At 42.9% G+C, this 144,179-nt stretch overlaps 2 protein-coding genes across 7 annotated transcripts; one reads left to right on the top strand and one right to left on the bottom strand.

Moving 5' to 3' along the window:
• Nucleotides 1-30,160: 30,160 nt before the first annotated feature.
• Nucleotides 30,161-48,840, top strand: ECRG4 (ECRG4 augurin precursor). Its single transcript, XM_054186987.1, has 5 exons — nt 30,161-30,291; nt 43,095-43,208; nt 43,923-43,970; nt 46,391-46,548; nt 48,455-48,840. Exons 2-5 carry the CDS (start codon nt 43,121-43,123, stop codon nt 48,614-48,616), a joined length of 456 nt encoding a protein of 151 aa, XP_054042962.1. The 5' UTR covers nt 30,161-30,291; nt 43,095-43,120; the 3' UTR covers nt 48,617-48,840.
• Nucleotides 48,841-56,807: 7,967 nt separating this feature from the next.
• Nucleotides 56,808-122,266, bottom strand: UXS1 (UDP-glucuronate decarboxylase 1). 6 transcript variants are annotated; one of them, XM_054204463.1, is made up of 16 exons: nt 122,038-122,159; nt 111,684-111,756; nt 108,576-108,603; nt 105,751-105,799; nt 103,761-103,804; nt 97,851-97,911; nt 92,769-92,949; nt 81,493-81,597; nt 80,079-80,138; nt 77,608-77,729; nt 67,319-67,438; nt 64,658-64,701; nt 63,381-63,441; nt 61,863-61,920; nt 59,276-59,379; nt 56,808-57,607 (listed from the first exon to the last, which is right to left on the bottom strand). In XM_054204463.1, exons 3-16 carry the CDS (start codon nt 108,578-108,580, stop codon nt 57,476-57,478), a joined length of 1,146 nt encoding a protein of 381 aa, XP_054060438.1. In that variant the 5' UTR covers nt 108,581-108,603; nt 111,684-111,756; nt 122,038-122,159; the 3' UTR covers nt 56,808-57,475. The 6 variants fall into 6 exon arrangements, with proteins under 6 accessions (XP_054060438.1, XP_054060419.1, XP_054060445.1 ...); XM_054204444.1 differs by lacking the exon at nt 111,684-111,756 and having other exon boundaries at nt 122,038-122,266; XM_054204470.1 differs by lacking the exons at nt 97,851-97,911; nt 111,684-111,756 and having other exon boundaries at nt 92,769-92,851; nt 122,038-122,266.
• Nucleotides 122,267-144,179: the final 21,913 nt, after the last annotated feature.

Raw genomic sequence — 144,179 nt, 5'->3', positions numbered from 1 at the left:
ACCTTAAAAACCATTTAGTTCCAACCCCCCTGCCCTGGGCAGGGACACCTCCCACTAGACCAGGCTGCTCAAAGCCCCATCCAGCCTGGCCTCGAACACTTCCAGGGATGGGGCAGCCACAACCTCCCTGGGCAACCTGTTCCAGTGTCTCACCACCCTCACAGTAAAGAATTTCTTCCTAATATCTAATCTAAATCTCCCCTCTCTCAGTTTGAAACTATTGCCCCTCGTTCTATCCCCATCTCACAGCAGCCTCGGGAGCTGGTGCAGGATGCCCCTCGCACAGGGACCACATGCAGCCCTAGGGCGAACAGCCCTCGCCTGCGCCTGTTGCTGTCAAAACCCGGGGGAGGTTTCTTTTCCAGAAGCCTAATGGGAGATGTTTCAGTCTCTTCTAATTGAGTATTACAAAATGCCATCTAAAAATCAATGTTCCTCTGCATGCGGCTCTTCTCTCTCACCTCTTTCACAATGACCGAGGCATGGAGCTGCATTGCAAGCCCTGCAACAGCTGGGTAACAACTGGCAACCAGGTACATTTGCAAGGGCCCAAAACTTGGTCTAGACCTGGAAGGTAGGAAAGAACATCTCGTTTAAGGAAACCTGGCAGCTCGAACAGACTGGCACAGTTTCTCTGCCCCCTGTCCTGACTGCGGTTAGCCACCGGGCTGGCCAGCACACCGGTGGGATGCTCTCCACAGCCATCCTCTCTCTGCCAGGCACAATCTGTCCCTCTGTGCCGGCTGCTGGAAGTGCATGTAGGGTTTATTGAACAAAGGTCTGCCTGTGCAGCTGGGGAAGTGAGAAGCGCTCACTCTCGAATGGAAATGACAACAGCTTTTTTTTTTTTTTTTTTTCAAACCAAATCATTTATTTAAGTAGGTTAGACGGTAACTGTGTGCTGTCTTCAGAGTCATTTAAAACCAAATTAATGGAGTGCAGTTGTAAGCCAAGGCATAGGGAGGCAAGTAAATCCTTCTTCCCAAGTCTCAGAGGAGTTGCTTTTTCCCTGCAGCATGTGAGAAGGACTCATGCGTGCTTAAAATGTCATGTATCAGTTACAGTGCCCACGCTGCTGTTCAGATGACACCACTGGTAAGCACACAGTTTTCTTCCCTCTTGACCCAAGTAATCTGTGTGCCCTCTCATCATCATCCCACATTTTACTTTAATAGGAACCAGCCTACACCAGCAGCATAACAATTTGTTTCACGGGGGTTTTCTCCTCATCTAAGGATGATCTTTAGGAAAAAAGCTGGGGTTGGATTGACACGTGGGAAATCACTAGACGAAGGCTGACGTGCATTGAGAGTCTGGCCTAGCCCATCTGCATTCAAAGCTAATGCCGCACTTGCTTTTCAGGATTAACATCTGGCAGAAATTCAGGCTGGGTGCGGCAATGCTGCTGTTTGTGGCTGGAGGTGCAAGGAGAGGTTTGCTGCTCCATTGTGCACCATCGGTGGCTGTTGGGTCGTGGCAGAAGCTGGCAAGTTGCTTCAGATATTCTTGAGTAACTGCTGCTGGGATTGCCCTCAACCCAAAAACCTGTTAAATTGAGTGGTGGTCTGCTGAACGGTGATTTCTGCTCATTGGCATAAAGTCTAAAATGACTGGACAGAAAAAACTATCAGTTTCCGGTTCTCCTCGAGCAGATGTTTCTGCCCGGGATAACTCCCCTCTGGGGGTGGGGACGGATGGAAATTGGTTATCGGGAGTTCCAAGGGAAAAGGCAAAAATAAAAGCAATTTCATTATAAAGTAAGTGTTTATGTTGCGGAAATAACTGATGGGTTTTGAGCAATAGGGGTTTTAGGATATAAAATAGGGAAATGAAATATTTTATGCATGGAAAAGATTTTTGGTAGATTCTGAATACTAGATTTTATGCTGGAGTAAATTTGTACTATTAGTTCTGTCCAGAAAAATGAGATATTTGTACTGGGAACAGTAGCAGGACATTGTCTTGTAGAGAGACATGATGAAAGAGGGGCTTTCTCTCACCCTGTATTTACAGCCAGAAATTTTTGGTTTTTCCTGTTAGTATCTTGACCGAAACCCCAAACATTTTTAATGCGTCCTGTGAATGCTGCTTTGCACTGTACTGCACAGAGTAGGGGCAGCTGACTGAAATAGACTGACGGGGAAAGCATAAAAATTATTGTACAAAGAGAGATTGTTTAGATATCTTTATTTAGCAAGTGAAGTACGTTGCCAATAGGAAGGAGAAAAATGGAGACTCAGCTGTGTTTACAAAGGCAACAGAAATTTTCCTGAAGTGAGGCCAACTTTGGTACGAGTTATTAAGTTTTCTTGATTTTTGCAGGGCTAATTCTGAATAGGATTTCAATGTTATGTTTTTGAGCGAGGGTATAAACAACTTACTTCCAGTTCATGTTAGCTTTGCATCCCTGCCTCTAAAAACTGATGGCTTGGTCTGGCGCTTGCAGACCTGTAACGTGGCTGAGATTGCAGCACGACCTGAAATGGGTTGCGCCCTGAGCACTCTACGCTTTTAGGAAGAGCTGGGATCCTTGTGGCACCAAAACAGGTTCTTGACACTAGTGCCAAGTGCATCGTTTTGATGTTGTATTTTTTGTCCTTCTTTTCTTCCATCCCAGCAAATGTTTTCCTTGTGGCCTTGATCCAACGAGCCGTTTAACTGCCTGCAGGTGCAAGCACATGATGGGACCTACTAGCACGTCTCGCTGTGTGCTAAGCTGTATTTTCAATGAAAAACAAACTACAGAACAACTTCTCCCCCCACCTGTCCCTGCCAGCCTCAGCCTTTGTTAGTGCTGAATACAAACATCTTTCCAGAGCACCAAGCTCAGGGTGACAAACAAGGAAATACCAAATTAAGGTTACAAGTCCTTACATTGCTCTCTCTCTGACCTCCAAAAGACAGGTATAGCTGCTGGGAATTACCTGCAACGCTGTGGCTTTATCCATGAGAGCAGTTTTGCTGGGTGTTTGATGTGGCAGCTGGGCAGCACAGCAGGCTGTTCCTGGGTCTCATTGCTCCATGAACGCAGTTGTCTGAGCACAGGTTGGCTGGTCGCGCAAGGCCACTCGCAACACTTGCACCATCAGTGATCCATGTTGTGCAAGTTGTCAGTGGCAGGCACAGGTGGTGGTGTCCTGGAGATTGCCATTCGTGAAACCCTAGAGGAGGATGAACATTTTTCCACAGGGTTTCCTAAGAATCACATTTTTTCCTGTTAGTTGGGCACGGCTATTAGCTGGTGGCTTCGATACCTGCAAACCTATGTGAGTTGTCAAATCTATGTCTGCCTCCATCCTGCCTCAGATAAGTGCCAGGCATGAGTGCCAGTACATGAGCGTCCTTGCTTATCCCACTAGGCCATTCACGCTCCTGACCCATTGACCATTAGCTCCTTGGTCCCTTTACTGCTGGAGATGTAGGTGAGAAGTACGTCTGAAGGATCTCCCGTATCTCACACCCTCTCTAATCACTACACTTTGCCCTTAACATGAGCCCTTGGCCTTCTCTTTCCCCACTGATTCCTTTCCTCATAATTTCACTTTTCCTATTATTTCCCCATTTCTCCTTATTTTGAGTTTTTCTGCCAGGAGGAATTTATTTAGCTTCAAGTGCTTTTTTGATTTCTTGCTGTACTCAAATTGCAGTATCTCAAAGTGAGCCCTGCCCTTCCCCATCACCTTCTTAGCAGAGCCAGGTTGTAAGAGTATACCACTACTTTACTTCCTTCCACTCCGTTGAAAAACGTATTTAGTGTTAGGTATTATTCAGGTTTTGGGGCTAGTGAACCTTCCCACTGATTCTGTTGAGCAAAAGAGAAAAATTGAAGGCTAGAAATTTCCTTGACCTGCCCAAGCATGTGTACTGTGACCCATTTGGCTGAACCTCTTTCATCTATGACTGCCCACTGAAGAGGTCAATTGTTGTGGCAATACAATGTTGAATCACCCATGTCCCAGGAGGGACTTACTTGGTGCTACTTCAGTGGAAATGTCAAGAGGCTTGCGAGTATGAGGTTATGACCAGAATCTGCTCATAACCAAGTTCTGGTAGACTTCTATCCACCTTAAGAAAATGTTGGATTTGTCTGAAGATCATATCCTCTGGCTTACACATCCAAGAAGCATCAGTCCCATGGAGTATTTATGGTATCTACCTCACATCAACACTATTTTCCTCCTTTGGAGCACTGTGAGCAATCACTGGGTACAGCCAAGTTTGTGAGATTTGGGTGGGAGTTTTATTTCAAAGGACTTCTACATAACATCTAAATAAGGTTCGATTTGAACCCTGAGGAGGAAAGTACAACAATTGGGCCTGATCCAAATCCTGCTGACTTAGAGAGAAAAACATCTACTGACAACCCTTGACAAACGAACTTGACTGAAGCTTAACCAAGGACATTAAACCATGGGCCCAGATGAAGAAGTTCCTAGAGAAGCCTTTTTGCAGCCTGTCGTTTCCTTTGACAGCCCCAAGCTGATGAAAGCTCTCGGCTTTGTCCCTCTCCCAACCCAAACCCTAACCTTAGGCATGGGCTAAGCCCTTTTCCAAGGACCACAAGCTATAGCAGAAATCAAGAAGCTATCATGGGAGAAATATTTTTTTGCGGCCTCCGTTTTGAGCCACAACACAAGTGGAGTTTGAGGATTTTTCCCTCTCCTAACCCTAAACACTGGCCTTGGCTGGACTATGCCCAGGTAGCACAAGCCACACCAATAATGAAGTTTTCAGAGACAAAATCCTAATGAGGCCAGTCCCTCCCTCTGAGGGAGCTCCCTGGCAGCTCCACATCACACAGGTCTCTAGGCTTTGACATTCTCCCGAACTTAACCCTAAACCCTGTGTGTATGAGCTGAGCGTTTGCCAAAGAGACCAAGCCATGGCCAAGATAAAGAGGGGAGAAAGCTCTTTGCAGCCTCTCCTTTCCTTTTGCAGTGCGTTAAAAACCCATGCCAGCTGGAGATACAGGACCTCTAAGTGTCCTCACTGTAACCCTAAGCTGAGGTGTGGACTGCTCTGTAGATAAGAACACTCAGCCGTGGCTGAGATGAAAAATTTAGCAGGGGGGTAATTTTTTCCCTGTTCATTCCAAGCCTTTTCCAAACCCTTTGCAGACTCATGCCAGCTGGAGCTCTAGGCTTTTTCCGTCTTCCATCCGTAGCCCTGAAGTCTGATCCTTAGCCAGGCACGCAGAGCAATGGTCCAGATAAAAAAAGCAATCAGAGGAGAAATCTTTCTGTGGCCTGCACTTGCCTTCAGAAGCCCCTTACCAGTGCCATTCTAACTGGAGCTTTAGGCTTTTTCCCTTTCCCAACGTTGAACCCAGCTCTAGCACTGTGCATGGGGTGAACATTTTGCCAAGGACCCAAAGCCCAAATCAACCAGTTGTCAAAGGAATGATCTTTTAGGAGGCTGCTACTTCTGTTGGCAGCCTGTGGTAAACACAACTGAAGCTTCAGGGCTTCTCTTCCTCCAAAAGCAAAAGCCTGACCTTGAAGTTAACTATAGCTAGGGACAACCAGCCATGGTCCTCATGAAGATTTCGGAGGAAAAATCTCTCAGGGAATCCATACCTTAACCCTAATACTAAGTGTGGAATGAGCCCTAGCCCAAGACCCCTGGCCATTATGTAAATGAAGAAATTAGTGGGGAAAACCATTTTTACTGCCTCCTCCTTACTTTGGAAGCCCCTTGGCAGCCCCATGCCAATTGGAGCTCCTCTCCCAACTCTCCCCCTGTTCCTGTCTCAACCCTAACCATAACCCTGACTCTTCCCTTAGCTCATCTGCAGCCAAAGGCCTGCTTCCGCAGCCCAGAGGAAAGAAGTTGCCAGGGGATACATTGCTTTGGTAGTCCAATGCCAACTGGAGTTTTAGGCTTTGTCCCATTCCCAACCATTAATGTCACTGTAGTCTTAATTTTAACTTTAACCCTATCCCTAAACTGGACTATTCCATGGATAGCTGGGTTATTCCAGTGCTGAGGTGTTGACAATCTCTAGCCTTCCTTCTAGGTACAGTGACTGATTTTTACTCTTAAAGGCCTGTGTTCCTTTTGACACTTTTTTTAGTGCCACAGCTAGGCACAGCTGTGCTGGTTTTCACTGAGATAGGGTTAATTTTCTTCATAGTAGCTAGTGTGAGACTATGTTTTGTATTTATGCTGAAAACAGTCTTGATAATGCAGTGATGTTTTCATTATTGATGATCAATGCTTACACAGTCAAGGCCTTTTCTGCTCCTCACCCCACCCCACCAGTGAGCAGGCTGGGGAGGGCACAGGAATTTGGGAGGGGACACAGCTGGGACAGCTGACCCCAACCGACCAAAGGGATATTCCATACCGTATGACATCATGCTCAGTATATAAAGCTGGAGGAAGAAGAGGAAAGGTGGGGGGGACATTCGGAGTGATGGCGTTTCTCTTCCCAAGTAGCTGCTACGTGTGACGGAGTCCTGCTTTCCAGGAGATGGCTGAACACCTGCCTGTCCATGGGAAGCAGGGAATGAATTCCTTTCATTTTGCTTGCGCATGTGACTTTTGCTGTATCTATTAGTGTCTTAATCTTAACACACAAGTTTTCTCTCTTTTAGCCTTCCCGTTATCTCCCCATCCCTTCAGGCCCATAGTGGGCAAGTGTCTGTGTGTTGCTTAGTTTCTGGCTGGGCTTAAACCACAACAACAGCAGCACAATTAAAGATTATTAGCAGAGCTGTGTGTTGCTAGTGTGTTTGTGAGCACTATTTAGCATTCTTCCTCTTTAATGAAATAAAAATTAAAATCCTCTGCCAGTTAGCACTGTTGTATCTGTCGTTAATTATGGGACGATGGAAGACCAGACGGCATCATCCTTGTGAAATGTGTGCGTTTGTCCATTAACTTATGTGGTCTGGTCCGGCTGTGTGATGAAGTGGTGATGATATGGACACCAGACACCAAGTATCTTCCTGCCTGTTCTGGTGCAGGCCAAGCACCATTTACCCCCCTCTCAAAACCTCTGCCCTGGCATCCAGCTTGGCAGAACAGGAGGAACAAACCAGTTCCCGGTTCTTTTGCATCCGGCTCTTGCTGTTCCTGCCAACGGAGCTGAGAGGAAGACAGTGTGTTTGTTTTCACGTAGTGTCTCCCACCCATCAGCTGGAGCAAGCCACGGATCCCCACCATCTGAATCCTGCAAGCAATTTCCCTTTCCCCCTCTTCAACTCTGTGTGCCCATGCTGGAAAGTAAATTAATAATAATAAAAATAATAAAAGGCTTCCCATATTAGGAGAGATTATTTTCTGTAGCTCCTGGTACAACACATTCCAATATGCTCAAGTCAACTCGGGACATCTAGATCTCCTCCATTGTGCTTTAATGCTGGAAAGGCTGGGGGTGTCCACCCCCAGGGCCTGTACAGAAACCTCAGCATCCATCTGCCCCAGAACTATAGCCACCATGTCCACGTGGGAGGGCTCATAGCATGTGACACTAGTGGGTTATTCTTAAACGCACACCAAAATTACCCCTGTACCTGTAGGTAACTGCGATATAGAGGAGTTTGGGCCTTTTTGAGGTGGAGGATGCTGGTAGGCAGGAGCTGTCAGGCCCAGCAGGTCGCCTTATGAGTTGTCATCCCTGCCAGCTCGTGAGATTGCTGCTTTTCTACCCATTGTCTCCCGCAACCAGAGAGCTCCTCTCCTGTGCAAGCAGATCACAAAATCTTAGGCACCTCTGCAAGCAACATCCTATATTCCCAGGCTGAAACTCTGGGGCCGTGAGGGGATACCTATCATCCTGAATTAAGAGACCCAGGGAGGTGGCGTTGAGTAGCCAGAAGTAGAAAGCAAGCAATAAGAGAAATATTTTCCATCAGGAAAAGGAATGAACCATGTGTCTGGAAAATGGAACAGTGAATGTTAACAGATCCTCTCCCTGTGGTGTGCCCTCTGGTGATTAGTATTTCAGATGGCCCCGAAGGAGGGTTGTCTCCTGTAGCTTCTCCAGATCCTTAGCAAAACAAGGAAACCTGCTTCTTGAGATCAGCTCACCTGCATCTACGACTGTAAGTCCCTAATCTGAACCACAACTCCAAGCTTTAGGATGGAATTTAGACTACTGCAATGGAAATCAAGGTAAACCTGCAGCACGTGCAATTGCTTTTTCAGAAAGCTTGAGGGCATGAGGCCAGGAAGGGAGCATGATTCTGAAAGCTGGAGGGAAAAATGGAAAGAGTCGCTGATATTAAAGAAGGTTTACTGGCTGTAAATCACAACTCTCTACCCAAAGGTAGAACAAATCGCTAAAAACACTAAAACCGATCCATGTGTCATAATTTAAAAAAGAAAAGACAAGCTTTGTTTCACTGCATGTTCATCTTTCCAGCTCCTTGAAGCCAAGAGCCAGAAGGATACCTGGATCTGCAGGTAGCAGAAGAGGGGAAAGGCAGGAGAGCTGCCCTTGGCACAGCACACCGAAACTGTGCCGTGTCCACCACGGGGCTCTTGTCACACAGTTAAACAGGCAGCACAAAAGTAGCAGGGTCTAAGGGAGGGTTTGGTGATGTTGGAGTTGCCGAAAGGCTCTCCAGCTGTAGGAGGTGGTGACGGGGAAGGCACTGAGGGGAGGAATGAGTGGTGGAGCGGGCTCACGGGTAAAAGCAGTTGGCAGAATATTGGAAAACTGTGAATCTTCAGCCCTGGTGCTTATGTGACCGTTTCATTCGCTTGCTAGGTCAGTGATGGAAGGCTTGTTCATCAAACTGTTGTATCCTGAAACGTGCTGTATTTTAGTTGAAGTAACACTTTGGAGCAAGAGATATTATTTATTCCCGATCCTTTCACCATGGCCAGAACACTTTTCCATGTGATTTAAGTGAATTAACAAGTGGGCTGTGGTCCGATGAAGCAGTGAATTCTGCAGTGGTGCTACAGGCCAGAGGTCACCTGTCACTGTGCCAACACATCAGGGCTTGAAAGAAGGAGCTGGGTGGGCGGGAGCAGAAATAAAAAAAGCTAAAAAGAGCATTTTTTTTTAATGGGTGTTGAGATGGTGTGAATGGACAGGCTGGGGTGAGGGCTTCAGCTGGTCTTGCCATGATGTTATCAAACCTGAGTCAGCAGTCATGCAGAGCAGAGGAAGTAGCAGAAATAACAGTTTGCCAATAGGTGTTGTGACGTGTTTTGGTTAACAGCATTCGCAAGAGCTTAGAGAAGATCACAACCTGCTCACAGGATCAAATTAAGCTAAGGAACGTTTTTTCTAGAATAGAAGAGGCTGAGTTTATTGGATTATGTATCTGCAACAAGCGACATGCCCATTCTCAGTACAGAAATCAGGTGCATGTCCAGAGGTTCTGTTGTCCTACAGCATTACATTTAATTGTTAGGAAGCTTCTGAAGTGCACTTTCAGCAGGAGACATGAAGGATTTGTATTACCACAACTCACGCAACAAACTGAAAACGTGCTTTTAAATGATGGTCCTTTCTGGTCACAGAATTTGGGGTGACATTCAGAAATCCCACAGAGAGCTTATAAGCACAGGAAATGGCTGGCTCCGTAGAAGTAGATTTTATTCACCTAGAAGTCACCATGGCTTCCCATGATTTCCCTGGGTGGGTTTTATGCTCGGTGCATGGGCAGCAGGTTGTTGTGCGCCCTGTTCCCCAGCAGGAGACCAGGCAATGGGTGCTCAGGGCTCCTTTGCGATGCCTGCGGGGGATGCACTAGATTAAATGCATTTACCAAGCCTTTCTCAAAAACGTACAGCTGGAGGAAGAAGGGGGTCCCCTCCCCTCAGAAAGTGCCGGCATTAATGCAGGATGTGGTAGATATGGGTTAGGTTCCTCCTCTCTCCCTTGGGCTCCCTGAGAATCTCTCTCACACCTTCATGTTGGAGCTACTCCACTTCACTTCAGTAGTCACTTGGCTAGAGAAAAAAAGGGCAAACATAAGGCAATTGCAATAACAACAATAATAATGATGATGATGGTGATGATCTACTGTTGACAGCTGCATGGATCACATTGGGATCTGACCACTTTTCTGATCAGTTCCTCCCCTTGCACCTCTGAGAGGGCAGGAGATTTGCTGGCCCTGCACTCCACAGGTGAGGCAGAAGGAGAGTGAGGAAGTAAATCTGGATCAGTGGAGTCGCAGCCCACTGTCCCTGCAATACTCTTCTTCTTCCTCTCCATCAGAAGCAGGAATGAAGGGTTTCAGCCTGTTCAGCTCTGCCTGGGGGAGAATGCAGCTGATGCTCAGAAATCAGAGTGAATAATTCCTTTTGCACAAAATAAATTTAAAATGTAGGGAAATGACCAGAAGCAAAGGTGCTGAGAATGATTAGTATTTGCAGATGCAGAATTTACCTGAGCAGGAAGGTAAATGGCTGGGGCAAGGCAGAGGCTGAGCTGGGAAAGAATATTTTTCCAGCTCTGCACAACGCCACTCTGTGTTTAAGGAGGCAGCAGCCAGGCAAGAAGTGGCAGTAGTGACTGTCATGTCCAAAAGCAAAACGCAAAGAAAGCTCTTACAAAAGCTAAATCTTGATCCCCATCTGCTCTTCGCCCCTGCTCTCAGATCACTAACCATTGGCCGCAGCTACTCAAGGCTCAAAGGAGAAAATGCTGAACTCGGGCAACTCTTTATTAAACTGACGCCTTTATTATTCAAAATATTTGAACAAGTGGCGGCGCGGTTACCTCCCTCTTTTGGAGGGCTGCTGATGCCGGCCGTAACACCGAAGAACAAAGCGGAGACTTTACTCAGCACACCATTTCTCCTCTGTCCTGTCGTCCGTCCCCACTGCCGCAAAGTGACCCCTGATGAAGGGCAGGCAGAGGCCTGACCTTTAGAACAGATTATTTTGTTCACCCTTGGAATTGAAAGCAAACGCTCCCGAGTCTCCTTTGATGCCAGCTGACCTGAATCAAAGCTTGCAGACCCCTAGCTGATAATCTTTACCAGATGCAGCAGTAAAGAAGGGTTTCCAATCTAGCCACTCGCCTGCTAGGCTTCCCTACCAAAAATGAAGTGCATGGGTCAGAGTTTGGCATCTGACTGCTGTGACAGAAAGCTTGCAGAGGAGAAGAAGCAAATAGAAAACGAAGCGATGATCTTTCTGCATAGCCCAATACAGAATCACAGAATCACAGACTGGTAGGGGTTGGAGGGGACCTCTGGAGATCATCTAGTCCAACCCCCTGCCAGAGCAGGGTCACCTACAGCAGGTTGCACAGGAGCACATCCAGGCGGGTTTTGAATGTCTCCAGAGACAGAGACTCCAGCACCTCTCTGGGCAGCCTGTGCCAGTGCTCTGCCACCCTCAAAGTAAAGTAGTTCCTCCTCATGTTTAGGTGGAACTCCCTATGTTCAAGTTTGTGCCCATTACCTCTTGTCCTGTTGCCGGGCGCCACTGAAAAGAGCCTGGCCCCATCCTCCTGACACCCGCCCTTTCAGTATTTATAAGCGTATTTATAATACATTCAGGTACTTGACCAATAGCATGTAATAATGCAGGTAAATGCCAAAGGCCTGGTTCCAGGTTCTGCAGCGCTGGGGTTGGCTTGCAGCTGGGTCCATACTAAGGTGTATTTTGCCATTTTGGGGAGTGGGGGGAGTCCTGCCCAGCAAATGCGCATCGGCAGAAAGGCAGAGCTGCGTGAAGGGAAGGAGCAGCAAAAGACACATTAATGTTTTTGCTGACAGAAGCAGAAGAAAATGGAAAGTATCACCTGAGGGGCTGTCGGTGGTGGATGCAGGCAGTGGCAGGGCCTGACAGTGCTGGGGACACAGATATACCTCTGTCACCTGCCACAGGGAGAGCAAGAGAGATGGCGACAGCTACCCCATCACCATGTGTTGAATAAAACAATCATAGAATCATAGGATCTTCATGGTTGGAAAGGACCTTTGAGATCATCGAGTCCAACCATACACACACAAAAAAAACCCCTACAATCTCTGCCACTAGAGCATGCCCTGAAGCGCCACATCTAGACGTTTCTTAAATACCTCTAGGGATGGTGACTCAACCACCTCCCTGGGCAGGCTGTTCCAGTGCCTGACCACTCTTTCAGTAAGGTAATTCTTCCTAATATCTAATCTAAACCTAGTGGCCAAGTTGAGAGATGGCCAATGACACGATGGAGAATCTTACTTCATAACCTGCAATCGTTGTCTCGGAGAGCCCCGTTCTACCTGCGGCTCTGTGCCGGCAAAGCAGAGGCCTCTCGGTACGAGGGGAAGAATGAAGTTGTCTGAGGAGAAAAGCAAAGAAAAACACACAAACACCCGATTTCCAGAGGCACAGTCTGTTATGTGGGCACTTCTTCTCAGCCTGGTAGGAAGGGGAGAAGGAGAAGGAGAAGGAAGGGGGGGGTGGAAATATATGCATTCATATTTCAGAGGCCCAGCTGCCCAGAGCAAACCCAGACAAAAGGCGCTGTTGTCCCCTTGCTGGCAATAGCGGCAAGATCAGGCTTTTGCAGGCAGCAGGAGAGAGCTAAGCATTGCATTCTCTATAAGATACGGAAAAATGCTAAACAAAAGAAAAAAAATAATCCAGGCCCCCTTTTCCTCTCCCACAACTCACCGTGTGTCGTGGGGCCATGGGGTTGTGCCCATACCCCCAGGACACAGCAGCTTGTCGGCCAAGGAGTCAAATCAGTTCTCCTGGGCTCCTGGGAATGTGCCGGCCATTCCTGGGGGGTGGACCCTCCTTTCAGAAACTGCCTCAAAAAGCAGCAGCAGGCTGGGGGCAGGGAAAGCAGCCAAAAGATGTAACGCTGTGCCGAAATCCTCTGGGCTCCTGCAGCGAGCAGGGGAGCAGGGGGGAGCTGCTCCAGTGAAACGAAGGCTGGAGAGTGTGTCCGGCATGGGGGAGCGCAGCCCCCGGCGTGTCCAGGGTTCAGGGCAGCGGCATGGCTGCAAGTCCTGCACCCAGGGAGGGGGAACATAAACCAGGGCTAGATTGGAGTCCGCAGGGATGTTCTCCCATCTCCCTCCTCCTCTCACCCTTTTCTATGTGTGTGCCAATTACTGATTAATTGCCATCCCTCAGAGACTGCATTATGATAGTTTGACCTGGTCTAAGACCTCTCATCTATCTCTGCTTTTTAAAGAAGTGGGGTGTAACCACGGCGTGTGGCCAGAGGGCTTCATGCTGCCTCCTTTGCCCCAGGCTTCTCTGCCTTTGAAAAACCATTAGCTTGCTCTCAGCTCCATGAGCCTCTCTCGGCGTGACAGCCAGAAGGCCAAAGAGCACTGCACGAGATGTATACAGCCCCTCCAGAGGTGGAAGCAGCTTCTGCACAGTAGCTGGTCTCTCCATCATCTGCCAGACCTGCATCAGCTGCATTACAGCTGCTGAGGTGCTCCCGCACAGGCCCCCCTGTGCCACTGACACAGAGGGGCCACAGCCTCTTCCCCAGCAGTGATCCCAGCCGAGTCCTACAGCCTTCTCCCAAGGATGTTTTTCCCTTTGTTATTTTGCAGTCCCTTTGCCTGAGCAGGACCCTGACACTTCAGGATTCAAGCAATAAATGACACATAATTAAAAAGCCTACGTGACCTTCTCTATCGCATGCTGTTAACCCATTCCTTGCAAGGAACAAGTGGCAGGACCCACATCTCCTTAGCAGGTCTCATCCCTTGTCTCCCAGGAGCCTGCCTTTTCCACTTCCTATCTCATCAAGGAGCTGATAAACCATCAGGGTGATGTCTGATCCAAAACTCCACACAGGTCCAAGTTTTTGTTCCTCCCAGCTCCCTTGGTGCATCCTGTTGCATCCACGTCCAAGGTGCAAGCCAAAGGATGGAATAAAAGTGACCCTCTGCCGTCAGTGTACTGCCTTATGGCCCAATGTGCAGGTGATGGAGGAGGTCGAGGCTCTCCCTGTCTGATCCTGAGTCCTGGGATGTAGCCTGTCTGTGTTTTACTCAGTATGGAGAAGTGCTTTCCTTGAACAGCCAGAGGCATCTGAAACTGAAGACAGACTCGCGTTACTCCTGCACAAATACATCTCATCTCTGCTAGTATCTCTTCACCAGCCTTCTCTGCCAGGGGTTTTCTCTGTGCTTCCTGGTGGAGGTTCCAGCATCGCAAACCTGAAATAAGAGAGTAACCTGCTCTAAGCACTACAGATGACATTTGGACTGAGCTCAAGGTGTCCAGAATCACAGGCAGCTGGAAATTAACCTCTGCAAACAGCTCTGAATTAAGAACTATGAGACACACAACAATCATGGCTCCAGACACCAGATCACACCTGCCTGCTGAACCTTCTCATAGCAGAACACAACACAAACCATTGAAACATAGAAAATCTGACCTAAACCCCATTCTGAGGAGGCATTTTGTCTTTTCATATACAATGCAACTTCTGATACATGGCAGGAATTAAATACAGCAATACACACATCAACACTACAACCCATCCAAACAGCTTGTCCCTGAAATGCCTGTTAGTTGCATCAAAATCTCCCACTTCCATTGCAAATCCAGGTGTCTGGTGGCCCCTTCCCAGTCTGCCCAGTGCCTTTGGTTAATCTCAAACTGGAGTGCGAAGTGCAGCATCTCTCGCAAACGGGAAACTCGGGCTGGGGACTGGCACAGGTTTTAGGTTTGGGCAGGGCAGGTGTGTGTGGCTGCAACCCCCTGCCCCCCCTTCTCTATCCCCAAATGGGGCTGGCAACCTGCAGCCTTTCTTCCGCTCTTTCCTCCCAAAGAACCTCGGGGAGGTCACCCCGGCACACAGCTGCCTTCCAACAACAGGGGTGCTAAAGCTGACACGCATTTAAACATTATTTAGCATGTGGTTTGCATGCTGTCTCGTCTTTATTTCAAAGAGCAGTGTATTAGGAAGAGAACCGACAAGTCACGTTTTTTTGAAGTCCTTGAAGAGCTATAAACCCGGCCGCTCAAACGTAAACCAAATCGCTGATGAAAGGAAGAGCCATGTGTCGTTGCCACAGGTAAGCAGCCAGGCATCTGCTTTAACAAGGAGTGTTTAGAGGCCCCCAGTGAGCACACCCTTGCTTAAGTTCCTATCAAAAGGAAATTCAGTCTCAGGAGGATTTTTTTTTTTTCCCTGAGAAGTTTTCCAGCCATATGGCACAAGTCTCAAAAATTCATCTCTGAATCATTTATTTTTAATAAGTAAATATCTTCCTTCTCTCTCTCCTTTATTCAGGCTTCCTTAGCAGGACCAGAACAAAATGATAATAACGTTTTTAATTTTTTTTTTTTTTTTTTTTAAACAGAGAATGGGTCTCCCTGTTTTGCTCCCTTGGATTTGTGGAAGTTTTTCCTTGAGAAGTCCCCCTTGAGAAGGGTGAAGGTGGCCGCGCTTGTCCCATCCCACGGGGCGGCTTGAGGAAGCACCGCTCTTCTCCGCCTCTTATGCAGCACAGGGCTGCTGGCAAACTTCCCTGCCGAAGCAGGGGTAAGTAAGTCCCGTAGAAATTGCATTCATGCAATTACCGTCCAGCTCCTCTTGCAAAGTTCAGTGGGGTTTTCTTTCTGCTGGCTGCATTGCAACCCCTTTGGAAAATACGCTTCATCACTTCAGCCGTCCTGTTGTTCTCCAAGTTGTCTGCAATCATCTCTTGCAAGCTGGAAATGAAACCGTACTTTCTATCTCTCCTTTTATCTCATGGAAGCAAATAAAATAGACATGTATGTGCCTGGATAGGTGTGGCTGTTTTACATGTGTCGCCTGTTTGGTTGCCGGATACTCAGCAGCTGAGCAAGAAAACCAGCACTGGGGCTGTCCTCCCCCTGCTCCTCTAACTGGGCTCTGCCATTTTAGTGCTAAAATGTCCTCCTGACTGGGGACTGAAAGTGATGGCGGGCAGGTGGTCTGCGTTCAACCAGATGTACTCAATCGGGGCTGCAAAAGTGTCTGAATTATGTACTGCAATCGGGTCGTTATCTGCAGCGATTAGATGTGCGCTAGCAGAGGTAAACAAGTGGTTGCATCCAACTTTGGGAAGGATTTTAAATAGGCAGCTTAGGCGGCCCTCTCGATTTCTCTCGACATGAGGATTTTCTGCTTTACTGGTTTATTTTTGGAAATGCAGACTGCAGAAAAAGGAATTTTGTTGACAGAGGCATGCAGTCTCATTTGTGGAAGTAACTTTCCTTTTCGGAAGTACGAGAGAACATTTTGCTGTTGTGCTTAAATCTATACATGTTTTGCTGACTTGGAAGTTGGTACCGCATTTCAAAGACTAACTTGCTAAGCCTGATTGGTGTCCTTTATCTTTTGATGTTTTAAGAAGCTTTTCTTTCCAAAGTCTCCTTTTCTTTCAAGGCACTTCAATGAAGTCTTCTCTTGCCCACCTTCAGAACTGCACGTACCATCCTTCTATTCTCCCTGATTTATCTTATGTATTCTCTTCACTAGAGGCAGATCATAAGTTTGCCCTAATTTCATAGCTGGTGTTTTTCCTCTTCCTTTTCTTTCAGTTCTGCCATTTTCTGAGACACTTATTTCACCCTAATAAAATAATGTATGCACTGGCTTATGCTCATCCCTCCAAAAGTAAACTGTGGCGGTCTACCACTGCAGTAAGGTCACTAAATGCATCCACTGGAAGCAGAATCAACCGATTCTTTGCTGACATTTCATCAAGCATCTGGACTTTTTTTTTTTTTTTTTTAATCTACTACTACTTCCATGTTTAAATGCAAAAAAGTGTGTTTAAAAATAAAGTGACAGGTCAAACTCTGACCTTGTCTTCTGTGGGAACTGCACTGATGTGGTTCTTAAGACCATGTTCTGGTCAGCATTCCACAGCAGAAAGAGGAGGTTTTTTGTTTTGTTTTGGCTTTTTTGGGGTCAGCAATAGCTACAGGGTAAAAGACCCACTTATGTCTCGTTTGGACGCTTTAAAACAAACCATAGTCTTCAGTGACAGTTCTGGGACTTGTATATCACTTCATTTTTGTATTTCTCTTCTAGCTTTTTGCCACCAAAGGTGTGTGCAGGAAAAGAGGATTATTATTATTAACAGTTTTAAAGAGGTCATCTGCTCCTGCTTCATCTCTCTCTCCTAGAATCGTTATTTTCTGTTTGTGACATCAAAATTGTTGCCGTGGAAGTGTTTTTCATCTCAAAAATAGAAGAACATGACATCATGCAGGAAAATAACAGCAGGAGCTAAGGAACTTTTAAAGGTGCCCTGATTTTTATTTTTTATTTTCTTAAACTCCAATTTGAAGTGTGTTGCCCTAAATAAATTAATTTGGCAGGCAATAGGCCTTCTACCTACCACGTCCCTTGCTAGCATGTATGACTTCCCAAAGCTTTCAAGTTTCAATATGAGATGATCAGAAATGGCTTAAGACTTAAACTTCCAAATCAGGGTTAATCAGGAAAATGCAACTAGACCCTCAGCCACAGATTCCCTAGCAAAATGCTCCATTGATTTTGACTCTGCCAAGTTGGGATAAAGATTAATTAATTCCATGCTTCTGATGGTCCTTTGTAGGACCCAGGGCACATCTTCCCTTGATGCTCTGTTTAGCTGTGGGGAATAGGGAAGGTTTGGGCAAGAACCGTGCTTGGTGTTTCTCCACCTTCTGGAGATCAGAGACTGGCTACAGCAGGAGGGGAGAAGGTGGACAGGAGGTAAAGCTTCTCTGTGTAGGGCTGGGCAACCTTGTGAGTGGCTGGGTCATCTCTCTGGTCCTCAGACTCAGAACTGAGATGATCACCAGGTTAGAAATAAGAATCAAACCAAGAACCAATGGGTTCCCGAGGTAACACAGGGTGCAGTCCATCCTGGGAGATCATCTGGGCATTTTTCCCTGATGGATGTCTTACTCTGGCATGGTCCTAGGAGATTAGGACCCTCTTTGCTACCTTTCCATGGTTCTTTGAGGTGGCTGTTATGTGCTTTATTTCTGCACCAAAGATATTAAGTTTGTCATGGCTTAATGAAGTGCTTTGTGGCAAAGCAAAGAAGGGGTGTGGATCCTTCCATTATATGGTTGCCTGTGACTGCCAAAGACTGGATTTAATGACTCAGCAGCCTTCTTCCACTTGCATTACCGCTACTAGCTGTTCAGGCTGAGCTTGTAGGAGAGTCTGGACTACTGCCCTGACAATGCTTTACTTGCATTCAGGCCTGGGTTGGGAGTAGGACTCTTGTAATGAGCTCTGAACGTTGCGAGTCGCCCAGAAGAAAGAGCTGAGGGGAGCAGCTTACTGCCTGGAGTCCACAGCCTTCAGTGATTTGAACCCTTTTGACTTCGAATCTCATATTCTTCTTCTGAATTTGCTTTTTACAGAAAGGCTTTCTCATTCTCCGTGCAGCAACAGCCTCCCTTTGCATATTGCAGTCCTAAACTTGCCTGAGGCCTTTGGATGCTTTAGTCATGAAACAATAGTTCAAGAACCAACAGGAAAGACTTTTGGCAGCCACAGCAATCCTGCAGGCCGAGTCCCCTCCTTATTCGGTGTACTGGTTTGCTGCAGAATTTGGCTGAACTTGATGTGGGACAACTCCTTCACCCACGTTTTTCTTCTAGGGCTTGGGAGCCCTCTGCACAGTTCTTCTTTCTTATCTCCACAGCCTCACATCTGCTTATTTGTTTGTCACGTCTGTTTCATCAGGTGGGATCGCACAGTCTCTCACACAGCGGACGTGTAGTTGCTATATGAGTAGCATCCTTACCCCACAGATGTTTAATGAATCTGCACAGCGGCATTACTGTCCTGGCCAGGAGGCATTACCTTGGCACAGGAACTGGAGAGCAGATTATCAGGATACATGCAGGAGCTGAGGCAGAGGTACCCAAGCCTCTCTTCAACGTTTCATCATGGCTTCGCGTGGCTAAAGGGTCGGAATGCAGCATTAACCATAACAGACCAGACATACCTCCCACACTGCACCCCCAGTGCCTCTGAGCATCCCAGTGGCTTTTCTGAAACGAAGAGCACAGGGGACCATGGTGCAGGCTTCTCAAGGTAGCTCCAAGGAGGGTCTAGAAGAGATGGAAAGTTCCATGCTGGTCCCATAGTGATCAGCTCTGCTTGGCTTCGGGAATGAGTTATAAGCAAGGAAACCACCCTTGCCTTCCAAAAAAGAGAAGAAAAGATGAAGCAAAATGTTGCCACAGCAATTTTAGAGTCTTGCCTTAGAGAAATCTTAATAGAAAAAGCAGCAACTAAATACACACAGGATAATGGGAAATAGAAGATTCAGAAAATAACAATTGTTAACGTGGAGATAAGGAGATGCCAGTAGACGGGATTTAACAATGGGAACTTTATCCTCATCTTTTTATTTAATAGAAAAGCTGATTACATTCTCTTTCATATGAAAACTAAAACAAACAACTGAAAAGGAGGGAATGGTAAATTTTTAGCTGCCTATTTGAAAACACAGAAGCTGCAAAGAGTTATTCCAAAGGCATTTTCCTTTGTCTTGCTCACTAACTCATAACTCAAGTGGAATAGGTAATGAATATGAGACATTCTGAAACGTGCAAGTGCGTTTCCCAGCACCTCCTGTAATTGATCACTCTACAGGGAGACGATTAATTTATCAAAATTAGGAATTCTTGATAGGGCTGTTTCTCTGCCATTAGAGAGGAAAACAAAACAATGAATTAAACAAAAAGGAGAATTTCTCAGAAAAAAGATGGCTCCCCAGCCAAATAAGATTAAACCTATTGTGATAATGGATTTATTTTGTCCTTGGTGAGGAAGTTGGTAAGCTTAGAAGGTAAGCACCATACAGAGACACCAGTGCCCAGAAACTCTATGAGCTCTCAATCAATTTAGCATTGCTAAATTATCAGTGCCAGGTCTCAGCACTTCCTCCTAAGTTGTTCAGGAACAATTTGAAGCACTGGCTTAATTTTAAACCCATTGGCTTACTGATTAACTGCTGAGGTGTAATTTCATCAAACACGTGGCTGCAGATACTGGACATCTGACCACCTGCTCCCTCTGCAGGTTGGTGTCACCTTCAGGAGGTGGTCATGGTCCCTGCAGCAGCCCCTGCCAGGAGACGTGACTTTTCTCCTCAATTCTAGCAGAGTGGAAGCCACCAGGCCCGAGGCCACCGAGGACGGATGCAGCGCTCTGCCATTTCACAAGCTCCAGCAGCTTGTGAACCATTGGGTGCACATTCACTTACAAATCCTGATGTCTTCATGGATGCTTACCTGGAGCTCAGCATGATGAGCCCCTGAGTTTGAGGTTTTTGAGTGCTCCTACAATGTAAATATTAGATAATAATTCATAAAAGTAAGAAAGAATAGAAAAATAAACTAAGCAAAAGCTTCTGAGAAAAATTATTCTTTCCCATGAAAGAAACACCAAAAATATGTTTGTCGTTCCTGTGCTCAAGTATGGGACGAGTGTGGGACTCTTCCATGTTTTCTCTGCATAATGAAGAATTATAGACTTATTCCCAATCAGTTAACACCAAGGAGTGAAGAACAGATCCTACATACTGGGCATTATCAGAGAGATAATGAAACCCAGATGACATTTCAAGAACTTTGAAATCCTTTTTCTTTAGATAAGCTATCATCTGCTCTATAAGCAAAATTGTTGTTACTATGGGGTTGGGTTTTTTTGCCCTTGGTTTTCATTAGCACAACTATTTGCATAAAAACTAAGATTCTTGTTTCTGAAAAGTTCATATTCTCCTGCTGCTTGTTCCCCCCCATGGAACTTTTCATTCTCTGTTAGCAACCTGATAAATCACTTCCACTAAACTCAATTATGGTATCACCAACATGGCTTTATCGCTTCGGGTGATAAGGAATAAGCAGCAAGCACAGCCACAAAACCGGTAGGAATACAGATTATGTTTCCATGTCATTTGCTCCATTAACAGCTTGTATGGCATGTTTGAAAAAAGGAACAAAAAGAAGACATGATAGAAAGAGATTATATTCTTTACGTACCTCAGATGCGTTACCTCAGCTGAGGTAACGCATAGTTTATGAGCCTCAGGTAGAGCCTTCTGAGACCAATGGAAGGAGCTTCAGTGAGTTTCAGATAGAACTACGCATTTGGAGTGAAGCAGAGTGCCACTATGTAATCAACACTGACAAAAATTGGAAAGAAAAAAAAAAAAAAAGCAAGTGAGAAGAGAAAAAAGGCTGCAGGCATTTTTGCTGACTTGGATATGAAGGTTCACAGCAGACTCCATTGAAGCCAAAGCAGATCCATATCTAAATGGAAATAAGGAAACCACTACACCTGAATGAGATTTTGCTGATCCTGTCTAATTAACCTGGTACCTGGTTCAGGTACTTTAGTAATTAAACTTTAACTTTAATAGCTAAATTGTTCCTAAATAAGCTGCTGGGATTTACCTTTGGCATAAAGATCAACAGTCTTCTTGTCTTCTACACTACAAGAGCCTGGAGCATCATTGTGACAGCCAGCATTATAGTCCAAGCCATCACCAGAAACAGATCTGAAGAGGAAGAGACCCATATTTAACTATAGCCAAGACAACCTGTGGGGAAAAAAAATAATTCAAGAATTTTAACCAGCAAAATTTCATCTAATATTTAAATCACTAAGTGTTACGATCAACCTGTGCTGTAAAATAAAATGCACTGTGGGAAAGTTAGTGGATGAAACTACAGTAGTAATGACAGGTTGCTGAGAAAGTATAATGTCTGCTGAATAATCACCATCCAAACCATGTTTAACTATTTCTAAAGATAGAGGGAAAGCTTGGAAAATGTAAGGAATACCCGTAAGACAGGAGAGTCTGTCTCAGGAAGCTGTGAGAGTGGTTATGAATAACCTCCTCGACACGACTTCCCAGGGCAATGCTGCGCAAGAAGAGGGGCGTCAGACAGAAGCAGGCACGTCGCCATGCCTCTATGCAGCATGGGAAAGACCAATTCTGGAGTGAGGTGCCCAGTTATGGGGTCCACACTGCACAGAGGATGAGGAAATACTGGGGAGGGCACACATGAGGACAGTCACAGTGACCCCCCAGCCTGGAGACCAAGCCTTCCCGGGTGCGACTTCAGATAGACAGGCTGGCTTTCATACCGAGGAGGAAGCTGAGCGGTGGCTTACGTTCTTACACACAGAAAATCTGTCTGATAAGGGAATGGTGGGGTGGTATAAAGTTGCGGACAAGAGGATAGCAAGATCCGGCAGGGAGAAATTGAAGTTAGAATGAATTCAACCTTGACACGAGATGTAATTTCCTACTGCTAAAGTTAATGGGATGTCGGAGTGCCTGAACAGGGGAGGAGGTGGGCTCCGTTCACGACTACACGAGGCGCCTCTGTCAGTTTATGATAACCCATGCTCTTTGTAAAATGCCGCTCTCTTAAAATCAACTGCACATAATCTGTACAAAGTCACGGAGGGACGAGTAGACGAGAGGGAGCAAGCTATAGGGGATCAGTTGCAGAATAGATTCTGGCATGGACACACGCATATTATTTGCACTGCTGGGGGTGGCTGTGCAAATGAAAATAGGATGATCCCCCTGTTGTCTCCTTGCTCCGTGGGGAGCCTGGGGAGCACTCTATGTCTCGGTAGTGCTGGCATGTGCTGCTTAAGCCATTAGTGCAACGAACCTCCCTGCATCCAGGCTTCGTACGGTTGCCCGAGGGGCTCTGGGGGGATATTTTGGTCCTGTCAATGTATGACTACTTAGATATGTATCTCACAGGAAAGCAGAAAGAAAAAATTTAACTCCAACTGGCCACGATAAATGCAAACAGGACAGATCACATCACACCAAGGCAAACATTTGGTGGCGGGAGATGGTATCAAGACCCTTTTTATGTTTTATTTAGCCCATTACCAGATAGGGAATTAGACCAGAAGAAACCTTTGGATAACATCTGCTGGTGTCCACCACGCTGAGCACAGACCAGCTGCCCGCATGGTGTCCCACAGGCCCCGGGATGAGCCATCTCTTGCTGCCCACCCCTGCCTGGCAGCAGCGGAGCCTCCTGGGCTGCTGGAGCCCAGGCTTTGCTCCTGTCCTCAAAGAGGAGATATCCAAGGCGATGTGATGCCCCAGAGGGGGTCAGCGTGGGCTTCCTGGCCTTCGGCTGGCTGAACACTGAGCAGAAATGCAAAGCTGTTAGTTGAGGACTCAGCTCCTCCGGCTTCCTGCTGAGATTGGCTGCAGCCCTTTAATTAGGGGAAGCTAATTGCATTTGACAGAGGAAAAGAGGTTGTCAAGTAGTATGGGAGGAATTCTTTTTGATTCAGCAGAAAACATTTTAACCTGAGGTGTCCTGTAGGCAGTCGGCGCAGAGAGGAAGCCGGCTTGTCTGAGAGTGGGATGCGTTGTCTTTTCAGCAACATTTCCCCTTCGCTGGGGACATGTCCTATTTGGACAGTGGCCGAAAGACAGGAGATGAAAGGCTGCTGAGGCTGAGGATTCATACCAGCCAGCAGCACTCCACCTTCCTGCTGCATTGGGGCTTAGGACGTGCAAAACCTCATGACTTATCTGCTTATCAAAGGATTTAGGCTGAGCTTTCTCGAAGAAGCTGGCAGGGGCTGAGCACAGCCCAGCCCCACTGACATCCAGGAGGAACGGGGCTCCTTTCGTTCCCAGATCTCTTTGAAAATCCCAAACTTCCTCTCCCCTCCTGCCCCTGAGGGGCTGGCACCGGCTCGGGGTGCTTGCTTGTGACTTCTTTCATAACATAGTTATGAATAATCACGATATCACAGAACTTAAACTCGCTAAACTCCAACGAGTAGCGTAATGTGGAGTTTGAAGAGCTGGTGATCGCAAATGGTTAACTAACAAGTGTTTACAGCGCCTCATGATAGTTGCTGGCACTAAGACAAGGGCAGTAAAAAGTGGATTAGATGAAGATAAATGTGAGACACAGGCAGAAACAAGTACTCCAGCAGATGTGTGTGGAAATTAATGGGGTGGTGATAATAACAAATTCTGATTCGCCACACAGTAAAAGTGTCTCTTGATAATTGGTTTCCAGTAGGATACCAACCGGGCATGCAGGAGACAGAAACCTAAATGGGGTGACATCTCCACATTGCCGATGTATTGGATAGACACTGAACAGCTCAAAAAAGATAGCTGGAAAAGTTGAGTTTGCTTTGTCCCCTGCAGTCTCCCCCACCTCGAGATTTTATTTTCTGGATCTGTGATCTGGTCTCTTGAGAAACAAATCCACAGGGCTACCAGGGAAAGATATCTCCCAACTTGAGCATAAGGCTGGTGGTCAGGAGATCTTGGTCACGTTCCAACCGCTGCCGCAGATATCCTGTCTGATGTGGGGTTGGGGGTCACTACCAACCCCATGTGTCTGCTCATCTACTGAGCTGGGATGTGAAAGCTCCCACACAGCACAATACTTGGCCAGATGTGTTGTTGAACTTCATGTGTTTATGTTTGTGAAGAAAACATAGGATGAAAGGCATTACAGAAATGCAAGATATGATTTGTTATGATTTAAAAGCCATTCTGCTTTAGCAGTGCTACTTTCAAATATTTGCACCCTGCAAGCATTTCCAGATAAGGACTCAAGCCCAGCTTTTCTTTTCCGGTCCCATTTTTTAAAGAAGCAGAGTGGTTTCCAAACCCTTTGGAAACGGGTCTTTGAGCTTGTCTGCTGCAGCCCGTGTGACTGCGGGGAGCAGGTACCTACAGACATGCTTCTTTCCCCGGCTTCCTCCATCCTTGTGGATGCATGTAGTGAAGGTGGCACAAACCCATCCAGGGCTTCAGCTGCATCCATTCCTTGGTGCCTGGGAGGAAGCAGGAGAGAGGGACTGAGTGGTGGGGGAAGTCGAGAGGAGGGAGCTGTTTGGAGGTTCCCATGATAGCAGTATAAGCTGCGTGCCTGGAGTGCGGTGTCGGGGTGTAGATCTGCAATGCAATTTTCTTGGCAGGGAAATAATTCAGAAGAGTCCCATTTCTCCATCCTCTGCATCGCACTTTGCTGCTGCCTGAATTGTGCGGGTAAAACTCTGCCCACCGAGGCCTTGGGAAGCTCCAGCTTAGCAATAGCAAAAGGAGATTTTTCTTTCTTGCTTTCCTTTGAGGAAGGGTTGTGGTGGTTTTTTTGAGCTGGGGTCATTTTGGCGAAGCTGTTCACAGAGCAGTGCTGTAAACACGTTTCCCAGCACAGGTGAGGTTGGGGAGATGACATTCAGCTTGCAAAGGACCATGCCGGGACTGCCCCTGTGCCGATGTTGCCGATGTTCCTGGAGATCAGGCTGTAGCAGGGGAGGGAGAGGAGGAGGACAGGAAGGCCCGAGGCTGGTGTCACCACAGGGTTAACTGTAAGAAGGACCCACCTCATCACTGGTACTTGGTATTTCTGCCCAGGTGCCTGGAGTGAGGTTGGGTGAGGCTGAGAATAAATCCTGTGGGACCTCTCTGAGCACCTGCTAAAATCCCATAAGTTGAAAAAGTGAGGGGTACTAAAGACAAAGAAAATGGAATTTATGGATTTCTGTGTTACATCTTAAAATAAATATGACATTTTTGACTCCTGGAGAAGGCAGCAAGTGCCCTTCTGCTCAAAGGATGGTTTTGCCTGCTAAGCCCCTGGGCCACATGTGATGGTGCTGCTCAGATACTCTGTCCCCTGGCCCCTCTCTCTCGGCCTCCTCATGTTCAGCCTCATCAGTCCTGGGCTCCCTTACCTCGGGCTTGGGCAGCGAGGGGTCAGCAGCTGAGCATAGTGGCAAAAGCCCCCTGAAAGCAGTGAGTGGGGACCTGCCAGCTCCAGGCTATCAACTGTTTAGCCCGACCAAACGCGTCTAATTTCTCAGTCACCGCTTCTTGCGCACATGACCTGTTAAAAGGATTAAATTAAAAGAATTCCCAGAGCTAATCTAGTGATGATATGATGAGAGACAGGAGCTCAAGCGTATCCCAGAGGTGACTGATCAGGTTTCCTAGGATGTATTATTTATGGGGCCATCTGCTTGAGACAAATATTGAAGTCTGAAGGGGAGGGGGATTTTGATGGAATTCACTCATTTAACTGGGATGGGGGGTACTGCGCGTTCCCTCCCCCCAAAAAATGCTGTAGTTATTTATGGAATAAAGCTGGCAGCAGAGTACCTGTGTGCTGTTGCCTTCAACAAAATGCTGCTCTGCTCTGAGAGCCCGCCCGTGTCCTCACAGAAGGGGCCATTCATAGTGTGGTCCATTACTGGACAGGAGAGAGGCATAAATGTGTTCCATGTGAGTTACTGGTACGGCGAAATACAGCCGTGAATAAACAGGGCCGTGGCTGGAATGTGAGGAGGCAGGGGCAGCAGCCAAAAGAGGCAGAGTCCGTAGGAGAACAGGAAGAATTTCCCCAAAATAGCTGGTTTAGTTACTGTATAGCTCAGTAACTGCAGGATTTGTTTACCGCTATTACAGGCAACATGAAACAAAATTGCAAATGTCAAAAAGGAAACTGTGTCTTTCTAATTTGGGCTGACGTGCTATTTAAATAATATGGGTCAAGAAATCTGAAATAAAATATCTTCATGAACAGGATTTGTGTTCTTTCCCTTCTTGTCAGCCATCTCTCCTGTTGCTAAAGGCAGCCACCTTCTGCTGACATTTCCCCATCACAGTTGCATCATCAGCTTTCTAAATATTGAAGCTTCCTCGGGCTAACGTCTGAGCCTTTCTTAGTGATCGGGAGTGAAATTCCTCTCAAAGCTTTAGCTGGGAAGGTTCTGCTAAACCTTTAAGTAAAAATTTGCTGGAAGCTACCTGTCAGTTTGCTGCCCATTTTCCAGTAATTCAGACTAATGACTCGTCAATCCCCCTTGTTGTTTTTTTTTTCCTTCCCTTTACATCTGTCTAGAAGTAGCTTTCTGCTCCGGTTACTGGTTTAATAGCACAAGGCTATCTACCAAGGCAAAATTCTCACCCAGTCTTACTTGATTTGTCTCATGACTCTTTTCATAATCCTTATTTTTTTAGTAATTACCAAAAAGGAGCATCTGGGCAATTGGTTGTAGTGCTCAAAGATTTGTGCCTCTGAATTGGAGTATTGCTTAAAAGCTGTTCTGGACTATGCAGAAAAGTTTTGATTATGAATAATACAGAACCTGGTCACAGACTATAAGAAAGGGGACTGTGTACAAAATCAGAAATCCTTTTATGCAAAGTTTTTGCTTGGCTGAAATTTCAGTTTCTGTGTTGTGGAAGGTTTCTCCCAGAGTTCCTGCCTGTCTGTGTTTTATCCGGACAGGCAGGGAATTAGGTTTCCATCTGATATGCAACTTTTGATAATTATCCATGTGTCAAATGTTCAGGTAGGGAAATGCAGCCCGCAGAATGAGCCCAGATCAGGCCATACGCTGGGATTGTTCTCACTTGCGACCTTTGCTGCGGTGTCTCCGATGTAGCTGCCCCCTGCAAGGTGTCCCACCTCCCCCCTGGCTGTGGTATGCCGAGGCACCACTGAGACCTTCTGGCTGGGGGACAATCCCGTGGGGCGCAGTGTCCAGGAGGAGGGAGCAGTGAAGCTCTCCCGCAAGTGGCCTTCAGGCACATCAGCATAACCAGTTATCCGTGAGGGCCTACAGCGAAGGTCTGGGTGCCCTCAGCATCCCCTGCTCTGTGGCAGAGGAGAGTCACCCATCACAGCAGTATCTCTGTCCACGCTGCTGTAAGGTACCATGAGGGTGACCCCTTGGCACATGCTTCAGTCTCTAAAGACCCAGGAAGGTGCGCGCAGTGCAGACCAGACACAAACCTGCATGAGGGTTAGCGCTTGGGGTCATGCACTATCTTCTTGTTGCAAAAGTCTGAGTTAGCAAGATGATGAAAGGCAACCAAGCCACTGGAGTCCCTTCCCGTTGCTGTAAGACTGATAGCAGGGGCAGATTTGTCTCTCCTTCTCCCAGCCCAAAAGCCTCAGGAGGACTGGATTTCTGTCCTGAAACTGCTCTGGTTGGCAGCTCTTCGCCTGCCGCAGTGAAATGACTCACTTATAAGGGAGAAGACCTTTGGGCAGGGCAGAGGGCTAGGGGTTTTAGAGCCCTTGCAGGACAAAATACTGGAGGGGCTGGCATCAAGTGGCTTTTGAGCAGGTGCCTCTGCAGAGGCTTCTTCATTTTCCAGCAAACCGGGCAGAAGAGTCATGAGAGCTTCTTAAGGAATACCTATGAGCAAGTAGCATCATGGCTGTGTTTGTACAGCTGTTATCACAAAGCATTTGGCTGCTGCCACCCCACAATTAAATGGGGGGTGAAATCCAGTCTTCCTGATTTCACCATCATTAGCTGCCGCCATGGCTACACTGCCATGTTGGGTGGCAATGCTTCCCAAATCGCCTCTTTTGCTTGAGAGAATGTTCTCCTGGTGGCTGGAACAATCTCACCCCTTTCTGCTGTTCAAAAGAGAGTCCCGTTGCTTGAGTTCAGCTGCCCATTTCTACATTCTCCCTGGTCCCATGTCATACACCAGTCAGGTGCATCACTGCACTAGGCTCACAAAGCCATCTAGGAGAGCAGCCCACCTCCATGGTTGCTGTTAGTCTTCTGCTGGATTATTCTTCTGCCAGTTTAGTGATCTAAAGCGGCTGGCTGAAGAGACATGGTGTTGGACCCAAGGTTGCATAAGCAGGGAGGGCAGATCCTGGGAGGGATGAAAGGAGAAGAGAGGGTGTTCATGGTGGTGAGCCATCAGGGTGGTTCAATCTCGTCTAACTTGGTCCTCATCCCTGGCTGGTGCCTTCCTGTCCGCTGTGCTGCGGCTCATTCAGTCAGTGACAGGAGGTCAGGTGAAGTGATGGGGAGGTTGTTTCTCTTTTTTCCCTTGGGGTACTTGCAGCCAAAGCCACTTTCCTGATCTGGATCACTGCATGGCTGTATGAAGAGCTGTGTGTGCAGACACAACAGTGCGGGAAGAGGCATGGCAGGGATTGCTTAACCCACCTCTGCTGTTAAAAAACTGTCCACTGCATCGGAGCCTCAGGGACCAGACTAAATTTTAGTCTTCTAGGAGGATAGAACCCTTCAAGTAAGCGCTGATGTTTCTTGTGGAGTCAACGAAGAACAAAAAAAGCTTTTGGAGGCTTCCAGGTCCTGTTCCTTTAGGCTTAGATGCCTACATTAGGTGGATTGGGTTCTGCACAGTAAACAGAAAGCCGCAGTAGTGGTATTTCTGAGGTGTGCATGATCATGTTACTTCCAAGTGGTGGCAGTAAATACAGCCTTGCTTTCTCAGGACTCCTACATGAATGTGAATGTATGGCTGGTTGGCTTTCGGTGAGCCTTGTGTGGATTGTCTGAGCCCTTATGGACTGCATGCAGCTGCTTCCCCACTGTATGTCCAGACACGTGCTACGTCCACAAATATTCACCCCCATGTGGCGAGACATCCTGAGGTATGATCCAATAGGTACATCCATTTCCACTGAATGCCTGGATATGAATTTTGTTTTAGGTCTTCTGGCACTAAAAATACATAAAATGCCTTCAAAATACAGCTGTAACTGCATCAAAAGTTTCTTTAAACTGATTGTGATTTCCTTGGGCCATTTGCAGTGTTACTGGGAGGTCCCACTGAAAACCAGACCTTTTCAGTATTCAGATGCCATGCACGTTGTCTGTCCCTGACTAGTTACAGATTCAGAGAAATTGTTTCGATATTACTGATGTCCATTCTGTTTATCCCTCCTGGATTATCCATAACAAGAGGTAAAAACCACTGTGCCTGGAGTAAAACATAGTTTTGTTGCTGCAGCCTTGTGAGGTTTTGAGCATGACTGGCATTTACTAGGAGCATGGGATGGAGCCTCGTTTCCTACAGTAAGGTGAGCCTGCCGGTCCTGCCTTCTCCCTCTGGTCCTCCTGCTCACCCTAGGTGTGCCGTCCATCCTTGCACCTCCTGGCTGCTGGGTCTCAGCTCTTCTGCGCCATCAGATACTGGCTCCCAACACCTGTGAGATATTAAAGAGCACTGAAGTACTCCTGGGTGCCGGTCGCTCATCGTACAGCCGCCACAAAAGCCCAAATTCCTTTCACATGAGAACACGGGTACATCTGCTTGCAATCATCTTTCTCCAGGCAGCCGGCCTGATTAAGCAGAAACGTGATTCTCCACACTCGATCCGGACGCGAGCAGTCCGAGGGGCTGGGATTCAGGAGAGGCAGAATAAACGCGCCTTTCACGCCCGGCATCCCCGACAGTCCCCGTGGCTCCTGCGCTCACAACCTTGGTCGCTTGTTGCCCTGCTTGCAGAAGGCAAGACATGCCGAAATAAAGAGAAACTTGTTCTGCTGGCAGGAAAGGTCATTTCTTCCGGCCAGGCATTTGGGAAGGAGACAGGAAGCATATTATTTTAAAGGTAAAACTGATAAAATATTTGTTTGCTGGAGGAAGGGGAGGAATGTCAAAAAACATGCTAGCGTTCTTTAGAAAAAATTATTGTGGTATCTTACTTCTGCCCTGATGGCAACTGCGGGGTGTTGTAGAGCAATGTTTTAGCCTTCAGCGGTCTGTAGCCTCATGCGGGGCATTTTCCTTGCTGGGAGGCGGCTCTTTGTCCGTCTGTGCACGCGTGTGTCTGTGCGCACGGGGGTGTGAATGCGCGCTCCGTAGCGGAGGAAATGGCTGAAAATATTAAGAATAAAGGACAGTGAGCGGATGTGAAGGATTATTAGCATAGTCTCTGGTAATGCTGTTGTTTGTTTCTTAATATCTTCTTTATTGCAGCTGACCAACGAGGAAACAACTAAAAATCACTGCTTTAATGAAAGCTGCAGTTTGTAGCACAGATGCATTATGGTGTATGTACTTTTGTAGATTTGACAGATTCCATTTCCAAACTTGCCTTTCATGCTGCTACACTACAGGACCAAAAAAGTAATTTATAGGTGCAATTAAGAATGCCGCGTTTGGGGAATAAACAGAAAGTATTTTTAACAAAAGCAAGCTTGATGATTCAGTAGCTCTGCTTCACTTTGAGCAAGCTGAAAGCAAGCTGCAAGCAGCAGCCACAGTATACTTTTAATCCTCAAATCTGTTCATCAGTTAATATGTTTATAAAGGCTAGTTTCCCCCCACCTCCCTGCCCAAGACTGTTTTTTACCAGCTCATAGTACAGATAGCCTGAGGACTTAAGCCAGGTCTGCAGAAGGTACATTGCCGGCACAGGGATGCAGTTGTAGCCACAGTTCCCCCAGGGTCAGTTGTAGCCACAGTTCCCCCAGGGTACACGTGTCCCAGCCCAGCCGCAGCATCCCTCCGGGTGGACTGATGAAAATGGTCAGAAGTGACAATTTGTCACATCCCTGACTAACGTACGCAACCGTGCAGGAACGTGCTGTGCTGGCAGGTTGGGCAGGGGGATCGGGGCAAGGCAGCCAGCTTTGTGTTTGCTGTTTGGAGGCAGGCGGTTAAATCAGGCACGGATTTCTACATAACTCTTTCAACTGAACCCTTACCGAGACCTGCCAAGGTTTTTTTTTTGGGCCAAGCTCTATTCCTGGCCTCAAACAAATGCCTAATAGAAAGAAGAGCTCTCCTGAATAAGTTTGACTCTGGGCATTTTTAGGAATCTAGCTGGCTTAGGGAAGTTCTTAGTATAAGGGTAGGGTGGAAGAACATTGTCCCTTAACAAACACAGGGAACAGCGATGGACAGACACTGTTTTAAAAAAAATGTGGCATAGAGGGGTCTATTCACTCATATGCAGGTTTGAACATTGCAGTTTATCATCTACATTCACGTAGACACACAGAATTTTAAGCTGACAGTAGAATGACCTATGCTAGCGCATGAAAATTCAAAGGGAAACATCTGCCATTAAAAAACAATAGGAGAAACCCATTTATTTAGCGCAGGCTGAAAAATAGAAACGTTGGCATGCTGTGTTTGGCTTGACTTACTACAGGCAAGACTTAATGATGTACGCAAGGGTTGTCTGAAAGAAACTGTGCAGGGGCTGATATTTTCTGGGGCTTCTCTCCTGGATGTTCATTTGGATGTTGCAACACACTGACACTCTGTAATAAATCCGTTTGGGTATTATTTAGAGGTCTCATACTCGATGTCTTTTTTTAATACGGCTTCATTCCCTGTGAAGGCTAATGCGGATATACGGAGATGAGAAGCTCTCCGGTGATCGACACAGATGGGATGCCTTTAAGGCTGTGTCAACGGCCTTTGAAAATATTGATCGCCGTGTGTGGTTACTGAAAAAAGATGCTGAAGCCCTTGGAACCGAACAGTTAACAGAGCGTGGATCTAACCTGGATTTTCAGTTATAGGACGGATAAGCCTTTATGTCAGTTGGTCCCTGTGGCAGTCAGATGGTTGGGTCTCAGTGTAGCGATGGGAAAACGCACATCTTTGTTACTTGGCTTTGTGAAGGCTGGGCTTGTAAAGAATATTCTTACCACGTGCCAGGCAGCTTTCATCCCCAGCAAGAGGCACAAGTCTTTGACTTCTGGGAGTAAATGTAATTCGTCAGGGCCTTACAGAATTGGGTCCCGCTCTTGCCCTTTGGTCTTTCTGATCTGTTACGCTACCACCCTTTGCCTGCTCTGCTGCTTCCCTGCAGCCCCTCTGCTCCTTGTACCTCTGTCAACAGACGTCCTCCTTTTTCAGGTATTGCTTTAAGCCACTGCCATGCAATTGATGGGAAAGCGGTAACGGTTAGGTTGAAGGAAAGTTGGCTTCAGCTGACATTTTTGTATAAATTTGGAGCAAACAATTTCATAGGGGATTTGTAAATGTACAAACTCGGAGCTACCACCTGTTTTTTCCTTTCTTTCACATCCGAGAGAGATGTATGGGTTTTAAGGCTAGAAGTCATCACTCTGGGATGACCACCTGCATAATTCAGAACCTCTGACACCCCTGTATACACTCATGTTTCAGGATCAAGAAGAGTACTTGTGACAAAGACTGTCATTTAGCAAGAAAAAAAAACAACTGCCCTTGATTAAGAAAGATCCACATAGTCCAAGACAATATTTCTTAAGTTATTCCAATGTTGTCCAAGAAAAATGTCTTATACCTTCCACATGCTTGCTGACATCCGATATTTTTCCTCTAGAGTTAGACTCTGAGCCCATTACGCATCCAATTAGGTTAGAAGCACTCCAGAAGCGAGGCGGCTTCCCTATCTGCACATGCATTGCCTGTGCACAGAATTCAAATAGTGGTAAACAAAACATACGTGTTTCATAACTATAATTGCTCTTGTCACAAACTCAGCCTCAGATCATTTTGGATAATTTATTCCTGAAGCTGCTCACATAGGCTGGGAAGGGAAAAGGCAGATACATTTTCCAATATACTGCTATGCAGAGAATGTGTTTACATCTTCGAATAATATTCCTGCTCTTTATTTTTCATTTACATGTAAGAGTTTAGTTCTCTGTGTGTGAGAGATTATTTTAAATGAAAATACATGATGTTTAAGTGGAAACCAGAGATGAATATGGGATAGAAACCTCTGATGAAATAAGAGGAGGTGGAATTTGTCCGTAATGAAACCAAAATGAAGGTATTCTGTCAGCCTTTGTTTTACTTTGTTGCTTTTTTAGCCTAGCCTGCCATTGTCTGTGCGCTTGCAGGGAAATCAATCTGTGCCTTGGGCAGCAGGATCTCTCCCTGGCTGAGGAAGACTGATTGATTGTTTCACATATTGAGACCGTAGGTTTGATGGGAACTGTACAGGAATGGTGACAGTAGTGGAGATTTGAGGGTTTTGGCTTCTTTACTGAAACATATACCTTACAACATACGCTCCTTTTTTCAGATAAAGAGAAAAAGCCCTCTCTCTGCTGTGTATTTCTCTCCTCTCTCTGCTGTGCAGTTCTCTCCTTCCTCTCCAAACATTTCAGTATGGCTTGCTTTAAGCACAAAATACATTAATAAGTCATGCAAGATTACTACTATGGAAAAACTTTTCCATAGGCGTATTTAGTGGCTTCATAATGATTCAGAGATTCGGTTATATTGGTATTGGGCTGGGGTTTTTTGTTTGTTTTTTTTCTTTAGTGTAGCACTGTTTCTCATGAAACGGCCAACGCAAGCCCCATGACAAAACTTTCATATGAAATGATCAAAAGTGAAGTGTTAACTTTGCTAAACTCAAGGACCAGTGTTGCATTAGAGTCAACAACACCAGGATTATTCTTGCCCGGGTGCCTAAAATTTGTCCAGTAGTGGGCCAGGTTAGGCCTCTGAAAAACGTGCTCCCTTGTCGGGCACTGCACACTTCAAAACATGACTGATCTCTGCTCCCCCATTTTCTCTTCACTGACCAAAGGCAGCAAAGCTCCTATCTTACTGTCTCTGATTAATGATCATCAACAGCAAAGCTCAATTGTATGTTGCATGCTGTCCCTGCATCTGTATTAACCAGCATGAAACATAAAAGTTTAAATGGCCGTCTTTAAGAAGATGTTCCTAACCCAGTTATTACTTGAGTGAAAATGAATAATCTTAAGCTACTGTGTGGCCTCTCCTGCTCTATCATATAGTCATTACTGTGCTTGTGCTGTTTCTGTAGGGTACAAGAAGTCCTCAAAGGTTTGCCTATGTGTTTACTCACTCCTCTATGGCTAAACACTAACCTGGACACACATAGGAGAGAAAGAGATCAGTGTCACCAGAGCACCACTGTGCAATTACCCTGCTCAGGTCCTCCCCAGCCCCAAATAATGTCCAGCTAACATCTATTAGACTTACAACCACTGCATCATTACTAGTAATTACCAAGTGAAAGCATTTTTCCATTGTGGCCATTAAGTGGTGACATTACCTAATAGAAAGCCAATCACCATCCTTTGCTTAGGAAGAGTACTGCAGCTCTACAGTGCAGAGTGTGAAGAGATGTTAAACCAGGAAGGTGTTTTTTAAAGCAAAACTAAAAGCAGTTTCATGGAAGAGGCCATTTTCATTAAAAAAAAAAAAAAAAAGGAGTTGGACGCAAAGGTTTATAGTAGCAGATCTTCAGAAAGTTGGAGGCAAAATAGTTTTGGTGTGGTTTTGGTAGCAGCAAGTCATTAAATTGCTCGCCCCACCTTGAAGAACTGCAGCCTCAGAGGCAGATTAGCTTTCTCGTTAAACTCCATATCTGGTCTGCCCCAAAACTGAGTGATCTAGCCCAAAGTGGGTGTGTCTTGCCCACCAAGACATTTTTGATGGTGAGGAAACAACATGCTGGAGATGGATGACAGCGTTATCAACTGCTCTGTGCTTCAGCCATCCCCAATGGCAGGAGCTCCAAGGCATAAAAGCAATTATGCCAACACCCAGAGCAGCTAGCAGGGACTTCAGAGGCCCGTCTACATCAACAAATGTGGGCAGGTTCTTCTGCTTGGGTGAAGGAGAGCTAACTTGAGTTGAGAAGTTGTGCAGCCCCATTAGCACAGACAGAGCTAATAATGGACCCTTCTGTGAGTTGGGTGAGGCTCCGTGCAGCACTTCGGGATCAGAGCCCTGTGGCATTCCTCCCTGACACCCCCTGAAGACAACCCCAGGAGAGCAAAGAGATGGGGATGAAGCGCCTGCCAATCCAGGGGAGCCACATTTCTGTACGCCGGCGTTTTGCAAGACTCAGGCATAGCAGCAGCAGACTGGGATTTACTCTTCCTGAAATAAATGGAATTCCTTAGGGCTCTTCTGATGAAAAATACATGTGTGCATGAATTCTTGCAGGACGGATGCCTAAATGATCACAACAGACAAAAAAAAAAAATAAGATCTCCCCTCACATATCCATACCCCGCAGCCATGGTACTGCCAGGCTGGCACAGGCACCCTCTGAAGTCGCTGCCATCCACGCACGGCCCGGGGCGGTGGGGCTTCGGGTGGGGAGATTAAAGATGCCACAATCTCGTCCTCAGGGGCGTCACGGAGAGACTGCAGAAAGCGCGTTCTCCTGGAAACAAACCGAGCTGTGACTCAGAGAGGTAATCCAGCATCAGAGGAGCAGAGGCACGGGCTTGTTCACAGGCAGGGCACCTGTGAAGCTGGAAAGCACAGATATAAAGCTGAGCCAGCGAGAGCGGCCACTAAGCAGATCAAGAGAGGCATAAGGTCACACGTGATAACGTCGGGAAGACAAGTGAGGTTTCTGCTCTGATAACCTGAGAATCCTGCTTCCAGCTGGGACGCGCCGCCTGCTATTCAGGCTCCCAAAGGCTGGTGTTCGACCCGAGGAGGGAGCAATCACCTGCCCTCCCCTGCCGATGACTTTGCCATATTTTGACCGTTCCAGCAGACGTTTTGTGTGCCGGGGGCCTGCCTCAGGCAGGCTGGCGGTGCTGCTGAAAATTTCAGCCCATGTGATTCCTAACCTGCCTGAGAAGGCAGGCAGGGGAAAGCAGGGTTGGTTTGTTTACGCTAAAAATGCCCAACAGGCTTCAGGTGATGTTCCAGCCCCGTGCTTTGAAATGGGGGCTTCAAACTGTGAGCAGCGCTCTGGGGTGGGCCCCTTTTGCTTCCCCATAAAAATGCACCCACTTTGCCCTATTTCAAATTTTAAAGGAATGGTTTTAAAGCACATGCTCAGTAGGTGTGTGCTGTGTCCCTACAGGTCTCTGAGGCTTACGTACATCCACGCCGGTGAGGTTGCAGTGGAGATGCTTCAGGCTGCTGGGGCTGAGGGGACCGAGGCGTGAGGAAGGAAACCTTGGGTAGAGCTAACCTGTCACTCTCTCAAGCCCTTTGCTCCTCAACAAGCAAACTTTTCCGGCTAGTAAATCTCCCTGCTCCACTCTGGAGCATGCCCAAATTTAACAAGGCACATGAGTGATCACCCAAGGGTCATGAAGACACCGATTTGGCCTGCGCGGACCAGCTTTAGGCATTGCTAAAGCCTCAAACACAATACCAGAGGAGGAAGGGATCAGATCAGGGTGCTCAGGCGGGATGGGATCAGTGTGGAGTCAGGTTACTCCTCTCTCTCTGCGGTGATCTGCTCCTGGGCCAGTGCTTACCAAGCATTGCCTGAGCCTGACCCCCGGCTAGTCCTTGGGAAGGGTCAGACACACTACCCACCTCAGTAAAACGGAGAAGTTCTGTTTCACCAGTTTCACCCCCTTCCCACTTCTGGCCATACTCTCCCACCACCTTCTTACTTGGCCCCAGCGCTTGCAAACCACCTGCCTGAGCCACCACAGCTCACTGGTCCTGGAGATACCTAACCCAGCAAAAGTAAACTGGGTCTGCTCTTTTAGCAAACTGATTTGTCTCCAGAAAGTACTAGAGGCAGTGCCGGTAAGAGAGGGGAGGATGAGGCAGTAGGGGGCAGAGAGACTTCCCCATCTGCCCCCTACCAACTTGCTAAATTTAAGATTTTCAGGACTTTACATTTACTGATCTTTGAGTAGTGGCAGTCTGTTTGTTGGGTGGAGGGTTTTTGTTGGTTTTTTTGGTTTTCTTTCAAAGAGTGTGCGTGCATTCTGGATGTGAATAATAGAATAAGGGAATGAAAGCAAGCCAAAAATAGCTCAGAAATAAGCGTTCAGGAAAAAAGTTTTGAAGCATAAAAAGTAGAGTCCCGAGAGAGACATCAGTAAAAGAAAGAATGATTCAAGTGAAATCAGGCTGTGGTAAAAAGACACATTGTAACATCCTACAGTCCTGTCCATCTCCCTCCCTGCTAGATCTGACTTGCAGACTTGCCATATACTTCCAGATTTATCCTAAAAATATACTGGAGGCAGTGGGAGAGAAAAAGGAGAAGGATTTCTTCGAGAGAGAATTTTTTGTATCCCTCTGCAGAAAGGAAGCAGCCATGATCAGATAACGTTGCTGAACTAATCCGCTTCTCACTGTGCTTATCACGAGAGCAATAAGGTTAATTCTGCAGCGAGGGCAGCAAAGTACTGTCAGTCAGTGAAGGGGGGAGGATGGACAGACCAACAGACACCATTTCTTATCTGACAGGGTCAGCCAGAAGCTGTAAAAAATATCAGCAGTAGCCAAGCACAGGGGAAAAAAACATGAAAGACTGTATTTTAAGCTGGTTTTTATGGAAAATATAAACACTAATATTTATTAATAACATGGACCAAAGTAATGGTGCAGGCAGTTGAGAGGCAATGGATGAGATGTGTCACAAACCATGCGTTGAGGCCAACGAACTCATAGCCAGCAACAAATAAAATTTCCCTAAGGCAAAGGTCTTTGTCCTGGGACTTGGGGCTGGTCCTGTCACTATCAGAAGGACTCTGGAGCAGTGGAAGAAATAGTATGAAACTCAAAATATTTTGGAAAGAGCTGACTGATGCCTTAAATGTTATTCCTTCTGTTTGGAAGGAAAACAGGACTCCTGCGGTTTTCTTGGAACAGGCTGCAGAAAACAATATCTGGAGCGCCAAGTGCCTCTGTCCTAAGGCTAGCGACCGGGGCAATATGGCTGGGAGATTTTGTAAAAACCTCATTAACAGGAAATAATCATTTTCTGGGTGTTGGGAAACACTGTTCAATGCTGCCGTGTTCTTGGTCAAATGGGTCGTTTCAGTGGATCATTGAAATCTTCATGGTGCTTCTTTGCAAAATATGAAGTGTCATCTCCTGCAATCCCTGGCCCATTTCCAATTTATCTATTTGCCTACTATGTTAGTAAGCTGATGCCAGGTATTTTATCATAAGTTTTGATATATTTGATGGGGTTTTTACTTGAAAATACAGCTTTGGGAGTCCTGTGACTACATAAGCATTTAATCTACACTATATTTAAAAACATTGTTGTGTTGAAATGCTTGAAAACATGAAGGTTAATAAAGGAAGAAGGAAAGAAACCAAGATTAATCTATTTGACATGACTTTTTGTGCTTTGAATTTCAGAATACCCTTGAATGGTCGTTACTGATGCTATCTCTTACATTTTAATGAATACAACACAGTTCTCTCAACAGCTACTGTGATGAGATGCAAAGGCAGAGGTGTCTCTTTGCTATTCAGGAATCTCGCTGTACTTAATTTTAGGCAAAATGTACAACAATAATCAAGGAATTCAGCCTCTTAAAAAATCAGTGATGCTTCAGGGCCAAGATTTTTTCCCCCAGTTTAGTTCGGATCAGTTAAGCTGCCACACATGCCCACACCGCTTTAGGTAGTTTTAGAAGCCACTGGGCTTAAAACCACTATGCGTAAACTTGGGGATCACATGGGGGAAACAGGGTCGCCTGAGCAGTCACGAAACATGCGGCGAGCTGCAGAACTGTTTTAAAAAAAAATCAACTAGAATAAAATCAACTAGAATCTTACCTGCTTCCCCCCAAAAATACACACAAAGTCCTGCAGGCTCCAAAAACAATGCTGGCTGGCAGTAGGCTCAGCAATGGGGATTTCTCCGTCTCCAGAGAGCTCCTTGCCTGGCTCCTGCCTGTTGTTTCTCAAGGTCAGGCTCAGAGTGGCTTTCTGTTGGATTGCTCCCAGATTTCTGCCTCAACACGCAGGCTTGCAAGACCATAGCCCAGCCCCATGCTGGGGAAGAGGCGAAACCCGCCAGCTCCTTCCTGCTGCGGGCATCCCTCCAATTAGCGGTCCTCATTACGCTAAGGGGCTTGATGGAATTTTACATGGTGTGTGAAAGGGGCCCTGCTCACCCCTGCTCATCCCAGAGCTGTCTGGGGAACAGTCCTGCTGAGGACGTTAATTAGCATCTTTCAACAAAGTTTCGACACCAAGAGCCTGCCATTGTCGCCAGTGGTGATGAAAGACATGTAAAACCGAATGACGTCATTAGCCCAGACTTGCTGACTGGGAGCCCTTGGGGATGCTGCGCAGCCGAGCCGGCAGAGAGCTCCCAGCACTGGTGTGCCAGCAGAGGCAAACCAAGCCCCAAGACAAGCCTAAAACTCCTACGTACTGAAGAAAGGGATGTTTTAAAGAGGGCAACATTACGGCTGATGGGGACAACCCAGGAAATCACTGCAGTATCAGTTGCACACACAGAGCGTCTGTGTTTTTGCATGGCAAATAACAGAAAAGGGTACCGCAGGTGTGTCAATAAACATGGATATTCATTTGAAGGTAAATTCTTCTAATAATGATGCAGTAGTCACAAGCTTAGCAGGAAAAAAATGTATCATAGTATAACAGCAGGGCAACACTGCCTTAGTCCTTAAAACAACCTGGAACAGAAATAAAAATTTCTACTGGGAAAATACCAGTCACCTCTGGCCACTGCCTTTGAAAAGAAGTGGTGTTATATTTTTACACAACTTTTTTACTTTATGTCAAAAACTTCTGTCCCCTGAACTGAGAAAGTGACCTCTTCTGGGAAGATACTGCACTCCGTTTAACCCTGAGCATTGTGTTCTTCTGTCAATCACTTCTTCCACCACTGGAGCAATTATTTTCTACAATAACCTTGCACTTGAGTCAATCCATTCTCTGGGTTTCACCAGATGATAGCATTTTATCTCAGCAGTTTATTGAGTCATCGTGATATATTTGGTACCCGGATGAGTTTTTGTGCTTTGTATTCCCTTGGCCCAGAGGCACCAAGCACCTGAAGTTCTTGCAGAGCCCTGGCTCCCACGCAAGACTTGTTACAAACCCACCAGCTGAACAAAACACATTTTGCTATTACCAATACATCAGTGGACTGTAAATATTCACGAGTTACTGCCCTGTTTTTCTAAATTATCTACATCGTGGCTGTCTGATGTAGCCTTACATATGTACTCTTCGCTTCTGTCCCTGCTGTCTGTGTTCTGCAACTAGCTGTCCAAAAACCTCAGGTGTTTTTAGCCAAGAGGCTGTCAGCGTTACATTTGTGAAAGGGCACATTGATTCTAAAGAACAGGTATTTTCTCCAACACACGGCATTTAAGACTGCTGACACTTGAAACATGGAGCTATGAAGACAAAAGCACTCAAAAGCAGTGACAGAAGGGACAAATTTTTGTTCCCAGTTTCATAGGAGTTAAGCTGGGACACCGGCCTCCTATGGGAGTGCTTTCACCAGAGGGGTCTGGAAGGTGCTGCTCCCTCCTGCTCTTCCCCACCGAAGCCACGGCTCCTGCAGAGGGCAAGGGGCTCTTTGGCTGGAGGGGTTGCTGCTGCCACTTCAACTGGGATGAGCAAATAGGGCTGAGCATTCACTTGAGAGTGCTGGGAGACAGGAAGGCGGGGGGAAGGCTTTGGGTGCATCTCCAAGTACTTTTTTTTCACAAGGCAGACATGCGTGGAGCAATCGGGGAGGGGGTCACCTGAAGTGACAATTCAGGCTGGCGCTGGGGAATCCCTGAGGGACCAGGGACCTGAGACCAGTTCTGGGCTTCCTGGTTCAAGGAGGATGGGGAACTGCTGGAAAGGGTACAGCAAAGGGCTGGGAAGATGATTAGGGGATTGGAACACCTCTCCTATGGAGAAAGGCTGAAGGATTTGGGTCTTTTCAGTCTGCAAAAAAGACGGCTGAGGGGGGACCTTATCAATGCTTACAAATACTGAAAGGGTGGGTGTCAGGTGGATGGGGCCAGGCTCTTTTCAGTGGTGCCCGGGGACAGGACAAGAGGTAACAGGAACAAACATGAACATAGGAAGTTCCATCTCAACATGAGGAGGAACTTCTTTACTGTGAGGGTGGTGGAGCACTGGCACAGGCTGCCCAGAGAGGTGGTGGAGTCTCTGTTGGTAGAGACATTCAAAACCCGCCTGGACGCATTCCTGTGCCACCTGGTCTAGGTGACCCTGCTCTGGCAGGGGGTTGGACTAGATGATCTCCAGAGGTCCCTTCCAGCCCCTGCCATTCTGTGATACTGTGACTCTGCGACCAGCCCATGCTGGGGCTGCTTCTGTGTTTTATGGCAAATGGTAACGCCAGCCATAGGGTCCCGTTCCACCCCCACAATTGGCCGTGCCTGAAATGGCACTGATGGGCTCCACATCTGATCACAGGGAGTTGTCACACCACTGCACAGCTCCCTCGCCATACACACGCGTGTACGTACATATACACATATGTATTCAATATACATACTTATATACAATTACAGTATATACAGTGCATGTGCACGTGTGTATATATTCGTGTTTGAGCTGCAACCAGTCTGGAAACAACTGTTGGATGAGGGAGCCGGGGCCCCAGCGCTTGCCAGGTTTCTCCCAAGTCGGTTACAGAGCGAGCCCGGCTCCCCCTCCCTCGCCCTAAATCCCTCCCGTGCTCCTGGCTGGACCCTGGCACAGCTTCGGCAGGAGGCGAGACGCCCACAGCAGCCTCCCGAGTGTCGTGGGTCTCTGCTGTGAGGGAAGAGAGACGTTTGTGTCCGAGAACGGGCAAGGATTTCACCGGGCTTCATCTGGGATATTTCTGGCGTTTGCAGGGGAAGGAGCTGAGAGAAGCTGAATTCACTGAGGGGAGCTTAAACCTGAGTTCGAAAAGTCAGTGTAAGTTTAGGCACCATTGCAGTTGTGATCCTGCTGAGCAAAGATTTTTAGTTTGTGAGTTTGGTTTTTCATCCCTGAGCCCCTGCTATAAGATAAACCTGTCTAAATGTAGAGAAAGAAATCTACGTTATTTTTTAATGCTGATCAGTGTAAATGCATTGCGGTTTTTTGTGGACTTGGGGGGTGGGAGGAAAGGAGAGAGAAAAAACCCCCGAACTAAGTCACCTTTGGTTGATTCTGATTCGTTTTTCCACTGAAACAATCTCTCAGTTTCCATCTGCTGTTACAAGCAACTGACAAACTGGCTTTATATGTACAGAAATGTTAAAGGACACACTACAGCTATTTATTTTTTTTTTTTAATTGCCCGGTAAGAAAAGCCTGCCTGAGTTGCTGAAAGGTCTTTGCCTGTTGCATCGGATTGTGTGCGACCACAAAAAAAAAAAAAAAAAGGCAAACAAAACCCCCAAAAAACGGGAAAGAAAAAAAAAAAAAGCGCTGCTGGGAACTGCCAAATCGTGCCACGCCAAACAGGAGGGTGGGCGCCTTGTCCTACCGAAGTGTGTCTCACTCCCCGTGTGAACGCAAAGGGCACAAGCCCACGGAAGCCCACAGCTGCTCCCAGCCCTGCCCTCGCCCGCCGCTCCCCGGGCGCCTCCCCGCCCCTCACCGCGGCACCGGGCCGGGCCGGGCCGGGGCGCGGCGTGGGGCGGGCGTTCGCCCCCCCTTCCCCCCGCTCCTGCTCCGGCTCCATCTCCATCCTCTCCGTCTCCTCTCGCCCAGGTGGGTCTCCCGCCGCCGCCGCCGCCATGCCGCCGCCGTGCCCCCGCGGGGCCCTGCCCGGAGCCGCCTTCCTCCTCCTCCTCCTCCTCCTCCCGCTGCTCTGCGCGGCCCCCGGTGAGTGAGCGCCCGCGACCGGGACGGGGTGCGGGGTACAGGGTGCGGGGAGGGAAAACCTGACCCCAGGAAACGGGAAAAAGCCTTCCCCTGGCATCACGCGTGGGTGAAACTTTTGGGTCACTTGCGCAAGTTGAGCATCTTTTTTTTTAAAGAGCTTGTTTTGGAGCGAATAAAGCTTTTCGGAGCAGCCGAGCACTTGCAGGTCTCCCATTGAGCTGCCCGGCCCTGGGCTGAAGCCTTGGATCCCTTCTGGGAATGGGGTGCAGCTGGACGACAGCCTCGACATGCCTCGGGACAGGCTGCGAGGGAAAAAACTGAAGCAGTCGGGTTGTTAACGTGCCCCTCGCTCAGGGTTTTCCAGGGTTATCATGTTGCCCTGGATGCTGTGTCACGGTACTGGCACTGGCTGAGGTCTTCAGCTGCAAAATATTCTAGTTTAATTAGCAAAGAAGTCCAGTTTCGGGGTTCTCTTGCCAAGGAGAGCTGGGGAGAGGATGCTGGAGTGTCAAAAAGCTTCCCTGCAGCGTATGTTGCACTCGAGTGTCGAAACGGGAGCAAAGGGAAGCACTGGCGAAAACTTGCTGCAGAGTTTTGCCTGGTGGTCTGGAGCTCTGACAAAAATACTTTCAGTATTTTTCAAAATATGATTTTTTTTTTTTGGTTGTTATTTCCTTCGTAGTAAACGTATGTGTTTTATTTTTACTTGTCTAGATATTTCAAGGGGAAATAAGCTGAAACTGATGCTTCAGAAGCGAGAAGGTAAGTGAAGAGATGGCAAAGTGCTTTCCCTTATTTATTCCTTCGAGTCAGTTGCTGTCAGTCAACGCCGCCAATGCGTCTCCAGCCCGAAGAGGGCAGGCAGAGGAGCGGTGTACCAGCTCCCGGCTCAAAGCTGGTACCACACAGCCGCTCTTGCTCCGTACCATACCCAAACCCCCTGCTCATACAGAGCCTGTGCCTGCTTCTCTGGTTGGGATTTGGTACTGGCAAAGCTGGAAGCTCTGCTTGTCACATCCTCCTCTGAAAACCAGGATTCCCAGCCTCGGGCAGTACCCTGCATTTTGCTCCGAGCGGTGCATGGCATCTGCCTTTCCCAGTTGTATGCATGGCAGACGTGGTGTTTAGCTGGCTTATTCTGGGAAGTCACAAGCTTTTCCAAGGAATTATAATGCATGGAAATACTGCTGGCTCAGGTGCAGAGGAGAAAATGTGCAAACCGGGCTTGCTCGTGATGCCTTGACTTGTTCCCTTTGTCCTCTTGGCCCCACATGTTCTTCCTTCTTGGAAGACTGCTCTCCTTCTACGGGAGAGATGATGGCTGAGGGCCCAGCGGGCAGATGCACAGAACGGCTCGCTGGTTGAGGGAAGGGGATGGAAACGGATCTGGCCGGGGACAAGCAGCACTGCAGCAGATGGGGGTCAGCCTGAAACACCCCAGAAGTTTTGGTTTCCTCCCCTCAGCCTGCTCTTTGGCTGAGGCAAAGAATTTTACACCCCTCCCCCCGAGAGGGGACTCCCTCTTTCTGCAAGCCTGACTGACTTCTCCCTGGGTTTTTCTTGCCGTCAGCCACCACCTCTTGCCTGCCCTGAAATGTGTGGCCCATCCCCGGCTGTTTGCCTTGCGTGTGGGTCCCTATCTCACCCTTCTGCAGTGCTTGCACGCAGATGGCACTGACAGCCGCCCTCCCTGCGCCCCAGCAGCGGTCGGATGGTTTGTTCAGGTCCCCTGGTGAGAGGGACCACCCGAGGGGAGGCTTCCTGGGGGTGCAGACAACATGGCCGAGCCCAGGAAGAACTGCAAAGCCTTGAACCGATGATGCAAGGAATAGACAGCCCCTTCATTCCAGCTGCGCTCCCCTTTTCCAGCTGTGCACTAAAGCGAGCAGGCTAAGGGCACAGCACTGGGTCCGTTGCTGGCAGTGTCCCTTGCTCATTCCCGTGACACTTGCCCACTGTCCTGCTTCCCAGTGGTAACACCCAGCTCCAGCGTACCGTGAGTGACCATTTTCCAGCTCATCACCGCAGGGCAGCCTGCTGTTTCCCACTCTTCCTGCGACAACTCAGCTTTCGTTTTTACCTCCGGAATCCCCTTCCCGCTGCAGTCCTTTGCCTCTCCCTGTGAGTCCACCCAGACCCTGCTTCAATGGTTTTCACATCTCCACATCTTCCCCTTCTGCCCCAGCCTCTTCCCTCTCATCCTCCAAAAATCCCCATCCACGCCCGTGTCCTGGTCTCTCCCTCATTGCCATGAACTCTCTGAAGCCAAGATGTTCCTCCTGCTCCTAGGTATGCTTCTAGTTTCCCGGGAAGACCAAACATCGTATCACGTTTTATCATTTCCGTGCGTGGCAGGGGCCTAGCCAGTCCTCACCTCCGTGCCTTTCGGAGGGACATCAATTCCTCCAGCAGCCGCAGCAAACTGCCTGCCTCCTAGGCATGGAGCAAGCCAGGTGGCACGTCTGGGTCTGGGGCGTCTCCATGCATCCACCAAGCAGTCCGCTATGGAAGCCTGATGGGCTTTTATTTTCAGGCATACAGGGCATTTAGTAGCACTCATCATTATTTAAAAGCTACATTTTTACACAACAGATTTAAAAAAAAATAATCTATCTTTTTATCCCTTCACCCTAATAAGTCAGCAGTGTTTCAAGGCCAGGCTGGATGGGGCTTTGAGCAGCCTGGTCTAGTGGGAGGTGTCCCTGCCCAGGGCAGGGGGTTGGAACTAGATGGTCTTTAAGGTCCCTTCTGACCCAAACCATTCCACGATTCTATGATTCTCCAGCTTCTTCAGGATTTTAACTTCACCTCCCATTTTCTCTCCCATTACTGTAACAGCAGCACGCAGAGGCCAGTCTCCTGTTCTCTCCTCAAAGCGCAACACAGTGTATGCTTTTTCAGTTTGGGTTTATTTATTTAAATTCCTTACTTAGCTTATGTCTTTGAGCTCAGAACAGCTTTTATCAAAACCAAGAGAATGAGGGCAGCTGAGAAATCCTGTTACATCGATGATGCCTGGGTTTACTACTGTTACTGCTGCGACACGCATCGCGCTGGCGACGCACGCAAAGGCGACGGCACGATGCGAGCAGCACTTTCTTACTTGCTGCGAGCCGCGCGCTTCCAGGCTGACTAAAAATTTCCTGGCATGCCTTTTGGGGGCGGGGGGGAATTAATTTCAGCCCCTGTTGCCACGGAGCCTGAGGTGTTGGTGAAAGAAGCGGTGGCCAAGGAGTTCCTAAGCAGCCTGAGACGCCAGAGGCGGCAGCTGTGGGACCGGAGCCAGCCCGACGTGCAGCAGTGGTACCAGCAGTTCCTGTACCTGGGGTTCGACGAGGCGGTGAGTGTCAGGCTTCCGCGGGGTCGGCCGGGCTTCAGAGCGGGGATGCACAGCCACGGGGAGGGCCCGGGGAGAAGCTGCCCTGTTTCTGTTCGCAGACACTGTGATTTATTTCTTTTAAAGTAATACAAGCTCCGTATTTGTCAGAGGTTTCCATGTTATTTTGTTAGTAGAGAAAAATGACGTTAAAACCTTGCCTGGAGTTCTTGCCTGCTACGGAGCTTAAGCCTAACAAATTGCAACCGGACAAAGTTATAGGCGGCCAGGCCCAAAGCAATCGATTGTGTTTCAGGAAATTAATTTGGCAGCCTCAACCTAATCAATTTGCGTTTTAACGTGCTGAGAAATCCACCCCGAGCTGGTCGTAGTTGGCATTCCTCAGCGAAATCGCACTGACGTTACGAACCTAACGCAGGCGTGTGCCTCCGTGGGGCGGGCGGCTCCTGATCATCGCCAGCGCCTCGACTCCCAATGTGAAAGGAAAAACATTTGATAACCTGCAGCCAACCTCCCTTCAAACGAGAAGGATACATTTCTTTAAAAAACAGTTAATTTGGAAAAACGCTGGAGTGGAATCAAAAGTTCCTGGCTCTGCACAAAGCTATAGGTGCTGAAATAAGGTGAAAAATAGGCATTTAGTTGCAGTCCCACGTGTAGAATAATTTCTACGTTAGTAAGAGGTAAAAATAGTTACAGATGTTGAATTCTTGGCGTCCATCAGCTGCATGAATACGTTTAATGAGACCGCATTGGCACAGGCAAGCTGGAGCACATTTTGGACCTTCATGCTATGTGGATGGCTTAGAAGACGAATGCACTCATTTTCAAAGCTCGAACAATTAGAAAAACAATCCTTTGCCTGGACTGAAATAATGAAGGATAGATTTTTTTTGTAGCCTCCTGGACATTATGCACATAAAAGTGACTTTTTAGCAGCGTGGCTATATCCCCCTACCCCAATAGGAACAGGAAAAATAGGAAAAATGGTTTTATGCATCAGAAAATGAAGACTTGGGGCAAATACCAAGAAGTAAGTAATAAGGACAAAGCATGCAGATAAGATGAATTCTCCTCGGAGTTCCTGTGTGCATTTCAAAAACTGAAATGGGGCCTGTTGTGGGATACAATGAATCCACTAAGTAGGTTTTCTTGAGTATTAAGACACAGTTTTAACAATGAAATAACTGTTTGTTCCAGCGAAGGACTTGGGCCATACTTACCCATTGTGTATTTTGCAAAACTTTTTTTTCCATATCTCAGCCAAAAATATTTCCAAAGAGTCATTCAGATGGAAAGGCTTTGGGCTTGGCAAGTATTTGATATCCTTGCACACTGTTTTTCCCCTGCTGCTGTGGGCAGAATTGAGCGGCTTATTGCATTTCCATAGCTAGAAGGCTGCAGTACGTTCGTTTTTTACCCAGGCAAAATGGGAGTGAAAGATCACGGGCGTAAAGCAAAAAGCCTGTTGCACCCACTTTGCAGTCGGGGCCATTGCAACTAAAGGCACGGGGCAACGGAGAACCAAACCTTTAGGTTTTTAAGTAGAAAGCACTGAAATGTTTTTATAGTCCACCACTGAAGAGGTAACATAAATACGAAAGGTGCTCAGTGCACGTTGCAGTTGAAGGCGCTCTCGGGTTAAGCACTTCACAGTGGGCAGAGCAGGTGGCGGTGGGTCCCGGTGGGGCTGGGCAGGAGAATTCCCGCTAATCCCACAGAGAAGGTAGGCGCAAGTCACAACCCTCCTTAGATCTCAAGATTTCATTTTGAAATACGCAAAGGATCTGAATTTCTGAAAGAGACAAAAGGAAGATCTTGCGCCACTTCTGTTTCACTCTCTTCGTTGTAAAGTTTCAGGCTGGGAAAGCAAGTATTTTCTTTTTTCTTTTTTTTTTTTTTTTGGCAGAAATTTGAAGATGACATCTCCTACTGGACAAGCTTAGGGCGGGCTCGTAATGAATACTACGGTGGACACTACCAACACCACTACGATGAAGATTCACCAATTGGCCCGCGAAATCCGCACACCTTCAGGCACGGGGCAAGCGTCAACTATGATGATTACTAATGCCATTTTCCTACTCGAGCTGGTGCCTCTAGGGCTGCGCTGGGGGCGGCTGAGTCCTCCCTCGGTCAGAATGACCCTGCTTCCCTCCTATTCCTGTAAAACGGCAAGAGTAAAGGAACTGCCAGACTTCAAAGAAAGCAACATGACTTTTTTTTCAATTATCGTTACTTAGTAGTACGTTATATATGAAGCGTTATAGAAATAAAGCTTTTTTGATAAAATAAGCAGGTTGCCATTATTTAGTGGAGTTTGCAACAGCAAGTTTCATTCCAATCGTATTACTGCAGATTCCTTTTTAAATGGGCTTTTTCATTTGCTTTCCTACAATCAATTGCAAAATTACATTATATCATCTAGTTTGGCATATAGAATACATAATATAAGCCAACACATTTCAGATATGCCTGCTCATTCACATTTGTGTCAACAAATGAATCTAGTTATTCTTGGGGGAAAAGAAAAAAAGCATTTCTCTCAACTGAAGTGCTGCTTTGTTGCCTCCTCTGCTGTTTCTGTACCTACTGTACTTCCGAACTTGCGTGACGTGGCACTTCAACAGTCCGGGGCAAGGACGCAGATGTTCACAAAAGCTAAATTCAGTGCAGAGGAGCTCGCCTACCTGTGAAAGGAAAGGATTCTCCAGGCAAAGGGCTCAAAGCAGGAACCTGTCTTCAGAAGTAATTGCCGAGACGCAGAGCATCTAACCTGAGTGGCCCCAACCCCTCCCAGGCACGATAACCCGAAGGTTATCTTCGATGAATACTCCCCTTTGTGTCCTCTCCACTTAGCTGCAAGCTTTCAGTCTAGCTCAAAACAGGGAAGAAAATAACAAAATAAGCTATTTAAAGGGAAGTTAGTATCAGATAGCATCCAACACAGTCCCCAGACATAATTTCCTACCATGAAGTTGCCTCGATCCCCAATTCAAACTGGCATCTATGCACATTAGGCTGAGCACCAAAATATACCAGAGCCCGGGCATTTGTTAATGAAGCATAATGGATTAAAGGGGGGTTGGTTGGTGGGGTTGTGGCGTTAAGAACCCAGAAATACGACCAACGTTTCTACCACAGCAACATCAGCTGCTTCTCTCTCGTTGCTGTAGAGAAAGTCCTGATGCAGACTGAAGCCTAGGAGGGAGGTTTCATCTGTCAGGGGCTTCAGGAGGAGCTTGGTCAGGGAAAGTGCCACTGGAGCTTGACAAGCGTAGAGGATTGGGAAGGGTCAGGAGAGGAAGGCTGGCTGTCTCCATGACTTCAGGAGCTGAAGAATCAGGATAAAGAGTGATGAAACCTGTACGGCAAACTCTAGCAGTCAGAGAAGACAGCACGGATGCTTTAGCTGTCTGTCATCTAAAGCTTACATGAAATTTCCAAAGTGTGGATCATGGCAACGCCATTCTTTACTTCTTTCTTGACCCCGCGTGTTTCCTAATCTCTCACTTAGAGCCCCCGTTGTGTGATGGACTGGTGTCCAGAAGAGGCAGACGAGCACTGTCCCACTCCCTGCCGGAACGCTTCCAGGGAGAAAGCTTTTTGCCAAGGGAGCCAAATTGAACAAATATGTTAGTCACTTCTCTGCACGCAGATACGTGCTGGCCTAACATGCTCCAAAGCCTCAGCTTTCCCCTAGGTTTTGGAGCGTTGCTCCTAGCAGAATCCTTGCCAGTTTAATTGGTTTAAACTGGTGCATTTCCTCGTTAGAAGACCCTTTATTCCCCATACGGAATAATCATATTCTGAGTCAAGCACACACTCTTTGCACAGTTGGAAAACACTTATTCCTAGAAGAATACTTCCATTTTGCATCCTATCAAAAACGTGCACAGAATTTGGCAACATGTGAACCGTGCTGATAATTTCCATCATTTCCCAGAATTTACAACAACTGGGAATTCAGACCTGCTGAATAAGGAAGAATAAAAAAAATGCTGTAAATAAATACCATCCCTCCCTAGGCCTTTGTAAGCCGCGTCCATTCCTGCAGGCTGACTCAGTCCAGCAGCTTCCTGTGCCTTGCAGGCTCACAACAAGGTCTATGATCTCTCTCTTGTGGATTCTCCAAGAGAAAAAAAATAAAAATCTTTTCCATTACATTGTGCTGCAATGCTGAAGTTTTCCACCATGTACTGGGGTCTGGCTGGGATAGAGTTAACTTTCTTCATACCAACAGGTATGGTGCCGTGTTTTAGATTTGTCACTAAAACAGTGTCAATAACATCCCCATGTTTTCACTGTTTCTGAACAGCACTTGCACATCATCAAGGTCTTCTCTGTTGCCCACGCTACCCCAATAGCAGGTAGGCTAGGGGCAGGCAAGAAGTTGGGAAGGGGACATGGGTGGGACAGCTGACCCCAACTGACCGATATTCCATACCATATAACACCTTGCTCAGCAATAAAAGCTGGGAGGAGGAACAAGGGGGTGGGAGTTTTATCTTCCAAGGCAGCTATCGCTCAGCGACTGGCTGGGCATCAGTCTTGCTTAGGGGAGATGGTGAGCGGCCTTTGCATCACTTGTGTTTTTTTCCTTCTTTCCTTCACTTATTAAACTGCCCAGCCCTCAAGTTTGCTCACTTCTGCTTTTCTTATTCTCCCTCCTGTGTGTTGGGGCAGGGGGAGTGAGTGGCTGTGAGGGTACTTAGCTGCTGGCTGCGGTCAACCCACCACAAGGCATTGGAAATCACCATCCCTGCAAGTAATTAAAAGACCGGTAGACGTGGTGCTTAGGGACATGGTTTAGTGGTGGTTTTGGCAGCGTTAGGTTAATGGTTGGACTCAATGATCTTAAAGGTCCAACCGAGACGATTCTATGATTCTAAGGCAATAGCTCTAAGGGAAGGGCATCCCCCTTGCAGATGGGTCCAACCGACTTGAAGCGCAGCAGTAGCAACGACGCAAAAATACATCCAAGAAGCTACAAAGCCAGTAGGTATGAGCCATCACGGGCTTGGGCAAAAGGAAGAAAACGATTAGAAAAAACAAATACGGTCAGGGTCAAATATGGTCAAATGTGCAGGGAGTTAGTTAAAGTTAACTTCAAAGTTAACCACATTAACAAAGTTAATTTCCTTTTGACTACTTCTGTCCCAAAAGAGAGATGAAACTGTGCAACAACCCCTCCCAGCCTCTCCATTCTGCTGTGCAGACAGCACAGAGCGCTTCACATCATCATCATCCCCCAGCTAACCCGGCATTGACATCATGTGACCTCTCCACCAAGAGAGAAGAGCAGCCATTGTTCATTGTGGCTCCCTGCAGAACAGGAACAGCTTGGCCACGCTCCAGCACTTCATGTTTCAAGACCCGATGCTGCCGCATCCCCCAGTTTGTGGGTGTCAGCCAGGCAAGGCCGTCAGTCGGACTGACGAGGCAGTCCTGCCTCCTTTGCTGATCATACCTCTAAAGTAACCCTTCCATGTCAAAGCATGGGAGTACTACTGACGTGCCTCCACACCCACTCTCATATACCCGCCCAAGTCTAGACAGAGATCTCCCTCTCCAGATCAAGTGTCTTCATCAGCAGTCTTAAATAGATATTTATTTCCGTCTTTATTTTTGGGCCTTCATTCCCTTTAAGTTCCTATTTGTAACACAAACACTTTGGGGATGAAGCACCCCAGGACTGTTTCCCAGACGGAAGATGTAGGCTTCCTTGCTCAAAACAGCTTTCTCTGCAGTGGGGTGGACGGAGCCCAGACTGCAGTACTTAAGGCCGCCTCACAGTTTCCTGTGGCATCGTGTTTTGGACCTTCCAGATGCTTCAGCCATGGCGTGCTCCAAGGCATTCAGAGGATCCCCCTCCTTGCTGAAAAGCATGTCAGAAACTAGGCAAAGCATTGCAAGAATGAACCAGCTGTTGCCTGCTCCAGGCTGTAAATGGCAACAAAACAAGGTGGATAAGAAGTTGTTGCCACATTTGCTACCATGGAGTAAGCAAGTGACTGAAGGAAAGGGACTGGGAAAAGGAATAGAGAACCAGAGTCTGTTTTTTTCAAGAAATACGAATTGTTATTTCAGAAAAACCTCTCCGTTGATGTGGAATTGCATTCAGGAACCTCCTGCCACACAAAAGGAGCCCCGCTTTTCTCCAGAGCCATTGCTGCTTTTCCTGGTAGCTCTAAGGCAGCTCTAAGCTGGTACCCACAGCTCCCATTTTTTCTCAATGGCTGCACTAAATGCTGAACTAGGGTTGCACCCTCGTGCACCACCTCTTCATACATGCTTCGGCATCCAACAGCACATTTTGAATGGGGAGTAAATAGAAGGAGAAAGAGCACCTTCCCCCAAGCCTTATTTGGGGCGTTCCCATCTCCTACTGCTTGAAGCACAGGGAAATGTTCACAACTATGGATTTGTGGTGGCTACATTCCCACCTGTTTCAGGGGGAGGACGTATGGAAGTTAGGGCTAGCAATGTTGAGTACACACTTCCCATGCTATTCACAAAGCATCTCCTTCCTGTGGACAGGTCTTCCCTCATCAGCCTCCAACAACCTTCAAGGACTTCTTGGCCTCAAGTAGCATTACACTCAATACTAATAAAAACCTGGGGACTAACTCAATCCATCGCACTCATCAAAGCCCTCTTTTGCTCTCTGCAGCCTGTTCTCCAAGGCTAATGAATTTATGCAATGGTGTTTGTGTCTTCCCCCTCCTCCCTTGTCTCTTTCTCTCAACTATGAAACTCAACTCCGACCCCGCTTGGCAGAAGTGAAAGGTTTTTTCAAAAAAATGGGTGACAGACATTCACAAATGCCCAGAGGGCGGCGAGCTCACTGAGTACTAAATCTGCCAGAGTCTATATAGGTTAAGAAAAGCTGCAAACTCTCTAGACAGAGGAAGACTGTCAGATCATCATTTCCACACATGGCAAAAAAAATCTAACCTAACGATAGATATGAGGCTTCTCTAGACTATACACTCATGGAACTACTTAAAATAAATTAGGACTGCAAGTCTCACTGTAGCTTGTCTGTAGATCAGCAACCTGGTTTAAAAGCTTCCGAACAGCCTACATACAGAAATAAAGCAAAAGTGCATCTTGTTTAAAAAAAAAATAATAAAACATCCAACTGTGGACCTCACAGCAGTGGATGCCCTGCACACCTCTCTTTCTAGAAGGCAGATCTCACTCACCAGCACCAAGCCGGCCAGTTCACCACAGGCCTCTGCTACACTGCACATTTCCTACTGAGAGAGAAGGACTTGCATCTAACGCTGGTTGAGCTGCCCGTTCGTGCAGATCACTATGACTAAATAGCCACCTCAAACTCGGTCACGTCAGTTTTGCCTTGACTGCCTAACCAGGCGATAGCAGAAAATCCCAATTCCCAAATTTCCTGGAGAAAAAAAAAAAAATAAAAATGCAGTATGCTGTGTTCAGGCATGGAAATCAGAAGGTCGTTTGGCTTCATTTACTCCTAAGTCCTACGTTTCTACACTTTCAGTGCTGTATTCCACCCCCCTCCATCAAAAGTGGCTCTTCTGGAGAGGCAGCAGCTGTTTCTCACCTGTGGTTCCCGGCAAAATTGACCCTTTCTTTCACCTTCTGAGATGGGTAACCCCGGATGGGAACAGAGACCACCAACATCCAAACCCTCATCTGCCTCAACTGCCTTGAAGACCCAGTTCAGACCAGACCAAACTTGAAATTACCCCTGACTTTCATTCTTAAGCACCAGCAGATTCTATTTTAACACCCACGATTCATGCTTTTCGAATCAGCTAGAAGGCCAGTCACCGGCTTCAAACACAAAGAGCACAATAGCTGCCTCAGCTGCTGTTTCTGGAAGATGCTATTTAGAAAGAATATGGGGACTGAACCAGGAACCTCTGAAACAAAAGCCAGAAAGAGCACAAGGAAAGCAGCAAATCGATACAGTCTGTCACCCAGGCACAGTGGGAGGCCTGCCACGTACTCACAGATGGGCTGTATTGGTACCAGCCATTCGCCCTCTCTCCGATTTGTTCCTTTTATGAAGGAGGTCAGGCTGTGAAGTAACCTAAAAAGCTTTTAAATTCACATCTGTAGTATCCAAATGTTCAGACTTCCTGAGGGATTTTTTTTTTTTGGAAAATGTACATTTTGTGCCTGTCTCCAGAAGCGTGCTTGTTCCAGTACAGTTTACGTATTTTGCACTGAAGTAATTGGATTAAATGAAAACCAGTCCTGGAAATAACAGCTGGTACCCACAGCTCCCATTTTTTCTCAATGGCTGCTCTAAATGCTGAACTAGGGTTGCACCCTCGTGCACCACCTCTTCATACATGCTTCGGCATCCAACAGCACATTTTGAATGGGGAGTAAATAGAAGGAGAAAGAGCACCTTCCCCCAAATATAATCTAGAGTTTAAGGGTTAAAAACACCGTGCTCAGAGCCGATTAGCAGTTCTTGCCACAACACTATTAAAGAAGCGGGCACTACTTTCACACACATCCAGCCGTGGTGTTGAGTATAGGGAGAGAGGCTGTGCTTTGTCAGCATATCAGTGATGACAGGTTACAGGCACACTTGGAGCACGCACGCCACGGTGTACTTTTCAGGCAAATTAACATGGAATAAATGTCCAGATCAAGTACCTAGAAAAAGGCTTCAAGCAAAAAGCAGACCTCAAGCTGCTCAGCTGCGAAAAGATGAAGGCAACATGTAATACCTAAATTCTGAGTCCAGACAGGAAAATGCTCCCTGGCTCCCCATCTTAGTTGCATGGCAGATTTCCACTGGAAGAAAACTTGCACACGTGAGCAGGGAAGAAAACCTGTGGCACTGGTGAGACCACACCTTGAGTACTGTGTCCAGTTTTGGGCCCCTCACCACAAAAAAAGACATTGATGTGCTGGAGTGGGTCCAGAGAAGGGCAACGAAGCTGGTGAGGGGTCTGGAGAACAAGCCTTATGAGGAGCAGCTGAGGGAGCTGGGGTTGTTCAGCCTGGAGAAAAGGAGGCTGAGGGGAGACCTTATCGCTCTCTGCCACTACCTGAAAGGAGGCTGTAGTGAGGTGGGGGTCGGTCTCTTCTCCCAAATAACAGGCGATAGGACAAGAGGAAGCAGCCTCAAGTTGTGCCAGGGGAGGCTTAGATTAGATATTAGGAAAATTTTTACACTGAAAGGGTTATCAAGCATTGGAACAGGCTGCCCAGGGAAGTGGTTGAAGCACCATCCCTGGAGGTATTTAAAAGACAGGTAGACACAGTGCTTAGAGATATGGTTTAGTGATGTTTTTTGTCAGAGTTAAGTTGATGGTTGGACTAGGTGATCGGAAAGGTCCCTTCCAACCTAGGCGATTCTATGATTCTATGAAACCATTTTGACTGAAAAGGATCACTGCAGAACTGGTCCAGACAGGGCACACAAATGACCACGTCAGCCCCACCACTGCTGGAGTCCCAGGGACCTTTACCAGGCAGACTGGATGGGACTCCAAGCCTTGCAGGCACTGGGAGGCTCTGGAGATGGGATGCTCGGACAAAGGTGACTAAATACCACACTGCTCCCAGAGTCCTCCCTGGGTCCGGGTGTCAAGTCATCGCTACGGGTAACTCCCACTTTGACCATCAACCTAAAGATACTCAAAAGCTAACGAAACATCAAGCTTTAATGAGATAAAGTCAAGTCATTTTGCTTGACGAGATTTATGATTTTCAATTTTGAGTGGCACTAAGCCAAAATACCTTTTAAAAACTCTCTCTCCCCAGGTATTCAGTCCTAGGTATTAAAAATAAAGGGAAGCTATTAAAAATAAGGGGAATTGGATTTTTTTTTTGTTTGCTTGGTTGTTTTTTATTTGTTAAGATGACAGGCATCGTTATCAAAGTTGAAAGCATTTACTGGCAATTCAGTAACTGCTTAAAATAGAAACATTTCTTCAGTTAGGGAGGCTAAAGTTAGACTCTACAGTTTAAAGAAAACTGTATACTCCTGCCTGACTATCAACTACCTGGAGTAAATCATGATGGTTTTGTCTGATCTATTTCAACAGACAACCTGCAGCCCTTCCTGTATATCTGCTAAGAGACAACCAATGAAAGACCAATGCTAACTTTGAGGCAATTATTTACAGACTGTTACTTTCTAATTAATATACAATAAATGCACAGATGTCTAATGCCAGAGAAGTGCCCGCAGTGAAACCCTGAAACTAGTCAATAGAACTTTCAGTATTTTATTAAAATAGCATATTCAACCACTGTAACCAATAATACATTAACTTTATTCCCAGAGTACGCACAACACAGTAGTGATTCAAAATATCCTTATCCATGGTAATCAATGAAAATATCTCAAATTCAAGTGTACAACTAAAACTAAACCTTTGAAAAAATCTCTCCTTTAAAGAATACATAAAGCTCTCGTACAGAATTCTTTTAAACTCCTTTAGACTTAGACGTCAGTGTCTCTCACCTGACAATACCACTAACTTTTTTCTTATGCATAGTAGAACATCTCATATTTTATAGTACCCATTTTATAAATAAATTGGCATTTTCCATCCCGTTTGTGTTTATCGTCAGCTTCACAAAGAAACCAGTAAATAAAACTGTCAAGGACAGTCACAACAAAATGATCTCACAGCAAGATATAAAACTTGAAGATACTAAAAGATGCTTCTACTCTATTTTACATAAAAAGACAGATTTAAAAAGTGCAAGGCAAGATTTGCAGGGGAAGGGGAATATTTGTTTGTTATTTTTTAGGCACATCCACTTCTTTAAAGCAAGCTTCAGAATGAAATTCCAGTTTGTTCTTCATGATACCTGTTTCAAAGTCTCTCTCAAAAAAAAAAAACAAACCCAAGAAGAAAAAAAAATTACATCCGTCAAATGTCAAGCAGGGAGTTTCCTGTCCAACTAACAGTCTTCAGTTATGTCTTGTTCTTCCTTTTTTCATCCTTGCGGGTTTTGGCTTGGGAATATACTGATTGTTCGCCTGATACTCAAGTTCTTTACGGAAGTAATGAATTGCTTTATTCAAACCTTCTTCCAATGGGACCTGTTCCCAAAAGTGAGGAGAGAATCATATCACACTGAGTTCACATCAGCTCTTTTCACAACGGTATCTTTTTTAGTACAGCTATCAAAAGACTGCTCGGAAGTCTCATTCTTAGCCAATATAAGTATTAACAGCACCACATACTGGTTACATCTCTGCACTGCTAATGCATGTTAGCTTTTAAACATCAGATATATTTTCTGAGGTATTAAGTCAAAAAAACCAACAAATTTAAATCTCATCAGATGGTTATGACTGGTCTGTTTAGTGTCAAAACAGACTTACATAATTCTACTTTCAATTCATAATACACTGAGAGAGATAAGCACACAGAAATTTAAGCCCCTTCTGTTTTTCGTCATTAAAGATCTTCTTTAGCAGATTCTCACAGCATGGTATATGCCACAGAAAGGTATAAAGGTGGTGGTTGTTTTTTAGTTTTTATTGCTCCAGTGCTCCATTGAGATATAGAAAAAGGGATACAAATTATCATCCAGTATCTAATTTGATAGTCTTAAATCCTATAGAAATAATTGTAATTCTTCATATTCTAGGCCTGTATTTAAACACTATGATTTGTAGACAAGAACAACAGAAATACTACCCACTTTTCTCAAGAGCCATATGCTCTTGACATGCGTGCTGATACCATCACCAACACAGGAGGATAAAATAGCAGCACAAAAACTACTCAGTGGTGAGGCAGTGGAACAGGTTGCCCAGGGAGGTTGTGGATGCCCCATCCCTGGAAGTGTTCGAGGCCAGGCTGGATGGGGCTTTGAGCAGCCTGGTCTAGTGGGAGGTGTCCCTGCCCATGGCAGGGGGTTGGAACTAGATGGTCTTTAAGGTCCCTTCCAACCCAAACCGTTCTAGGGTTCTACTTGCCTTGATGTACCAACACCGTACTGCTACTTCAGAGTAAGTTAAGTTTCGGTACTGACTGTGGCAAACAGTGAAGGTTAGAAGTATAAAAGTTAACTGTTTTAAACCTTTTGTGGTATCATACATCTCTATGTATGATATCCATAGTCTAAAATAAGGGCTTCTTATTCTGCCTTACTTCAGTCCACCAGCATAAATAAAAATAAAATAAATGTGTCACCTCTGTCTGGGTAGCTTCTGTTTTGCCCAAGTTTCACATATTTCCCTTTAAACAAACTAAAAACCAGGACATTTTTCTGGTGCTCATATATCTCTCTCTTAATCCAAAATAACTTTTTGGTTACAATGCTGTTACAGATAATCTTAAAAATACTCTTACTCCAAAGATTTTCTAAAAATATTTTAATTAATTAAAAGCAATTTTTTCCTTCCATAATGCATGTTACCACAGCAAAAAAGGAACGAGGACTGCAAACTCATTAGTTTTCATAACTATGTACCACATATTTCAAAGGATTCGTTTCGTTTACAGAAAGGTAGGTAGACACTTCATAATACGCGTGTGAAAAAAACGCGTTTTTTTCTACTTGTCTATTACAAATGCTAATTGTTCCTGGGTCATGAGCTAGGGCAACATACAAGACAGCCTTTTAAACAACTGTCCTGGAGATTGTGTTAAGCAGATATTCTGATAACTGAAATGCATCATTATCATGTGGTCCTCTCCCACCCACCTCTGCCTCCCTGTGTCTTTGCACACAACCCCTGTAATACAGCTGTACATACCACAGGTTCCCAGCCAAGCAATAACTTGGCTTTTCTGATGTCAGGTTTTCGTTTCTGAGGGTCATCCTGTGCTTCTGAGAGAAACTGGATTTCACTCCCACTGCCTATTAAACAAGAACTGTGCATTATCACCTGCAATTCACTATGCTTCACATTTACATCTTTCCTACCTATTGGAGCATCAGGTCTTTCTGCAGCTTTCTGTTTCATAATTCTGCCATTGAAATGCTTTCCACTGACACAGCTGCACTGCCCGCAACAGCTGGGTGAACCAGCTGTTCCACAGCAACATGGGTTCACGAAGCATTTCACAAAGCTTTCAGCATGGATTCACAAAAAGGAAGTTATGCTTGACCAGTCTAATAGCCTTCTACAATGAAATGACTGCTTCAGTAGCCAAGGGCAGAGCAGTGGATATCATCTACCTTGACTTCAGTGAGGCTTTTGACACTGTCTCCCATAACATCCTTACTGAGGGCTGAACGAGCAGACAGTGAGGTGGATTGAAAACTGTCTGCATGGCTGGGCCCAGAGGCTCGTAAGGAGTGGCACAAAGTCTACTTGGAGGCTGGTAACTAGTGGTGTACCCCAGGGGTCAATACCAGGTCAACACTGAGTTGTTGATACACCAGAGGGCTGTGCTACCATCTGGAGGCACCTGGAGAAAAGGGCTGACAGGAATCTCATGAAGTCCAACAAGGAAGAGTGCAAAGTTCTGCACCTGGGGAGGAACAACCCCAAAGCACCAGTACAGATTGGAAGTCAACCAGCTGGAAAGGTGCTTGGCAGGAAAGGACCTGGGGGTCCTGGTGGACAGCAAGTTAAATATGAGCCAACAATGTGCCCTTGCCACAAAGAAGGCAAATGGTATCCTGGGCTGCAGTAGGAGGAGTGCTGTCAAGCAGGTCAAAGGAGATGATTTTCCTCCTCTACTCAGCACTGGTGAAATACATTTGGAGGGCTGGGTCCAGTTCTTTGCTCCCTAATATGAGACACATGGACAGACTGGAGATAGCACAGCGAATGGCTACTAAGATGATGAAGGGACTGGAGCATCTCTCCTGTGAGAACAGGCTGAGAGAGCTGGGACTGTTCAGCCTGGAGAAGAGAAGGCTCAGAGGGATTTTATCCACGTGTATGAATACCTGATAGGGGAAGTAAAGAAGGCTCTTTTCAGTGGTGCCCACTGACAGGACCAGAGGCAGTGGGCACAATCTGAAACACAGGAGGTTCCCTCTGAACATCAGGAAACGCTATTTTACTGTGGTGGTGACCCAGCACTGGCACAGGTTGCCCAGTGAGGCTGTGGAGTCTCCATCCTTGGAGATACTCAAAAGCTGTCTGGGCATGGTCCTGGGCCACTGCCAGCTGTAGGTGGCCTTGCCTGAGTAGAAGGGTTGGACCTGATGACGTCTAGAGGTGTCTGCCAACCTCAACCATTCTGTGATTCTGTTAGCACTTTTGCATTGTAAAAGGACTTCACTTCCTCTTTTTGGCCGTACTCTCCAGTGTGATTTAAATAGCCAACACAGTACCTGTCTTTCGTCATGACAGGAGACAGAAACAGGACAATTTCTCTAACCAGATCTAGCAAATAGTTTACATGACATGTTGCTGTGTGATTTTATGGATGTAGGACTAAAGTAAGCGTCTCTGGGCAGCCTGAAACAGATCAAGTTGTTTGTGAAGAGACAGACAATTGGGGGTAACAATTATTCTACGTGCCTGATGGGTTTGGTGCTCCAATTTTCAATTTCCTTCCCTGATCTGTGGATGCACAGATGTTTTCCAGAGGGGATAACCCTCTATTAGAAACATCACATGCATCAGCTTCTGTACTGTATGTTTGAACTTGTCTTTTTCAGATGCCTCAGAAACACTGCTGGAATCTACAGACTAAAAACCCTGGGCTAATGGCATCAGTATGTTTCATCTCATTAGGAAGCCGCACTAGAAGACTGAGTGCAGCCCTTCACTTCCATTCTCGAGAGCTCTGATTTGCTACAGGTATCAGAGCAAGAATTAAGAGAATGACACAGTGTTTTCTTCCCAGCCACTTACAAGGGAGGTGCTGACAGCCCTTGCAAGAGCCACTGGTAGATCAGTGAAAAGTAGAGAAAGACTGTCACCACAGCATGAGGTTTTTGATGGCAGTTGAAGGAGAACAGCCTGCGTAATTGTGAAGAACCACCTTGCTGAAGTATCTGTATTTCAGCTAGGAGGTTACGTTAGACATTTTCATTCATGTGTTTTCCATTTCATTTATGAATTGTCCTTGTGCCAAAACAAAGCTAGAAAAATGCATAAACATTATACAAAATAATTGGTATAGGTCACACACATACACAGAAAGAATGTATTCATTCTACTGTTCATGCAATATTTTACATACAATTGAGAGGATTTGTATTATCTTATTAATATTTAATTATATGATCAGGATACAATTAAATGCCTTTGATAAAGTTATTACGAAATCCAAAGACCAATTAAGTTATCCATATATTACACAGACCAATCAAGTAATAATCATCTAATGACAATAAGTACTTCATTAGCTTTTCTAAGAATCACTTATCATACTCACCAACAAGTTTTTTAATTAACTGGGCAAATTCTAGGATAGTGTGCTCTTCTGGGTTTCCCTAGAAATAGAAGCGATATTCATTACAATAACAATTAAACAGCTTACAACACGCTAGCTTTCCGACATGAGATGAGTCTAACAGGGTCATGTTAAACTCTGAAAAAGCTAAAAATCATGCCTTATTCCTACTTTGATGAAAAAATTCTAACTTTGACAAGCTCCACACTCATTAGAAAAGTTGCTCTCCATTACAGTTGCCTTGGTAATACAATGTACGCAGGGGGCTGCCCAAAAAAATCAGTCTGTAAAGAATGGGCAAATGCACTTCAATCACAGTAAAGGCATGTGCCACTCAGCAGCCCACAAAACCACACCATCACTTTGAAATCTGGATTCAAGGACTTGGCCAAGTTGAGGACAGATGATATAATGAAGAAGTATGATAAACTCTCAGTTCATCCAAGGCTAGGAAACTGAACGAATTTAGCTGAAAACAATTGCTTCCGCTTTTACTACACCTTACATATCAACATGTATAAAGCCTACTTGCTTTCCTATACAATATTACTTTTCTTAAATATTTTTTTTAATCAACTTGCATGTGGACTCCTGATCAACATTTCAGAACAAAATGCTGAAAGCTTCCTGTTAGCATTAGCTCACCTTCATCAGCCTCAATTCCCTTCATCCCTAGCTTTCCTTGTTGCAAACCTCTTCTTCACTACATCTTGTTTGACCTAAAGCTGAACATTTAGGTACCTATAGATTTAAACAATGAGTTTTCTGGACACAAAACATGTGATGGGGTTTAAAAATGTCAGCATTTGGATAGAAACATAGACATGAATTCATGTCCACAGTAAAAAGGAAAATCTAGTGAACAACTGCCCTGCAGAGTTGAATATCTGATTTGGCAAAAGTTGGCACACACAGAAATGACCTGGTGTATGCATCCTTTTTCTATTTTTATATCTACTACTGAGAATAAGGTGACAATAAATGGGACAGAACAAAAATCTTATTAGAAAAGTTAAGTTCTAAGCAGCCTTAATCAATATCAGAAAATTATATAATCAAATACGATCCAATTTCCCTCTAATCAAGACTACTAAGAAGTGATTTCTAATTATTTAGAGATAAGTATTCCTTCAGTGCTTTTTTCATTAAAACCAGACTGCAATCATTTCCTTGGTGTATTTTGCGCCCCCACCCCCTGCTCATATTTTGTTGTGGGTTGTTTTTTTTTTTCATATTCTAATTACATAAATCCTTTTGCTAGAACAAATGAAAAACACTAGCAAATTTATCCTCTTCTTGGAACTACAAGATCTCAACATCTAGGGGCTTAATCTTCTTATTCGTAAAGAGAATACATGGATGAATACATTATTCATAATGAAAAGAGATTTTTTTACTCTGTTTATTTCTTCTAGAAATCAGCATCAATGACAAGGAGGAAACAGAGGTGATGCTGGCCACTGGACAGTAAACGCAGTAGAGTGGAGCTCTCATACTCACCAAGTTGACAGGACTGCTGACATTGCTGTTCATCAACGCCACCAACCCATTCACAAGATCACTATAAAAAGGGAAGAACAGATTGAGGCAATTTCCACTTCCCTATAAATAATATTATTGTCTAAAAAGAGACCTGCTTCCTCAGAGCTCCAGTAAGGCAGATCAGGCAGCTGAGTGAGGAATGCTGAAATCAGATTTACAGTGTATAATTCAATGGGTGTATGTTTTCTCGGCTGCTTGTTCTACAGTCATTCTTGTAAGGTATATTGAACTGGAGATTAGTTTGAAAGGGTGATTATCTTTGGAATGCACTGGATATAGTTTATCTGAACATATGAAAGAATACATAAAAATATCAAGATACTAAAAAACAATACTTCCTTTTCTCTCTGGTACTCAAGCATATTTAGAGGCCCATTTCCAACACATTTCAAACAGAATAGGGTAAGTTGTAAGACTTCGCAGTTTCTTGTTTGAACTATCTTCTCGCTTTCAGAAACTCTTAGACCACGTTTGTTAACAAACCAGTATTTTGGTGTTACCTTCCCCCAGCAAAATAACCCTAGGTTATTTTGGGTTATCAGCAACAAACTTATCCACTCATCCCTGGACATACACATCCAGGTCCTTTTCATTATGACTTATAATTAGGAAAGGAGTGGATACTTTAAACTGATGGGGTTTCTGTAGCGTCTATCATCACTGTTATTACTTTCAGCAGAGGGAAAGAACATTTCCAAGTGGAGAATGATTAAAACAACCCAGAAGGCTGGCACGGAAGTTCAGCTAGCACAACAGAACAAAAGATTCTGAGGAACCGATTCACTTTTTCAGTGAAAGTACGTCCTGGCCTTGCTTACACTGCAAATATTAGCTACAGCAATACCCCCTCAACTGGTTCCTACCCGCAGCAGGGGACACATGCATGTGAAGCACACACACTGACCACGGATCCCCCGAAGACACAAGGTGGCACTATTGCATTACAGTGCAAGGACTGACAAACTGCTCAGACTTAAAGCAGCATTCAAAATTTTCCTACTCGGTTATTTGCTGTCCCTTGAAGGGAAGAACACAATATTTTAATTCAAAGTTCTAAATCCACTAAAGTTTTGTTTCTTGGTATTTTTAGAAACGTCTCTGCCTCCTTTCTGAAAGTAAAGCTGGCCTAAGAATGAACATAATTTCTTTGACTAAAATGCACATGCATACAAACCTGGCCAAGCTCAAAGAAGCACCAAGGGAAGTAAATATCAGAGAGCACAAATAAGGCTTACCTGACATACTGGAAAGCTCTCGTCTGAGTTCCAGGTCCATAGACCTAAAACCAGACGAAAATTAGAAAAGTTACATAAATATGAAAGTCCTCTCAAGTCCAATTATCTTTTCCTCACTGCTCTAGACAAACATCGCAAGGAGACACACCTGAGACACAAGCTCAGTGTTGCAGGAATGGAAAAAGATGTGCTTGCAGAACCTTTGGCAATGAATCAGTTCTTTGGAGGTCTTTTTCCTCTTGGATGTATCTCCATTAAACATACACTTAAGCATTTCATCAACCAGAACTCTGGATGTAGGAAACATTCTCAGGGATGTAGGACAGAGCAATGCTTTGTCCTCTCCTGAAACACTGAAAGATGCTGCAGCACGCACTCAGCCAGAAAAGAGTGCCAAATATTTAAAGCAAACCTCAGAATACCAACATGTGGTTATAATGAGCAATTTTTATTTGCTCATTATCAACAGATAACTTCAAAGAGACCACCAAATGTGAGTGGTCTCTAAAAAAATTGTCAAGAAAAAATAGCACTGTAAGCCTTTAAAGGAATCAGAACAAAAAAAAAAATCATCACATGGCTCTCTAAATATTACTATTTGGGGAAATGGGAAGTAAAATAATTTCTAGTGGCTAGAACTTTTGAGTAAGCAAGTTGTTCAAAAGATTCAAAAATTCAAGTTCAAAACAGATATTAAAACATACCTAAAGTGTACATAATGGTATCAGATAACATTCATTTTTTTCACAGCTTAGTTGCGTGCAGTGCTTAAAATCCCTAGAACGTGAATACTTAAATTCTGAAAGTTATCAGTAGGCATATTTAAGTGGGAAAACACTTAAGTGGGGACATACACATCTTACCACTGATCTGCTACAACAGAAAAGCTTTTTGGAAGGACAGACTAGAAAGTACGTTTTTTTTCTAGCAGACAGGAAAAACAATACAATTGGTATACACAGAATCATAGACTTGTCTGGGTTGGAAGGGACCTTTAAAGGTCATCTAGTCCAACTCCCCTGCAGTGAGCAGGGACATCTTCAACTAGATCAGGGTGCTCAGAGCCCCGTCCAACCTGACCTTGAATGTTTCTAGGGATGGGGCATCTACCACCTCCCTGGGCAACCTGTGCCAGTGTCTCACCCTTCTCATTGTAAAAAATTTCTTCCTTAAATCTAGTCTGGATCTACCCTCTTTTAGTTTAAAACTGTTACCCCTTGTCCTATCACTACAGGCCCTACATGCCATCACCTGTCACTTAGTAAACCTGTTGCTCTCTGAGGCAGATTCAGAACCAAAAGAGCTTCACATTTCAGTAAGCATTGGGTAAGATGAGGGGTTTAAGAGTTTAAACTGATTCTGAGAGAAATGCGCCAGAAGAGCACAGTGACAGCCTGACAGCCTCTCAAAGCAAACAGGAAGACAATTTTATGTACGTATAGAGTTTCCTGCTTGTCTTCTTTTAGCTTGTGGGATAAGTTTTACATAACTAAGTCATTTGTGCATTCCTTGGTCTTGACTCTTCAATACTCTGTCCAGTTTCAGATTTTTCTCTACAAGAATCACAGCAGTGGAAGTTGCTACAAAACTCATCCTTTTCCTCCTTGGATTACATGCTCCTTCCTAGAGGAATTCCTGGATGAATTCTTTCTAGAGTCCCCAGCAGAAGGAATGCTATCTCAATCTCAAGATAGCTGCTCTGTGGAGGTACTTCGCAACAGACTTAGTTATTTAGCAGCAGACTTCCTGGCACTTCACTCTTCTAATCCAGGCAATATTATCAAATATTTGTATGAACCTTCTGTTGTATGTCACAAAAACTGTAAATGTTTCCATGACCTCACAACTGATCTCAGATTTCAAACTACTTCTCCCTCTTTCAGGATGTCTCCTCATTTATTTTACATATTCTAATTATTTTATAATAGTAAAGTAAACAGAATCAGGGCATAGGTCAGGCACTGTCTGTGTTGCTACATTACCAGCGTCTTTGGCAGAGTATTGGCTTGTGACAGCTCTTGCTCTCCCAGACAATGTTGTGATGTTGCTTAAGCTCTATCAAGAGCCAATGACCATTCACAGCAGACAGTTTGGATATGGCCATTTGTTTCAGCAGGAAAATTTAGCTGCATAGATGTGGGCCATGCCACATGGCGATGCCACTAACACACGATGTGTTAGTAAATAAAGGCCTGAAGGCCTTTATTAGTTAGTTAAAGGCCTTTAACATTACAGGAGCTTTTTAGGCTGATCTCCGAGCTTGCAAAAAGACATTTAGATGTCTAACTTCCAAAAAGGGTTCAGAGAAAGCTCCTCAATGGAAGAAGTACCAAAATATGATTCTGTAAACCTTGTCATGCCACGTTCCCATAGATGAGTTGCGACAGACAGAGATTCAAGTTCAGGATGACTAAAACACTTTCTCAGATCACAACTGGTAGCCTTGTTTCTCTCTGGTAGAGGAATACTGATACCATCAACTGAGCATATCTTTTCATATATAATTCTATATGCTTGAGCTTGATACACTGGTAGATTTGATTTTTCAGAGGGCAGGGGGGGGAAACTCAGTGTTTTCTAAAATCTACCCTCCTTCATATCACATGAGGATAGGATATAAAGACAAATAACTCTTCGTGTCCCTGAGAGGTCATTACTTACTGTTAGTGGTTCTCCCTGGAGAGCTTGTAGGATAAAATTACTGACAACTCTACCATCGTTCATATGCATTCGAGGACCAAAGGTATTGAATATTCTGGCAACCCTCACTTCAACTCCTTCCTGTAGGCAAAGACAAAAGAATTGTTACTGCCTTAGTAAGACTGTTTTTCTTCCTAAAAGTGCAAATTAACTCTCCTCTGTGCAAAAGCTTTCTTAAGAATCCCTCTCACAGCTTTAACAAGCATTGTTTTCTCACCATTAAACACTTCTAACTTCTCATGTATGCTACTGGAAACCATAGTGCATACAGCAAGGTAATTGATAGTAGTTCTCAGTATTTGTAATGCAAGCAGCTGATGTTTTCAGCACATGCATTGCCTTCAAACGAGAACTTTTATGATTTTTCAATAGTACCCTTCCAACAACAACTTATTTCACCTGGGACTTTTCTGCATTTTTTGTGCATAAGTGAAGTCTCACAAACACCAGATACAGTATCAAGGTAGCATGTCCAAAGATTAGAAAAGTTGAACACTTCAGATAAGTATCTTCACCAATGTTATAAAGTAAGTGGCTTTGCAACCACAGCCACAATGTTTCTTAGCTCCCTGCTACTTATTAAACTGTGTAAATGCATGTATTAACAACCCAGGTCTCTTCAACGGCTTAGCTTTTTTCCCAAGAAATGTTTCCACCATTCCCAGAAGTCCTTTCTGGAGGATATTTTGCAAATCTTCAAAGCAAAATGCAAAAAATATGTGAAATTGCAAACTGTCCGGACAAAACATTTTAACACTGAGAGGCTGCAGACTAAAGTTATCTCTCTCTAGGTATTTTCTGTTTATTGGCACTTACTCATTCGGGCAAGCCACAGTTCATGATAAAGCCTACAAGAAGGATGCTTGGTATTTGTGAGCTGAAGCATGCATTTGGCTCCTGATGAGTTCAGAGCAGTGTGGTATGCTATAAACAGGTAGATGCTACCATGTGAGAGTGATAGCCGCTAGGCAGGGAGCAAGATGCCAACTTCAGCCCAGGCCTATGCACCCTTTTTCTCGGAAGTAAACGTAACTTTAAGTACAAGAGAAACTTGCAAGAAAATCTGACCTTCTCTCTTGAGTCTCCAAGTGATTCATAAACAAATTAATCTTCAAAGAAGTTTTGGGAAAGCAACAGCATTAGCTTTTTACAGAGAGAGTGAGAGAGGCAAAAGGCACGTTTAACACTAGCTATTACTTGGTGTTGAGAAATGGGAAACTCTTAATAGCATAGATAAAGCCCAACACTTCCTAGTATGGAGAAGGCCAAACAACATCCAGTTCTGTTTAATTGTAGGTAAGGTTTCAGTCGCCACGATCAAACGTTTATACTGGCAACTAAATTGTAAGCTAACAGTAACCAGGGAGGTAACTATTGTGCCATAGGAAAAGCTACAGCCTTGGGCCTTTGTCACACAACAAGCTTGCATCCACACCAGAGCCAAAAAACAACCTCACAACATCCCACTTGTCCCTGCTGAGAGACCCTAGAAAGAGCAGAAGTCCCTTACCATGCAAAATGCATCAGTTGGGAATATACTCCCTACAAAAAAGCACGGTAGTGTAACATGTCAAACACATACTTCCAGCAGCATATTACAGAGCCATTCCCAATGCCTTCATTATATGTAGAAATATATACTATAATAGAGTTTCTCCTTCTTTCATTTTGCCCAGCACTCTGTCTTGAAAAGGACACTGACTCCTTCAGGGAGGGACTGTATTTCGTGTGGGCTTTACAGAGATTGCCACTAGTAACAAGTACAGAAAATGAGGCACTTGGAGGCTAGTACTCAAGGTAAAAATAACTCATTAAACAATGCCGACCAAAAAGCCTCTCTTGTACTGCACAAGCTACAGCAGCAGCCTTGTTTTCCGGTATTGGCTGGAAAATAGCATGAGATCTAGAAAAGAAAAACAACACTTTCTCTATAGGAACTTACTCATAGCCACAGTGAATCCAGTATTTCTTCTCCCTTTTATTTATTCCCTCCCCCCACTGTAATGTTGTCTTTTAAAATGAGTAACTTTTTATTTATAGTGTCATCTAGAAAAGCTTTTCTCTGCAGCCTACTGCTTTGAAAAATCTGGTTTTTGTGCAGCTGAATTTTCATTTGTGCCTGTATAACTAGGATCTATCTCCTCAAAAGAAACTTCCACAGACAAAGAGATTTTGGAGTCAGTAACTTAAAAATTGTCCTAAGTTTCCTTTCATCATTTCATTAACATCTCCTTTGAACTGATCCTTTTTGCCTGTTGAGTAACTCCTTTTTGTATTAACTGCCTACGAATACTTATGGTACACTCTTACCTATGTCCTCTTACTCTGAATATCAACAACAACACATTAATTGTGATGAGTGCCTCCACTGTATTCCCATTAGCAAAGCCAAATACTTCCCCAGATTTGTGCCAGTAAGTCATGTACAATATTTTATTATATTGTATTCTCTGCTAAAGAAAGAAGAAAAACTTCTTCGACCCACTTTTATCCTGCTAAACAAAAGAGAGCTTGAGACTAATCCCTGACACTAAGATCAAACGTGATCAACTGCCTTCTGTCCTCACAGTTTAAGACTATGTCTTCCTATAGCAGATTAATCAGAGAGAAAGTTCCTTAAGCAATCCAAAAAAGAGCCCAGAAGCAAGCTAATAAAATGCAGCATTGTGGGCTATCAAAACACTTCAGCTCACTCTATTCTTTACCAGTATTGACATGTTCACAGAGACCGTGCCTGTACAGAAAGAGAGGGAGAACAGAAAAAATGCAAGAAAGATTGTTATGGCTTACAGAGATACCTCCTCTGAATAAATACCCAGACTATTCTATAGCTGTCAGTCAATAAATAGTGTTTGTTTCAATAAATAGCAGTTTCCCCTGCAAAACAAACTTGTCCATGGTCTTCAGCATGAGCCTTTGCCACTTAGTTCTAGAGCTCCCTACTCCAGAAAGTTATCAAGGATGCTAAGATAACATCTTAATTTAAAAAGAAATATTTTAATTTTATAAGCCTTTTAAGAAAAGATGCCGCCTTGTGTTGACTGTCTCAGAAAATAGATCAATACAGAACACAACTCAAATGTCAAGAAGTTCTTTTAACTGAAACAGCTTGAACATATGCTGTGGCTGTAATTCATAAGGATATCTATCAGGCAAGCTTCTCTTACTCATTAACAGTGCTTCTTTCTTTTTAAAGTCTGTGTATCTATCTGAACAGCGAGCATGAATTAGACCTCCCTGCATACAAAATCAGGAAAGGCAAAGCTGCAATTGTCTGCTCTCCAGCAGACAACTGGATTCAAAAAATTTGCTAGGGAAAGCCCAGACAGTCCCACAACTATCACTGTGACCTGATACAAGTCTTTATCAATGTTTCAGCTAAAATTACTAACACTGTTGCCTGCATCCCTTGCTTTTTAGTCACTTTCTTACCAATACACATTTTTTCCCATGTGTTTCAGAGATCATTAACTAACTCTCAAAATTCTTCCCCAACACCTGGATTGTAACCACAGCACAATTACTAGCACAGTGTTCACCAGGATTCATCTGTGACGTGTTTAAGCTACAATACTCTACACTGAGACTTCGTCCAGAGAATTTTATAGATATGTACTGCCTATGGTATAAGCAAAATGAGATTAATTCACAGTTATTAATAGATTTCAAAATTGCTTTGCAAAAGTAATGATGCTGAGATCTGAATTTCCTAAATAGTAAAGCTGTTTATAAGCTAGGAAGGACAATCACAATCATCTGACTCTGCTTTTGGCATAATGCGGGTCCCTGAACATGACCAAGGCACACCTCCAGTACTCTTATCTTACAGTTGAAATATTACCACTCTTATAGTTCAATGCTTCCCAGACTAGAGAAGCTACAACTTCACTTTGAGGTCTCTTCATACCATTATTTATACCTCCCTGCTAAAAGTGCCCTATTTCTAGCACTTGCCTCAGCTTGCATACCTCTTGTACGTACTGTACATGGCCAATGGAAACAGCCACAGCCCTGTTCCACCAACACTTGAACAGGAGACATTGGCATTGGGAAGCTGATGTGTAACCACTTCAGTGCATCTATGTCTGAATTATAAGGATTTCCCCTTCAGACTGTGATTTTAACTTCAGTAATTTATTGTACAATGTGGCTTCTGAACATGAGGTGGCAGACAACATGAGTGCAATACTCAGTGAATGAGAGCTGTATCTCAGCTTACAGTAAGTTTCCAATAAGGGTCAGATATACATGCAAACAAACAACAATCTATACTCCAAATTTTAGTTATCTGCATAATGGAGAGTTCTGTAGACCCATACTCATGAATTAGTGTAACAATGACAGTTACAGGTGAAAGAAAATGCCTTACCAGTGCTTTTAGAGCAATGGTGGCTGTATGAGGAGGACGTATCTTATAGCCAAAAATAAGAGGTGTAACAAATTGAAAAGAACATCAGAAACAACACACACTTTGCAACAAAAGTTGAATGCTGCTATGGATATATTCTTACTCAAACACTGACTGAACTTATTGAAGTGAATCAATTTCCAAAGAAAGTTTAAAGTCTTCATGACTTCAAAACTCAATTTGCACCACAGTGCAGCAATATTAAAACCAAAGAACTAAGTTCTCCAGTTACCTGAGGGAAATCAGAAGAGATGATGTCTTAGAGAACAGCAAGGAAAGAAAAAGAACAAAACTAGAGCACAGAAACTATGGAAAGTATTCAGACTTTTCTTGGGAAACTGCCTCTATTTTTTTAGTCCATGGCTTTGATAATCATTGAAATACAGTCTTCTAACCTTTTGTATGGTACAAGGTTATTTTGCAATTGTTAACAGCACAGACCGTGTACAAACAGTAAAGATACTATAGCATTAGCAAAACCATTGTGTCTGAATATGGGCCAGAAGACCTGACATTTTTTTTCTGCTTTATTTTCATATAATTTGGAAAAAGTGTTGCTCCGCTGACAGAAGAAAGCCTCCTATTATATCCATGCTATGTTTATATCAGGAAGCACCGACAACTCAGATAAAAGAATGCAATTTAGAAACAGATACCTATATAATAAAACTTTCCACTTACAGAGAGGCTCCTATTACTAATGTCCCAGTGAAACAACAGGTTGCACTTTTAGAATACTGACTCAGTTACTGCAGTGCTCTCCTCCCCTTTTCATCCCACTTCCTCCAACCGAATGTTAGCAACAGATAGCTTTGGAAAACTATACGCCCCTTCTGCATTTGCACAGGACCAAACACAATGTTTTGGTTCGTGTGCAGAGCTCCTACATAGCAAAAAAAAAAAATTACTACAGACAGCTCTAACAAGTCATTAGAAAGTGTGCAGATCTATTAATCCAATAGCGCAGAGAATACGTACCAGCAGGTTTTAGAAAATGGCAGAAGCACCAGGACTGTACAAGGTTAACTGGAACAAGCCAGTTTCAAAAGCTTAGCATTATTTAATCTCTAAATTATTACAGTTTGCAGGACTTAACTTTATTGAACTGTGGGGAAGGATTTTTATCTGTGGTTTCTCTCTTCCAAAGTATAAAAGCCTGTTTGTGAACCACGCAGTTACAGCGGTTGAAAGCAGCAGAGTTTCCTCTTTCAAAGTGGAGCCAGTTAATCAAGAAGATAAATGTGACTAACAACAAACAGTACTTGAAATTTTCAATGGAATTGCCACATTTATTGAGAATATTAATATAATTGTGAGTGTGTGACCTCTCAGACTTTGCAGAGGAAAGGAACTGCAGACGATTTTTTTCTTTTCTTTCTGAATTTCATTGACTTGTATAATAACTCAGATGGGACACCAGTTGCAGTGTCGACACCTGCACTTCAGGGGTTTCAACGCCTCTCAGTCGGCAGTGAGAGGGGCTGTAGCATCTCAACTACCTTACAGGCAGCATCCAACGTGTCTGACTGCCTGTAGCATCTTACAGACTCCCCTCTCCCACCTTTGCCTCGCTAATATTCCTGGACGTAAAACTCCTCTGCATGGCTTCTAAAAAGCTAAATGGATCCATGACAGCTCTTATCACTACAATTTAGCTTTGGCCTGGTATCAATCCAACAGTAACGACCATCTGTGTCATTAAAGGACTGTTGTCTGGGCTTTTGACTATTGCCCTGAGGAGATGCAGTGCTTCCTTTTCTCCCCCTGTGCTGTTAGAACCATGAATTATTCAATTCCATTCTTCCACAAAAAGCATCAACTCTGCATCTTTTCTTCAGCAAACTGCTACCAAACTTCATGTGACAACACCAAAAAAGAATACTGCATGCTTAAACAGAATCTATATTGAATATCAAGGAAAGAAAACAATGAGCAATAATTAGAGAATACAGGATAAACTCCCAAAAGACATTAAAGCAAACTGCTTTAATTCAACATTGCTATTTGCTGTCTATCTAATTACTCAATAACTACCTGGTTATTCGCTATTCAATGCCTTTTCAGTTGCAATTCAATCAACAGTTTTCATCACCCCTACATTTTACATCAAGGCTTTTTATGATTACTGAAGCCAACTCAATTTGTGAATTAAAGATCAGGGGAAAGTACAACTCAATTTAAAACAAAAAGTCAGCCTCGTGTTGCAATTGCAATGCACTGCTATATTTCACTAATTTCGTCATCAGTTTGCACATGTTATTCTTTCACATTAATATAATAAAATTCAACTCTAACATGTCTTTCCTGTCTTGTGTTACCTATTAAGATTTTTGGCACCTTGAATCTTCAGTACTGGTTAGAGAATATTCTATAATGCAGAGCATAACAGTTGTCCGCTTAAAGAAGGTTATACTTAATATTTGATTATAATAACTCAATTCACTCCTACATGCTTAGAAAGGCATCCAGTGGAATTCTTAATTGGAAGCCATTCTAAGGCAACTTGAAAACCATCATATCCCATCATGTACCACTAAGCCCATTTGCTACCACTGAAGGTTGCAGAGTCACACAGTTGGTATGAAAAAAAGGATGAAGAAAGTGGAAGGAGACAAAAATTTTCCCTGCAACTTTCCATGGTGATCTGAAGTGTTGCTTCAGCTCTGGAGAATTTCCTTACAGATCAATGCTATAAGAGGAGAAATTAAATCTAGCTCAGAAAACACTCTGAATATGCTAAGCATTTAAAATGCTGTGTATTTATATTTACGACATGGCTATGCAAACACACCAGATTCCTGCCGTGAAGGTAGTGTCGGTAGTGTCAGATTCTGACTAGTATTTAAATTAAGCCAGAGTTGGAATGTACATGAATACTTGGATTTCCAGGCAGCTCCATAATTCCAATGGCAATTTTTTAAACAGTTAAATGCATACTGAAGGGCAACTCCTGAACAAAGCAAAAAATTCACACTGCAGTACTATGTGCTGAAACTCCCTTCCAACCTCTTTATACCCCCTGGCACCTGTATGTTTTCTCTGCCTATGTATGTCCAGAAAGACCTTACTTGCATTTGGAAAATGCTGTTCATTTTGGAAAATGGTGGTATTACCTTATCTAGTAAAATAGCAGTTGCGTGGAGGAGAAAAATTACTAGCTGTGCAATTGTATCACATCTATAGCAAGTCACACACCTGTATATGAAGTTTATGCAAAAAAGCACTTTGGAAGGACAGGAAGGGTAGGCAGAATAGTAATAAAGGTAAGAGTACAGAATGGAAAAGCAAACAGACTGACAAGCTGTTATTATAAGAAAGTCTCAAAACTGTGCCTTCTATCTTATTAAGGCGATTGAATGAACTGAAAAAGGCTTTCCAGAAGAGAGTGCTAGTAAGCACTAAAATAGAGCTGAAGAAAAGGGAATTACGAAGAAGCCTAAATCAGAGGATGCAACTTAGTTCCCAGATGAACAGGGCAAGGAACTAAAGCTTCATGTGGCTTGAGAAAAGTTCCAGAAGCAGATACTTCCACTCACACTGAGGAGCATGGCTGACCTACGCTCCCACATGAATTTATAGAGGGAGAGCTGCTCCCAGAAGCCTATAGCAAATACCCTCTCAAACCACACATTCAGGTGTCTCACATGGGATGAGATGAACTTGTGTACAGGCTTCAAATTTGTGAGCCCTGCATTTCTCCTTCAAATATTTCACTCCCCACCTCTCCTTTCAAGCAGATGCTTATATATTACTGAATGCTGCTACTGCCCTGGCACCAGGGAGTACTGCTGGGTTTGTTTAAAGACAGCAGTTGTAAAGAGGAGATAAAGTGAAAAAAATGCTTAATTCACAGAGTCAAAATAAGTGAACAGATCAACATTGCCAGCAGAAAAGACTACACCAAAAAGGTCTTGGTCAGGACAAGCTGCTGAGGAACTCTGACAGCTGTGAGTAAAGAGTCATCTTTGATTATATTGAAGAACTGTTCTGATTCAAACAGCCTATCTGGAAGTATAATGTAAATGTTAATTTTTATTTTATATTTTTTGGAAACACGATTAGGTATTTAAGGTACCTAACAATGTGCATGATCATGGAAACGACAGAAAAAACACAGAAATAAGTTTGCTTGTTTCTTTCATTTATTGAAGCTGAGAAGATTCTGGAAATACTTTAGCCTGAAATGCTGTAAATCCAATTGTTTTGGGCGAGGTCACTCCTGTCTGAAAACCCTCTTAAAAGCACAATACTTTTTTTCATAGCAGAAGTCAGACCTTTCCAGTAACAAAAGATAATGTTTCCTCCACTAATAACAGCGTACCATCTCAACTCTGAAAAAACCCAGTGTTTCTGAATATACGTCAATGTAGGACAAGCTTGGGCAGATTTCACTAGCCCATAATTAAGTACAATAAATATCTCACAGAGCTGCCCCTAGGACAGAGAACTCATTTGCATCATGAGTTTTCATTTAATGTATGTGTGCACCGCAGTTCCAACTTACAAACCTTTACTATCTTTTGTAAATCCTGCATAAAATTTACAGGATAGTATCAGGACTCATCCCGTATCTTTAAGATACAGCCCATGATTTTCAAAATTACCTACGTTCTTGCCCTTCTAAAAGAATACTGCAGTGTGTACCACAAACTTGCAAAAAATTCAATACCCTCCAGCACAAGAATTTCTCATCAAAACTACAATTTTCAACTGCGAATGGATTTCCAGACCCACAAGGAATATTTTGCTACAGTGAAGTACAGAAGACGTCATCCTGAACAAAAGCAGTACCACAGTATTGGACCTTAAATGATTTAAAAGAGAACAAAGGAGACACAAACCTCTGACTTCTCTGTCTGGCAGAAGAGATAAGAGAAAATTACTACAACCTCTGTACTAAAATACCATCCCTAAAATCTTACTGTTTAATTCTGTTTTCAAGGTTTTTAAAAGCACTTAGTATTTTGTCACTTAAAGGTTTAAAATTCTACAGAATATATATTTGATTTATACCTTTGTATAATAAGGCTGCAAACACGAAGAAATAGTGATATGATTTTCTTTAGTGTGCCACATTTTCTAATTGAATGTTCTCCCACAGACCAGCTGAACAGCAATTAAATAAGATAAGATTCACACACAGGTACAGAGTTGATGCTGGGTTAATTAATGATGAGTTTCTACTTGTTGATTATAAAACACATGGAAACTGGCATGTATCACTTCGCAACCATATTTTAAATGGCATTTTTATCCTCATGTTACTGTGTTTGTCTAAAAAAGTGCATTACATCAGTAAGTATTCATATCTTTCACTAAAGGCTGTATTTATACCTGCATAGTTTTAAGACATTTCTGAAGTGATTAAAAATACATTGCTCCTATATGGGTACTCATTAAAGAACTTCCTCATTTTTACCTGTATATTCTGATTACAACTATGCTCATTAAACATTACACATTTATCAGTTATGGCTCTATTCAGCAAAGCACCTCTCAGCACAAGACCAACTTAAAACTACTCTTATCTGGCTCCCAAATTAGTAAGGTCATCTCAGTTTAATTTGTCTAAAAAACTATTTACATGAAAGACATAATATGTCTATCAAGAAAAATAAACCACATTTTCTTGAAGAACACTGCTCATCTGAAAAAACACAACAGATGGGAGCAATAAAACTTTTGCATTAAGTAAAACAGATTTTGCAGCTACGATATGAATGCTCCTACTCAAGACATTCTCTTTTGCCCTCCTACCTCTAAATACACATATTCCAGTTCTGCGATACATTTGGCCTTCATAATTACAGAAAATCCACTGAATCTGATACAAGTTTAATACCTGCTTCATGTATGCATAGCACATGGTCTCTGCAACCCGCTTTCCTTCATCATAGCAGGCTCTTGGACCTATTGGATTCACGTGGCCCCAGTAATCCTCATTTTGAGGGTGAACTTCAGGATCTAGGGGGGAAAAAAAAAAACCGAACATCTTAAAAGATCTTCTATCAAAAAGGTGAGTATATATAACAAATCTTTCAGTAGATCACTGGTATATAGTTTATCAGCTTCTGTCTGAACTATGAATTTAAAAAAATATTAAGTTTCAACACCATTCCTTGTAAGTGTATTCAATAGAGCCATGAAAATGACAGTTATGGAAGATGTGAGAGTCTGGTAATGTAACTAAGTACAAGCAAAAATCAGCCATCATCTGCTTTCACCTAGAAGAGTGTGCAACTGAGGGTTAAATTCAACTCTTCTCTGCAAAGACAGACTACATCAAGGGCACAAATAAGACTCTTATCTAAAGTAATTCAGAGGAAATATTATAGGTTATGTAGGCAGCACTTTTTATTGTATTTGGAAAAAAAAAGAAAGTAAAGCATCTTCAAGCTTTATAAAATAAGAAACAATGAAAGAAAAATGGACCAAATGGAGAAGTACTGCATTTCTTAAAGAACAAGTGATGTACCGCAATATACTTGCTATGTTTCTTTTGTTTTATCCTAAGCATTTTTACTAGCTGTAGGCACAGACAATTAGGTTAGACAATCTTTTCATTCGATCCAGTACAAAAGTTCCTGATGCAGAAAAAAACACCAATGAAAAAGCTCCTAGGAAGCTCTGTGTGTGCCCACTTTATATGCTTGAAACTTACTTTGTTAAACACTCACTTTGTTACATTTCCCCACTTTGCTACCTGTGCCGACCTACTGAGTTTGAAGTTTGGGTAAGTTACTACTAAACTTTCAAGTGTTACAGATTAATTTTTGAAACTTTGATGTTCGGTTCTGATTAATCGTTCTAGTTTCTACGCTGCTCACGGACATGATTACAGATGAATTCGTGCCATGAGAGCCACAGAGCAATGGTAAACGCAGAGAGGTTTTACATTACAATATCATGTAGCATTCTTAAAAAGGCCCCAGAAGGTGCTGTGATCTTGAAGGTCACTTCAGTTTCTGACTCCTTTCTGGCAGAGGAAGCCCTACGAAACACTTGGAAATTCTCTATACAACACTGCTTTGAGAACTCCTTTTGAAACAGCTAACGGGTATTTTCTGACTTTATTTTCTGACGATTATTTTTTAGCCAAATGACTTTGTGACTTTTTCTGTTTAGTCAGAGTATGATGTGAATAGACTCTCTCCACTGGCTCTACTGACACAACAAAGCCTGATAATGGGAGTTTCAAGTTTTACACTTCAGCAGGAAGATTTGCAGCAGGGCAATGAGGATCCAAAACTTGGGGGTTTTTTGCCTGTTGGTCCCCTGCTCCAGGAGGGAATTTTTTTCAATTATAGAAGAGTCCTTGGGGCTACCATTTTTCTCTGTGGAGCATGTCCGTGGATAATCAAAGGCAAGGGACAAAAGCTGCTTATTTGGTTGCCTGGTCATCTTAGTGGATCTCTTGCTTGGGTATTTACTTTAAGCCTTCTTAACTGAAGTTGTTCCACCAAAAGTGTACTCCTTGAGGTATGTTCTTTGTCCTTCCTCACTTCTTCCTCCCAAAGCTTCATATCTTGTTACAGAGATGAGTATTTTTTGACTGTTTTTTAAAGCCTGGAGTCTCACAACTACTAATGTTGAGCAGGTGACCGTGCCTGCATAACTCCATTAACCTTGCAACACTGCTATTATCAATCAGGCAAGAGTTCACAACTGCAGGAAGCTTCTCTAGCAGGCACACGGTCCGTCATACACCCCAAGGAAGTACTAAAGAGTCTCGTTTCATCCAGCTAGCAGTTCTATCAAGTCAGTCTCTCACTACTTCACTTCTTAGTAACAGCAAAAGGAAGGAGGAGAGACACGTCACCATTGCTCAATATTATGTTTTAAGAGACACCGCAATGGCACGCATGCACAATCACTATTTTCTTAGCTTGGAGGTTATATCCTTGTCTCTTGCACTGTGCTGCACACACCAGGGCAATTGCTAAATCATAACAATACAATTCATATACACACTGTGAAGACAGAAGCAGATCTGCTACTGAAATTACCTTTTTTCACAGGTTTTCATGATGGCATCTGGATTTTAATCAGAGTTCAACACTCAAAACTCCCTCCACAAGCCGTTTTGAAAGAAAAGCCATAAACTAAGACACAGGAAAGTTACAAAGTCTGAGCCTCCTTCCACCACTCTGACTAGGGATTTAAAGCAACAACTAATGCCGAAGCTTTAAGCTATGAGAAGTACTCAAGCTAAGACAGTAATGAAAATCTATCAATCATCCAACAAAAGGTTTGTAAATACCCTTTTACACAGTCACATCTCAAGAGTTCTAAATACTGTTTTATCCTTCTTACCTCCATATACCTCTGATGTAGAGGCCAGCAGCAGCCGCGCTCCAACACGTTTGGCTAACCCTAATTTTTGGGCAAGGAAAGAACATAATTAGACCAAGTTCAAGAATCTTTCAGTCACATTAACTGCTTTAGAGTGATCCTATTTTACAAGTTTTCAAAGAGAATTTCACTTCTCTCACTAGATAAATCTAGCTGTAAATCACATCCATAGCTCCCACTCCCAAGCTTGAAGACTTGAGAAACGGCAGAGCAAGCACCCACATGTGCTTTATTCTGTGACTAAAAGTTACACTGAACCAAATACTCAATATATTACAACCTAAATCAAGGCCAAGTAAGCATAAACCATTCCAGTTATGAAACTGGGATCCTGAAACAACACAGCATATTACGATTATCAAAAGTTAAAGATAAGTTACGTAAAGAAACTGATACAAAATGACACATTATAAGACAAAATCAATGATTTTCCCTTTATTATGCCCCTTTAAACAGCCTAGATGATCTTACCCATCACTCAAGATTATTCTGCACTCCATTTCAATGACTTCCTGGCCTTCAAGTTGACATGGCCAATCAAAGAAATCTCTCATATATGCTGCACAACTGTCTGGTAGCTCAATAACTTCTAAATCACTTCATTCTCTCAATTGTACTCACTGGAGTATCACTCAAATGAGAAACTCAGCTGAACTAATGCCCAGCGGGTTTTTTTTTGACTCTTACTAATGCTTAGGATCACTGACACCCAGTTCAAGCTGCAGCATATGCCAAATGGATCAAAGACAGGAGGAAAAAGCAGTGAAGGCTCAAAGCCTTCTTTTCATAGGCCCATTCCCGGCATCAAAACCGATAGACAAAGCTAAAAACGTTGCCTTGTAATTATCTAGCATGAAGGTAGACATTTAACGTTCTTGCAGAATTTGCTAGCCGAGGCACGCACAAGAGGGTGCAGTCCTCTTGATGTCTGGGGTTTACAGAGCCAATGCAGTTCCACCCAGTCCAACGTTTGTTGTGGTGGAAAGGAACAGTCACTCATGGCAAACGTGGGAATGTCCCACAGTCACCAAGGTGAGAAGTGCATCACGGACACAACTTTGCTATAAAAATCCCATGCTCTTAATTAATTGTTCCTATGACTTCTATAATTACTGCTCTGTTATTACTCCATAGCCAAGTTACAGGCATGAAATTCTTGTGCTTTGATAGCTGAGCTTGCACGTTGTCATCTGCTAATATATTTAAAGGAAAAGTACAAAAATCTTCAAAGAGGGGAAAAAATCCCTTATTTTTCTTAAAGAATCAACTTTTAAAAATGTTCAACTCATCTGCTCCATTTTCCTCTCCCTCCACTAACACTGTCCAGGTTATATTATGTCTAACAAAGTCAAGTAAGAAAAAAATTTCCACTTACCCAGCATGTTTAATGTCCCAATAGTGTTGGTCTTTAATGTTTTTATAGGATTGTACATGTAATTTGGAGGAGAAGCAGGAGATGCTAGATGATAGATCTGGTCCACTGCAGAAAAACAGCGGGAACGGAAAGAAAGAATTATTATTTTCCTATGTAACACATTCAATGAGAAAACTTTAGGGTGAAGAAGCAAGTACTTCCTTCTGCATTTCCTAACATTGGAACTCAGCACTTCTAATATTGCTACCTACAGATAATATATATGTATGTATGCAAATCTGTTGTAACACAAAGCAAGACTTACTTTTTAATGAAAAAAACCCTAAAGCATAGTATATATCAACATTATTGACATACATACAGAAGTCTGTCTGCGTTTTGATTCTTCTCACTTGTAAAAATTTTAATTATGAGTACTTCAGAGATCTTTAGAAGCTGCAAAAGTATATGCAACATTCTATTATCCTCAAGTTTTTAAGTGACTAACAGCTTCAGAATATTTTTCTCAAATGGAATCCCAAGCAAAGATGGCAGAAACATTTTTTAATACCAGGAGGAACCTTGTTGAAAAAATATTTTATTTTTATTTGTAAGCCGTTTGTCAATGAAACACTAATGGAATTAGTATCATATTTATGTTTTTTATACATACGCAACTTTTGTCCTTTTTTCCCCTATCTATTGCGTTTGCTCTACTGGTGTTCCATGCTGCACTTTGGACAACGCAGCATTTTAGCTTTATAAAACAAACAAACCAACCCTTGCCAATACAGAGATTCCAGCCTCCCCAGTTAAGAAATATAATTAACCAACACACTAGACCATATCTTGCAATCAGTGAAGGTATACTGATGCCTAACCTAATATAAAATAAGGTAGCTTGGGTACTGGCAACAGATTGCCCAGGTAGTGCAAATCCCAATCTTAACTAATTAAATTTGCTGCATTTCTGTGATTGCAGTATAAACAAACCCAAAGATTCAAATCACCCATAGGAAACAAATATTCCACTCAATAGCAAAACAGAACCTAGTACAAAAAAACTAAACAGTTACACCACTGACATGAGTATAGACTAGGGTCCGTGTGAACCTCATGAAGTTCAACAAGGCCAAGTGCAAGATCCCACACCTGGGCTGGGGAAATCCCAAACATGGATACAGACCGGACGATGAGCGGATTGAGAGCAACCCTGCAGAGAAGGACTTGGGGTTACTGCTGGATGAAAAACGGAATACGAGCTGGCAATGTGTGCTTGCAGCCCAGAAAGCCAACCACATCCTGGGCTGCATCAAAAGAAATGTGGCCACAAGGTCACAGGAGGCGATTCTGCTCTTCTACTCTGCTCTCGTGAGACCCCATCTGTAGTACTGTGTCCAGCTTTGGGGTCCCCAGCATAAGAAAGAAAATAACACTGCTTGAGCTGGTCCAGAGGAGGGCCATGAAGATGATCAGAGGACTGGAGCACCTCTCCTGTGAAGACAGGCTGAGAGAGTTGGGGTTGTTCAGCCTGCAGAAGAGAAGGCTCCGCAGGACCTTACAGCAGCCTTCCACTACTTAAAGGGGGCCTACAGGAAAGATGGGGGGGAAGTCTTTATCAGGGAGCATAGCGATAGCATGAGAAGTAATGGTTTTACACTGAAAAAGGAGAGATTTAGGTTAGCTATTAGGAAGAAATTCTTCACTGTGAGGGTGGTGAGACACTGGAACAGGTTGCCCAGAGAGGTTGTAGATTCCCCCTCCCTGGAAGCATTCAAGGCCAGGCTGGATGGGGCTTTGAATAACCTGATCTAGTGGAAGGTGTCCCTGCCCGTAGCAGGAGGCTTTGGAACTAGATGGTCTTTAGGGCCTCTTAAAACCCAAACCATTCCATGATTCCTAATTTAACAATTATTCCTAGCACGAGATAACAGAAAGAGAAAAGAGAATAAAGGCTGTAACAGATTTTAAGTTCAAATGCCAAGTGTATCATCAATCAGGAATTCCTTCTCTCTCCACCTTCTTCTACTTCAGTGTATCTCTATCGTAAGCTAAATGAATCATGGCTTTGCTATCAATTCACCCAGTAATCAGGCTTATTTGTTTAATTATTAGCTATTTATGCATTTTCATAAAATGCTCTATTTCCAGAACAATTATGGCAGCCATTTCTATAAAGGTAGTTCAGAAGACACACATAGGTATCATAAATGGTATTTGATACAAGGAAAACAAGCACATGAGACTTCTTTGCTCAACTTTGGTTTTGTAACAGGCCATCAGGAAAGTTGCTCTCCCTGTACTTCAGAACTTCAAAGAACTCATCTCACCCCAGCAAATTTAAAGAACCAAAAAAAATTTCAATAAGCTGTGCAGAACACCAGGATCAGTCTTAAACATGAAACCTAAAAGAATCCTAAAATAATAGTTGATTAATGTCGGTAATCATGAAAGTCTTAGGTAAATCTTAATTTGAGACCAGCCTCAATATATTAGGGTTGCAAAATGCATTGCACAAGTTAAGAATGCAAAGGCTGGAGGTACTACAGGGAAAAACCAAAAATGTTAAAATATAATAAAAACAAACCAATAAAAACTGGACTCATTTTCACAAGCAGTATCAAATATTCAACAAAGCTCAACCTGCAAGCCTTTCACAACACAACTATTGTAAATATAAAAATGTCTGTCTTTTATGTAATATCAATCAGTTAGCCAGAACTACTTAAAAAAAAAAAAAGAACATAGATAAGCGAATGCCAAAAAAAAATTAAACACAAGATCAAATGAGAGACAGTGATGCTGAAGAAAGAAGAAAGAAAAAAACCCTACCAAGGTCATACAAGAAAAGTAGTCAAAAGATGATGTACGAATTGGAATGGCAGAATGGAAGAAGGGAGAGTAATTCCTTCTATGTGTTACAAAAGGAAAGTTTGGGTTTTTTAGGAAGACCCAGCACTGAAACCTGCAAGAACTTGGAAAAGTCAAGGCTAGCTGCTATTCTGACAGAAGGCAATATTACATGTTATAAGGCTGTCTTGCCCCAGAACAGAAGACTATTGGTCCAATGGTACACTCAAACATTTTTCTTTTAACTGCTTTATCAAGTGTTTTATAATTAACAAGGAGTAGCAAATGACAGCAATATAAAATAAAGCTGTATTTCGACAATGTATCGATTACTGCTAGCCCTGTTAGGTTTAATTTTCACAGTATCTGTGACATAATGACCTTTTTTCCTCCAGTTTTAAATTAATTCTTTTACCAAAACAAGGTAGAAGCATCCTTGACTTTCAACTTGAAGAAAAAATAAATCCAAACTTGCCCCAGTTTTTCTTTTTCTCCATTTGAATATAATTATACTTGCTTAAACAGCACAGGCTGTATATAAGGTACAACTAGTAGGAAAAAAATATGAAATATGAAGTTATCATTTACTCTCAACTAGCTGAGAGCACTGAGAAGGAATGTGTTTCCTGTTGAAGACTCCCCTTCTTCCCTAATTCCCAGTTTTCATTTGACAAAGAAAGCACACGATCCTTTGCTTCCTGACCTCTAATGTAAAAAAGCAGAGCAGTTGGGGTGACAGTGTAAGTTAAGTGTCTTGATTTATCCATGTGGAATGTACCTATTACTTTTCCAGAAACCTTTAAACAATAGAAAAATTAAAAGTAGTTAAAAGCCTTCAGAACACAAGCATCTCTTCAAATTAAAACGTTATATCCCTTTTAAGATAAACACATGTTTTGATAATAAAGCTTTAAAAATACCGGCAAAATTGTCAAGGTAAAATATTTAACCTACTTTATTTCTGAATCCTTAGTGAAGTGTGCTGCACATATAGTCACGTTTTTCTAGATCAGCTGTTGTTTTTAAGTCTACTGGGCAAGCTCATAGCTCCTGTAAGTGCACACTGGCTCACCTGTAGGAAGCATGTCAAAGTTTACCCCGTGCTGCATCTTTGCATTATCGCCCCAACACAAGAAATCCTGCAAAATAATTTATGATTAAGTTTTACTCACTGCTTAAGCTTGCAATGTCAATAGTGACCAAAGTAAGGATCATTATTTTGAGTCAAACCACAGAATAATTAACTATCAGCATAAACACAAGATCAGCTTCTAAGGCAACCTGCATGACTCCATCACTCTCAAGCTTCACTGTCTTGAGAGAGTAATGATATTTGACAGTTAGTATGCTCAAGCAGATGCCACAAAATATATCCTCTTCTTATATCTCGCCATGCTGTCTTTGGTCTACAGCTGTTAACCTCTAGAGCGGAGATGACCAGCTGCCTACCAGATGTCAAAACAGCTCAGAAAGGTAGAGAGAGACAATTTTGACAGATGCATCACGTCAGTGAGGACTTATTCTCACATCAAAAAATGCAGAGAAATACAATTTCATGTAGCAGACTGCTCTGCTATTTGCTCTCCTGTCAAGAGAAACTGATATTCCCATTCACTACCAACTCCAGTGCAGAACCAAAAGAGAGCTTTTCACAGAAGGCAACCTCCACAGGCAGCCTGACACAGTGAGTGCCGGAGGAAGCGAACTTCCAGCTCAGGCTCAATTCAAAGCCCTGCCCGCATTGCTAACGCAACTGAAACTTCTAGGATTCTGTCTGCAACATGAACATAGTTAATTGTTCTGTGTGATAAAGCGTGACGTGGAATAATTTCTCCTTATTTTGGTCGCTGTTGACATTGTAAACTTCAGCAGTGAATAAAATCTAACCAAATTATTTTGCAGGATTACTTGTGCTGGGGCAGTAATGCAAAGAAGTAGCATGGGGTAAAATTTAATTGGTCTGTTGAACTTTGACATGCCTCCTACAGATGAGCCATGAATATGAATGAAACATATGACTACCTAAAGTTATGCCTCTGAACATAAGCATCCCCTTCTCACAGTATGGTGCTGTCATGAAACCAAAGAAAAGGGGTAGAGTAGAGGCTGACAAAAGAAACGCTCAGAGAAGCCGCTGACTAGTGCTTGCAAGCAGCAGGTAATTCACACACAGTGGCTCAGAAAAATGCACAAAGCAATAGCTAAAGCCACCTGTGGCCAATGCAGAGTTGAACTCTGACCCGAGTTTTGCGTTGTTTCTCTCTACCTGTTCCATCAAAACCCTTTCTAAATCTAGTTTTCAACGAGCTGTGGTGGAATTTTTCCAGAGTGAAAATGTCACTTCAAAAGCACTGCGGTCAGTCAGTAACTTACTGCCCAATCCCAGTCTGTCAAAGCAGAAGCGAACACTTTCCTGCCTCCCTACCTCCATACATTTAATTTTTGTTGTTTTTTAAATACCTGCTGAATTTCTGACATGCAGCAGTTCCTATAGGAACGGCTCCTTTAATGGCACGTGGCAATTCAAATGAACAGGGACAAAAACTACCTTTCCTTTCACTGCATCAGGACACAGTTAGGCCTGTGATTATCAAACTGGTCATATAATTGTTAGGTATATACAAATACAAACACAATACAAACACCCAAAGGTTCCTTATCAACTTCAAATTTATTTATTTATTTTTAAACAAGAAGCTAAGTATAATGGACAATGCTCAAAAAAAAGAAAAGAGAAAGCAAGAAAGCACTTTTCTTCCCCTGGTCCTTCTTCACTTTCTTCCTCAGCTGGCACTTGCTTTAAATGTGACAAAGAGAAGGAGCTGGGAGACAAATAAGGTTTTCCTTGCCAGAGACATGGTCTTGCCTGTCTGAGTCTGGTTTACCTCAACATACTTCCTCCCATATGCACATAGGCAAAAACAGATTCCTGTGATGAAAAGGTTCAGCAAGAGCAGAACTAGCAGATGGATGGAAGATGGGGCATTTGGCAAGTGTCAGATGTCCATCTTCTGGATCAAACGGACAGACAGGCAGGCAGGCAGCTCCAGGACCTTCCTCCCTTGCCTAGAAAGGAATCTTTAAAGTATCAAGCTTTAGACCAAATCAAAGCATCACTTCTTTCCAAAACATTTAGAGAGTTCTGGACATTTAGAAAGGTGGAAAGGCAAGTTTCCTGCCCAAACTGGTCACATCTGAGACATCAAGTTGAGGGTGTTGAGACAAGTACAGTTATTGCTACTTCTATCTTCTCTCTTTTAACTGTCAGGTCTAAAACACCCATAATTTTTTGTCTCAGAATTCCAGCAGGCCAGCCAGACAAAGCCATCTACCTAGCTTGGCTGACAACCTCATGTGCTCTGGCACAAAGCTGGCAGTTATTTAACACAGCAGGCAACTTAAACTGTCCTCAAGCCAGAGCTGTGGAAAGCCGTCCTAAAAGGATTAACTGTCTGGATGACTGGGACAGCATCTACTGGAGGACAGGAACAAATGCATCTTGCAATTGACCTCCATGCCTCTTCCTTTGAGTTTTACAACATTTAACACTGCCTGCTATGAAGCCTTCAACTAACTTTGGAATTAAGCTATAGTGTAATTAATTGAAAGTGACTGTCTGAAAGGTTGAGCAAAACTTTATGTAGATAGGTAAAGACCATAAAAGAAGAACAAACGATAATAATAAAATTCTGCAAGTCTTGTATGCAACTGATATCAGGGGATAGAACTCTATAAGCCACTGTGAATACAGCAGCAAGAAGTAGTTTACCAAGCACAGGATGGCAGACTAGTAATAAAATAAATGTTAAACAAATTAGTCATGTTACAATTTTGCTGGAAAAAAGCAAAAAAATAAATCCATTGCAAAATAGCATAGACACAGAAGCTGGCATAAACATTCAAGCCATCAGGCACCCAGTCACAAATAGAGAAATCTACGATCAACATAAAGTTTTAGTAACACATTGCAAGGTCAACAGCAACTAAAATTTGTCAGTTGTGCCCTTTTCTATGTGAAAAGTTAAAAAAACCCCTATAATTTAGTGTACATGGACTCTGTAAAATCATAGAATGGTTTGGGTTGGAAGGGACCTTAAAGACCATCTAGTTCCAACCCCCTGCCATGGGCAGGGACACCTCCCACTAGACCAGGCTGCTCAAAGCCCCATCCAGCCTGGCCTTGAACACTTCCAGGGATGGGGCATCCACAGCTTCCCTGGGCAACCTGTTCCAGTGCCTCACCACCCTCACAGTAAATAATTTATTCTTAAAATCTAATCTAAATCTACCCTCTTTCAGTTTAAAACCGTTACCCCTTGTCCTTTCACTACACTCCCTGATAAAAAGTCCCTCCCCATCTTTCCTGTAGGCCCCCTTCAGCTACTGAAAGGCTGCTATAAGGTCTCCCTGGAGCTTTCTCTTCTCCAGGCTGTAATACCTAAATTCAGACACAAATGTTCATTCTTTTGTCTTCCTTAATGCTAACTATGATCAATATAACCACTCACTTTTACAAAATATTGCAATAAAACTCCTTCCTTCATACCACCCATCTTTATTTTCTAGCCGTATCGCTGCATTTGTTCTGCATGCTTCCTATGTGAACAGTAAGGGTGGAATGTACTACCTTTCTTTGACAGGAAATTGCATTCCTTCCTATGAAGGAATGACCTTTACTTCGATTTCTGCCATCCATATGCATCATGGTACTAGAAAGGACACAGTGGGTCATTAACTCCACTAAGCACCTGCATCCATCACTGTACTTGCTAGTCAGGAAGTACTAAGCAGAAAAGCCTTGATCAGAGGCATACAAACAATTTTCTACAGCTTAAACATATGGACTTTTCTTGTAAAGAACAGCTATGCCGATTCCATTATTGTAGGTCAGGCCAGAGAAGCTGACACAGTGAAGGGAGACATTTCTATTGCACTGAACTAAAAAGGACTACAAACATAAATTAGTTTTCCTGATGTTAAAAACACTGCCTGTAACTTAAGGCAAACCAGAATAATCTTTTAAAGGTTTACCATCATATTGCTTGCACTGGAGCAGTTTTGGAGAGCTTCACCAGAGACCCAGGCACACTGCACTTGGCTCTGGACCAACAAAATTACAGTAGCATATGTAATCTTCTGCCTTGTCATGACTTCCCATAATCAAACAATTTAAAACCAGCAAGTTGAATGCATTAAGTATCTGGCAGAGGGAATGAAGACTAGGGGGAGAAAAATCTGGAATGGAAGTACTGAAGTAAAAAAGAAAAAGCAACGTATTGAAGGCATTCACATAAAAAAATTAGAAGTTATATTTGTATGTGACAAGTTATCTGTGAAATGATTTAGAGATGGAACAATTCTGGGATACTGTAGAGTAGTGTTTAGTAAAATGTTATCATCTTGACTTCTGGAAGACTGTTATTCACAAGAAGGCTATAGCCTATTCTTTTGGCCATCTTATGACATCACCTTGAAACTGGTTTAGAGTTTCGTGTGTGTTTTTGGGGGGGTTTAATGGGGTGTATGGTTTGGGGTCTTTTTAGGGTCAACTCTAATGCAAAGGTGGGTATAAACAAGACAGCACGAATCCTATATGCAAACAAGTATGTTACTTCTGTCCTACATTTATTTAATCTAAAATTTCATTTGGTAGTTTTTAATGCAATTCTATTACCATGAAGTGGGGCAGATCACAGTAACACCAGATCAAGCATTCATTCTTATTTGTTCTCCAACTAATATCTGCGTGCCTTTACACTAAGGTTTGTGGGAACATAAGCCACAACGCTCTTCAAGTAACCATCTGAGACTGCTTGTATTCTTAAAGAATGTAGAGAATGAAAGGCAGAAAATAAGCAAAAGTAGATTTCTATACTTTTTTACTGATAATACAGAAGAGAGCAATAAGATACTTTTCTTTATACACCACCCTGCAGAACAGAAAACTGTTTTCCTGTACCTGAAAACCCCCCATTTAATAGTGGATTAAAACTCAATGTAAGTGTTAGGCTGAAATGGAAATATCTTTAAAAAATACCAAGTACATTAACACAGAACTCAACCACAATAAAAAAAGATATATGCAAAGTTCAGAAAATTTTGCTTTCAGGCTTTTTTTTTTTAAAAAAAAAAAAAGATTCTCTGTCTTTCAAGATTCCTAAACTAGTTCCATTCCAATAAAGAATTCGGGGCCTTTGCTTTTCTGCTTGAAAAAGCCTACATGAAAGCTATGTACTTGTGAGTTTTCTACTGGCATCATCTTCAAATGCTAAAGCAAAGGAAATCCTAGTGGAGAGAAGTCATTCATCACTGCAGTTAGCTATAGGTATCCCAGGGCTAAGAAATAAAATGTGTGTTGAGGTGACGTATTACTGTTTCTGCCCGATCAAGATGTAAGAATGCCGAGCACCACTTCATGTTACAGATCAAAGATAATGACTCAGACAAGGAAGATTTTATCTTCACATTGATGCACACGCTCAAAAAAAATGCACCAAAACAACCCCCACAAAACGCATCAAGAAATTTAGTGAAAGCCACACATCTTGAGACTAAACTTTTTCCATATCAAAAGTGCAAACATTGTTCTTTCTAGATCAGAAATGAGGTCGTTTTCAGAAATAAAGTACTGACTACTCTCTCTGAAATATAAGCATCAAACATCCTTATATGACCTTGTTCAAACAGGAGAGCAAATAAACAGGAATTCTTTAGATACGAACCGTCTTTTGTCATGACTTCACAGTCATTCCAATTTCTATTTACAAGTAAAAAGGAGAAACGGGGACTAAGAAGTATTGGTCAACATGCCAACTTGTTAATCTGTTACAATAACTATCCCTTATTGCCTCTTTTTTCCCCCCACATACCTTTCCTATGATGGAGTATAAACTCTGCACTGAAATGACATTTTATCATGTTCCTATACCAGTAGATTAAAGTTAATTTTATTTTAGCATTTAGCCATACCAGCTTTAATTTATGCTGTTGGAGGATGAGAAGACATTCAATAAACGGCCCACTGAATAACATGTTATAATTTGTTGTCAGTACAAAATGGGGAATTGGTGGCTTAATTACATAGAATACAGGCGAGGCAGCTGAAAGATCTCAGAATTCCCATTCATTAGTGCCTAGTAACTGGGCAACAGTATTAGCAATGATGATAATTCTCTTAAAATGTCTCAAGTGTAACAGTCAGGAATAAGGTAATGCAGGGGAAAGATTAGGAAAGCTGAAAAATTGAACTGGGTGAGGTATAAGCTACCAGCACCTGGAGTCAATTAATAAGATCCTAGTCCTATTACCTTGTCAGTAAGTTTGAAGTAAAATAACATGCAGTAGCTGAAGCAGTGCATTGTCAGAGCAGAGAAGCAGTATGTGTCTGCAGGACAGTTTCAGTAGCATTGTCAGGAATTCATCACAAGCAATAATACATAAGATGCAATTGCTAGAGATTTTCCCTGTGAAATTCTATCCATTAAACTTCATCAAGAATAAAATACAACCTCATATTCATTTTTTTTGTTTAAAAAAATGAAACAACTACATTGCTATGAAGTTTTAAAGGGATGGAGCCAACCCACCAGCAATGCAGTTTAATTTGAGTAACATTTTCAGTGATTCACTATATCTTTCACACTCCCAAAGCAGTCTATAAATGGATGTCTCTCTCAAATACGGCTACATTAATGCTGTCTTATAATCTGGCATGATAGTTTGAGGTGTATGATAGTTCAGATGTTGAGTTACTTCCACTGCTTCGAAGTAGAATGTTTTTTTGTTTTTTAGTTTGTTTAGGGGTGGTGGGTTTTTGTTTGGTTTTTGGTTTGGGTTTTTTTTTTGTGTTGAAAACTTGGGAAATTTGGTGCTGACAATTTCCTATTCTACAGGCTGTGGAATGTTTGTACCTAAAGTAGGAGTAATGTTTTCCACAGGAGACATGTAAGGCAATTAAGGAAAGTGAGCTGACTTGCCTTCTGAAAGAGCTTATTCTCCTCTCAGCTGACCATACACAGTTGTAGGATATATGCCGCCTTGTGTAACTGCAGCCCTGAATTAAACTTCTCAGTTCATGACATTGAGACCATAGACTCTTGTGTCCATAGTAAGCCTGTGGAGGCCCACAGGGATGCGAGACAACAGATGGGACAGACAGACCGAGCCATTGTCATCTTGCCTTCTCACATCATCAGTCACATTAGGAAGTTTTTAAGATTCCCTTCCTCCTGTCCACTCAGAAGAGAAGAACTGATTTCAAAGACAAAAGTGCTCTGAACCTCTCAGTCCACACTGGTCACAGAAATTAGGCTAATAATAAACAATGCACACAAGTATTAGATAGACTAATCCAGAATTCAGCACATAAATGTAATTTCTTTACAGACATACATACTTCAGAGGGTAAAGCACAACGAAGTGCAGATACCAAAGCAGAGACTACTCACCCTCAATATACAGGGGCTCAACGACATCGTGATTTATCAGTTCGAAGTTCTCATGACCAATCCAGTGCTCCACATTTCTTTTCCTGCCCGTAAAGAAGTTGTCCACAACTGTAACCTCATGGCCATCCATCATTAGTTTGTCAGTAAGATGAGAACCCACAAACCCTGCTCCTCCAGTTATCTGCGTTAGGACAGTTGGTATAAATTTCTTTTTCTTTTTACAGAAATACCAGACAAAGTCTACAAACATGAAGACAGAAGAACAGTAGCTTTCAGGTCTTTGCTTACCCCAGGGGAAACAACTCCATTTCCATGCTTAAATTTTTCTATCTGATATTTATTTACAGCATTTAGAATTTCAAGAGGGATGCTTGACATGTTTCATCACTGTTAGGCTAGAAGTTCAGCTAACCATTTTCATCAATACAATCTCATTTCAGATTAAATTTTTTTCCTTTTTTCCTTCAAATTGGATTGTGCCCTTTTATGCGACAGCAAAGCCTAAAAAGACCCAAAAAGGTAAGAGGAGAATTCTCTGCAATTCTCATTTCTCAGAAAAGAGACAACAGAATGCCAGGTTATTTTTGTGGAAGACAAAGTATCAGAAGTGTTAAATCCAGCTTTTTTCTGGTTTAAATGGAAGACATGTTAGGTGTTCTGAGTAAGTAGTACAAATTCTTTCACCCTTCATAGAAGGAAGGAAGTGTATTCTTAGACAAAAGCAAGTCTTTGAAGATCTCTCATTTGAAATATCTGCTAAAACCGAAGTTATTCCTTTTGTTTTTTAAGGCATCTATAGCCCACATCCTATCATTCTGTTTTCAGCCTCTCATACCATCAGCTCCGACATCTGGCATTTGCCTGTCTTGGAACTTTATGATGTTTTACTGCAAAGAAATAAGCAGAAATAGAATATTTAAACACTTGTACTCTTGTTCCATTGCAGAAGTAGAAGCAAGGAAGTTCTTTATTTTTTCCCTTTCTGTACCTCATTCTTTTAAGAGTAAATAAACAAAAAAGATCACTAACTCAGTACCGAAGCAGTCAACACAGTAATTAGTACAACTGCAAGTTGTGTGACACATCCAGACAGACATATCTACGGAAGCAATTATTTTCTCTGCACTTCATAAAATGTTTTCAAGAATACACAAATACATGACAGATCACCACTCTCAATGAATGAAGGGACTTGTAAAAGCCCCGTGTGGCATCAGCTATGTTATATGACTGCATGATCAAATTCACACTTTGAAAGTGGTTCAGCTGTTGATCTCCATTCTTCAGCTGCAGTGACAACTAACAAAACAACAAAAGGACATGGTGAAATTGTCAAGCAGGATTCCAATGAATGGATGTGCTACAATGACAAAGTGCTGTGTGGAGAAGGATGTAGATATCTGAAGATCTTTCCCTTTGGGCTAGTCAAAGCCTAAACTTTTACCCTGTCCACTTCCTCCCCATCCACTATTGAAACAAGCCAGATTAGCAAAAATCTTCCTTTAAAAAAAAAAAACCAAACAAAACCCAAAACCAACAAAAACAACAACAACAAAAAAACCAAACCACAAGCCCAGGAAAGACACAAAGGCAAATAGAAAGCTATCAAAAATTGAAAAAAGAAAAAAATCTGTTCTCTTCTGTAAAAAACTGAATGTCCACTTCTTGTATTCTCACACTTCTTTTTCTTCCTAAAAATTCAGGGCCATCAGTCTGTCAAAGACATTGTTAAGTACCAGTTAATAAAATAATCATTTAGTTGGTGTGTCTAGTATTCTTTTGGGTTTATCAGAGCTTCCTTGTAGCAGATTCAATATGTGATTTCGTTCCCTGACAAAACCTGAAGGAAAAAGAGGATTTAGGAGAAGCTCTCTTTGAAAAAAAGAAATTAACTCAGAGCTCCCACTATCCCAGAATAGACAAGAGGCAAGAACAGGTTTCTGGCAGAATGCTGTGAACTAGGAAAGAAGGGCAGTAACTGAGGGAGAACAGCCCTCTGACAGGTGCCACCACTTACCAAGGAAAAAATAATATGCATGGAAAACTTACTGCCATAAGCTTATCCTAACTTGGAAGTGAGCTCCAGCCTTGCTGAATGTTCCAAGGGTTTTGCTTTTTTGTGGTGACCAGGACAAAAGTTTTCTGTAGATGCCCTGAACCTATTCATTCAACTGAGGCCCAAGGAAATCCCCTGATGCTATTTCTATTTCCAGGATTCCAGAGAAGACAAACTTTATGATCACAATATGTCTTTGGTGCAGTAAAAGAAGGTGTCTTCTTCCCCATCTCCCTTTTGGAAAAAGCTGTAAACCAAACCAAGCACTGCTTACTGCACTCTTCTATGCTAGATGCAAGCAAAAAAAAAAAAAAAAAAAAAAAAAGAAAAAAGCACAAGCCAATTTTGTCTGGAAAGAAGTCTCCAATTACTTTAAATCTGTGAACAGTTTTTATGATAAATCTATGTTAGCTTTATTAACATATCATTTCCATAGGTATTAGATAAAGAACTACTTGGAAAAGGAGCTGAATTTCCCCTGGAAAAGTAAACAACTTTATAAATTAATTTTTTACCATTACTTGAGGCTACATTAAAAAAAGAAAAGATGATTTATCAACTGAAGCTCTCTGTATAACCTTCCTGTAATCACTCATAAAAGCAAGGTCAATATACTTTATTTCTAAAGATGACTTCCTGCAAATCACAATGACATATTAATCTACAAAATCATATACCGTATGTAAATCATTTCTGTATCAGAATTGAAGCACCAGCATCTGGGGCTTAAACAGGCATTCTTTAATAAGACATCATTAATAAAAATGTTTAATTACTTAGTAGTGCCAATATGCTCGGTAACTTCAGCATCTACTAAAAGGCACAAATATTACTGATAATTTCCTCCACTAGAGGCACTTAAGTTCTGTGTATTTGCTAGACAGGTTTGTTTCTGCTGTCTGCAGTGAGATTCAAAACATCTAACGTCCCACAAGGAAATTATTTTTATTTTATGCTTTAATTGGTCTACCGCATTCAATTCAGAAAAAACTCACACAACTGACTGAACCAATGTCAACACTACCATCCATAATATTAACAGAATTCCTTCTCTTGCATATAAAAGCCTGTGGCCTAGTCACTTCAGAGAACTGAGTAAGTAGTTAAATCATACACAGCAGTATGAAGACTTGAGCTCTTTTGAACAAAAGTGACAGAGTATCTAGTCTCAGCTGAAATACCACCCCTACTAGCAATCGTCTCCAAACAGATGTCATAGAATAAAAAAATAACTGCTAGAACTGTTGTCTGATGAGCACAACGCTGCAGAGACTCCATTCAGAGAAAAATCAGAGTTTAGAACGGATTCCAGGAAAAGATGCAATATCAACAAAATACAGAACAAATCATCTACTGAAGTTCATTTGGCTTGCCAATTCTTGTGTTTTCTCCTGAGAAACTTGCAAGTGTCATGCAAGGTCTACACGAGTCCTCAATAAGCTGACTTCAGCTACTCAAAAGAACATTTTTCCTGTAGGACTATGACAGCAACGTTCTAACAGAACGAAACTGCCTACATGGGCAGGAGGCTTGTGAAATCCCATCTGAGTTCCCACTGAACTAATCCCCAACCATTACAGTGAAGAAATGACTAACAACTCGCTGATCCTTTTTGCCAGCTTTCTCTTTATTAATTTAAACTCTACAGACTACGCGGACACCAAAAAGCTATTCACCTCCAGGTCACCAGACAACACTCCTATTCCAACTGCTTGCCATCACTGTTGAAGCAATAGACTTCATCGAAATATTCAGTATCTTTAAGAGGCAAAGTTTAGAAGTTAACATTAAGAACTCCATAGCCTATTAACAGCATGCACTGATACTTATCTTCAAAGTACCTTCTTGCTTACACAAAAAATATGACATTAAGGTAACTTTATTATGCTCAAACACATGAGCACACGATTTAGGAATTTTCATAATTAAACCTCTGTGATGTTTTCCTCAGTGTACCTTCCACATTCAAGAAAGGAACAGGGAGCCTAAAGATCTACCTCCTTCAGACTGTCATAAAAACGACAAAGTAACTCTGAAGAACTAACCTAATTTGATAACACTCATTCTTCATGAAGTTTTGCAATAGCAGTGAAGACTATTGTCTAATAAAGCAGTAAAAACAAGATTTGTTTTTTATTGCGTCTTTTCAGTGTTTTTCTTCAAAATTTTGAAGCATCAGAGCAAAGGAGAACATCAGATATGTCAAGCATTTTACCAGGGATTTATCCCAGACACTGCTCTCTACTACACGGGCAGACATTCATACTTCTATATTGACACATGTTAAGTAGCTATAATTTCTCTGCCTTTTTCTTTCTGTGTGGAGACAATTTTTTTCCCCAGGACAGACAGAAACAAGAAAAAAAAAATTAGGACACAGCTAACTTAAAAAGTGTTTGTAGACTGAACTGGAAAGCTGATGCTGCAGCACATTTTGCCAAGGTTAAGAATGCTTTGGGCAACTATGTCTCCTGACTTAACCTGCCTTCCTCTTCCACCCTGAAACACCTGTGATGCTTCAAAATATCAGAAACAACATAGAAGATAACAGAGAGATAAACATTCCCTCAGTCTAATTAACTGGTCCTTCTTAACAGTGCTGCAGAGCAGCTACTTTTCTAGTCTTAAGACTAGATTTTGTCCAACTCAGTCATACAAGCTTTCTGTCAAGATGTGCCCAAGAAGTTTCCCAGTCTCTGCAAGTTTAAGCCCTCTGGGGAGCACAAGATGAAAGACCCTTTTACAATGCAGTCCTGAGATGTTACAAGTAGAGAACAGTAGCTTAATTATCAAGTCAAACTTCCAAAACACAGCCCAAGTGTATTATCCACATGCCGAGTCTGAGAACATCAACACAGAGTAAGTGAAGTACTACTCTAAACCCTGTGCAGCACATATGACATACAGGGTAATTTACTTTATTCCTGCTCATGTCTTTACTTAATCCTACAAGACTGATTACATTCCACAGATTTATTTTTTTTTTTAATTTCCCAAAACCAATCCCTGAGTAAATACCAACTTACCAGGATTCTTTTACGATCCTTTTCTGATAAAAACTTCACCGGAGGGTATTTCTGGGTGAAACTACAGAACATTTCAAAATAAAGAAGAAAAACCGTAAGTTTCAGCGTTGCTTCTTCTTTCACATATCTGTCTTTGAAATATGAAAAACTGCTCTGACAACCTCCCGTTCTTCAAGTTCTGCTATGGATATGTTCGGTCCTTTTTTCTAAAGGATGTAGGCCCACATGAGAAAATGTCTATGCTTTGTAAAAGCACTGTAAGAAACATCAAAATTGATTTTCAAGAAGTGCGTTTAAATTTTCTGCTTAACTGATTTTCTAGAATGAATCACTTCTATCTTTTGAGAGCAGAACTGGCACGACATCACAAGAGAATAAAACAATAAATTGCAAGCAGTGACTTTTTTTAAAAAAAAAAAGTTTTTAAAAGCAATCTTCTTAAAAGTTCTGAAAAAGAAAGCAAGTTGTTTTGACTTACCGCATTGACTTTAAACATTTCTTCTCGAAGTTTCAATGTGAAGTTTATAATATAAAGTCTTAATTCTCCCTAAAGTTTCACAGTAATCAATGTAAAGTTTACCATCAGAATGTTGAAGAAACTCTTTTTAAGATCCTTCAGCAATTTCTGCCAGAGATCTTATTCAGCATGAAAGCTAATCCTAATTCTCTTCTCAGAAAAAGCTAGATTGCCATTGTTTTGATGGTCTTCAAGCTACTTTCACTTTAATTTTTTGCATCTTCTTCTTCACAGGAACTTAATCAAAACTAAACTATCCTAAAATAAAGTTATATGATGTACGACTCTTAAGTGGTCTCTCAAGCTTAAAGTTGATGCTCAGAACCTTAGATAATTTCATGGATAGGGAAATATACAGAATCATAGAATCATAGGGTTGGAAGGGACCTCTGGAGATCATCTAGTCCAACCCCCCTGCCACAGCAGGGTCACCTACAGCAGGTTGCATGGGAACGCGTCCAGGTGGGTTTTGAATGTCTCCACCAACAGAGACTCCACCACCTCTCTGGGCAGCCTCTTCCAGTGCTCTGCCACCCTCAAAGTAAAGAAGCTCCTCCTCGTGTTGAGATGGAACTTCCTATGCTCATGTTTGTGCCCATTACCTCTTGTCCTGTTGCCGGGCACCGCTGGAAAGAGACTGGCCCCATCCTCCCGACACCCACCCTTTGAGTATTTATAAGTGTTGATAAGGTCCCCCCTCAGCCATCTTTTTTCCAGACTGAAAAGACCCAAGTCCCTCAGCCTTTCTTCATAGGAGAGGTGTTCTAGTCCCCTCATCATGTTGGTAGCTCTCTGCTGCACCCTTTCCAGCAGTTCCCTCTCCTTCTTGAACCAGGGAGCCCAGAACAGAACTGGACACAGTACTCCAGATGTGGCCTCACCAAGGCAGAGTAGAGGGGGAGGATGACCTCCCTCAACCTGCTGGCCACACTCTTCTTGATGCACCCCAGGATGCCATTGGCCTTTTTGGCCACAAGGGCACATTGCTGGCTCATGGTCATGCTGTTGTCCACCAGGACTGCCAGGTCTCTTTCCACCAAGCTGCTCTCCAGCAGGTCAGCCCCCAACCTGTGCTGGTGCATGGGGTTATTCCTCCCCAGGCGCAGCACCCTACACTTGCCCTTACTGAATTTCATAAGGTTCCTCTTTCCCCAGCTCTCCAGCCTGTCCAGGTCTCTCCGTATGGCGGCACAGCCTTCTGGTGTGTCAGCCACCCCCGCCAGCCTTGCGTTATCAGCAAACTTGCTGAGGGTGCACTCTATCCCCTCATCCAGGTCATTGATGAATATATTGAAGAGGACTGGACCCAGTACTGACCCCTGGGGAACACCACTCGTCACTGACCTCCAACTAGACTCTGTGCCCCTAATCACTACCCTCTGAGCTCTGTCTTTCAACCAATTATTGATCCACCTTACTGTCCATTCATCAAGCCCACTTTTCCTAAGCTTCCCTATGAGGATGCTGTGGGATACTGTGTCGAACGCCTTGCTTAAGTCAAGGTAGACCACATCTACTGCCCTCCCCTCATCTATCCATCCAGTCATGCCATCATAGAAGGCTATCAGATTAGTCAAACATGACTTCCCCTTGGTGAATCCATGTTGAGTACTTCTTTCTTTTCCTCCACATGCCTTGAGATGACGCCCAGAACAAGCTGTTCCATCATCTTTCCAGGGATGGAGGTGAGGCTGACCGGCCTGTAGTTCCCCGGCTCCTCCTTCTTGCCTTTTTTGAAGACTGGAGTGACATTGGCTTTCCTCCAGTCCTCAGGCACCTCGCCTCTTCTCCAGGACTTTTCAAAGATGATGGAGAGCGGCCCAGCAATGACTTCTGCCAGCTCCCTCAGCACTCTCAGGTGCATCCCATCAGGGCCCATGGACTTGTGAATATCTAATTGATCCCTCATTTGATCCTCCTCAATCCAAGGGAAGTAGTCTTCTTTCCCCATTACTTCCCCCAATGCCTGGGACTCCTGAGGGTTGGTCCGAGCAGTAAAGACCAAAGCAAAGAAGGCATTCAGTAACTCCGCCTTCTCCGCATCCTCCACCACCATGGCTCCTGTTTCATTCAACAGTGGGCCCACAACTTCTCTGGTCTTCGTTTTGCTTCCAATATACTTGTAGAAGCCCTTCCTGTTGAGCTTGACATCCCTGGCCAGGTTTAATTCCAAGGCGGCCTTGGCTTTTCTTGTTTCATTTCTTTCTCCCCCCAGTGTCATGCATTCTGCATACAGCAAGAAACTTCTCCAAAGAAAGGTGTGAATTTTATTATTTATTTCAGTAATTAGCATTGTAGTCTTGGCAGTATTTTAATAGCCCAGGTTTTTCTTAACTAAATATCAGTGTGATACTGGACAGAAATCAAACGATGGCTACTCTTCTCCTCCAGAAAGTCCACATGCTAGAGAGGCAATTGGATGTAGTATGCAGGAGGTATATATGCCAAGACTTCACACTGAGATTACATTTTCATCTACTCACAAATAGACTCTGACTGAACTGACCCTACATCTTGTGAAGCACCTCCTTTGCTTCTAACCTGCAGTACTGGCTCAACAGGAATTCTTCAGAGGCAAAGCACAGATGATTCTGTACTTGTGTCAACTTTTCATCCCAGAGTGTAAACAATTTTCAGCTTTCTGGATAGGGGAAACATGGCAGTAGAATCTTCCAATATTACCCATACAGGAACACTGAAATAAGAAGGTACCTACACTTGCCTTGCATCACCACATGCGTCACTAATGGCAACCTGATTTCTTTGATTTAAGCTGAGAAGCAATGAGAAACAGCAGTGCATAAGTATAATGCAGATATGTAAAATGCAGCCTTCCCGTGAGACAAAGGCAAATCCACCAATAAAAAAGAAGCTTATGGAGTTTAAAAAAAAAAAGCAGCGAAGCACCAAATAACTTGATGCAAGGTAAAAATCAGTCTCCTCCACTTTTAAGACCACTATTTTAAGGTCACGTTAATCCAGCATGGAGTAATATTGCTGCCAAAGGGACCTCCCAACCATTTTTGCTCCTTCCATTACAGCAGTACTAGCTTAGAGGCAGTGGGCAGGAGTCTGGAATGTTTATTTTTTGGCAACAACATTGAATTTATCTTGACCTAATGCTTCCTTTGATGACTACACAGCAATGCTTTTGCTGTGCAAATTATTAATAAAAATTGTCTGACTTTAGCTTCAGTTAAACAATCTCTTGCCATGAGATTAGCATTAAGGAATTCTTCTCTTTCCTGCTTCCCAAAAGCATGACGATGGTTTGCTTTCAGGCTTTATCAGCTTATGAGGTAAAAAAAAAAAAAAAAAAAAAACATTTACACTAGAACATAAACTTTGCAAGCATGATCAGCCTTCAGGCATCTGACAGTGATTAGTTATTTACTGTCACTTTACATAGATATAAAATCCAAAAATTATTAATTGCAACAATCCACATGCAGTTAAACCAGCAGAAGTAAATGGCTACACTATTTGAAGAACTCAAAACAATAAGAACCCATATTTTCATATGGGCCATAAGAGATCATAAGCTCACATTTCGTGAAAGTATAATTCCCAGATCGGCTCATACAGAGGTAAAAGAAAATATTTTGATTCGTTCTCCTCATTGCTAGACATTTGAAACACGACTCATCAATACACTACAAACACTACTCAAAAACAAAAGAGCATTTAGATGGCTCTTGGGAGAAGTTTTAACTTCATGGTTTCACACAGCAACTCACTGCTCATTTGGAAAAATATAACAATTATTAAAAAAAAAAAGCACAAAACAGGATATCCTCCCACAAAGGTCCTCTGTGAATGGCAGGAGGAAATACCTGAATTGCCAACCACTGAAGCTGAAAATATGCTGGGCTATCAATAAAGATTAAATAACTCAATTGAACAGAGGTAGGACATCAAAAATTTCTTCTGAACATAAATCTTTATAATTTGACTGTTATAATTGGTACGGTAGTATCACAGGCAACTACTACAGGTGATGTAGTCTGCGAATTGTTTCATATTGACAATACATCACCTAGTTCAATTCATGAAGTTCACACTTACATTAAGAGATGAGCAATCAGATCAGTATTCTCACTGAAATAAACTGCATGTGGCAGGCCACTGAATCTTTCAAATCCATTGTAAAAAACAGAACTGACAAACTGTTTTGTTTTTTTTTTTAACAGCACAGGACTGGTAGGGGGAGGAGGGGTAACTGCTCATTGGCAAGACAAAACTCAAGAACACTGCTGGTGTTGAGCATACCACTGGCCAAGAGCAATAGGATTCTGCCTCCCCGTCCAGAGGAAGGGCACACAGCCACCAGTATGCCATGCATAACCATCCAGGCTTACTGGCACTGCCTGGGTAAGTCCAAACTTGGCCCTCTGTATTGCAGCATTCTCAGCTAGCTGCTTGCTGGGGACATCAAGAGTACCACCTGTGAAACAGCATCACTGTCAAAAGCAGCAGTGTCCTTGTTAGAGCTGACAATTCCCACCTCTATTCCAGACCTTATTTTGTGATGAAAAACACCTACCCAGGAGGATACTCAGGTGGGAGAACTCATCTGGCAGAAAGGCAACCAGGCTGGGGAGCCAGGGAGGTATTTGCAAAGAGAGACTGAAATGCCTGGTTTCCCCATCCAGCTTATTATCATCACTCAAGTGGTTCTGCTGGCATAAAAGGGAGGAAATGACATTGCAGGGTGGACACAAACAGACAGGGAGAAATGGATCAGGCTTGGGTAGTCTTTTTTTGTGGTTTTGGGTTTTTTTTTTTTTTTTAACAACTATGTCAATTTAAGGTGTTGTGGAACTACTGTACATGTTTAATATCTGCAGCCCATCAAAAAGCTTGTCTGCTTTTCCTCAATCACATCACGCAGCTTAATCCAAGATATCACGTTCCCTTACAAATTCTGAGAAAAGTGAGTCAGTCGGGCTCATCTAATGCACATGCACAGGCTAAGATTCACAAGCAAATCACTATGCTTTAGCTAAACCATTGTAACTGATCACAAGTGTGAGAAATGTGAGGCAAAAGCTATTTTCAGTCTTCTGAAGTCAAAACCAATGTTTTGGGACACACCTAGGTTGGACTTCCTAAACCTTGGTAATCCGTTCACCAGCAAATTCCTCCACAGGATTTGAACTTTACAAAAATCCAGCACTCCTAGTTTACTTTACTGGGATTAATCAACCTAATACCTTATGCATTAATGTCTTCCAGCATTCAAGGCCTCATCCTCACTTAGATATGATAAAAATCCAAAGGTACTGGGGGTATACACAAAACGTTTATCTCAAACCTACAACTACAGAATTGACCTCTACAGAACAGAAACTGTGCTTTTTAACTGCTTCCCAAATTTAGCAAAAAAGACATACCTTTTTTCTAGATCTTTGATTTTCTCCCGTAGAGGTGCAACAGCCTAAAAGAAAGAAATCTTTAATCTTTGAAGGATAGAACAAAATTCATATCACAAAACATACATATAGGAAGTTACTTTAGAGCAAAAATCATGGCAAATAGCCTCCTATGAAGAGCTTCACTGAAGACACTCCAAGAAACCTGTATCTTAAAGCATTCTTTATGTAAAAAAAATCCTTTTTCACCAAAAATCAAATCACCTAGTACAGCATGAAATCCCTTAGCCTACCACTGAAAACAAAACACCTCAAGGCTAGGAGTACCATGGTCTTGTTGATAAGAACATCCAATGTTATGATTCCTATTTGGCAAATTGAAGTCACAAATGACTCATCTAAGGTTGTCAAAGGCAATCTATATTTAGCAACAGCATGATAGGACAGTCAGTAAAACCTCAGCTATTTAAATGGAGAGCAGATACACATACTTAAAAGAGTACAGACACGCAGAAACAGGGGCATTAGCTCCAGTGCAAAGGCTAGATTTCTCTCAGGACATGGTAGATGAATTCAAAGAAACTTAATGTTTAAAAATCTAAGATAAGTTTTATATCATGATTCAAAGTTGTATCTAGGCTTTTAACAAATATTAAAAGGAAATTTGTCAGAAAATACAGTTCACCTACCAAGACTTCTTTTTTCATTTTCACTGCTTTGAAAGAGAGAATCAATTAAGTCAGCATTAGTTTCACATTATCATGTGACTCAAATTTCTAAAAGTCCTGCCAAATTACAACAGCTCCCTGAACTTGTTTTTAGGTTTACTAAAACCTTGTCACAAATTTTACCATCTAGGGCCATACATAAGTTGAAAGCTATCAGAGGGTTATCATTTGAAATGGTACTATACAGCAATACACCACCAATCTTTATTAATTAGTTTTGTACAAATATTAGTGGTTAGAGCTAGACAATTCAGGAACTTCATGAACAGAAATAAGCTGCAAATTCATGTTAAGAATAAATACAGTATTGTCATTTATATTCATTATCCAGCTCTGTGAAGCAGCAAATAGTTCTTGAAACAGTTGTACGTTGAACTTTCTGATGGTTCAAGATACTGTATAATTAAAGCTTTAAAAACATGATAAAAAAAAAGGAGGAATGAAACAAGACAAACTAAGAACACAATCTTTCGAATTTAAGTGGGCTTCCACTGCATCCAGAGGAATGATTGCTATATAAACCTGTTGGAATACAAGACATTAGGCAGACCAGATCACACTAGTATGGTCACACACACCCCAACACAAGGGGCAGGTGGTATTGACCTCAAAGACTTTTGTATCTATTAAATTCTTTTGTTTTCTTGTTATTAGACTGGAAGTCTAAAAACAACTGCAGATAGACCTGTTGCACAGATTCTTAATGTTTCCCAACAAACTGAGGTTAAATGACAATTCAGAGGTATTGGTACAGAAGTTCAGAACCACTGGTGTGTTCCAATACCCACCTCTACTCCAGAAATTGCCAGGGCTTGTGCTTAAAGCATTGGTACCGCCCACCATCACAAACACCCCACCTTTGTTCATTAGTTAAGAACAAAGCAAAGCATTTTTTGGAGGGTTTGAATTTTCAAACAAACATATATACTGAAAATTTTGTAGGGGTGACAGAGGAAAGAATTTGTGCGTATCCTTCATTCAATAACAAAAAACAGTTCTCAGGAGGACTCTACCACAGTCTCTGTAGCAAATGAGACAGTAGAGCTATTACTTTCAAGAAAGGCTTACAGAAAAAAAATAAAAGATGAGTCATAAATCTATGTTAGAAACTCCGCTACAGTGTTGAAAAGTTCAAAAACTTATGTACAGACACAAATCCAATGCTTTGAATGGTTTTAGCGAAATGGAGAGTAATGAGATAGAACTAAATACACCCTTTCAATATAAAATAAGTGAAATGGAGTCCTCAAAACAAAACAAACAACAACTATTAGCAAACTAACCTCCTCTATTTTACTTTCCACCTTCTGATCCCCATTTTCTTGAAGAGACCTGTTGGCAAAAAGAAAAAACATAATCTATACCTAAGCATTAGTTGCTCCACTGCACCTGCATCATAATTTTCCTGTTAAAACAGTATCTTCAAAGCATCCCAAGTTATTATTATTTCAGAGATATATTCAGAGCAAATGAAAGTCAAATCCCCACCAAAATCAGACAGTCTTGTCACCACGTTTGGCAGAAACTGAACCAAGCCCACAGGAAAGAGTAATAACCGTAAAGATGACATTCTTTTTACAGAGAAAATTAACCTCATTGTACAAAAGAGTCTAATCACTGCATTAAGGTACAGTTAGGTCAGCAGAAATGTTTTTGAATGTAGCTTTACTATGCAAATGCCTAAGATGTTTTTTGAGAAACTCTGTTTACTGGATGCTACAGGTATGCTAATAAAACATTTTCCTTTAATGCCACAACTGTAACTGTAATGTCAATCAAAAAGAAAGAAGGGCAAATGTGTCTAGCTTTGAATTTGAACTTTTACAAAAACAAGGAAAAAAAACCCATATCCAAACTTGTCTTAAGAGACCATCTGATGGGCAATACTGACTTAGCACACAAATACTACTTATTTGAAATGAAGCCAAGCTTATATACTTAGGGAAGTCAAAGTAACTTGTGAAAACTTCTTACCATGTAAGAAGTTGTTGTCTTGCACAAATATGTGTGGTCTTATTTAGCATCTTACTGTGTAAAGTATCTCAAATTAGTCGTGTTCATTCTTTCAGTAAACTTCTACAAGTGTAGAATATGTATCTTTACATTTTTACCTCTTGCATCTAGTCTATGTGATTTTCCTTAAGTTTGCATAATTATTTTTTTTTTTTTCAATTAAACCTTCCAAAAGGGGAATTATTTATCTTACAGTAGTAAGTTTTTGCATAGTAGAGGATTCATGGTTATCCAACACAAAATGGAGTTCTTTCAAATAAAACAGAGATCCTTTACTCAGGACCTGAAGTCATTACACCTAGGGAAACAGAAGATCCTTTGTTAAGCAGATATACATACGCTACACTGTTAAAAGTCAGAGCAATGATTCCCTTCATATCCCTCTGTAAAACTCTTTTACTAAAAAGCCAGTTCAGTCTATTACTGAGGCAAAAATCTTATTGACGAGATTCGTTTTGTTGTATCAGTTAAGAGTGAAGTAAATTCTTGGACCAAGACACACAGACCCTCAACCATCTTTTCAAAACAAATTGTAATTTATTGTAATAGTGGCAAATAAAAACCCTCCAGTTAGCATAGTATGAATTTACTAAAAGGAAGCAATATTATGTAAATCTTGAGAATTTTTCAAATGTTTTGCCAAATAACAGAAATCTACGAAAAGCTATACAAATAATCTGTGGAATACTTAGCCTTTCCTCTCTGCTAAATGAGCGAGGAAAATCTGGGAAACCTCTCAGAATATAAAAAGGCTCCCTCAAAAATAATTCCTACTATTGTTTATTCACAAATCCTGGAACTTGAGGACTTGCGCTCTGCAGTTTAGGTTTTAATGAGCTCTTCCTCCTAACAAATACAATCTTATTGGCTGAGGACCAACATCTGACCTTCAGAAATAAAAAATTTCATCCTTGATACCTCTATAATGGACACCTCAAATAAGTCAGATATAGCTCATGGTAGCATTTGTAAGCACAGCTTATCAGGGAGTGAACGCATTAGATCCCATGCCCACCTGCCCTCCTCAAACCCCTCTTTAAGGTTCTTGTCCTTCCTTTGGAAATGCTCAGCTGCTCATGTAACAGCTGCTAAGCTGCCATAGTTTGCTGGTCACAATAACACGGTAATCTAAATGATATCTCCATCTGTGAGCCACAGCAGCTGTTTGCCTAACAGCTGAACACATTGTAGTAAGGGTGGGAAACTCCCAACAGAAGTAAAGTGCATAGCCTGGGACAGGAACAGACCCCTGGGTAAGCTGCCCATGCTGACTCAGAGCCCACAGAAAATTAATTAATTTTCTTACTTTGCCTCAAACTTTACTCTGTGCTTCTAAGCATGGCAACAGGGTACCCAAACCCTTTACTGGCAAAACAACACAGTGAAACATTTTGTCCTTTGTTGTAGGGAACAGACTGTCCCCATATTCTCTTCACCTTATTTTTCAGTTGTGTCTTCCTGGTGAATTTTCCCAGAGGACAAAGACTCACATGCAAGCAGAAATGCAGTGAAAATCTGCATGTTTTGCATGCATATGTTATGCTTTCCTATTTCTAAGGGCAAAAAATCTGGGGGACAGCAGGGGATTTTTTTTGCGTTTCAGCAGTCAAACCACCAGATTCTCTCCCAATTAGCTGTGGAGGAGGAAAACCCCTCAAAAAATTCTAGGTACAGAAACATAATTACGGCAAGCAGTGGAGGATCTGCTGCTCTTCAATGTTTAAGCCTGTATTGCCACTGAGATATGGTCAGATCTGTGCTGAGGAAAAGCAGAATCCAAGCCTAAGTGCCCAGCTATGTCAACAGACGTGCCTGAAACCATCTCCAAAATCAGAAGATGAATTTGTGTAAAGAAAGGCAGATGCTGAAGTGAAAGTAAGATCCTAGGTGAGATTTGCAGCAGAGGTATAGTCCTTTTCAAGACTGAACACCTTGTATTTAAAAAGAGGTATCAAGTGCTTAGCAACTATCCAAACAGCAGTGTGAGCTGCTGTTCTATTTTCTCCCTACTTGAAACAGTGATGCGTGTTGATGGGAAAGGCAAGTTAATTTTATTTCAGATAAGGATATTCAATACAAAAAATATATACATTACCTCATATTGACAAAGTTTCCCCATACAGCTGGAAAACAAGAAAAAGAGAACATTACAGTGTCATACAACAGTACATGAAGTAATTTTTTCCTATTATCATTGGAAGGAATTTAAAATGATGTTACGTATGTTAATCACATGTTATCTAAATAAGCTACATACCCCAAGTGACTAGAACACCGTTTAAGAGTATGGGAGGAATTCTGATGAAACTACATGAGACTATAAAAAAGTAGGAAAAATACAGTAATTCAATAAAAAAAGGACTAGACTTGGATTCCAGTGCACATCTGGAATTATCTGACCAGTAAATCAGCAGATATATTTATCTGATCGTTACCCTCACACTATATCACATAAACAAAATGTACAAAAATTCTCTGGACTATAATCTGACACCATACACGGATTAAACAAACCAGAGCTCTGAACTTGTTTATTAGGGATATTGAAAAAAATGGGAAGAGCAAGAAAGGAGACCTGTAGACCTGAATAACATGAACGGGAAACTGAGCCTGACAAGAGTAAAAAGGCTGGCTACTACATGCGATATCTACACCAGTCCAAAGAGATGCCACAACAGTCCTGCATTAAAGGTAGCAAGTGCTCGTGTGCATGTGGATTCTCTCTCTAATTATGTATATATTGTGATGCAGACACGAAGTGTACCTAAGCAACCTAACCAAGTGCCTTGCTAAGCAAGCAAAGGTCATTTATTATGCTCTTTGTATGGAAAAGTTTTAAAGACAAACCACAGTGTAAAATAGCACAGCAAACATGTATCAGTTGTTTCTATGTTCACAAAAAGACTCATCTGCCCATTTTATACTGAAAAAAAAAATCTTCTGAAACTGTTCTGGGTTTAAGTGATTACACAAAGACTATTGGAACACTGATTTTCCTTTTAACTTTCAACTAGGACACAGAACATAGTTTAAAGTGAAAAAATGAGAAGCCGTAAACCAGGCTACACTAGAGCTGACAACTTCAGATTGTCAAGACAAGGTTAACACAGAACAGTTACGTAAGGGACTCCGCAGCAATAAGCAACACAGGAAATATAACCAGCATATCACCAGAAAAACATTCTGCAATTGCTCTTTAAGAGACAAGGCTGAACCTAAGCATCCAAATTACACTGGGTCTTAAGGAGGAGTAGCGCCTATATGCAGTATTAACATACATATAGAAAGCTTCTGAAGTGTCCTCAGTTTTTGTAAGCTGGGCTTCAAGTCTCAAGTAGCAGCTGATGAAGTATTTTGCTAGATTCAAGCTTTGCACATATATTTTCATCATTATTTCTTATTGATTTCAAGCAGACAATGAGGTGTTACAGAAACAACAAAAAATGCTGCTACAGTCACAGACAGGCACCTTCAAGGCAAGAGAAGAAAAGAAATATACCCAGGAAAGAAGAGCAGGGAGGACATGGGTGAGGATGCAGTAATGCAGCCTGTGTTCCACCCTTTAGGGTATGTGAAAGCTACTGAACTTTTTTTAACTACTGAGTGCTGCTGAGTAATTCAAAGAGTAACTCAAATGAACCCAGGACTATCAAACAAACTGTAAGAGGGCACTGCGATATCTGTGGTGGTATCATAAAACCTCTGTCGCCTTCTGGGGAAAAGATAAGGAAGCTTTATATTAGAAGAGATGACCCATAAAATCCAACTGAATTTAAAAAAACACCGTGGATTTTATGTTAATTAGATAAAATAAGTTATCTGGCAGAAAAAGGGATACAGTGTTGAGGACTAAATTAAATTCAAGTTATTTACCCTCTGTCTAGGATTTTAGAATTATTTATGATAACATTAACAGAAAAACAACTTTTTCTTTTTTCAGTGAATGGTGACCATCTGGCAACTACAGGTACAGAATTCTCAAGTTATACATTACTCAGCTATACTTGCAATCAGTTATTTTTCTGGGCTACAGAAACTCATACAAATAATATAACATATTGTTCAGGCAGTGGCAGGAAACATCTGGGCTTAGTTGGTGAAGCAGGAATTGAAAAAAAATGAGTTGCCAGCTGCACCACAAATACCACCCTGCCAGTTTTGTCACAAAGACAGCACAGCTACACTGCCTACAAGAAACTGGCTTCCTAAACAAAACGTGTTGTGTGTGCTCAGTGTCCACATCAGGGAAAGGGAGCTCAGAAAGGCATTCGTGTACTTCCAGAAACACTACACTTGATATCCGAGTTCTGTAGGAGTACATGACTTTCCATTAAACTTCTAGGAAGCATATTTTTGTACCATTGCAAAAAAGAATGAAACTACAAAATAAACCACATAGGAAATACCATATGGAGGGATTTGAAGAACTCTGAAGTCTCTCTCACATGCAGAGCGGTGCCACAGAAACTCACTTGAACATACTGCCCTCACAAAGGCTTCTGAACACACAAATCTAACGAAAATCTCTTCGGGTACCACATGTTCACATCCAGCTTATGTCAAGGTTGAAGGGATAAGAGGTAAGGTTTTTCACTACAGTAGAATTAGAGGTTTTCTTGGTTTTTTTTCCTCAATGCGTATCACAATTGTTTATATAGCAGGCTTACACAGCTGCAGTATGACTACAGCTTACAGAGGATTTCCTTGACTTCTCACTTCCTTGCCTAAAGGTTATGCCAAGCCAGTTTGACATTCAGGCAAGAACGATGGAAACATATTAAGGCAAGTGGGCCCAAATCCACCAGCAGAATGATGAAATATTAGAAGCCTAAATCCAAGACAAAAACCCTCACAGACACCATAAAACCCCTTGACAGGCCCACCAACTTCAGTCACCAAAAGCTGCAGATGTGGATGGTTAAAAAAAGCTTCCGTACCAGCAAGGTCATGAATCAGGCACTACATGTAAACCCAGTTTTCAAAAGCATCAGACTCCTAATGGATCCAATTTGAGCAAACACTAACATAATTGAGCACCTCACACTAAAAGCCAGTCTTAAAAAAATAAAATTAAAAAGTCTTCCAACTCTAAAGCCAAATCTTTTAAGCCAAGAGGTACTCATTCAGCACAATAGTCCTATGCCAATTCCCAAACCTTAGAGATTTCATACCCTCACCCCCCACAGCCACACACAGTACATACTCTATGAAGCTTCCTATTCATCCATCTAGAGAGCATTCATGGACAGAAAGTCTTCCTGCCGTCTAGTGAAACTCTGTGAAAGGAAGAATTCATGATAAATTGGACTAGACAGACAGAAGTATGACTTGTAACCAAACAACTAAGACGCTCACCTACAAAAGAGAAGAAATAGAGGTTCTGCTTATTTGCTCAAAAAGTATTCGTAAATCTCATCCAATGACTGGTTATACTAAGTTGCCATTAGGGAAGAGATCAGAATGTCTGAATTGTTCTGAGACACATGAAAGCCTGGCTTAATGGCCTGTAGGAGAAAGATATAGTCCTATTTTGACTCTATCTGTTCTGGGATGTTTCCTCTGCTCTGTGTCCCTTCCATAAAATGATGAGAACAGTCATTTTTATTGTAGCAGGTTTTTTGCAAGGATTAATTGCAAGTACCAGGAAGATTAAAAATACATCAGAGGCATTAATCACTCCTACAGACATTACACTTTTAAAGTGACAGCTTCCAGAGAAGAAGAATGACATTCTTGGATGAAGCAATAGAGCTGTACTATTAGAAAAGTGGAGATTTGTTTCTTAAAGCCTTAATCATAGTATCGTTATTAAAGGGGTATTTACATTTTGCCAACTAAACATTAATCACTCATGGTTTTCAGAAAACCCCAGTCCTCTTTTTTGTTTGGTTTGTTGTTTGTCTCACGCCCCCCCCCCCCAGCCTCTGAGAGATAAAGATATAACTATTTGGCAAGCACAGCCTTATGGTAAAATGGTTGCAAGACTTCTCAAAACTACATTAAACAAAAGCCACTCAGTCATAGACAAGTAAAGAATGTTTTCCTGAATGTCTACTGAATACACTTATACTCCTGGAAATTAAAAGGTTTGTTTAGTTTTTCTAGAGAAGACCCTTTCTGAAATTGTGCCAGATGCAGAGCAGTACAATAACTGGGCTACTTTCAGCAAGGGAATATTCCAAGAGCTATCCTTTGAATATAAGCCAACCCTGCCGGCATGAAGTGAAAAAAACCAAAACAAAACACAAAAATCCCAAACCCAAACACAAAATCTGTTAAGTCACACTCAAAAAAGTGCAACAGAAATCCCAAGCAATTTGCTGTTGAGCATCCACTATTAAATGGACACTTCCCTATCTATCATCATCAGACTTTCAGCTCTGACCAGCTGCGCTTCATAGCAGGCAACAGTTACTCTTCTAGATCCTCAGAATATGGGAACAAGATATATGCTTTCACCTGAATGTCCTCTGAGCCTGTCATGTGCAATAATGCTTATTGTATAGGTTTCTATAACACACAGATAACTACTCTGAGAACCACGCATGCCTTAATTAACTCATCCACAATAGGCTGGGGAACCAGAAAAATAACTTTATCACAGTCCAAAGGTGGGAAACAGAATCACTAAGGAAGCCTGTGCCTTTACCACAGGATGATCCCTCCTCTCTGGATCTCTTTAAATGACATTAAAATCAAGTCATAGACTATCACAAGGCACTGACCATAATAAACACTCATAATCTGAAATTATTAGTGACAATATTAGTTTTATCATCACATACATTTTAAAACAAGTGTTTTAAAAAGTGAGACCATGATGCCCACAGAGATCCAACTGTACCAAAATCGGACACAATCTCTCTTAAAACCATTGTCTTCCCCGATGGCTTTGTTGTTGGCATTTTCAAGGCACGCAGTTAAAGAAACTTTTACAAAAACTTTTGTCTAAATAGGTTTAGCTAAAAACAGAGAAATTTTCCCTTGTACCACCCTCTGTACAACCTCCACTCCTCAGAATAAAGAGAGCACAAAATGATGTTCGTTTCAAACGGATCTCACTATCAACAGAAACAGCATGCAGGAACAATACGAATTAATATACACTCGTAACCTGACTTTCCAGAGCAAAATCGTAAGTTCTGAATGTCCACAGTGAATTGGTTCAGACAAGCTTTCTATTTCAGAGAGATGCAATGTCATTCAAAAGAGGCTTTTTTCCTTAAATCTGATTCTCCATAGTCACTCAGCAGCTTCTGTGTCCTTATAGAAATAAGCTTTTTGTCCCCAAAGGAAAACTTGACAAAAAGGAAAAGTAGGCAAAGGGAGCTCATAAAATGCTTATTATTACAGATGCATTAAAGCCTTGATTTAATTCTTTTGCAGGTCTCAATTAGATATCTAATAATGGAAAGAAAACTATTATTCTCTTTGGGAAACTTATTTCCCACACATCCTTGTCACTAAATTGGAAAGATATAGGTTTGATGGATGGAGTACTCAATGGATAAGGAATTGGCTGGCTGGCCACATCCAAAGACTTGCAGTCAATGGCTCAATGTCCAAAGGGGCATCAGTAACAAGTGGTGCCCCTCAGGGGTCTGTATGGTATTCCATACTGATGACACAGACAGCAGGACTGAGCAACCCTCAGCAAGTTTGCAGATGACACTGAGCTGAGTAGTGCCACTGAGGGAAGGGATGCCATCCAGAAGGACCCTGACGGGCTAAAGGAGTGAGCAAATAAGAACCTCACGAAGTTCAACAAGGCCAAGTGCAAGGTCCCACACCTGGGTCGCGGCAATCACCAGTATCAATACAGGCTGGGTTACAAATGGACTGAGAGCGGCCCTGCAGAGAAGGACTTGAGGGTACTGGTGGAGGAAAAATTAGACATGAGCTGGCAATGTGCGCTTGCAGCCCAGAACACCAACCATATCCTGGGCTGCATCAAAAGAAGCATGGACAACAGGTCGAGGAAGGTGATTCTCCTGTCTACTCCATTCTCACAAGACCCCACCTGGAGTACTGCATCCAGCTCTGGGGTCCCCAGTACAAGACAGACATGGATCTGTTGGAGCGGGTCCAGAGGAGGGTCACAAAAATAAGCAGAGGGCTGGAGCACCTCTCCTGTGAAGACAGACTGAGAAAGCTGGGGTTGTTCAGCCTGGAGAAGGGAAGGCTCCAGGCAGACCTTATAGCAGCCTTCCAGTACTTAAAGGGAGCTTATAATAACAACGAAGAGAAACTTTTTACCAGGACCTGTAGTGATAGGACAAGCAGCAACGGTGTTAAACTGAAAGAGAGTAGGTTTAAATGAGATACAAGGAAGCAATTGGCACCTTCCTGGGTGAAGTTTATGATTATGCCTTTGGGGAATGTACAACAACTTGAATATTAAAAAAAAATAAATAAAATCTACTCCTCTGGTATGTCTATACAGATTTCTGTACAGCAAGCAGTTCTTCCTGTTACATTTCCTGAACTGATGCCTTGTTCGAAAGTAAAGTTTCTGCCCCAAACCAAAAACAGCACATAGGAACTGTAGCTTTTCCCACATGGGAAGTACCCTAGACATCAGGATACAGGGTTTTCTGAAGCAGAAGATGCTCTCTCTTCAACTTGGATAACACCACCGCCCTCTGTCAATCCCTCAGCTAGTCACCACCTAGCAAAAAAAAGGCAACATAGTCACTAGGACAACATTTTTGTACCTTCTCTTAAGAACAAATACTGAAGCTTTAGCAAACTGATACACTGCTACAGCTGTGAATATAACATTATGCAAGTATTCTTTCTTTACAAGAGTTAATGGAGCTTCACACTGGATGGTAAGCTAACCATGAACACTTATTCTAATATTTCAGTTAGCATCATCACTTTATGACTGAATTCTGTTCTTTGTTTCCCAGATGGCAAATTCTTCCTAATTCTTCTGTTAAGTCTTTTTTCCAGCTCTCCGTTCAGTGTTTCTACTCCTTTCTATCTCATACCTTTAGCATATCATTCTTTATCACTACTCATCCATTTTTGTCTATCCTTTGTATTTTTCCACAAGTAAGGTAACGCACTCCAATTGTTAGTTACAAACAGAAAAAAAAAATCCAATTTTTCCAACAAAAAAAAGCAGAATGCATATAACTCATCACAGTTATGAAGTTCCGAACAGGATCTTTGATTTTCATCATGACATATATTTAAATGTGCCTGGACATCATAAAGCCTTCTACCTTTGAATTTACTGGCTTGAAACAATAAAGTGGTTTGCAAATATGTTGACTGCCTACAAAAGGTCTGAATTCCCAAGGGATACAACAGGAGGTCTTTGACCTATACCTAACTGGAGTACTACATAATAATTACATTCTGAATCGGGTGAAAATTATTTCGGCAACGTGAAAGCTAAGCAATCTAAATTGCTAACATCCCAGTGTCCCCTTTTCACTTACAAATAGAGAAAGAACTTAAAACCCTAAGTGTCTTTACCTAAACAGCAGCAGATGATGGAAAAAAAACAACTATGAAGTGACATCTATCTCCAGATAAATCTGATCTACACAATTCAAATGCACAAAATCTGTGGAGAAAAGCATTTTCTCCCTTTGCTTTAAAGCAACACGGCAGGCCAAAGAAACCAACAACAACCTTCTGAGCCAACAGACCTGTATGCGCTGCTGTTATGGCTATATATCTCCCTATTTCAAGTGAAGGAAAGAGAAAGCAGCAGAACTATTATCTCAACTACTGGAATACATTATATACAGTTTTACACAAAGCATGCTTTCCCCAATCTAGATGGCAGCTCCGATTTTTCAAATGCCTTTTAAAACAAACAAACCAAAAAAGGGGTGTGTGTGTGTGTTAATCTTTAATTTAGCCCTTGACCTTCCCTTTGTTTCCCAGACATGGTTAGCAGGCTCAAGAAACTCAAAGAGGCAGAGAATATTCCACTCTCCCAAAATAACGATGACACACCAGCATGCATGTCAAACCCCAGAAAGTGAGCGGGCACTCAAGGTAACATGACTCTAATTAGGGTGGCAACTAAACAAGGGGTCATGACTCTTTATTTTCAGCATTTTATTTTACGTTTGTTGACTGCTAAGACTGTTTTCAGCGGAATCATGCCATGCTCCAATGGTCAGCACTGTAACTGAACACACACTCACTTTTCCCAGTTACCTTTTACAAACCCCTTCAGGTAACTTGGTGCAGTAACCCCACCCTCTCCCTCCCTTCCACAAACAAGAAGTTGAAAACTATTAGTTTCAACTAAACTGGACTTTGGTCAGCCAACCTTACAGAAAAGAAACAAGCAATGTAAATAACATGGAAACATTTCCCCTTTGCAAAAACACAAAGGGGAAAGAAGATGAAAGCTCTTAAGAGTGTTTTTTGTTGAGTAGAATGATGGCAGCATCTTCTCCTGCACATGTCACAGAAAAGACAAATACTAAGTGGAGATAAAATATTAAAGACAGATACTAAAGGCAAATATTAAAAGGAGATAAGCTGAGACCTGTAGGAGTAAATTTCTCCAGGATGCCAAAAAATTGGTTTAAAACATCATGGCTAGCAAAGCAGAGTTGGAGTCCATCTATTCCTGACAAACTCAAACGAAGCGTGAAGAAATTTTCATAAGCTACACGGCTACGGCTAGTTGGAAGCCTGACGAGCAGGGAACTGGAAGCTGCTGAAGACAGTAAACTTATTTGCATAAACCCACAGATGAAAGGCAGCTCTGCAGGACATGAAGCCAGCAAGCAAATGTTTTTGGTTTGTTTTTTTTGGTGAAGAATCCATGGCATGCTGACACAAAAAGCAGGCGAGCCTGATGTCACATCAGACCACTTCTAACTCTTCCATGCCCAGTCAATCCTGCTGTCTAGTTGTAAAACAGCTATGGAAGGAATACTTCGGTATTCCCCACAGCAGTGCTGAATAACTAGCCTGAAGCAACAGGACAAGACCAAATTCGCAGCTACTTTTCTATTATGAAAAGTGAAAGTAAAAGCTTATCAGAACACCACATCAAGTAGCATGTAACCGTTGTTTTGAACACGTGCAACCTGCAAGGGGCTGGCAAGACTTAAACCAAAAAGCTTACTCACACTTTAATATTCGGAGAAGACCACACTATATTCTTCCTAGCTGATGGAAATCTGACAAAAACAAATGGCTAACCTTGTAAAACAAAGGATAACAACCTAAAATAACACTGCTGGGAGAAGTTAAGCCACCACACTGCAGGATGTACTTCCCTCACATTATTTTGACATTTTGTTTCTAATTTGTTTCAGTAGCTGTCGCAGTATTTTATCTTACAAAGGTAACAAGGTCTTAAGCTTCGATGTCATGACAGCACCCTACTATTCCTTCCTTTTTTCCCTTGGAAAAGGAACAAGGCTACTGACATACTTCCCAAGAACTATTTCATCTACAAATGAGCACAGAGAACTGTTCTACTTTACCAGAAATAGAGCTCTTAACTTTATTTTCATAAAGAACATGCAACTCCCTTGTTATACCAAGACATCGGTATGTTATTCACAGTAGCACCAAGATTAAACCAAACCATGCAGATTGACGAGCTCTGATCTTTAAATCCTGGGTACAAAATTTTACAGAGAATTTACAACAACTTAAATAAGATCCTGATTCTATAAAGTCAGCCTCACTGAAGCATGTCAGTATGTCCATATAAAGCTGAATAATCATTTAAAACTTCAAAGGGAATTAGTTTAAGGTGCCTATGTTTTGACACACCAATCCACAAACAGGTGGGCTTTTTCAAAACAAAACTCTTATCCAATGTCACCACAATATGAGTAACTTATATGCAGGCTATTTTTTTAACCATATCTATTCAACTGGTTGCTGGTTTATGACCTGTCTACATTTCTCACTACAGACCAAAAAAATGAATTAAATCCACTTCACTTGTGTTCATAATCACCTTGTGTTCTTAAGCTGTAGTTTCACAACAGCTTCAAGATGATGCAAGTGCAACCCATGACTGAAAGGATTTGTTTCAGTCCACCTCCACATGCCTCCCTCTCCTTTGGTTGGCACTAGCACTCCTGCAGTATCTTGCTGGGGTTTAAATCAGAGAAAAGCTGTAGCAGAAGGCTTTGTCCCTTTAAAAAGGCAATGAAAATTCAACCTTTGGGCAAGGCTTCCCATTATATGTAGTACAGTATAGCCATGCAATATTCACAGAAGACGACAGCACTGCAACTGAGTCAACTAAGCTAATTCTGAAAAATACTAAAATACAAAAGCGAGTAGCATTCTTTCAGATCACTGAGCGATTTTGACAGCTCACTCACTACCTGCGCTATCTCCAGATCCATCACTTGGGTGATTGGGAACAAAAATCATCCCTTTCACCTAGGGCCTACAGATAAGGTAAATATAACTGTTAGTTAAACTGCATTCACTTCAGTTTTGCCAGGGAACAGTCTATTAAGTTACAACACCTTTTAACTGCCTGCTGCATAGAAATGCTCCTTTGGGGTTCTATTTTTATATACACAAACTATGCCTACCACACTGTTTCAAGTGAATTTTTTTTGAATTAATAGAAATCAGATTTACAGAAATGAGACATCAGACATTAATTCAAACCAAGATGTAAAGTAAGGATTCTTTCTCACTCTAAGTACCACTAGGGAAACCAGTCAAGACCACAAAAAGAGTTGTAGGTATCTTTAATGTGAGCCTGACTGGGCACCTCATGTCACGGTGGCACTTTAACTAATGTCAACAAGACTCCTTAGGTGAGACATTAATTGTGGATCTGCAAAGTGTGTAATAGCAATGCTGCCAACAGCTCTGCCAGCTGCCCATTTCATCACTGCATGGCCTCCTCAGTTGGGCCGAAACAGCTGTCTGAATACCCACACTGCTAAATGGTTATAAGTCAAAAAAGGTGATCTTAGTCCAGACCACCTCCTGGTGCACAGCACAGAAATTTAAATCCTTGTATGTGATGGATGCTGGTGGGAAATGGGAGATGTGGAGCAGGGATACCTAAGCCAGCTTAGCCATGCAACACCTTGCACTGTGAAACTACTAAGAGAGCCACTCAATGACCCTTGAGAGTGAGACCTCTAATAAGCTCTTCCTCTATTTTGCAAACTCTCATGGAGAAGTTCTGCAGGCACATTTGTAACAAATTTGCATTCAAAGGCAGAAGCTTTTTATGAAATAAGGCACTTTCCTAAAAGATACTCCCTAAACGTTCTCTTGGTGTTTCACACACAAACTGATAAAATGGCACTATCAAAAAAAATCCAATCTCCTAGTTCATAAAAAAAATAATGCATTTGCCAAGTATTTCATTCCCTGTAACGTAATGTGCTTCAAATCTGACTCCCCATGTACTAACACCGAATGGATATTCATGACAAGGAGGTGCACAGCCTGAAAACACTTAGTCATTTGGAGAGCACTTGAGAAACAAGGAACATGAGAAGTGCCAGCACATACACCTACACCAGCAGCTCAGTTTTCTCAGATTCTATGCTATTTTAGTTGGGCATTATCTGACTGCAAGCAGAGTACAGTGATGATTCAGTAATATTGCAAGGAGTGCACTTTTAGGATAGGGGGATGGGATCATAATCACTTCCATAGAAAAGAAAACAAAAAATAGCCTCTCCAGAATCTATTAGACTACTGGCATCTGCTAGCACATCATACTATATTGAAAAGACACCAGAGCCATAACTAACGATTGCACTACTTTTGACCACTAGTCACAAGACTGAGAAGGGCAGTAACCTGACATGTTAGACTTCCAAAAACCATACTCCCATCTGACACCAACCTTTGTAAGCTACTTTTTGCCACGCTGGTGTGCAGTACCTCTCCTCCTCCATTTTTTCTGAATCCCAAAGGACGACCAGAAACACGCGGTGAGAAGACTTCTATGACTTACAGCTTAGTAAAAATCACGTGGCAGTTTTTCCCTACCTTAAGGCTAACTTTGAGACACAAATATAGACAGCAAACACCACCTACGGTCCATAGAATCTAATCAATAGCCAGGTCCCACTGACCATGTCAATTGCCACTCAATTCCAGTATTTTCACAGCAGCCTATTAACTTTGTTTTCAAAATTAAGTACCAACCATTTTTGGCAAAACATCAAACCCTTTCAAAATGAGAACAAACACTAAGCTGTGCCTGCTTTAGTATGCATGGAGCCTGAAGTCACTTGGACAAATAAACTGTCCTAAGAGTCAGAACTGGCATGTAATTTCAATGATAACAGCACTATCTAAATAGCAAAGTCCTGCAAACACAGTAACATATGGCAGTCAAGGAAATTCCCACATTATGTTTCTGGGGTAGGAAACACCACCCCTTCTGCCAAATTACTTGAGTTGTACCTCTCCATCCTCCGAAAGGAAAGGGAGGATCCTAAATCTGATGCACACACCTATCCCCAAAGCTATCTCACCTATATGTGTTCCGAAGCATCATGAGAATCACTTGTCCCTCGCTTAGCTGACGAGGCTTCAAAGATCCTCCTTCCTCATTATGTGCCTTCTACATAAGATTTACCTAAGTCTAAAACCAGAACAGGCTAACGTTAAATAAACTTTATATGAAAAATGCAACAGAAAAATCTGGACAAGAAAGGGAAGAGAGCTGACAGGACAGCGTTATAAATCCGAGACTCCCTTTGACTCACACCTAATAACTGAAGTCATAAACATCCCTGCCAGCAGCTATTCTAAGACCTTCCCAATACCTTTCTGCCTCTCTTCAGGCTCTTAAGACTCCAGCTACGTGCTGAGATAATAAATAAACAAGCAAACATTTATCGAGCCCCCAAAAGGAGGTTTTTACAAAAACCAGACCCCAGGCCTGCCCTGGAAAACTTCCCCACAGGCTCACCTCAGGCAGCTCCAGGCGGACAAAGAGGGGACCTGAGGAGCGGCTGCGGGAACACCGACTCCTTCAGCCACGTCTGGCTCCCGCCGCTCCCCCTCGGCCTCCACTGCCCGCCCCACCTCACCTCACCCTACGCCCGGGGCTCGGCCCGAAGCCCGGCCGCCCGCCGGCCAGCCCCCGGCAGCCCCTTCCCGCGGGGCACCGAAAGGAAGCGCGGCCGCCTGTCCCCCAGAGCGCGAAGGGGCAAGGAGAAAGGGAGGGTTCCTCACCGCCCATCCCTCCCAGCGGGGCAGGGGGGAAAACGCCCGCCCGGCACCACCGGCACAGCGCGGCCCGGCGGCCCCGCAGGCACCCTCCGTCACGGCCTAGCCGGCTGCCCGCCGGACTTGGGAAAGTTTCAGCGAGGCGGGGGAAAGACAGGACCCTTCGGCCCCACCGCTCAGAGGTGACGAGGGCCGCCCGGAGCCCCCTTCCCCGCCGGGGCCGGCGCAGCCGCGCTGCCGCGCCTCGCAACCGGGCAGCGCGGGAGGAACCGACCCCCACCTTCATCCCGCCGCTCCGGCGGCGGAGGGCATGGGGGGCCGGAGGCTACCCGAGCCAGCGGGCAATGAACGGCCGGACCAGACCCGTCCCCACACCCCTTCTCACTCACAGGCGACATAGGCGAGGAAGGCGAGCCCCATGAGCAGCTTCATCCTCCTCCGGTTGATGGCGGTCAACAGGCGCAGCAGCGGCCCCTTGCTCACCATGCCCAGCGGCAGCCGCACACGCAGCGCCGGGCACCCGCCTGCCTGCACGGCCAGCCACGCCACCACCCACCGCACGGCTCGGCTCTGTTCCCCCCGCCCGGGAACTACCCGCGCAGGCGCAGCGGCGGGAGCCCGCCCTCCCCTTCCCCCGCGGTGGATGCGGACGGCGGCCAGAGCGCGGGCGGCGCATGCGCGGGGCCGTCACCGCCGTCAGCGCCTCATGGAGCTGGTGGGGCCTCGTCCGTGTGTGTGTGTCCTTCGTGAGACGCGGCGAGCTCTTGGCCAGAGGGTGCCTGGGGGGTGGCCGCCTCCCACAGAACGTTCCCTGAGGGAAAGGGAGGGCGGCCGCGGCCTCTCCGTGCCCCTGGCATGGTCTTAGGTCTTCAGCCACGGCGGTCGCAGTTACCCACCGCCTCCCGCTGTGGTGGCCCGTGGGTGGTAGCCTGCTGGGTGGACAGACAGACAGACATGGGCGCACACACAGGCAGAACATGTGTCATGCTGTCTTCTTCAGCGCCTGGCATTTTGAAGGCACCATTTGCTTCATCCCAAATGCGCTTTGCATAACTGCACACATCTCTTTTCACGGAGTCGTGGAATCATAGAATCGCCTAGGCTAGAAGGGACCTTTCATATCATCTAGTCCAACCATCAACCTAACACTGACAGAAACCGTCACTAAACCACATCAAAATTTCGGGATTCCTTTTTTTTTTTTCCCCTTGAAGTAACAGTTTATGAATTTGCCTCTGTTTAGGATAACGAGATTGCAGCTACTTTCAAATGGTTTGCATTTCTTCTGCAGGTTCCATCCAAAGTCCTTGTGGGCTGTTGCGAACAGTCGGCACCTTCCTCACGTGTCAAAACGTGTTCTCCGGCCAGTCAAATACACTCAATACAAAGAGAAATCTCCCGCCACAACCCAACCTTCCCCCTCAGTTGTGTGGCTGTCACACAGTTTCTAGGGGACGCTCTTCCTCACATTCATCTCACATAGAAGACCGCAAGAACTTGAATTAAATGACTAGTTTCGATCATTTAATTTCATGTAGAAATGAGCTGTTTACACTGAAGAAACTATGACTTCAGTCAAATAAAGATCCACAGAGACAACAAGAGTTAACCCCTCCTTCTTAGGAGGAGTAAAGTCAGGTAAATGTGTGAGTCTCGGAAGGGTAAGTGCAGTAAGATGCCATTCGGGGTGACGAAGAATATTCCCCTGCAGCCCAGAGAGGCAAAGTGACTTTATTCAGGAAGCCTTGAGAATTGAAATTTCCTAACTCCTAACCCTGTGCTTTGATTAAAAGGCCGCTCCTTTCCTCTTGACTTTTGTTTCCTTTGGTTTGTACTTGATATGCTTTACTTGCCCCTTATTTCCACTGTTTGTAGTTATATGGAGAAAAGCGAATAAAAATATCACCATCTAAAACACAGTCTAGCACCGAATTTGTCTGCGTAGTAATCACTCAAATAGTAAGAGTTTTATACCAGGAGTAAATTTGGCTGTCAAAAAGCTGTAGCTGAGCAGCGCTGCATGAAAGGTAGAGAATATTACAGGAGTATACTCCCTCCCTGCACCTCAAGCTCCCATTGTTTTCAGTCAGGATTTTCCATAATGGTATCTGCACGCATGACACCGATTCCACAAGCCTCTCGGGGTAGGCAAGATGCTTTTAGCAGTTGCCCTGCCCAAAGCTGGGCTGCACAACCCGTGACTCCATCAGGCTGCCTGCGTGAGGCACCTCGCTTGGCAGCGTGCTCAGTGCTCTGGCCAATTTTGCTGCAGGAACAAGTTGAGGCAGGCTGCAATCCGTGAAGGAAGGAAAAGGAGAGCAAAGGAGGAGCAGGGTGCTTTGTGGACCTTCATGGTGGAGGAGAGTTGAACCCCATGGCAGGCAGCCTGACCCTGCTCTCTGCAGGGCCAGCTGTTTGTCATGCGTGACACCGGGGCCAGCTGTGTCCATGTCGCTCTCCAGGTGAGCCAGAGCATGTCTAACAACGGCAAGGGGTGAGCGTGAGTCTGTTATATCTCAACTATAACTATAGGCGTTTACCTTAAAAGTACTATTAAGTTTTCCAGGACCATGATGGCCGACAGCAGGGACACTTATTTCAGGATACAACTGGCCGCATTCACAACCTTGTGCCAAGCACTGGCACCAATAGCAGAGGTTCTGGTATGTAGTAGCTGCTAAATGTGCCAAGAGAAATACAGTTCTGAAGGCTCCCTTCCCTTCCCTTCCCTTCCCTTCCCTTCCCTTCCCTTCCCTTCCCTTCCCTTCCCTTCCCTTCCCTTCCCTTCCCTTCCCTTCCCTTCCCTCTATAGATCAGGAAGCAGGCATCCATCTGCCTTCAGGTCATTATCTTAATCAGGCCGATAGCATAACCTCAGCTAATGGCAATCCTCTCTGGGCTGGTTTGCAGGCAATATACCCCATCTCCCATACCGCGGTTTTCAACTTTAGTTCTCAAAGTGCTTTATGAGAACATTTTGATTTTTTTTTTCCACTAAACCACAGCCTGTAAAATGGTGGGGGTTTTTAAATGATGGATTTTTTTTAATTACCTTGTTAATGATTAAAAATGTGAACATGCAGGTGTATCTAGCTGAATGACCAGAATGAACTTAGAATTCACAGCACTCCTGCAACATACTTTTCCTTGATACCAGATCAGAACCATGCAATTACACAGCCGTCATTCCAGAATCAGGAAAAAAATCCACCCAAACCCAACTGCCACAATTTGCAGGTTTTCCACATGATGCCGCATAGAAGGAGACTCTTCTGCCACGTGGAAATAATAGGAAGGTCTTGCCTTAATTGTCCCAGTCATGTTTCTGCAAGAGACGATGTTCACTGTATGATCAGGGAGACAGAAGTAGACCCTGGGCACTGACACCCAAGCAGAAAGAACTGCTGTGTATGAGGTAAGGAAATGAGTTGCAAAGCTCTGAAAAAATGCAAAAAAAACCCAAACCCAAACCCAAGCCTTTACTACCACACTACTATCATCTCTCAGAGACCAAAGTTAGTAAAGTTGTGTTTCATATCTTTATCAATGATCTGGATGAGGGGATTGAGTGCACCCTCAGTAAGTTTGCAGACAACACCAAACTAGGTGGGAGTGTTGATCTGCTTGAGGGTAGGAAGGCTCTACAGAGGGACCTGGACAGGCTGGATCGATGGACCAAGGCCAACCGTATGAGGTTTAATAAGGCCAAGTGCCAGGTCCTGCATTTCGGTCACAACAACCCCAGGGAACACTACAGTCTTGGGGAAGAGTGGCTGGAATGCTGCCCAGCAGAAAAGGACCTGGGGGTGCTGGTGGACGGTCAGCTTAACATGAGCCAGCAGTGTGCCCAGGTGGCCAAGAAGGCCAACAGCATTCTGGCTTGTATCAGGAACAGCATGGCCAGCAGGAGCAGGGAAGTGATCGTGCCTCTGTACTCGGCACTGGTGAGGCCTCACCTCGAGTACTGTGTTCAGTTCTGGGCCCCTCTGTACAAGAGGGACATTGAAGTGCTGGAGCGTGTCCAGAGGAGAGCTACCAGGCTGGTGAGGGGTCTGGAGACCAGGTCATATGAGGAGAGGCTAAGGGAGCTGGGCATGTTTAGCTTGGAGAAGAGGAGGCTGAGGGGAGGCCTCATTGCCCTCTACAACTACCCAAAAGGATGTTGTAGAGAGGTGGGTGTTGGCCTCTTCTCCCAGGTGAATAATGACAGGACCAGAGGAAATGGTCTGAAGCTGTGGCAGGGGAGGTTTAGATTAGATATTAGGAAGAATTACTTTACTGAAAGAGTGGTCAGGCACTGGAACAGCCTGCCCAGGGAGGTGGTTGAGTCACCATCCCTAGAGGTGTTTAAGAAATGTGTAGATTTGCCACTTCAGGGCACGCTTTAGTGGCAGAGATTGTAGGCTGTTTGGTTGGACTCGATGATCTCAAAGGTCCTTTCCAACCATGAAGATTCTGTGATTCTGTGAAAGGCTGAATATAGCCAACAAGGTACCACAGAGTTGCACAGCTGTGCATGCCCTTCTTCAACATTCAGCTGCATCCTACAGCTAGTGATACTTAACCTGGTAGGAATTGTTCTGGTACCCTTCTCCTCCTTTAGTAAATCTACAGATGATTCGGTGGAGTAACACTGTTGTACTGCAAAGGCACAACAATCCAGTCGTACAAAGCCCTAGATAATCTTGAAAAATTAATGGCATTCATGTATGCACAAATAGTAAAAATGTGATTTTTCTTTTCCAAAAAATTGGAATGTGAATCTTTTTTGGGTTAATTCTACTTTTAACGACAGATCATAGTGGGGCGGGGAACTCAGGCAAAAATGAGTTAAAACTAGCGGTGTTTCTTTTCAAGGAAAGTTAGAAGTTTGAGGGTTTGTGTGTTTTTTAAAAGACTACTGAAAAGAGAACATGCAGTTCTGGGAACAGAGTCAATTCTTTTAATATTAACATCTCAAAAGAAAAAGAAAACTGCTAAGTGCTTCAGACAGTTATTATTTATTATTTGGATGGAGATGGCAATAAGCAGTTTCAAATACAACTGGATCACAACTGTCCTAAGTATTACATGAATGCAGAATTGAGGCAATCACAGACCTTGAAAGCATACAAATTAAGAGACAAGATCATCCAGTGAACGCGAACAAACAAACAAAAAGGTGTCAAAGCATAATTTGAAAATGACTACTTAAATACGGATTTGCAGTAATTAGGTGAACCATTTAATGATTTACACAGCTATTTGCAAAGAATAAATCATAAAATATAAGGAAATAATTGTATTTCAAACTACAGTGCAGTCCATCTATTTTGTTAACCAGTTTTGGTAGGTATCATGTGGGAATAGTCCCAAGGTTGCATTCTGTAGAAGTTGAGGCTTCTTTTTACATCAAGCACGTAGAAACCCAACACACAATGCTACTCAGAAAAGTTGCTTCAGGCTCCAGGCTTGAAATTGATATACTGACTAGATTAAAAAAGAGTCAAACAACATTCCTAAATTGACTGGTAGCATTACCTACATAAAATACTTGTTCTTCATGACGCATTTTCCCCTTGAGGTAACTGAAGACAGCCCCGTACATTTTCAAAGTTGGAAAAAGGTTTTAAGGTGCTATATTTATTCCAAAAGTGCAGAAGGCCACATGCAAGATTCTCCAGTAATTGGGTCAGAATGAAATAGCAGAGATAGTGGCTAAATTACTGATTTTAAAACTTGTGAGCAGTTAAAACCACTGTTTCTCAAAGTTCTTTTATCATCCATCAAAGAAGCTAGTTTATTAGCCTAGGTCAGCAATTAAGTTATTCATTCACTGCTGTTTTACATTTCATAATTTCCCCAAGCCCTTTGGAGCTTTTTAATTGGCATCGTTCTACCCTGCAGCACTTGGGAAGTAGTGACTGTGAGTGGATCTATTTTGGGTTGGATTCAGTTCAGATCATGCTGGAATTAGTACCAAAGCAGCCTGTGGCTTCTTTGTATGATGGTACAGAGCAGTCGTGACTATATGCCTCTGTTACCCAGTATATCACTGTCCCAGAATGTGAACAAGAATAAACCTATCTTGGGGTGGGCCAGGGATGCATATGCATGTAATATGCATGTGATGTAGAAGTTGAGGACTGCTTGTTGTTAAGAAAACCCACTTGAGGCTTATGCTAGAAGTCTGTGCTGGCCACTGCGGCACTAAGAACAGGGAAGCCATTTTTCTTCTGCATCTTCAATTGCAGTAATGAGCTGGACGTGACTTTAGCCATTTTAGCAGTATGCTATATATAAGGTCTACTTCTTTCCTCATGCAAGCCTCAGGCAGATGGTTTATAAGCAACCTCAGTGATAGTGTTTCTGCATTACACCAGTGTGAGGATTATCAGCTTAATTGTGAAGAAGAGGCTGATGCCTGGAGGAGCAGGACTGCAAAGTGCTGGAGAGCACATCTGCTCTGCAGTCTAGATATATCTATTGGTGTTTTGTCCTCTGAGGCAGAAAAGACTTAGTGCTGTTCAGCTGCTCTAATGCTGTCAATAAAGGAGAAAGTAAACAAGGTCATTAAAGGTGTTAGAGAGCTTGTACAGCTTGTACAGTTGAATATAAAGAAAGACGCTACTAAGAAGTATCTGTGTCACAGGCCAGTTGAAATGTATTTGGAGTGCACAAATGTCTACTGATATTTGATGTTATTCCTCTTCCACAAATTTCCCTAGCTGTAGTGTCAGAGAAGTTAGATGGATGACAGAGAGAACACATACACTCACACATTTCTGGAAATGTAACACAGAAGTATTATTAGGTTTATGCGATCCATAGCTATGATGGTCCGTGGCCTTACAAAGAAGGATCTAGGCCAGCTGCAAACAGAACCTCACGTAGCAGGCTCGTCTGAATGATGGGGCAGAGCGTACCCTCATCAAATTTGCAGATGACACCAAACTGGGAGGAGCAGCTGATATACCAGGGGGTTGTGCTGTCATCCAGAGGGACCTCGACAGGCTGGAGAAATGGGCTGACAGGAACTTCATGAATTTCAACAAGGAGAAGTGCAAAGCCCTGCACCTGGGGAGGAACAACCTCAGGCACCAGTACATGCTGGGGGCCAGCAAGCTGGAAAGGACTTGGAGGTTCTGGACACCAAGCTGAAGGAAAGCCAGCCATGTGCTCTTATGGTGAAGAAGGCTAATGGTATCTTGGGCTGCATTAGGAGGAATGCTGCTAGCAGGTGAGGGAGGTGATTCTTCCCCACTACTCAGCACTGTTGAGGCCACACCTGGAGTGCTGGGTCCAGTTCTGGGCTCCCCGGTACAAAAGAGACATGGACATACTGGAGAGAGTACAGTGAATGGCTACTAAGATGATTAAGGGACTGGAGCATCTGTCCTATGAAACAGGCTGAGAAAGCTGGGACTGTTCTCCCTGGAGAAGTCTCAGGAGGGATCTCACCCATGTGTATAAATACTTGAAGGGAAGGTGTGAAGAAGATGCAGCCAGGCTCTTTTCAGTGGTGCCCAGGGACAGGACCAGAGGCAATGGGCACAAACTGAAACACAGGAGGCTCCTTCTGAACATCAGGAAATAATTTTTCCTTGTGAGGGCGACCCAGCACTGGCACAGGTTGCCCAGTGAAGCTGTGGAGTTTCCATCCCTGGAGAAACTCAAAAACCGTCTATGGGCATGGTTCTGGGCAACTGGCTGTAGGTGGCCCTGCTTGGGCAGGAGGGTTGAGCCAGATGACCTCCAGAGGTGCCTGCCGACCTCAACCATTTTGTGATTCTGTGTTTATGGAGGAAACAAAAGTACAGATCTGCATATTTTACTTAGCTTTGTTCTTTTCCTGGATGCAGCTGAATAGATACAAAACCAGGCAACTGTGAGTACCTTTGTATAAATTGGCTTTAGTTATCTCAATAGAAATATTCACATGAGTAAAGACACTAATGAACAGCCTTCTGTGTAACCTTATTCTCTTTTGCAATTACAGCTTTAGAATTATAGCCTATGGTCAAGGTAATTTACAGTGTCAAATTTCTGTTTTGAAGTAAGGAGGATTAGGAATTTCCAGATAACTTTTCCAGGAGCTAATGAAATTTAACCAAATAAACTTTCGTTGCTGCCTTCCAAAGTTAAATTATGGTCTTATATAAACGGTAAATTCCCCCAGTGAATACCTGTTAAAAGAATTTGGAAATTCTGTTGCAGCCCAACAACCAACCAACAAAACCTAACAAAAGAATCCTTGAATTTTCTTGTTGTACAGAGCATAAATTCACTGCTAGTGAAAGCAATACCCCGTAGATTTCCACATTATGTAAAAGCAATGTGAACTTTTGAGTATGAAACTTATTCGTACAAAAAATTATTATGTGCACACTTTTACCTTGTGCCTCTCGTTGGCACTGAAGATTTATTGCTGCAGTGCTTAATAAAAGCAACAAACAAAAGACAGTGAAGGTCTAATGCATACAGCATTTGCATTATTATATCAAAAATAATTATCAGAAATTTATCTTTTCATGTCATGTCAATGCTTCCATGGGAAGGTTTTATAAATGAGCAAGTTTACATTTTATCATGGGCTTCACACTAGGCAGTTAAGCTAAGTTGATTAGGCCAGGTCTGGACAATATCATATGACCTTACTGGCTCATGCAATCTTCCCTTTTTAGCTATGGAGACAATACTGCGAGATGAATGGTGAATTGAGGAAGGAATGCCATGAAGACAAAGCTGGGACATACACCTGAACTACATCTGGGAAGTATTCCTAGATCCCGAAGTTCCAACATGTGGACTGCTTTGAAGCATTCTGCAAAAGGTTTTGGGGAAAAAAAAAAAAAGTAACCCTATTATCGGGAGACTTACATCTGAAGTCTGGGGGAGTCTGTAGATCAAAAAGGTTTGGAAACCTTTCTTCTATGCACACGTGATAGGCTGACTAGGTAGGAACAGGATCTCAAACTCTAGTGCCTGTTAAAAGGAAAACCATTATGTTGATTCAAGTTATTGGTTATTTCAACAAGTAGATGGCTCACGAGCTTGTCTGTGTACATACAGAAGCATTTCCTAACCTAGTTGTACTGGATCCACTTCCAGATAGCACAAATGTGCCCACATAGATTATATTGAAAAAATCAGTCTCTTGCCAGGATAGCTTCAACTAGTACCCTGAAAAGAATCAAGCAATATCAGTAAGATGAGTTGTTACTAGACATTTTCCCTAATGTCTGTGCTAGTGATGGCTGTGATTTTTTAGCCAGGTATGGGTACATACCTGTATAAATGTATGTACACATTCCTGTGTCTCTCTCCCTGCTCTCCTGTCTCTCTGATCCCCCAGTAATTTTGTAATCACCAGCTTGTTTCAGCTGAAATAGAATAGGTCTCAGAGACGTTAATTTTCCTGTACCTTTATTGGTGGTAGGCAAGTGGAAAATATATAGGTTATCCTTAAGTCTTATTAAGCAGCAAAGAGTCCATGCAGGAGAAAGACATATGAACACCATGACTACGAGAATTTCAATCAGAGCTCACAGTTTATTAGATACGAAACAATCCAACCACAAGGCACAAATTCTTTGGAAACAAGGCTTAGTTAGCTCTTCTGTTCCAGGAGTTACTAATTGTAGCAAAACTTAAGAGCAAAGCCCGTAGTGCCAGTTTCCTGGGAGAAATGAACGGGGCCCCAGGAGCAGAGAAATCTCCAGGAGAAGATGGAAAGTAGTATGGAAAGGGGGAAGGAAAAGAAAATAGTCTGTTGAAACTAAGAAGTTGTGCCCAAATATCTTCAAGCAGAAGCTTTAATTATCCATGTTTCTCTCAAGAAGTTTGAGAACAATGCCAGGTGATAACAATCTAGATTTCTGATCCCTTTTTCTCCCCACACCCAGTACTCCGTGGCATTTACAAAAAGAAGAGGTTGGTTGTATGAGGAGAGAAGAAGGAAGGGTGTCATCCACGTGAATGGCACTGAGGTACTGTGCCTTGGCTCAGCCCACCCACTCTCACCCAAAATGAACTTGGCTGTAGAGACTCTGATTCCTTATGCATCTCATTCAGCCTTCATTTGCTAAATCCAGCCAACTGGAGAGCAAATGCAAGTAAAATCAGTTTTGTACTCCATTTGTCAGGCCATTCATTTGTCTTCTGTGTGGTTTTGTCACACGTCAATGGACATTTCAAAAGAAAATGCATTTGAAATGCATTGTTTTCCATTTTCTTTTTTTTTTTTAAAGAAAATGACTGTACTGAAAGACTACATCAGCAAGCCTTGTCTAGGGATTTGTGTACTCTTCTATAGAAGTTCCAACAAGACATTCCTGGCTACCTTTGTTATTTATTTGTTTACAGCCATGTAGACTTACGGCTTATAGCACCTAAATTAATCTTGTGAGACTATAAAATCTGTAATAGTCCTATAGGCAGCACCCTTCATATTCATCTAGCTTTAGTAAAGGCTATGTTCATATATTTATGGGCTAAGGTACTCTGTGTGGTTGCTGAATAGAAATAGCTATGCCTGAACAAAAACTGTATTAAAACCCCCAGCTATTAAGGACCTCTGATGCCCTTCAACATGGTCATGTACTTTGGGAAATAGTTAGAGTTTATTACCAGGGACAAAAAGCCTTCTCTTTTTAGCAGTAGTTGCTATCTATATTGCATCCTGCAATTAGTTAAGATGGTATCTATAGGACCACTGTCCTTCACTGGGAGTTGAAGGACACCCTAATACCAAATTCCTGATGTTCCTTGCTGTTTTGGTGTCAGATCACACATAAAAGCACTGTTAGAGTGCAATAGCTGGTACAAAAGCACAAAAATCTTTGTGTTTCCCAGCTTTCACATGCTGTACTAGTACTTCCCACTGCCAGTCTTGATGACTCCTATGGGTTAAAATGCTTACAGCTCCACCTGAGGGCTGCCAAGTGCAGGTCCTGGGGAAAAAAGGTAAAAGTGGGAAAACTTGTAGATTGAGATAAAGACACTTTAATAGGTAAACCAAAAGCTGTGCGTAAGCAAAGCGAACAAAGGAATTCATTTACTGCTTCCCATCAGCAGGCAGGTGTTAAGCCATCTCCAGGAAAGCAGAGTGTCATCACATGTAACGGTTACTTGGGAAGACAAACACCATAACTCCGAATGTCCCCCGCTTCCTCCTTCTTCCCCCTGTTTTTATTGCTGAGTACAACATCATATGGCATGGAGTATCCCTTTGGTCAGTTGGGCTCAGCTGTCCCAGCTGTGTCCCCTCCCAATTTCTTGTGCACCCCCAGCCTGCTCGCTGGTGAGGTGGTGTGAGGAGCAGAAAGGGCCTTGACTCTGTGCAAGCACGGCTCAGCAGTAACTAAAACATGGGTGTGTTATCAGCACTGTTTTGGTCACAAATCTGAGACACAGCACTGTATGAGCTACTATGAAGAAAATTAACGCTGTCCCAGCCCAAACCAGCACAGCTGTACAAACAAGTGAGGGGAGAAGAGCCCTGGAAAGGTGTGGGATGTTGATTTGGCTTGTAGCATAAGCATCATGGCCCACAACATTCCATGCTGTGTGTAGATGTGACTAGACCACCAAGAGAAAGGAGCTGCAAAAGCATTCTCTGTGGTCTTGAGTGGGGCTTTACAGCTGGGGCTTGTACACAGGCACACACTGCAGACATGGATACAATGTCCAGCTAGAGGCAGGGGTCTGGTCAGGCTTTCCATATGCTTACAAGAAATGGCTCACTGTTCTTGCAAATGCTTTCTTCCCGTCTGTTGGTCCACTTGGCTTGGAAACTCAAAAGGCCATTGATATTAATTAATCAAATAGGAAAAATGCAGGCTGAAAGGAAAGGGAGAGGGTGCTAGGAGGTGTTTTGTTGTAATGGCTTTTTATACATTCTAATTTGTATTTTCAATGACTTTGTCTGCAAAATACTACTTTCAGCACTGAGCCTGTCCCTGGGTATTGCCTCTGCTTGAGATTATTTTTATTTTTTTATTCTTCAGCTTTTCAAGAGTTAATTTTCCCCCAAACACATAGGCACTTCCTTCCTCAAACGTCTTTCCTTTTTGTACCCCTGGACAGTGTGGAAAGGTAGACCTCTGAATATAGTGAAATAACCAGTGCAGAATTTATGCATCCCTGCAGCAAAGCCAGAGCAAGCACTCACTGTGCAGCTCAGAACTTCCATTTACCCATTGAAATACTTTGCCTTGAACCTGTTCAGGTTTATTAATTGAAATCAATCACTAGAAGTGAGACAGATAGGGGAATTTTTTCATCCTCTTGATATATATAGTACTTCCATTAGCATCATGCAAAAGAAGATCTTCCCAGGTTACAGATCAGACAATTTCAACAAAGTAAGTAAAGCCTTTAGAACAATTAATGCAAGTCACCGAAAAAGTGTTCATGCCTGCATTTTTTTTAGACTTCAGTAGTTTAATTGCCTCTTGAGCCTGATGAGGTGTTGATCTCTGCTAGATTGCAATAGTTAAGCCTCCTCTGGCAATAACTTAGAAATGGAAATAGGGCAATTATCATCTGGCCATCCAGTTTTCCAAATAAGACCTGGAGAAATGTTATTTAAAATCTCTTCCATCAGCAGAAGTGATCATATAGTTTATATAATTCTACTTCAATCTGATAAAATTAAGAAAGGCCTATTTATAATCTACCTACTCACTGCTTGGTTTGGGTAGAGGAATCATTTTTTATTTATGTTAGCACTGTATCTCTCCAATCCTGCAGGAGCAAGCTAGCTCAGAGAGAGGGAAGACAGGAGCTAAAGGGCTGCTATTCAGTCAGAAACTTCAATATTTAATATGTTGCCCCTCTTCCAAAATACACTTTTTAACAATCTTTCTGCTCCCTCTGAATTTAATGGGAGATGTACCTACAAGACAAGCCTTTTATGAATGTGGGTCACTGACAAGTCAGTAAAGAGAAGTCAGGAGAATTCCTTGAGGTACAAGTTAAAACTAAGAAAAGTAAGGAAAGTAAATTTCAAAAGAGTGAATCACTAAGATTTGTTGTAAATACAGTGTTAAGGCACATGTTTAAGGACCAGATCATAAAATCACAGAATCATGTAGGTTGGAAAAGACCCTTAAGATCATCGAGTCCAACCATTAACTTAACACTGCCAAATCCACCACTAAACCATGTCCCTAAATGCCACGTCTATACGTCTTTTAAGTACCTGCAGGGATGGTGATTCAACCGCTTCCCTGGGCAGCCTGTTCCAATGCATAATAACCCCTTCAGTGAAGAAATTTTTCCTAATATCCAGTCTAAACATCCCCTGGTGCAACTTGAGTCCATTTCCTCTTGTCCTATCACTTGTTACTTGGGAGAAGAGACCGACCCCCACCTTCTACAGCCTCCTTTCAGGTAGTTGTAGAGAGCGATAAGGTCTCCCCTCAGCTTCCTTTTCTCCAGACTAAACAATCCCAGTTCCCTCAGTTGCTCCTCATAGGACCTGTTCTCTAGACACTTCACCAGTTTTGTTGCTCTTCTTTGGATGCAGTGTAGGTCCCAAACTAAACTCTGGATTGGGAGTTGATAACAAAGGATCCGTGAGTGCTGAAGCAGAATCTTGTCTGGCTGTTCTAAGAGAAACTGCATCACTTCTGTGCAGACCTTTTCCTGTTGTTTAAAATAAACATTAAAACATTAATTCCAGACACTAATCCCACTACCAGACACAAATTCAGAAAACCGTAGTCTTCTGTACTTTCCGATGAAAAATGCCTTTGCTGAATTCTAGTTGTATCCTATTTCCTAAAGGCTGTATCTGCAATTCATATGTAAGCACGTCTTGAAACTGTTATATTCTTTGTGACTCCACTTTAGCTGTAACTGTTTATGTTGCAGGATCAAATGGCATCTAATAAATTGAAAAATGTGAATGGAATCTTCACCCACCCACCATTATAGCAAAACAGTAAGTATGATATATGGGAACTCCTTGAAAGTTCCGAATCTACTGGGAACACGACTTACCCGATGCCAGGACCAGAGGAGACGCTTTATAGTTCATTGTTCAGATGGATTTTATCCTGAGCTAGCTGATTCTTGTGATATATTATGTAAAGAACACAAGGCACAGGGGTATAACTTCAACTTTGGGGTCAGACGTCTAAGTATAACACTCTGTGGAGTTCAATTTTTAGATGATTAAGTCCTTCATCAACTCAAGCTCAAAATGCCTACTAGGTTCCCACAAGAACTAGTTCAGTTTTGAACATCCCTCATTCTGGCTAGTCCTCTCTTGCACCACTTATCATCATGGGACTAGATCAAAACTATCTTCCCTCTTGTTTCATGAAAAAAAGGAAAACAATGGAGCAACCTAAAATACCCTGGGGCTGCAGGGTGGAATGGTTGCACAACTAGCAAAATCAGTATTACAGGATTTTAATAACAAAGGTGATCTCTGTAAGCTTGGAGGAATGACTACTTCATAGGTTCATAGAGATTTTATAAAGAAATTCATAGCAAGGCTCTTATCTCAGTCTTTTACTAATTTTTCCATCTAAATTATTTTGGTAATTCAGCTCTTATTCTCTATTTCCACAAAACATGTTCAGCTAGCTTGCTAGCTAACTATATCTCATATTTTGATTCAACGTTTTTCATTGACAAGGAGTCTGTTTGGTTTCAACAACAAGGGTGTGGGTTTGATTGTGTGAATGGATATTCTTTTTCCATCTGTCACTGAGAAATAGAATGGATGTCACCTAAACTGCAACAGTCTCTATCCATTTTTAAACGCAATCAGATGACAGTTTATTTTCCTATTTTTCTTAGATGGAGTGTCCTGTATGGATTACAATATTCTTTACAGCCGCTTGCCTTTTTTGACCGTAGAACAAAGGAAACACTCAGATTCATCATTGCTTTTAAAATATATTACAGCCTTCCTGGAAATACATAATTCCAATTGTAAGTACAGCTCTGTTCTCATTTCTTCCAAGAGCTCATCACCATTTAGAAGGAGAACCCATGTTGAGTGCTGATGTTAGAAGTCCAGAGGGTATCACCACATCTCCCCTCCCCTCCTGGGAGTTTGCCTGCTTGGGCTTAGGGCCAAGATCTTATCTGGTTGTGTTCAAGGCCAGCTCGCTGAGAGGAGCTCTTGTGAAGAAAGAGCCGGAAGATGCTAAGGGTCCCCACTCCTTCCTTTCAGAGTTGATTTTAAGCTGAGGCTTTTGCCCTTGTCCCCACCTGAGCGACCTTCCAGTTGTGCCACAGTCATGACCATCCCTGGCCATGATCCTGACTTGTTGGCTTCGCTCCATGACTTGATCAGTCCTGCTTCATCTCTATGGTCTTGTCTGGTGATCTGGACTCTCAGCCTAAGCTGCGTACTGTCACAGGACCTTCTCTGGTGACCTCACTCAGGTCCTGTGGGACTTGGCCCTTGCTGGCATGGGCCCTTTCACTGCCAGCTACTTCATCGTGCTTGGCTCCCCACTGCCTTTTCCTTATGGTGCAGCTGGACCCTGCTGCTCCCTGACGGGGAGATTCATGGCAGCTGGCATGGTTTATTAGCAGTAGCCTGAGTATCATACTGTGCGATGACTGCCTGAAGAAAGAAAAGCCCTTTTGAGAGGTGAAGAGGGCCCTCTTGCAGGATAAAGGATAGCCATGCTAAGACCTTCTCTATACCTGACAATTTTTCTTTTTGTAATTGTGCCAGAAATATAGTTTCTCTCTTGCCCCAACACTCGTCCACTGAGATACACTCACAGTGGTACAGTGATGTTATTATTGGTCTTATTATGAAAAGCTGAGGGATGTATTCTGGACTGTATGAAATACATGGCACCTATAACTAACTAGCCTGGCAAAAAAAAAATACACCCTCTCACCACCATAGTTAAAAATGGTAAAACTTTAAATGTGTGTTAAGCTCTGATTTGCAATTGTGATGTAGTTTTGCTGGTATTTGAGTTACCAAAGCAATGTTACTGTGCTTCTTTCCAGTGAAGTAAAATCTGGGCAGGTGTCCTGTATGCACTATACAAAGATTTTTGGAGGTGCCTACAGGATCTCTTCTTTTCCTCTCTCTCTCTAAGCAGTTTTCAGTCATGCCTGTCTTTACACTGCACGAATACAACTCCCTAACGTGCAGGTGATACAATCACACTGGAGCCAATGTGCCGGGGGGCCGAGTGTGGGTTACATATCTGAGGATAAGAAAATAATTGTGGCTTTACTTCGGCTGGCTCTTTTCTATCTTTTTGCACAACTTCTGTATGACCTTGACTACTGCATGTTGGGATTGACATTTTCTCATTTTAGAGGTTTGTAAGCTTCTCCTATAGCTTTTCTCCACTTTAAATTCTCATTACCACTACATGTTTTTTCCACTTTTTAAAACTTGTTCTTGGTAATACCTTGTTAAAGCTGAGAAGGACTCTAACACATGCTATGTACTGCTCACTCTTAAAAGCTTATATTGCCATTTTCAAAAACAATTTAGCTGCCTAGAGCTAAATCTGCATCAGACCTTATCTGGAAAAGACTTATTAGTGATCCATCAACAGTTACTGGATTACACTTACAACATTTTTCACAAAGAGAGAGTTTCACTGATAGCAACTTCCCAGCAATATCCAGAACTGACACAGACCACACCATCACAGTAACAAATTACTGCAAGCAAATCAGCTCCACAGTGGAAATTTCTCTGTCAGACATTCACTCTAAATTATGTATCCTTTGTATGTTCTGCATACAGAGCAGATGTCAACCAGGGGGAAATAAAAGCATCAATACTTTTGGAGCAAAAGCAGAAAGATAGCAACTGCAGTGTGTGGGAGGAGAGAGACATCTTCCTTTGGTTTACTTGTTCTAGAAAGTGTGACATTTCTGTGAGATTTTACAAGACTACCCAGAAAGCTCGCTTATGGGTTGCAACCCTTCCGCATCTGCCAAGAGGCTTCTACCTCTAGGACCATATTACACGAGGGCATTGGCTTACTCAGTGTGCTTATATTTGTCTGGAGGGTCTCCCACAACTAACTCAGCTCACCGCTCTCGTAAATACTGCTAATAGTCTGTCTTTACAGCAGAGTTAACTCAACTGCAAACATAGTGAAAGTATGGTAACAGACCACTCAGACGAAGAGTACGTTAGGTCTAGAGGTCTTCATCCTTGAGATGCTGTAGTCCAGGCCAATGTGATTGTGCCCGTAGAAACTCTAACCCAGCCTTAGAGCTTTCAAAAGGACTGTTCAATGAACTCATTCACAAGGTGCTCTCTCATCTGCCCAGAGATGCTGTCTATGGCAGTGACATAAAGTAATGCTTTATGTAAGTAGCTTCCAGGCAGTTACTCATCATTAACGCAGATAGTGCAGACAGCAAAAGCAAACAACATTTGGCAGCAAGAACTTAATAAGAATGTCATTAAGGAATTCAGTCTGCAAACCAGCAAGGGCTTTGTAGTGCTGTGAGCTGACTTCCCTGCCTCTTTGCCTCTTTTTTGGCTGCTAAACGTAAAAAATGTCATTGTACATCTATTTTCCCTCTTGATGTCTTTTACTGGTACCATACCACAGTTTACCAGAAGATTGATGTCAGCTCCGGCCAATCTGTATTCTCTGTCGGTGTCATAGAGATGGAACAGAAATACATGAAAACTGCACAACACAGGAGAAATTCAGCAAAGTACAAGCCTGGTAATACAGGGGTTGGAACTGGAGGACTAGCAGTATCAACGTTTAGTTTCTTTTCATGTTCATTGAATGTATTTGCAAAGACTAAGGCCATTACTTGTGTAGTTGCTTTGCAGAGTATTAAAAGGTGGCAAAGAATAGCTGATAAGCACGATCCCTGATGAAAACTCCTGGTATTTCCTTTGCTCACACTATCCTATCCTATCCTATCCTATCCTATCCTATCCTATCCTATCCTATCCTATCCTATCCTATCCTATCATGTTAGAGAAATTAAATGTGTTTAAGATTAAGGACACTAAGTAATTTTTAAAACCCCATGGCTTTAACTTGACCCAAACACAGTAAAACATTTTTTATCAAATGTCTGGAAAGAAATGATGTATCAATTGCTTTGGAAAGGTTAATCAACAAAATTGGCATGTGGCACTTGGTCTTGGCATGCCAAATACCACCCTGTGTGGCTGTACAGAGAGAAAATAATGTAGTGCTCTGGTCTTGGTTCAGATTCAGCTGGCGTTGGGTCAGCAAGTCAGCATGTACCTACTATTTCACTACAGGTGATCTGCAAAGGAGAATAATGTTTATCAGTCCTCTTTAAAAAAACCCAAGAGAACAAAGTGCAGAACCATAAAAGGCCTCATGTTTGGAGAATGAGCAGCACTTCCTGGACTTTTTTCTGGCTTCACTTTCTAATGTTAGAAATATCAGGAACAGAAATCTTGCCTGTTATAACTTTGCTGAAAGATTTATTCTGCCTTTAGTTAAAAGAGCAGAAGTGTTGAGTGATTCACACAGATAGCATTTCTTGCAGATAATTTAGTTAAATGAATGTAAACTACCTAATCAAACAACAACAAATTGCACAACTGTGATGTTTCAAATAATCTGAATAATGTTCTCCTTTGCTTTACTTGATCAGTCTGAGTTCCTTGGTATATGTCATATCATAGCACTGCCATTTCTCTGACTCTCCATTGAGACTCTAGGGGAAAACAAGCCCCCAAACAGTTTCTTTTTTACAACCCAGACATTCAAAATGGAAATCCCCCCCTGCCCTTTTTTTTTTAGAGGAAGACTTTCAGACCATCAACCTCACTGTAATTTAACCTTCCTCTCCAGAAATTATGCCAACTTGTGTTAGTAAGATCATCATCAGCTAGCTCTGTTTGAAGTACAGAAAGATAATACACAAGAGCAGAAATTGGTAGCTTTTTTCACAGCTGCCCTTTCTGGTCAATACACATGCAATCAAGGTAAAGGAGCTTGGGATGAGGAAACATGGCACATGAACAACTGGGGAGCCACTGTATCCAGAGCTTGAGTGTCTCTGAGAGTATTCTTGAACACTGAATAGGTAATTGCTGCTGTTATATTATGGATTCTTCTGAGACTGAGGTTTTTTTTCATAGTTACAGAAAGGAAAATCAGTATTACTTCTGACTGTGAGAGAATTTCGTGTTTGGTGGTGGTGGTGTGCATGCCTCTGCATTTTACTAGATGGAGAATTCAACTCTCTTCATCACCATCCTTATACCACAGGATATACAATTTGGAACCTGACCTGTCCTGGATAAAGATGTTTTTAAACAAGCACAAAATATGCATTTTCTTCAGGCAGCCACTATCTGTAAAGTTCCCTACCTAGACCAAGAATGCACAGGAATCAATATTAGTAGGCATCTCTTTCGAGTTGTTTGTGGTGTAGCAGAGTTCCTCTTAAAATAATATCCAAATGTCTGTTTGGGTTTGTCCTGCATGCTTCCCTTTATCAACCCATGAGGCTTGGCTACACTCATTTTGCAGTGGTGCCAATGATTTTACAAGCTTCCTCAGACGCTGAAAACCCCACAGACACTGGCAATCTACAGTAAGCCCCACAGAACGGGGAACTGCTCTTTTTCCAATTTTACGAGCAGGGGACTGAAGCACAAAGGACAAAGGAGGCCAGAGCCTTCTTCCCTGCGCAGGTTACAGAGTACTTCCTTCAGTGATGGATCTCCCTGGCTACTCACCAGATACTCAGCCCAAGTAAGGGAGGCAGAGCATGGCTGTCAGTGGGCTACCTGCCTTCCTTTGGAGAGCTGAGCTGTTTTATTTTTGTTGTACACTCTAAGGCACCACACGTGCTGAAAGAAGCAATCCTGCCTTTCCTGCAGCTGCAGTGAGCTAGACTGGGAACTGGTCTCGTGAAAATGCACATTTTTTTTAATGGGTTATAAAGTCTGAGGTTTGGCAGGCAGCTGGGGTGAGTATCTTGCTGGAGGGGCTGCCTTATGCAGGCTTCACCAGTTAAACTATGGCCTCAGTTTTGGGATACTATAATATCTTCCAGGGACAGCCACAACTGATTCATCTGCTTTCAATTTGTATTCTTCTATACAGCATTTCAGCAAACAATCTATATTTATAAAAATGTCTTGCTTAAAACCTGTGGGTGCATCAGAATTGTGAACTTCCACAGTGCCATCGTTTTAGTTCTATGTATGTTTCTATGTCTACATACTGAACAACTGGAATTAATAAATTCCCAGCGGACCATGGCGAACCTCAGTTTAGATGACCCATGTCCAGTTTGTCCAGGGAAGACACATGTTTTCTTCTGGATTATCCTGCCTATGCTGCTGTTTTAGGTGTTTTAATTGAGCTAACTAGTTTATTTTGCACTTCTTTCAAGGATTCCTTATGGGCAACTGAATTCTAGCAAAGCTAATTAGAAGCTTCAGAAGTAATCGCTACCGGTACCTTTGACACTTTGCAGATTTATACATCTTCTCTGACTTTTTTTCCCTATTACTGAGAAAGTAAGGTACATATTATTAAACTCTCTATTATTTTTTTTTCTATAGTCCTTCCTTCACTGAATTTCCTGTCTTTGGAATTAGTGTAGTTTGAAGAATTGTCATTTACTAACGCAGTTCCAATCCCACCAAAGGGCAGTCTCTGTAGGAAAGCAGTGCTGTCTATATTAATAAGCATTAGTGACACTCAGGAAAACTGGGTCTTCTGAGTAGACTCTACATGTTGCCAGTTCTCTCTGCCATTCAGCACTAATGAAAGAGCTGATGACCTTGCTGCAGCTAACAGCTGCTGCAGGAAAGGTTGCAAGGCTATTAAATTAGGAACGCAAGTACAGTACATTAAGACTAATTGAGCATGCTGCTTCCTGTTGCGATTGTGATGTTGCTGGTTTGATAACGACACCTCTGCTGAGAGTTTCTGAAGCATTCCAGAGTTCTGGTGCAGGAGCAGATGAAAATTTTGGAATAGCAGCAATTTCTGCAGTACTGTTAATGGCGGCACCAACAGTTCTGGTGACAATCAAACAGGGAAGAACAGTCAGCTAAAGATTACCAAAATCTCCAGGTCTACTTGGCTATGGAGAATGCTGGGTTACTATCAGAGTAGCATGGCAAAGTGGGTTGGAAGGAGCCTTTAGGATTCACCTACCCACTTCCCCAACCCTGCATTCTTGGGAATTATTTGCTGAGCAGCTAACGGGGACTCTTTGGGCACTTAGGCAATCTACTGAAGTGCTGCACTAGTCCCATTCCTCCAATGGAAGGGGAAAACTATATCTCCAATACATTTGGTTCTTCAAAACACTTTTCATTTCTAGATTACTAGGATGACCGTTGTTTCCTTTGAACCAGCTGCTTTCCATCCAAGCTTTCTTTTTGGGGAAGAAGGAGTGATTCGGAAGTTTCAGGAATGGCAGGGATTCCACCAGCAGAGAGAATGAGCCACACTACAACAACATAGCTAAGCTCACAGCATCTTGCAGTCTTATGCTTTTGGAAAGAAGAAGCAAAAATAACAAACCCTACAAGTCTCTAGGGGCAAGAATTTCAAAGAGGAGGAACTATTCTCTTTCATATCTATTTGAATTCTGCTGCATAGAAAGGACTGAAAGCTGTTGCTGGGTCCTCTCTTCGTACTCTTATGGGCAAGTTAGAAATACCCAAATGCTGAGAAGTACTCAGTTGCTGAGAAGCCCAGCAAGGTGGACACAGAGATCCACAGGACAATGGAAAAAATTACTTAATGCACCATGACTTCTCTCTGCCTTCACCTGAGCCCTCTCTCTAAGACATCCAGAACATAAGCAGCTATTGCATATAATTGCAGCTTGGCAATTTTTTCTTATTTAGTGATTTTGTCCAGGCATTACAGTCTGGTGAAAGACTCGCAGCTGGATGGCACCTGAGTAAGCCGTGTCTTTTTCAGAATGAGGTGTTGTACAGAGACTTTTTTATCAGATTGGTATTTCAGTTTCTCTACCAGAGGCATTTACTAATTTTTTAAAAAGTGGACAAAGGCTATTTTTCAACGAATTTTACCAGCGCAGGGAAGCATACAACTGTTTCACAGGTTGCAACCCTGTATTTCTCAAAACTTCTCAAATTCTGGCATTAGTGAATGGACAAGGTCAGTCAAAAATGATGGAGAGGGTAACACTCAAGTGTTGAATAGCCACATCCTTTTACAGATTGTCCACTGCCTCTTCTTCACCATGAGGCACTTCCCATAGCAGATGTCTTCTCTTTTCTGCCCATAACTTACAGGAAATATAGTATACATGTCAACAAATACAGGTCTTGTAGCATTTGGTTTCGAGGCTCTGGAATTTACCAGAGTCTAAGTTACGTCCCTCACAACAGCAGGGAGGGGAATATTTGTCAAGGAAAATGGTTCTCATGCGGCAGAACATCCACAGTGTTCATTTGCTATATACTTTGCATTTTGTTTTGTCTCTTTTAAACTCCATTACGAAACTACAGCAGCGAAAACTAAAAAACATGGTAGATTAACTTCTGTGGAACTGGTGTGTGTCCACTTGATTGCGTGAAGTGAATGACTTC

The sequence above is a fragment of the Rissa tridactyla genome, chromosome 1 (genome assembly GCF_028500815.1).
Source record: "Rissa tridactyla isolate bRisTri1 chromosome 1, bRisTri1.patW.cur.20221130, whole genome shotgun sequence".
Taxonomy (NCBI): Eukaryota; Metazoa; Chordata; class Aves; order Charadriiformes; family Laridae; genus Rissa; species Rissa tridactyla.
The sequence above is the reverse complement of the archived record's forward strand: the minus strand, read 5'-3'. Positions and strand labels throughout refer to the sequence as shown.

Excerpts from the sequence above, each read along its gene's own strand:
- ECRG4 (XM_054186987.1), top strand. The coding sequence starts at position 43,121 with ATGCCGCCGCCGTGCCCCCGCGGGGCCCTGCCCGGAGCCGCCTTCCTC. Across the intron at positions 43,209-43,922 it reads GCTGCTCTGCGCGGCCCCCG|ATATTTCAAGGGGAAATAAG; the intron begins GTGAGTGAGCGC and ends TTACTTGTCTAG. Across the intron at positions 43,971-46,390 it reads GATGCTTCAGAAGCGAGAAG|CCCCTGTTGCCACGGAGCCT; the intron begins GTAAGTGAAGAG and ends AATTAATTTCAG.
- UXS1 (XM_054204444.1), bottom strand. The coding sequence starts at position 122,134 with ATGGTGAGCAAGGGGCCGCTGCTGCGCCTGTTGACCGCCATCAACCGG. Across the intron at positions 108,604-122,037 it reads CTTCCTCGCCTATGTCGCCT|CTGTATGGGGAAACTTTGTC; the intron begins GTGAGTGAGAAG and ends CTTGTTTTCCAG. Across the intron at positions 59,380-61,862 it reads GTTAATTAAAAAACTTGTTG|GCAGTGGGAGTGAAATCCAG; the intron begins GTGAGTATGATA and ends CTTGTTTAATAG.